The following is a 114,519-nucleotide window of genomic DNA, read 5'->3' on the forward strand; positions in this document are numbered from 1 at the left end:
TTTTGCAATTATGTTAGAGTTCCTCTGTCCAAACTTAATGATAGTGCTGGAGTCGTGCTTGGCCACACAGTCATGGGTGAACAGGGAGTACAGGAGGGGACTAAGCATAAACCCCTGAGGGGGCCCCATGTTGAGGATCAGCGTGGCAGATGTGTTGTTGCCTACCCTTACCAACTGGGGGCGGCCCGTCAGGAAGTCCAGGATCCAGTTGCAGAGGGAGGTCTTTACTCCCAGGACCCTTAGCTTTGTGATGAGCTTTGAGGGAACTATGGTGTTGAACACTGAGCTGTAGTCAGTTAACAGCATTCTCACGTAGGTATTCTGTTTGTCCAGGTGGGAAAGGACAGTGTTGAGTGCAATAGAGATTACATTATCTGTGGATCTGTTGGGGTGGTATGCGAATTGGAGTGGGTCTAGGGTTTCTTGGATGATGGTTTTGATGTGTGCCATGGCCAGCTTTTCAAAGCACTTCATGGCTACAGAAGTTAGTGCTATGGGACAGTAGTAATTTAGGCAGGTTAACTTGGTGTTCTTGGGCACAGAGACTATGGTGGTCTGCTTAAAACATGTATGCATTACAGACTTGGCCAAGGACAGGTAGAAAATGTCAGTGAAGACACTTGCTAGTTGGTCAACGCATGCTCAGAGTACACGTCCTGGTAATCTGTCCTGTGGCCTTGTGAATGTTGACCTGTTAAAAGGTCTTACATCAGCTATGGGCAAACATGATTACACAGTCGTCCGGGATCAGCTGGTGCTCTCATGCATGCTTCAGTTTTTCTTGTCTCGAAGCGAGCATAGAAGTAGTTTAGCTCTTCTGGTAAGCTTGTGTCACTGGGCAGCTCACGGCTGGGCTTCCCATTGTAGTCCGTAATAGTTTGCAAGCCCTGCCACATCCGATGAGCATCAGAACCGGTGTAGTAGGATTCCATCTTAGTCCTGTATTTATGCTTTGCCTGTTTGATGGTTTGTCTGACGACATGTATGTAAATGTGTTTGGGTTTCGTGTGGGAGTGAGTTGGTATATGGTGTGTATATACTGAGTGCTCTCTGCATAACATGACCAGGTGAATCCAGGTCACTTGCTAAATCCACTTCAATTAGTATACATGAAGGGGAAGAGACACGTTAAAGAATACAAAACAATTTGTTTAGGGTCGTTAACCTTTTCACCTGTAAGGTGAACCTTCGCCCCAGTCTGAGGTTCTGAATGCTCTAGAGCAGGGTTTCATCAAGGACCTTGCTGTACTTTGCACCGTTAGTTTTTCCATCGATCCTGACTAGTCTCCCAGTACCTGCTGCTTAAAAATGTTCCCAGAGCATGATGCTGCCACCACAATTCTTCACTGTAGGGATGGTGCCAGGTTTCCTCCAGACGTGACGCTTGGTATTCAGACAAAAGAGTTCAATCTTGGTTTCATCAGACCAGAGAATCTTGTTTCTCATGGTCTGAGGTGCCTTTTAGGCAAACTCCAAGTCGGCTGTCATGTGTCTTTTACTGAGGAGTGGCTTCCGTCTGGCCACTCTACCATAAAATTGATAGAGTGCTGCAGAGATGCTTGTCCTTCTGGAAGGTTCACCCATCTGCATAGAGTAACTCTGGAGCTCTGTCAGCGTGACCATCAGGTTCTTGGTCACCTCCCTTACCAAGGCCCTTTGACCGGGCGGCCAGCACTCGGAAGAGTGTTGGTCGTTCCAAACTTCTTCCATTTAAGAATGATGGAGGCCACTGTGTTCTTGGGGCCCTTCAATGCCACAGAAATGTTTTGGTACCATTTCCCAGATCTGTGCCTCGACACAATCCTGTCTCTGAGTTCTACGGACAATTCCTTCAACCTCATGGCTTGATTTTTGCTCTGACATGCACTGTCAACTGTGCAGTTGGTAGAGCATGGTGTTTGCAACACCAGGGTTGTGGGTTTGATTCCCACGGGGGGCCAGCACAGAAAAAAAAATGTATGAAATGAAATGTATGAAATGCATTCACTACTGTAAGTCGCTCTGTATAAGAGCGTCTGCTAAATGACTAAAATGTAAAAAAAATGTAAAAATGTGGGACCTTACAGTGGCAAGGAAAAATATGTGAACCCTTTGGAATTACCTGGATTTCTGCAGAAATTAGACATCAAATTTGATCTGATCTTCATGTAAGACACAACAATAGACAAACATAGTGTGCTTAAACTAATAACACAAATTATTGTATTTTTCTTGTCTATATTGAATACATATTTTAAACATTCACAGTTTAGGTTGGAAAAAGTACATGAACCCCTAGGCTAATGACTTCTCCAAATGATAATTGGAGTCAGGAGTCAGCTAACCTGGAGTCCAATCAATGAGACGAGATTGGATATGTTGGAGCTGTATTGCCGTATAAAAAACACTCACAAAATTTGAGTTTGCTATTCACAAGAAGCATTGCCTGATGTGAACCATGCCTTGAACAAAAGAGATCTCAGAAGACCTAAGATTGAGAGTTGTTGACTTGCATAAAGCTGGAAAGGGTTACAAAAGTATCTCTAAAAGCCTTGATATTTATCAGTCCACGGTAAGACAAATTGTCTAAAAAAATATATATATTTTTTTTTTATTTCACCTTTATTTAACCAGGTAGGCTAGTTGAGAACAAGTTCTCATTTACAACTGCGACTGAGCCAAGATAAAGCAAATCAGTGCGACACAAACAACAACACAGTTACACATTGAATTAACAAACATACAGTCAATAATACAATAGAGAAAGTGTATATACAGTATGTGCAAATGAGGTAGGATAAGGGGGGTGAGGCAATAAATAGGCCATAGTGGCGAAATTATTACAGAATGGAAAATTAAACACTGGTGTAATAGATGTGCAGAAGATGAGTGTGCAAGTAACGGTACTGGGGTGCAAAGGAGCAAAAATAAATAAAATAAATAACAATATGGTGATGAGGTAGTTGGATGGGCTATTCACAGATTGGCTATATACAGGTGCAGTGATCTGTGTGCTGCTCTGACAGCTGGTGCTTAAAGCTAGTGAGGGAGATATGAGTCTCCAGCTTCAGTGATTTTTGCAGTTCGTTCCAGTCATTGGCAGTAGAGAACTGGAAGGACAGGCGGCCGAAGGAGGAATAGGCTTTGGGGGGTGACCAGTGAAGTATAGCTGCTGGGGCGCGTGCTGCTGGTGGGTGCTGCTATGGTGACCAGTCAGCTGAGATAAGGCGGGGTTTTACCTAGGAATGACTTATAGATGACCTGGAGCCATTGGGTTTGGCGACGGATATGAAGCGAGAGCCAGCCAAATAGAGCATACAGGTCGCAGTGGTGGGTAGTATATGGGGCTTTGGTGACAAAACAGATGGCACTGTGATAGACTGCATCCAATTTGCTGAGTAGCATGTTGGAGGCTATTTTGTAAATGACATCGCCGAAGTCAAGGATCGGTAGGTTAGTCAGTTTGGTAGCATTAGTGAAATATGCTTTGTTGCGAAATAGGAAGCCGATTCTAGATTTAATTTTGGATTGGAGATGCTTAATGTGGGTCTGGAAGGAGAGTTTACAGTCTAACCAGACACCTAGGTATTTGTAGTTGTATTTGTAGTGATGCTGGACGGGTGGGTAGGTGTGGGTAGCGATCAGTTGAAGAGCATGCATTTAGTTTTGCTTGCATTTAAGAGCAGTTGGAGGCCACGGAAGGAGAGTTGTATGGCATTGAAGCTTGTCTGGAGGTTAGTTAACACAGTGTCCAAAGAAGGGCCAGAAGTATACAGAATGGTGTCGTCTGCATAGAGGTGGATCAGAGAATCACCAGCAGCAAGAGCGACATCATTGATGTATACAGAGAAAAGAGTCGGCCCGAGGATTGAACCCTGTGGCACCCCCATAGAGACTGCCAGAGGTCCGGACAACAGGCCCTCCGATTTGACACACTGAACTCTGTCAGAGAAGTAGTTGGTGAACCAGGCTAGGCAGTCATTTGAGAAACCAAGGCTGTTGAGTCTGCCGATAAGAATATGGTGATTGAAAGAGTTGAAAGCCTTGGCCAGGTCAATGAATACAGTTGCACAGTATTGTCTCTTATCGATGGCGGTTATGATATTGTTTAGGACCTTGAGCGTGGCTGAGGTGCACCCGTGACCAGCTCGGAAACCAGATTGCATAGTGGAGAAGGTACGGTGGGATTCGAAATGGTCGGTGATCTGTTTGTTATCTTGGCTTTCGAAGACCTTAGAAAGGCAGGGTAGGATAGATGTAGGTCTGTTGCAGGTTGGGTCTAGAGTGTCTCCCCCTTTCAAGAGGGGGATGGCCACGGCAGCTTTCCAATCTTTGTGGATCTCAGATGATACGAAAGAGAGGATGAACAAGCTACTAATAGGGGTTGCAACAATTTTGGATGATCATTTTAGGAAGAGAGGGTCCAGATTGTCTAGCTCTGCTGATTTGTAGGGGTCCAGATTTTGCCGCTCTTTCAGAACATCTGCTATCTGGATTTGGGTGAAGGAGAAATGGGGGAGGCTTGGGCAAGATGCAGTGAGGGGTGCAGGGCTGTTGACCGGGGGTATCCAGGTGGAATGCATTGCCAGCAGTAGAAAATGCTTATTGAAATTCTCAATTATCGCGGATTTATCGGTGGGGACAGTGTTTCCTAGCCTCAGCAGTGGGCAGCTGGGAGGAGGTGCTCTTATTCTCCATGGACTTTACAGTGTCCCAGAACATTTTGGAGTTAGTGGAGAAAGTTCAGCACTGTTGCTACTCTCCCTAGGAGTGGTCGTCCTGCAAAGATGACTGCAAGAGCACAGTGTAGAATGCTCAATGAGGTTAAGAAGAATCCTAGAGTGTCAGCTAAATACTTACAGAAATCTCTGGAACATGCTAACATCTCCGTTGACGAGTCTACGATACGTAAAACACTAAACAAGAATGGTATTCATGGGAGGACACCACGGAAGAAGAAGCCACTGCTGTCCAAAAAAAACATTGCTGCACGTCTGAAGTTTGCAAATATGCACCTGGATGTTCCACAGCGCTACTGGCAAAATATTCTGTGGACAGATGAAACTACAGTTGAGTTGTTTGGAAGGAACAAACAACACTATGTGTGGAAAAAAAGGCACAGCACACCAACATCAAAACCTCATCCCAACTATAAAGTATGGTGGAGGGAGCATCATGGTTTGGGGCTGCTTTGTTGCCTCAGGGCCTGGATAACTTGCTATCATCGACGGAAAAATGAATTCTCAAGTTTATCAAGACATTTTGCAGGAGAATGTTAGGCTATCTGTCCACCAATTGAAGCTCAACAGAAGTTGGGTGATGCAACAGGACAACGACCCAAAACACAGACCCAAATCTGTCGTTCTGCCCCTGAACAAGGCAGGTAACCCACTGTTCCTAGGCCATCACTGAAAATAAGAATTTGTTCTTATTAACTGACTTGCCTAGTTAATTAAATAAAGGTAAAATAAAATCAAAAATAAGTGAATCAATAACAGAATGGCTTCAACAGAAGAAAATACTCCTCCTGGAGTCCTGACCTCAACCTGATTTGAGATGATGTGGCATGATCTCAAGAGAGCAGTTCACACCAGACATCCCAAGAATATTGCTGAACTGGAACAGTTTTGAAAAGAGGAATGGTCCAAAATTCCTCCTGACCGTTGTGCAGGTCTGATCAGCAACTACAGAAAACGTTTGGTTGAGGTTATTGCTGCCAAAAAAGAGTCAACCAGTTATTAAATCCAAGGGTTCACATACTTTTTCCACCCTGCACTGTGAACGTTTACATGGTGTGTTCAATGAAGAAATGAAAACGTATAATTGTTTGTGTTATTAGTTTAAGCAAACTGTGTTTGTCTATTGTTGTGACCTATCTGAAAATGTATGTAAATAAGGTATTTCTGTTTTTCATTTTTAATATATTTGCAAAAATTCTAAAAACGTGTTTTTGCTTTGTCCTTATGGGGTATTGATGAGAGTAGGACAGGGAACTTTTAAGTTCAGATGCTGTTATGCTGAGGTGTGCTGTGTGGTGCGGTCGTGTGACTCAGCTAGGTGCCTGTCAGATAAGCGTTTGTCTTTGACCCCAGGAGGTTGTCAGAGGACGACGCTGAATTATTCGTTAGGCTCCTCGTAGATCTGATTAAGTGCTGAATTAAATTGATTACAAAAAGTTATTAGCTGCTGATATTAGCAGTTGTAGGCTTAGCCTTGGCCTAGATTTGTTACTATAGATTTTCCCAGTTTAATAAGATTAAAACATGTTTTAATATGTATGATTTAATATATATTATTTAGGGGGTCAAATGTTTATATAAAAATGTGTTTAAAATAAATAACTTATATTTATAATATTTTATACATTTATCAAATAAATGTGTTGGATGAAACAACCTTATCTTCTCAGCCACATATATCAAGATGTATTTATGTCTCATACTCTCTTAAAAATAAAGGTGCACGTTTGAACCAAATAAGGATCTTAAGAGCAATGCCATAGGGCAGGGGTGTCAAACTCATTCCCTGGAGGGCATAGTGTCTGCTGGTTTTTGTTTTTTCTATTCAGTTAAGCCCTAGACAACCAGGTGAGGGGAGTTCCTTACTAATTAGTGACCTTAATTTATCAATCAAGTACAAGGGAGGAACGAATAGCCGCAGCCACTCGACCCTCCGTGGAATGAGTTTGACACCTGTGCTGCAGGGGAACAATTTTTCAGGGTCTCTGAAGAACCATACAAAATTCCAAAAATCAGAAATGTTTCGGCCCTCCAGGACCAGGAATGAATAGCCCTGCTGTAGGTTTACTTTTCAAGTGACTTTTTGAGTTACCAGTGTCACCCATGACTGTGCTGGCCAGTGACAGAGACATAGTTGTTGCATTTATTAATTTTCAGGTCTGTAGCCTTCACCAAGTGAGATTCTAAGTAAACATGTTGTTGTGAAGCAGAAGCTGACGCGGTAGATTGGACAGTGAGGAGACAGACAGGATGTTCTGGTGCTCACCTCTCTTAGAGGGTTTTATTTACAATATTAACAGATGCAGGATGAATTGGCCAATAAACTTTGTACAGAAAATAACACAGAGGGTGTTGACAAGATTTGAATAAATCAAAGACATTCTCAGCATAAACTATTCCTGCAACAACTCCTTGCCTATAACAAAACTCAGGTATGGCTCAACTCTAACCAACCTGTTACCTGCCTAGCTTGCTCTCTCTCCTCCAAGTCAAAGGCCAACTGAGCACATAAGTACTCTTTCCATGAACTCACTTCCGCTAGGAATGTTCCATCATGATAGCCCCAAAACACATTTCTACCATAAATGCATAAGTTCTCATGGACATATAACATTCTAAATAACAGTTTTACATAAACCCACACTTCAATAACTTGTGCCATGTCTTCTTCTTTGAGTCACACATACATTCATGAAGTAATTCACCCCCGGGATAATTGATCACTTTGGTTAATCCCATCAACCAATAAATGTTCCTGTATGACTTGCAGACTAATGTGGAGAGGTAACGGATGTGGGGGACGGAGATGGCGGAAACTTAAGTTTTGTTTGAAACCGCTAGTGAGTCGAGTGAAGCTAATAGTGCAGAAAGTGAGAATGAGTGGGTTACAGTGGCAAAGAAAAAGGGAAACGAGAAATAAAGCTATGGTGGAAAATAGGAAACCACTAGACTTGTTTTTGGTCAGAGTCAGGGTTTTGGATCACTGCTACTTGGGAAATCCATTTAACGTCTCCAGGAAAATCTGGAATGTGTTGGAAGGAAGTGTGGAGTCGGTGATAGTTACAATTAGTGGTCTTATTTTGATTTTCTGTGGGTTTTAGAAGCATGTGTTAAGACTCAGAAAGATATCGGAGTGGACTGTTTCCTGCATGGGTTTTCGAAGCAGAGTGCCTATCAAGGTTATTTCTGGGGTGGCGCTAGAAATAAAGGCAGAGGATATAACTGAAGACATCGATGGAGTGGTTGGTGCACGTCGATTGACCTGTATGGTGGACGGAGAAAAGAAGTTCATTTCATCCATGCTACTGTTCTTTGATATAAATGAGTATTCATGAGTTACCCTGTAAGAGCTTTTGTGCACAAGCCCCTGAAGTGTCATAAATGTAAAAGATTTGGTAATGTGTCAAGTGTGTGCAAAAGGGAAGAATATAGTTTTCCAAATTAAGGAAAGTGCTGAAACTGTGGAGGTGAACATGAGCCTGAATTCTTGGAGTGCCCTGTTAGGGTGAAGGAGAATGAGGTGGCAAGGCTAAGGAGTGTCCAGCGTGTCTCCCATCTGGAGGCGGTGAGAAAATTGGAAGGAACGAGTGGCGGGGAAGAAGCAACGGTAGTAGAGCCACGAGGACCCAGTGCAGGTTTCTCATCAACCGAGGGATGACTTTGTATTATTCTTTGCAATGGTCATCAACTGTACAGCACAAGCGGAGAAGAAGTCTAAGAAAATTGCAATCATTGTGAATGCCACTGAAAATGTTTGGGATCTTCGTGATTTCACAGCCGAGGCGTTGCAAGAAATCCTGTCGGAGGAATGTATCCCCATCACAGGCCCCTGAACCTGTGTAGGGATATATTTTGGAGTGGACTGTGCTATTGAAGAAGTATGTTTTTTTTTTTACGTGTTCTATTTTGTACAATGTCGTTTTTCCCCTTTTCCAGAATGTTTTTGTTTGGATTCAATACCCATCCAGCTGTTGGAGGTAATGCAGTATTAACATTGGATGCCAACCGCATTTAAACACCATTGAAGAAGCAGACTAATGTCCATCTTGCGTAATGTACACCTGCACTTCAAACACATCAGGTAGGTTAAAGTATATGATTATTCTCTACCAACTCTTCCATCGTTATTCAAATAATATATTTCACATTGCTAGAGCAGGATGGGCAGCTGTACACGGTAGAAACATGGTTAACAAGTTACATTGTTTTAGTTACTGGAGTCCACAACAAACACTTGACTTTGGCGCCTTATGTCAAAGTATTGTTGGAAAACGGAAACTCTAACCAACATATTCTTTTTTATTTCATGATTCTTGGCTATACCTTGACGAGATACAATAGAGTATTTCTCAAAGCTATAATATGTTTGTGCCATTGTCTATAGGTCAAGGACATGCGCTTCATGACAGTTGTCATCAAAGGTATTTGTTTCAGAACAATACATATTTCATAAGGCTGTCTTTTGAGGGCCTAGTTATACCCTAATACAGTGCCCTCATAGTTTACAGGCCACATCAGGCCTGCTGCAAGTGATATTATGCTGGCTTGCAAAGTGATGTGTTATTCCTATTGGAATCCAACAAATAAACATTTGCAATTTTTATTCACCAGCAACCTGCATTAAGAATGACTGCCAGGGTTGGGAAGACTAAGATATGAGACTACCTTAAACATCTAAACTGGAACAACCATTTCAGTAACGGGTACAATAGTTCAAGTAACAGATTGGAATAGTTTACAAAATTGTATGCTATTTATTTTTTCTTATAATTTTATTTTTTGTTTATCCCTTTTTCATGGTATCCAATTGGTAGTTAGTCTTGTCTCATCTCTACGGACTCGGGAGAGGCAAAACACAACACAACCCAGCCGCACTGCTTCTTGACACAATGCCCGCTTAACCTGGAAGCCAGCCGCACCAATGTGTCAGAGGAAACGCCATACATCTGGCACCGTGTTAGCATGCATTGCACTCAGCCCGCCACGAGTCACTAGAGCAGAAGAACATTCCTGCCGGCCAAACCCGGGCCAATTGTGCACTGCCCCATGGGTCTCCCGGTCACGGCGGGCTGCAACAGAACCTGGACTTGAACCAGGCTCTCTAGTGGCACAGCTAGCACTGCGATGCAGTACCTTAGACCACTGCGCCACTAAGGAGGCCACAATGCTATTTATATTTGAGTAGTGTAAGATTAATTAATCAAAGTACATGGAAAAACCTAGATTTTAAAACAAACAATTAAAACAATATACCTGCAATATAGCATGCTGGGGTGTGGTTTATGTTCAACTCTGGTAATTAACACTAACACTAGGTCTATTTTACACCACTTAGTGTTAATTTAACTCTTTACCGTGTTAATGTAACTCTTGAATCAACACTAGAAATGTTACAATGAAAAACTCTGGCCAATTTGCTGTGTACTATGAAAGGGACACATCTACAGGCTTTCATACATTTCAAGAACCTTTTAGAATTCTGAAGAACTGTAGATGCCACGTCAAGAACCTTTTAGAATTCTGAAGAACTGTAGATGCCACGTCAAGAACCTCACTCTTAACTCCAAGTTTATTTATCGGGTCAAGAGTTCTCCAAGGAACCTTAAGAACCTTCATTTTTTTCAGTGTAGGTGGTAGGTCAAGTCCAAAAAATGTGTGTGGGTGATGGCCTATGGAGGGGTCAGCCTGGCAGTAGCCAAAGCTCCCGGAAGTCCCAGTACTTCCAGAGGATAAACAGAAAAAGGGCCAACAAGACAGTGGCGACCACGCGCGCTCTGGTCTTTATGAGCGGGGTGATAAAGTTAACAGGGGTGGAGACGAACACTAGCGCTACAGCCATGACAGCCAGGATGATGTTGATGAGTTTTCCCAGCAGGGCGTGGGCATTGGCGTTCTCAACACCCTCCCATTGGAGCATCTGCTGCTGCTGCTGTTGCAGCTCTAACCTAGTGATGCGGTTCATGCATGACTCCACCGCCTCCTGTACAGACACACACATAACATAATATGTATATACAAATACAAACACAGGCAAACATAAAGTTCCAACAGCTTTACGGGTACTATAGGCTCCTTTCTGCACTCATACTTGTGTGTTTCAGTATATCTTATACATCCAGGTTTTTGCCTCTTTACCTGAGAGTCTCTGGTTCTCTCATAGGACTGGTAGGTCACTTTCTCTTCCATGCTGGCCAGCTCCTGTATCAGGTTGGACATCTGGTTCTGGTGCAGCTCTGTCAGGTCATTCAGCTGATCCTCCAGTAGCTCATACCTGTACTTCTCTTCCTGTAGGCACTGGGTCATGTAGGAGTAGTCACTCTGCAGCTGACTCTTCATGTCCTCGATGGCATCCTCCATGTGGGCCTGGCTGGCCTTGATCTCCTGCAGGCCTTCCAGCAGAGTGTCCCAGGACCTGTGGTGGTGGTTCCCGTCCAGCCTGGCCGGCCCCAACCCCAACATCCCCCCTCCTCCCCCAGTCCCGAAATAATTACTGCCTGTCACAGAGTCACTGGAGCACTCGTCGTCACTACTGTACTTTGAGCTGGAGGCCAAGGTGACGCTGCTACTCAGGGGTACATCATCTGAATGCTCCTCCACACCATCCTCCAGCGAGTGTGTGCTGCCGAATTTGTTGCGGATCAAGCTGACAAACTCCAGGGGCTTAGACACCACAGCTGTCTGGGTGAGTTCTGACATGCCCTCTTTGACACCCTCCACCACTCCTCCACCAAAGCTACTGATCCCTGCTCGTACGTTAGCCCCTACATCCTTCAGCCCCTGTTGCATATCCCCCAGCACATCCTTAGGCTGCCGGCCCAGACCTTGCTATAAGGAGAGGGAGGTAATGTGGATGGGGGAAAAGGTGTCAACGCAAAAGTAGACCAATGAGACATGGACGACTCATTTCATTTTCTTTCTTTCTCTCTCTCTTTACTCATACACACACACACACACACACACACACACACACACACACACACACACACACACACACACACACACACACACACACACACACACACACACACACACACCTGCTGTATCTCCTTCAGCTTCTTGTGGTAGTGATCTAGCTTCTTGTGCAGGTGGGCGATGGTCTGTGCAGACTTCTGGTTCTTCTTCTCAAACACCTGTTTGATACGAAAAGCCTGATGTCTGTTGGCATTGTGGGCCAGCTTCAAGTACTCTGCCACGTTGTCGTTTCGTGCCTCCTGTTCTATCCGAATCTGCTCAATGCTCTTCAGGATCTTCTGCTGTAGCTGCTCTAGAGCAGCCCGTGTCCGCTGGGCCTCGGCGACCACTGACACTTCAGCCCCCCCGGCCAGAGCTTCCACCCCGGCCACAGCCCCTGCTCCATCCACGCTGATGTTAGAGGCAGAGGCGTCAGTGGCGCCATGGCTGGCTGAGAGGGGCAGGTCAAACGTTGTCACCTCACTCTTATCCAGCTAAGGGGGGCGGGGTGACAGAGTACAGACAAAGAGACAGAGTGGAGTGAGCATGATTGATTACATTGCAGCATTATATGGTAAAATGTTCCTTTTAAAGCAGAAAACGCATCACAATGACAGATCTGGTGATTTCTTTTTTGTTGTTGTTTTTCCTTGCCCAACCCCAGCCTCATATGCAGACATTTCCTGACAGAGCTGCCTTCAAACAGGACTAGGTGCTCAATACATAAAATGTTCACATAAATACAATTTTCACATAGGCTGCTAAACTAGGAAATCATGATTTACAGTGCCTTGATTCTAATCAGAATTATGTTTTTCATTGTGAAGAAACAACAGTTACATGATATGGACAAACATCTGTATTATCAATTGATAATTATATATTCTTTGAACCACAATCTAAGATTTCCAACCGTTCATTGGTAATTTCAATTAATGTAGCATCCCGTTGATTTTGGGAGAATATGAGCACAACTGTCTTACCTTAACAAAAAAAATGAAGGACCAATAGCTGCATAGCTAAAATAGTTTTGTAGACCACTTATGACATCACCAGGTTACAGGCTGTTCCTTTAATGGAAAAGGAATGCAATAGAATGTATCTTTATGGTAATTACATTGATTATGACACAGATCTAAACAACATAGTTTTTTTTTTAGCAGGAAGATGAGATGGGCCTGCTCTTCATCTTGACTGTTGTCACACTCAAACATGGATGTGTTGAACATCTGCAGATGATTTATTCCATTTAACTATAGAAGATACCACCATGTTGGCATAGCCGCAGGAAGTAGGGGTGCTGGAGGTGCTGCAGCACCCTCTGATAAATTTAAATAATTTTGCCAAAATGATATACAGTGCATTCGGAAAGTATTCAGACCCCTTGACTATTTCCACATTTTGTTACGTTACAGCCTTATTCTAAAATGTAGAATACCGTAAATTCCAGACTATAAGCCGCAACTTTTTTCCCAGGGTTTGAACCTCGCGGCTTAAACAATGACGCGGCTAATATATGGATTTTACCCGCTTTCAATTTAAAAAAAAAAACTAATTCTGTGACGTGCTCAGTTTTTTGGCGGCATTAAGCTTTCATTAGACCAATGAAATTGCCGAACGGGTTAAGGTCAAACAACTTTTTTGTTTACTGTTTAGATTAAATCGAGTGCTCTCAAACTTCCCATCATTCTGATTAAAGTAGTCATTTTGTCACCCTCATCATGGCAAAGACACGGAGAAATGCATATGATGCAGCTTTCAAGTTGAAGGCGATTGATCTGGCTGTTGGAAAAGGAAATAGAGCTGCTGCACGGGAGCTTGGTCTTAATGAGTCGATGATAAGACGTTGGAAACAGCAGCGTGAGGAATTGACTCAGTGCAAAAAAAGACAACTAAAGCTTACTGCTGTTTTTTTTATTTTTGTTACAAGCCGTGTTTCGTTAAAGCCTGTGTAAAGTTCATTTGTTTCAATGTACCGGTAGGCACCTGCGGCTTATAGACATGTGCGGCTTATTTATGTTCAAAATAATATATATTTTTTTATTCAGTGGGTGCGGCTTATATTCAGGTGCGCTTAATAGTCCGGAAATTACGGTATATCTTTTTTCTCATCAATCTACACACAATACCCCATAATGACAAAGAGAAAACAGGTTTTTAAAAATACCTTGTTTACATAAGTATTCAGATCCTTTGCTATGAGACTCGAAATTGAGTTTGGGTGCATCCTGTATCCATTGATCATCCTTGAGATGTTTCTACAACTTGATTGGAGTCCACCTGTTATATAGATATATAGACAGGTGTGTGCCTAAGGTCCTACAGTTGATAATGCATGTCAGAGCAAAAACCAAGCCATGAGGTTGAAGGAATTGTCCGTAGAGTTCCGAAACAGGATTTTGTCGAGGGACAGATCTGGGGAAGGGTACCAAAAAATTTCTGCAGCATTGACGGTCACCAACAACACAGTGGCCTCCATCATTCTTAAACGGAAGAAGTTTGGAACCCCCAAGGCTCTTCCTAGAGCTGGCCTCCTGGCTAAACTGAGCAATTGGGGGAGAAGGGCCTTGGTAAGGGAGGTGACCAAGAACCCGATGATCACTCTGACAGCATACTGAAGTTCCTCTGTGGAGATGGTAGAACCTTCCAGAAGGACAACCAATCTCTGCAGCACTCCACCAATCAGGCCTTTATGGTAGAGTGGCCAGACGGAAGCCACTCCTCAGTAAAAGGCACATGACAGCTCGCTTGGAGTTTGCCAAAAGGCAACTAAAGGACTATTAGACCATGAGAAACAAGATTCTCTGGTCTGATGAAACCAAGATTGAACTATTTGGCCTGAATGCCAAGCGTCACGTCTGGAAGAAACCCCGGCACTATCCCTACGGTGAAGCCTGGTGGTGGACACATCATACTGTGGGGATGTTTTTCAGCGGCAGGGACTGGCAGACTAGTCAGGATCGAGGGAAAGATGAACAGAGCAAAGTACTGAGAGATCCTTGATGAAAACCTGCTCCAGAGCGTTCAGGACATCACACTGGGACGAAGGTTCCCCTTCCAACAGGACAACGACCCTAAGCACACAGCCAAGACAACGCAGGAGTGGCTTCGGGACAAGTCTCTGAATGTCCTTGAGTGACCCAGCCAGAGGCCGGACTTGAACCCGATCGAACATCTCTGGAGAGACCTGAAAATTGCTGTGCAATGACGCTCCCCATCCAACCTGACAGAGCTTGAGAGGATCTGCACAGAAGAATGGGAGAAACTCCCCAAATACAGGTGTGCCAAGCTTGTAGCGACATACCCAAGAAGACTCGAGGCTGTAATCGCTGGGTGCTTCAACAAAGTACTGAGTTAATGGTCTGAATACTTATGTAAAAGCTATTTCAGTTTATTTTAATTTTATGCATGCATTTGTAAAAATGACAAATCGGTTTTAGTTGTCATTATGGGGTATTGTGTGTAGATTGATGAGGGAAAAACATTTTAATTCATTCATTTAGAATAAATGTAACGAGCGTGCTGGGAGTTGGGAAGCAAGTTCAGGGAGGGAGTGTTTTAATAAATAAATGTAACATAATACAAAACAAGAAAACACAAACAACGCACAGACATGACAGAGGAACAGAGACAATAACGCCTGGGGAAGGAACCAAAGGAAGTGACATATATAGGGAAGGTAATCAGGGAAGTGATGGAGTCCAGGTGAGTCTGATGACAGGTGTGCGCCATAACAAGCAGCCTGGTGACCTAGAGGCCAGAGAAGGAGCACATGTGACAATAAGGCTGTAATTTAACAAAATGTGGAAAAAGTCAAGGGGTCTGAATACTTTCCAAATGCTTGTGTAACAAAATGCCATGTATAAGGACTGCCATCTATGGATTATACTTTTATGTTTTGTTGCGGATGTCAGTCAACAACCTCAATTTGACCGAACAGCACTGTTTTTCAAAGTAGCTTATGTTGTGATAGGCTATTGGCACAAGCACAATGGCCATCACCGGTGAGTAGCTTAGACTTCATCTTCATCATTAGGTAAGTCAGTGCCTAGTTTATCTAGTAGCCTACTGTAGCCTATAATTGATATATTTCCTCCTAATATTGTACAATCTGTGTGTCTCTTCATTGGCCTGGGCCCGGTTTCTCAAAATCATCTTAAGGCTAAGTTCGTCATACGAACCTTTGTAGGAGTATTGTTAACCCTCTAAAGTCGATGTCGGCGCCCCCGCGGAAATCTAATTAGCATCATAAAAAATCCCCATCAAAGTCTCTCAGTTTAAACTAGAGATACCTGTTGTTTTTTTTTACATTGGATGCTTCTCAATCCACCGCATCTGCCTATGTAACACTTCCGCATCTGTGGTGAAAGGTGACAGAGCTAGAGCTCTGTTTGTCAGACCATGAGACATTCCGAAAATCGGTCTCCTCACAAAATCATCTGTAGCGTCCAAACGGTTTGGCCTACAAACTCTTTCCTCTGTGGAAAGATGAGACTCTCACGATGGTGTCCTCCATTTTGCTCTACGACCCCCACACGCGTCTTGGGATTCGTCTGACGTTGGTACAGCCGATCTGCCAACTTCTGTCTGTAGCGTCCGAACAGTTTGGGCTACAGACTAATACGACCCCTCTGTGTGCAGGTGAGACTCACAAACACATACATGTTTTTCTCTAGGATGCCCACAGGCCTCACAAGACTCATCTGACGGTCCCGTGGTACCAGTTGAAGAAATAATCTATGGAAGTATACATGGAGACTATTTAGTGTAAAAAATAATGGGTTAAATACATGTTTTGTTATTTAATCAATTTTAGAATAAGGCTGTAACGTTACAAAATGTGGAAAAAGTCAAGCGGTCTTAATAATTTCCGAACGCAATATAGAACAAACTTCCTTTAGATTTTTTGGAGGGGACTATCTGTTGTTTCATGTAGTGCACACACAAGAACTCCACTAGACATAGAATCAAGACGTATCTCTGTCTCTCTGACAGCAGATCACTTCAGAACTAAGTTGACTACAAATACATACAAAGTTGCCAATGCCTTTGCAATTGTTACAAACCAGTTAACAATAAAATTATGCTTGAAATGAAACCTGAGATGACTGCATTAAAAGATAAATACAATAGGCTCGATAGGCCTATTTCAATCATATTGAAATCAATTTCATGTTCATTCAACTGAGTTTGATTTAGCTAATTGTAGGCTCCTATCTGTAATTTTTGCCTCAATATATTTAATGTTGTGTAACAACGTGCGCAATGATGTCAAATCTACGATTTAGTGCATTATTATAGGGTAAGCTAAACATTCGAATAAGCCGCCTCAATATTTGTAGCCATATAGGCAATAATATATTTCTGAGCTGAAATAAAAAAAACTCCAGAAATGTTCCATATGCACAAAAAGCTTATTTCTCTCAAATTTGTTTATAACCCTGTTAGTGGGCCTTTCACCTTTTCCAAGATAATCCATCCACCTAACACGTGTGGCATATCAAGAAGCTGATTAAACAGCATGATCACAGATGCACCAAGTTTTGAGGGCAGGTGCAATTAGCATGCTGACTGCAGGAATCTCCATCAGTGTCACACCCTGATTTGTTTCACCTGTCTTTGTGCTTGTCTATACCCCCCTCCAGGTGTCGCCCATCTTCCGCATTATCCCCAGTGTATTTATACCTATGTTCTCTGTTGACAATTCGTTTTGTCTTGTAAAGCCTACTGGCATTTTTTTCCTTACGCCTGTCCTTGTCTGGTTCCTGTTTTCGACCGTTCTGCCTGCCCTGACCCTGAGCCTGCCTGCCGTTCAAAACCTTGTCACACCACCCTGGATTACGGACATCTGCCTGCCCTGACCCTGCCGTTCTGTACCTTTCGGACTCTGCTCTGGATTACTGACCTCTGCCTGCCCTGGACCTGTTGTTTGCCTGCCCCCGTTTTTGTAATAAACTTTTGTTACTTCGAAACTGTCTGCATATGGGTCTTCGTCCTGAGCCTTGACAATCAGAGCTGTTGCCAGAGAATTGAATGTTAATTTCTCTACCATAAACTGCCTCCAATGTCATTTTAGAGAATTTGGTAGTACGTCCAATGGGCCTCAACCACAGATCACATTGAACCACGCCAGCCCAGGACCTCCACATCTGGGCAGACAGGCCCACCCACTGGGGAGCCAGGCCCAGGCAAACGAAAAATACTTTATTACAGACAGAAAAAATATTCCTCAGCACCCTCCCCCACCTCCTCCAGACAATCCCACAGGTGAAGCCCACACATGGCTTGGCTGCACCCCAGTCATGTAAAATCCATAGACTAGGGCCCAATTAATTTATTTCAATTGACTAATTTCCTTATATGAACTGTAACTCAGTAAAATCTTTGAAATTGTTGCATGTTGCGTTTTTAATTTTTGTTCAGTATAGTAGCTGATCCGTCATCAGTATTGTGGAATAATTATGTTCCGGTAAGATGTGAACGGAGAAATCTGATCCGAGGGCATCGCTGCCTTTCTTTCAATCCTATCACTATGGATACATGCTCCAACAATACACTTAGAAAACGTTCTTTCTGTTACCAATCTTTCTGCGTGGTGTTTTGGGAAGCGCATGTTACATCTTCAGCCGTTGAAAGAATGATGCATTGCTAAAACACTCGTAAGCCTATAAATTCCCTCAATATCGGGATATTGTTTACATTCAAGACCAGGTCGTTTCTGTTGATCTCAGCTTGTCAGTGGCGGAGTAGCCACTCGTTTCTGTCATTTAAAAAAATATTCTGCTAATGTCTTCTGTCATGTAAATTATGTAGAATTGCATGAAATGTGTTAATAAAATATAATTTTGGGGGGAACCCTGCGACAACAAAAGAATCCCCATGTGTGGAAATCCTAAAAACACCTGTGCTCAACTTTATGTCCCTCACCCCTGCAACCCCAACTCAAAACATCTTCCGAGGGCTCTATGAGTATTCGATCAATTTGTAGGATTTTACCCTGTTTTATTTGTTTCTCTCTTTACACTACAAACATGTAAAGACCTGCAAGACACATACAACATTGTGCTAAAAAAAGATAGCATAAGCCGCTAAAGTTTTAAACTTTCAAGATGAATTGCATTCATGAAACAGGAAAGCCACGTTCCTAGGCTTAGATGTTTCTGAAGCGTGAAAGATCTTACAACGCCTGGATAGGTATTTTAATCATCAGCTAACCACATCATATGTTATAGCATTTTGTCAGTCGATGACACAGTCAATGACGTAGTACGCAACCATTGGTTGTTGCGTAATCTGTCTTTAGCCAAAGACGTTTATATCTAAACTAAGATAGACCACAGCCTGTCGTTTCCAATGGGAACATATGAGTCATAGTGGGCAGAACAAACAAGGAGGGGGACAGAGCCAAGAACGATCTAGCCTGCTAGTGAGATGCTATTTGCTCATTCTAGCATGTATTTGCATATTTCCGTTAGGGAACGTCTACTCAGAGGTGCGCGTGTGCAAAATCAATTCACCCTTGCACTCCTTCTAATCAACGTAATTTTTGGGAACTTTGGCAAAGGGTAAAGTCTATAAAACGTAGTCCAATCTTTTCGTAACATATTCTAGTTTTGGGAACAGTATACTGTATTGAGATCAAATGTTGCATCGATGAGAACATTTGCAGAATGTCGGCCAAAATCCATCTTGTTCCATCCCATCCCATCTTGTTTCATCCCATCTTCCACTGCCGGCCACCGGGCTTCCTCTCACCAACATATTTGGTAGTGAGTGGAAACGCCAAGTGAATGCTTCACATTTATACATCCGGTGAAATATCTGTCCCATTGTACTATTTGTGCCTGACCTGTGGAACACTACGAAAGAGAGGAGCTATGCGCCCCTTCTAGGTCCCGCCCTAGCTCTAACTCAATTGGCCAATTCCACAGCTCTGGTCTGATTGGCCAATTGTTGGTAGCTTCTTGATTGGTTGGTGAGTGCAACGCTTGGAAGCGAACGACATTGATTGTCGCTACCAGACATTTCCGAGCCTCGACTCACCGTTGTCAGGGTGCGTAAATAAAATACACTAGACCCCTTTCCAGTACACGAAACACTGACAGATGCGCGCGACTCTTTGCTACAGTAAGAAAGCCATCGCCATCTGCACCCATTCAACATAGCCTATATTTTCGTTTGTATTACTTCTAAGCAAAATACATGTTTGAGGTTCTCATATCCTTACAATGATGTTTTTAATATTGCTTGAACAGTCGCTAATATTATATTTGGTTGTGATCTTTGCAAAATAACTATTTTGGATGCAGCAGTTGTTAGCTAGAATGTTAACGCTCATTGACATAGGCTGTGCAAAAGCTAGCCAAAGATACATTTTACTGGTTGGAAGTTCTTTTTAAGTATAATGCAGTTGATTTGCGATGATGACCCAAAAAATGACATTAAACAGAATTTTGAAATGAGCCTGAAAATCCAATTATAATCCAAAAGTAGTGTGAAATGCACTCATAAACGACATGTAAATAGAGGATTCTTTTTTTGCCGGCGTTATATAAGAGCTCCTTCGTATTCTGCCACCAATTTGCGCGCATCGCCCTCGTGCGGCAATGTTTGCAAACACAGAAAGGGGTCTCTGCTCAAGCCTTTAGCACAGGAGTGGGTAATCAGTTCTCTAGGGCCCGATTGGTGTCACACTTTTTCTTCACCCCTAGCAAACACACTTGATTAATGAAATTGCATTTTGATTTACAGTTCCTATAAGGAAATCAGCCAATTAAATAAATCCATTAGACCCTAATCTATGGATTTCACATGACTGGGCAGGGGGTGCAGCCTTAGAGGGCATAGGACCCACCCACTTGGCAGCCAGGCCCACCCACTGGGGAGATAGGCTCAGCCAATAGGAATGGGTTATTCCACACAAAAGGGATTTATTACAGACAAATACTCCTCAGCTCCCCCCTCAGACGATCCTGCAGGTGAAGAAGCTGGATGTGGAGGCGCTGGGTGGTACATGGTGGTCTGCGGTTGTGAGGCCGGGTTGGAAGTACTGCCAAATTCTCTAAAATGATGTTGGAGGCAGCTTATGATAAAGAAATGAACATTACATCTCTGGCAACAGCTCTGGTGGACATTCCTGCAGTCAAGTCAGCATGCCAATTGCACACTCCCTCAAAACTTCAGACATCTGTGGCATTTTGTTGTGTGACAAAACTGCACATTTTAAAGTGGCCTTTTATTGACCCCCAGCACAAGGTGCACCTGTGTAATGATCATCCTCTTTAATCAGTTTCTTGGTATGCCACACCTGTCAGGTGGATGGAAAAGGAGAAATGCTCATTAACAGGGATGTAAACAAATTTGTGCACATAATTCGAGAGAAATAAGCTTTTTGTGCGTATGGAAATGTTGTATTTTTTTTTTAATTTCAGCTCGTGAAACATGAGCCCAAAATTTTAAATGTTGCGGTTTATTTTTGTTTAGTGTATATTACGAAGTGTCCTTCCTTGCTCTGAAGTTGACGACCAGGTTATTGTTGGAGTTTGAGCAGCACCATGTGGCCACTCCCGGTATTGTACATTTGACCGTTTAATATACTTACTGATGGCTTACTATATAGAGCGCCGAAATAGCTCAGTTGGGAGAGCGTTAGACTGAAGATCTAAAGGTCCCTGGTTCGATCCCGGGTTTCGGCAGCAGAGCGGTGTCAACCCTTTTCCACCCCGTTTCTCTTGTGTAATAACCACAGTCACAGTAGGTCATATATGTTTTTGAGTACAGGTTTTTAATTTAGACCTACTTCAAGAATTTACCCTATTATCAGCTAATGGAGCAAATGTTGCTAGGAATTTTGAATAATCCTATTACATTGCATAATAACTATCCTATCATGTAATTAATCAAGTAGTAATTCCCTTGTAAATTCTGTAGTCAATAAAGCAGCCTCAAAATATGAAGTTACACAATTTCACCAGTTTTGACCTATTAATTTACTGTTGCACATTATATTTACAGTGCCTACACCAATTTGTAAGTCGCTCTGGATAAGAGCGTCTGCTAAATGACTTAAATGTAAATGTAAAAATGTACAGGGCCATAGAGTACCACAGTATGAGTCATAATACCCATAAAACCTAGTGGTCAAACAGGGAAATGGTTCCTATCAATCTTCCTATCATTCTTCCTATCATCGGGTTCAAGTCTGGCCTCTGGCTGGGCCACTTCAGAGACCTGATCCGAAGCCACTCCTGCTTTGTCTTGGCTGCTTTGTCTTGGCTGTGCTTAGGGTTGTTGTCCTGCTGGAAGGTTGAACCTTCGCCCCAGTGTGATGTCCTGAGCGCTCTGGAGTAGGTTTTCATCAAGGATCTCTCTGTACTTTGCTCCGTTCATCTTTGCCTCGATCCTGACTAATCTCCCAGTCTCTGCCACTGAAAAAAATCCCCAAAGCATGATGCTGCCACCACCAAGCTTCACCGTAGGGATTGTGCCACGGTGTCCTCCAGACGTGACGCTTGGCATTCAGGCTAAAGAGTTCAATCTTGCTTTCATCAGACCAGAGAACCTTGTTTCTCATGGTCTGAGAGTCCTTTAGATGCCTTTTGGCAAACTCCAACTTCCGTCTGGCCACTCTACCATAAAGGCCTGAATGGTAGAGTACTGCAGAGATGGTTGTCCTTCTGGAACGTTCTCCCATCTCCACAGAGGAACTCTGGAGCTCTGTCAGAGTGACCATCGGGTTCTTGGTCATCTTCCTGACCAAGGCCCTTCTCCACCGATTGCTCCATTTGGCTGGACGGCCAGCTCTAGGAAGAGTCTTGGTGATTCTAAACTTTTTCCATTTAAGAATGATTGAGACCACTGTGTTCTTGGGGACCTTCAATGCTGCATAAATGTTTTGGTACCCTTCCCCAGATCTGCCTCGACACAATCCTGTCTCGGACAATTCCTTCCACCTCACGACTTGGTTTTAGCTCTGACATGAACTGTCAGCTGTGGGACCTTATATACTGTAGACAGGTGTATGTGCCTTTCCAAATCACGTCCAATCAAGTTGTAGAAACGTCTCAAGGATGATCAATGGAAAAAGGATGCACCTGAGCTCAATTTCAAGACTCAAAGCAAAGGTTCTGAATACTTATGTAAATAACTTATCAGTTTTTGAATTTTAATACATTTGCAAACATTTATAAAAACTGTTTTCCCTTTGTCATTATGCGGTATTGTGTGTAGATTGATGAGGAAAACATTTACTTTAATCCATTTTAGAATAAGGCTGTAACGTAACAAAATGTGGAAAAAGGGAAGGGGTCTGAATACTTTCCGAATGCACTGTATGGACACGACCCAGTCGTTCGTTCTAAACATTCAATTGCCAAACTTCTTATCCCTTACTTGCTAGCTAGCCAACTACGGCTAACTTACCTTCACGTCAAAAAGTGCAGCCAGAATAACAGCAAAGTAGCCGCATTTTCATTTGTTTAAGCTGTTTTCTAGTGACATTTATTTGGGTACATCCATAACAATGAGCTAATGAGGTGCGATTTCACCTGGCATAGAAAATGTGCTCACTCATCAGGACACTGTTGTTCAGAGAGGAGCTAGCCAACAACACCACTAACACAATCACTTCAAACTGAAGCTGGAAAAACTTGGTTTCAAAACTGCACTTGGTTTCGTTTGACCTTTTCTTAATTAACATTTTTGTATATATCCATAAAAATGATACCAGCTGATTCACGATTTCCACTTGCTGAGAAACACTGCCTGCCTTTCTGTCTCATCCTGACACATTCATTACTCTGGGACAGCTGGAGATCAAATTTGAATATTGAAACAATGTTGCAAATGTCAGAGAGACAGACATCAAGATTTATACAAATCTCCACTGTTGAAAACTAAATGGTAGTCTAAAAGAAATGTGAAATAATGTCTAGATGCATTTTATAGTGGAGATCAAGTTTATAAATTGCTTGGCTGGGCTGATGAGATAGTGAATTAAATAGTCATTTTAACGTCATAGATTTAGCCAGTGGTAACTTGTTGAATAGACTTCGACTGGAATGCGGTTTTAACCAATCAGCATTCAGGATTAGACCCACCCCTTCAAATATATTTATTTTAACTCTTTGTCTCTCTTGACCTTCACCTCTGTCTGTTGTCCTCTGTGCAGTATACTGTAGTCTGTTGTCAAGTCTCCTGTGGGAGAATGTTGTTCTGAGTGTGGGTGGGTTGATGATTGTACCTAACCTAACGAAGACAGTTTTGGTTGATAATCTTCATTAAAGATCATTTGTGGGAGCAGAACGTTATGAGAGGTGTACCTTATTTGCTGTTCTTTTTTTGTCCAGCTCTTGTGCCACATTTACATGTAAGTAAATATGTGCCTTTCATGGTTTGATTGTACCCTCATTGAACCTGCTCATTGTGTTAGAGAGGGTTAATATGCTAGAGTCTATCAGTGTGTGAGTTTTGGGCATTCACTCAGTCTGGCTTAATGTGAGATTTAGCTGAATCACGTTGGATCATCACTCCATTGTGTCTGTGTCCACTCATCTACATCTCTCTCTCTCTCTCTCTCTCGCGCACACACACGCACACGCTCACTCAGCGCTTGCAAACTGACTAAACAACACAAAGTGCCTTGGGTCTATTATTTGTTTAACTTTGCTTGTTTTGTCCTCCCAACCTTTGCCTGTCATTTCCAACATCTTAAGTGTATTTGCATGACCCCTTTGTCCTACAGATGTAGGTGTTAAAACCAAGTCCTGAAAGCTGTCAGCCACATCTCTATACGTCTCTATACCGACAGAGATGGGAGACAAAGAGGGATATAACCCTATATATCAGACATACACAGAAAGAAAGATAGCTGTGTCTGTGCATGTCAGTGTGCCATCTACTTGTGCTCCTCTTCCAGGAAAAAACTGTAGCTTCCCTAGTGAATGAATCTGTGTGATGTTTTAACTCTATTTGTTGTTAATGAAATTCGCTGTGGTGTAGTGTGTGTCTTTTTAAACCCTGTGTAGGTTCATGTGTGGTGGTCTGTATGACTATACACTGTAATTGTATGTAGGTTTACCCTTTGGTTCATAGAGTCCGCACATGGTAGCGCAAACACACTGACCAAACTCTGTTACATAACAGCAACTGCAAACTACTCCATACTCTCTACTATCCCCCAACCGTACTGTAGATCACCAGACTACACCCCACCTCCTCCAGCAGCTATCCAACGTATCCAGAACTCTCCCATGTCCTTACCTCTGTCCCTGGGGACTCCCTCTTTATTCCTCTCCTCACATTTCACGTGCTGTTCTTTATCCCACACCCTTTGTCCCCTTGGAGACTTATTTTCTCTTTCTCACTTTCTTTACCTCCCTTTGTCTGTCTCTCTTTCTCTGGCTTGTTTCTCTCCTTATTGGTCTCTTTATCAGTGTGTGTTAGGGAGCCACTCATTAGTTAATTAATACATACCTTTCCAGGAAGAGACTATACCCAGTGCACCCTAGAATTGACATGAGACATGATGACTGTCTGTATGCGTGCGTGTAATACAGAGATGTTTATCCATCTGTATTATGTCTATGAATGTGCTTGTGGGAATGGTTAGATGTAGGCTTAGAAAATGTGGTGTGTGTGTGTGTGTGTTCTGTTAGTGTGGACTGTGAAGAGGTGTTTGGTGGGTTGCTCTACTTTAAAATCACCCTGACTGGCTCATGTGTAAAGTTCCAATCTTGGTCATAATCCAAGCAAAGCCTGACTCTATATCGGTCTCCTCTAATAACTGGGGTCTTATTATGTAACAGTCTCAACCCCTGTCCAAAGCCACGGTTTGCGAAAGTATTAAGTTGGCATCTTTCCCCAACCCGTAACACACATAATTTTTCCTTGTCCAGACTTTTGCATTCCGAATTTCAAACCGCCTTCTGCTATTCTTCTCAGTATGTGTACAGTACATGTGGTTCTAGGCAACTGCATGGCCAAGTTTTACCCTAACACATTGGTGTTAGCAACCTCCTGGTTTACAAGCGACATATCGGCCTGCAAGTCACATTATACTGACTTGCAAAGTGATGTGTAATTCCCGTTGGAACCCAGCCAGAGTTAAGATATCCAACAGCTGGAATTTGTATTCGTTCGCAACCTGTATTCAGAATGCCTGTCAGGGTTAGGAACATTGACCTAAACCCCTCAAACTCAAATCTGGCCTCAAAGCCAGTTCCACTGTGTTTTTTCATTGTTCCCCTCTAATCAGGGACTGGTTTTAGACCTGGGACACCAAGTGGGTGCAATTAATGATCAGGTAGAACAGAAACCCAGCAGGCTCCGGACTAGTAGGGTACGAGTCAAAAACCCCATTTAAACTGGAACAACCATTTGTAACTAACTGATTGGATTTGTTTATAAAAATGTATATTATTTATCTTTGTGTCGCATTATATTAATCAATCAATGTAAATGCAAAAACACAGATATTAAAAACAATCCCCAAAAAAATCTAGCTGCAATAGAGCATGCTGGGAAATATGATGATGGATAGAGTAAAACTGAAACCATCACAACCTGACACTCAACACTGGTTAACATCAACACTGGGGTTCTTGATTCAGAGGGGTTGGGTTAAATGCGGAAGACACATTTCAGTTGAATGCATTCAGTTGTACAACAGACTAGGTATCCCCCTTTCCCTTTTATACCACTGAGTGTTAATTTCACTACTAGAGAGTTAACACTAGACATGTTACATAAAAAAATCTACTCGAGGTTACACTGGTCAATTTGCTGTGTGGACACCCTACTCCTTACCATCTTACTTTTGACCTCTGACCTGAGAGCACCTGTTGGCAGTGGCAGTGTTGATCTCCACGGTCATGGTCAGTGTGTGTTTAAACTGTCACTACTCTGTTAGCTGCCGTTGTTCCTGTTTCTTAAGCCGTTGTTCCTGTTTCTTAAGACTTACTGTATCACTCCTGGTTATTGGGTGAGTTCCCATCAGAGTCAACCTCCTAGTTGGTGTAACACAAATATTGACCAGTGCCATATTTGTCAGGGAATGAGGCAGTCTGTGGCAAGCAATGTCGGGAGAAGAGGAATATTGGGACAGGGACACAGAAAGGTGGATTTCTGAGGAGGAATGGAGGGAAAAAAGAGGAAGCAGAGGTTGGATTTGAATTTGAGGAAGATGACGATACAAATGGAGACAGGGTGTCGAAGAGATTGGTGTCAAGTGCAAAAAGAGTGAGCTGTGCGCCAGAGTTCTGCAGTTGAAATGGAAGGGAATGAGGGCGAGTTAAGTGAGGTGGAAGGTGTGGTGTAAAGCTCGGAGACTGGCATCGATGGACATGATAAAGAAGAATCTGGTCCAGTAGGAGTGACATTTTTGGAGAAAGTATATCCTTGCCTTTTGGCGGATCCATTTCTAGTTTCAGGGTGGGTAGGAAAGGAGTTGGGTGCAGTCGAATCAGTGAAGGTAAGCTGTAGTGGATTTATGATATTTGTTTGTGTTTCTTCGGACCAGAGGGAGCGGGTGCTCCATGTCACGCAACTTGCGTCAATATCTGTTTCTTGCTTTGCGCTTAGGAGTAGGGTACCATTGATGAAAGGAGTGATTTCTGGGGTAGTGTACAGATGGAGCAATTGAGCTTGAGGATTCCTGATGTTTGTGGTGCCCGCCGTTTGGTGCGACGCAGACCCGGTGGTGAAACAGAGGAATCCCTGTCAGTCGTTTTGAGTTTTTGAGTCTGAGTTTTTAACTATAGCAGTATATAGTATATCAGATATATCAGTTATCCTGTTAGAGCTTTTGTGCCGAATCCACTGCGGTGTTTCAGGTGCAACGTTTATGGTCATGTCGCAACCGTGTGTAGGAAGGGAGATTCCAAGATGTGGGAAGTGTGCAAGAGGGCATGGGACCAAGGATTGTGTAGTTTTGGAGGAGAAAGTTGTGTGTGTCAACTGTAGGCGTGCCTATGTTGCTACGGATCGGAAGTCCGGTGCGAGAGAGGCAGATGGAGGTGGCCAGAGTCAGAGTAGTGCAGAACGGTCGTATGCTGAGGCAGTGAAGAAAGTAGAAGAGGATGGGTCAAGGTTGAAGGATCCTGAGAGGATCCCTGTAAGTAGTGGATCTGTGTCAGCACAGAGGGATAGGCCAACGAGTGATACATGCTTCAGTAAGATTGGCTTCTTTAGCATTCATAGCAAAAAAATCACAAAAAATAGATGTTGTGGTGGCAGCTACAGAGAAGAGTTACAAGGTGTGTTGAGTGGTGGTGTCCCGTCCTCCCAGGGCTGGTGGCATGGTGCAGGAGCAGATAGTGTCAAAGTAGTGGAATAGGATGGTGTTTTTTATTTATTTAAATGTTTATATGTGTAGGGTTAGTTAGTGGTGCATTTGTTTTATTTTTTATTTTCCCCTTTCCTTTTTTTGGTTTTGTATCACAAAATGTAATGTGATTGAACACATACTGCCGCACAGTAGGTGGCGGTATGCACCAACAAAATGTGTGAACGCCATGATACCAAAGAAGAACATTCTCTTGAGCTGACAGCCTTGTAGCGTTTTTTTGACTATATTAGCTATGCCCGAATAAAAGACAGTATAGAGGGGGCCATGAAGAATAGACTAGTAAACCCTTATATCCACAGAAAGCTGGAGAGATGTAGAGTACAGTGGACTGCTTCATATTTGTGTGTGTGAGATGTACTGAATTGGCATTGCAAAGGCTCAATACATTCAAATAAAAAATGATATCAATTATTAGTGTGAATGAATAAGGCTTTTCACCATTTGAATCCTTTACAAATATTGTTTCTAACACAGGGTTCATCACATGACATGAAGGAGTATGTGTCTTATACTGTTTAAATGCATTATGAAGTTATGAGTAATAATAAAAAGGAAAAAAACATACTGAGGTACTAGTTTCATGAATTTGACTGTAGCATTGGCCGCTCTGTCGGACAAACTATACACCATACCACTTGGGAGGCCCAGGCGCTTCTTTTGCTACAACTTGTGTCCATATCATATTTGACATTTTAAGAGGTTTGGGGGGGCTGATGTCTAGTCCTACAGAGACTAAATACATGCCTTTGGTTTGCCCCGAGCGAGACATGTTTAATGGTATGGTACCTCGCAGTTCACTCTACCTCACACAGAAGTCTGTCTACAGCTGTTGAAATCAAATGAGGCTCCCTGAGCCAATGAACATTTTGCAGGCACGCTTATGGAAGTAGGTGGTCTAGTACGGCACATAATATACACGCTTATGGAAGTAGGTGGTCTAGTACGGCACATAATATACACGCTTATGGAACTAGGTGGTTTAGTACGGCACATAATATACATGCTTATGGAACTAGGTGGTCTAGTACGGCACATAATATACACGCCTATGGAACTAGGTGGTCTAGTACGGCACATAATATACACGCCTACGGAACTAGGTGGTCTAGTACGGCACATAATATACACGCTTATGGAACTAGGTGGTCTAGTACGGCACATAATATACACGCTTATGGAACTAGGTGGTTTAGTACGGCACATAATATACACGCTTATGGAAGTAGGTGGTCTAGTACGGCACATAATATACACGCTTATGGAAGTAGGTGGTCTAGTACGGCACATAATATACACGCTTATGGAAGTAGGTGGTCTAGTACGGCACATAATATACACGCTTATGGAACTAGGTGGTCTAGTACGGCACATAATATACACGCTTATGGAACTAGGTGGTCTAGTACGGCACATAATATACACGCTTATGGAACTAGGTGGTCTAGTATAATACACACCATTCGAAGGACATCAGCGAGTTGAATCCAGCCATATGTCAGACTTATAGTTTTTGTTTTTGTTTAAACGTTTCTTTTTGTTTAAACAGCCTAGTGCACTATGTAACATTTGTTTGGCCAATAACACATCCTATTGAAGTGGTGTTTACAGTAGCTAGACTGTACTGTACAATTCCAGTATTCAACTCCTACCACCATCATCAGAAACACTAGTAATGCCGCCGGCCTGCTGACTCAGTGCAGACTCAGCTCCTGACCTTCAACTGTGGTGGAGCTACTGTACACATCATGCTGTGGGCAGGGAGAAGGGCTTAGAGAGATCAGAGGGGATACACTAATGCTATGACAGTTTGAGTGTGAAAGCCCTGAGATAGCAGGGATAGATAAGGCCTTATCAGCACAGCTGCAAATTCAGTGTCACTTGCTTAAACTCTGAACCAGTGCTTACATGTCCACTTTTCCACAGTCACTCAACACTAACAGTGGAAATGGCTGTCTGTTCCATGATTCTTATAATAACCCTTGTAAGCAAGGATAATAGCTCACACACAGCTAGCGTGACCAGCCCTTAGTGTATAGCCATTGTATTGCAGTGTGGAGGATTGATCAGAGATACTGTATTCTGTTGAATTATGTAAGCACTCTTGGAACCTCCCTGTATTTGCATTCCTACAGAGCCATTTGTTAAATGTCAAGTAGTGTAGAGATGTTCAGAGTGGATTTAAATGTCACACAATAGTCTGAGTAGGTGGCGAGGACAGGATGGCGAGGACAGGATGAACCATTCGTTTCCTTTAGCAGACGCCCTTAATAGGCCCACCTCCTCATAAACCCTATATCTGAATACACTTCCTTTATCATGCTTCTGGTAGAATGAACTTGTGTAGACCCTATTGTACTAACAAGGCTAAATAAATCACGTACTCTAAAGTCACCCTTGTACTTGAGCAGGAGAGGAAACAGGATGGCTGGCGCCTCAGAGCTGAGCTAAGAGGCAACTTCTGGTTCGCAGTTGGAGAGGTTTCTTTAGGTCAAATGGTTTAAGCTGTATCAGCTAATCACGTTCCTAGACAGGAGAGAGGGGAAGAGAGAGACAGATACACAGCCATGCACACATAACCTCTGTGATGTATCTCCTATCCAATACTCTAGACATTCCACATCTTTATTCGCAAAATAGAGCCTACTCTCAGACAACAGCCCACACTCACACACACAGGGCCAGCCCTAGCTTTTTATGGGCCCCCCACCTCGCGGGCTAAACATTTTAGTGGCCCCCCTTTTGATGGCGGAGAGAATGTTGCAGCTTTTAAGTAAGTCTACAGATTTTGCCATGGGGAAGAGAGCAGTTTTAGAGCTGAATTCCTGAAATTCGACCTATTTTGCCAAGGAGTGTGTAGTAGGGATTTCCAAGGTGAATAAAAGAGAAGAGCAGTCACAGATGAAGTCAATTAAAACCAATATGGTTGAATACAAGTTGCCACAGGAAGACGACGTCCAGCATTAGAGCACAGAAAATGTCTAACTCGCCTAAGCAGGCCCTTATATTCTAATCTAACATCACCAACCCACTGGGCAAAAACTGGTGTGATGACGTTGAATCAAGGTGGAAAACTGATTGGATTTGAAAAAAGTCATTAAGGGAAGGGAATTTTGTATTTTTTTCACCCAACTTTTAACCTAAATCCAATGACATGGTGACATTTTTGTTGAATTCACGTTACTTGACAAATCAAGCAAATGTAAATCAAAACTAAACGTTGAACTGACGTCTGTGCCGAGTGGGGATGTTTTGTGAACACCTGCCGAGAGGCTTGTAGGAAGTCACAACATCAGCTGCTACAGAATCACAGTGTCACAGAAAACAATAACAACCAGTGTCCTTGGTCCTTGTACCTCCAGTCTGGCGTCAATCCTTATCAACAGATATGAGAGCAATCCATAACATTCTGTATCAAGTCTAGTGACCGTCAACATGTACATAAATGAGTGCCACATAGAACACTGGAAATCATGTGTATTACAGAAAAGGAAAACATATAAATCTGCTAAGCATTGTCTTAATTACTATTAACTGAATGTTAACTTTATTAATCTTACATTTCCCAATTAGAGGGTGGAGAGATATTTTTGCAGGTTTAAAGATTATTTTCCTGCAAATCTACACTTTTACCATGAGTTATGCCATGGTAATATGATATCTGAGTGAGAGTGACTAACAAAATCAATGTGGGACCCATAGTGGTCAGGGCCCCTGGGCACATGCCCTGCATGCCTGGTTGGTATTCCACCATGATTACTACAAGTTTAGATAGCTGGCTAGAATAATTTACCAATCTAATCATTTTTAGCTGATATACTGTATTTATTTGAGTGACTGTCAGTGACAGACATAATGAGAGAAAAACTACTGATGCACAACCAAATTTCGACCAAATTGCACTTTGTGTATGTTATTATTCTAACTATCAACAGTAAATTGAGACCCCAACTCACAGCGTCTGCTTATGTGGCTAGGGCAGGTCCTGTGAGTGCAGCAAGAGCACTCTGCAGCCTGTAAACAGATATTTAACCCACTCCCTGAAGACAAACACACAAAAGCAAGTCTTGCTCCCTGGTGACACAAGGACTGCTGCACAAAACCAGGTCTAGACACCCACACCACGACAGGTTGACTATGCTTCCAGGAACTATAAAGGTGACATTTTCTGGTGCCATGACTAAACACATAATACAAAAACATTGACAACAACAACAACATCTAAAGGAGGTCTATGTTAAGATGCTGCAGAGCTAGACAGTAACAACTAACTTAGCCTACATCAAGCAATTATTTAGTTAGGTGTCTTAGCCCTCACCCAAACACAGGTACAGTGTATGTGCACTGCTTGTGAACTCTGCAGAGTTGAGCTGTCACTTTAGCCAATCACACGCCAGATGTACAACATGTTCTTTTACGGAGAGACAAAAAAACGGGATTCCTGGAAATTCTCTCAACATGTTGTTGTGGAAAGGGTGGGTTGAGGGAGAGAGAAAGAGAGGGGGGTTGAAGGGGATTTTTTTTAAATGGCACCAAGTCAAATTTTCCCACACTGACATCTTTGAGACTTCTCGCTCAGTGTGTGTGTGTGTGTGTGTGTGTGTGTGTGTGTGTGTGTGTGTGTGTGTGTGTGTGTGTGTGTTCAAAGGTCACAAATACGTAGAATGATAGCACATTTTAGATTTATTCTGTTTGATGAGTATCAGTCAGTGCATTGCACTAGGCGTCAACCTTTCATATTCCTTTCAATTAAGGTAATCAGTGTGTGTTTATCTGTACCTTTAGACTTGGTGTGGCCTTCGGTCACTTTATGGCTAAGTTATGCTAACAGCCGTTCTCAGTACACAGTGTCGTGCATATCTTTATGCTTTGTCCCTCCACAACCTGCAGCAAGAGAACTTTCCACTGTGTCCCACATGGGGGTCCAATCCGGCCCACGGGTGGTTAAAGTAAATCATGAAAAAATATCTATATTTTTGTATAAAAAAATGTAAAAAACATTATTTTGGGGAAACAAACTCAATATACTTAAAAATGACTAAAACCAAATGGAAACTGTGTAGAAATGATAATGGACCTATATTCATACAGTTTCTTGACTGTGTCCAGCTCGCTAATAATTAACCAAGTGAAAGCTAGACAGTCAGGGAGTATCAAAACTTATTTGCAAATTTTGATGGACAGAAAATATAACACATTTTCATTGTGGCCCTCCGGACCTTGTTGCAGGCCAAATACGGCCCCCGGGACAAAATTAGTTTGACACCCCTGGTTAACTGGGTGGAGAGAGTCAGGGTTAGTAATGTTGAAAATGTTGAACTTCTGCATGTAATTTAACCTGACTGTGGAAGCAACAGCATAAAATGAACAGTATCATTACTGAGAAACTCAGATGAGCCCTGTGAAGTATACTCTCTGAGCTGTGTTGCGGTGGGGAGGGGTGCTGGGGGGTTGGGATAGTAATCTTAGTTCAAAGGATTCCTAAATGAGCGCCATCACCACAGCAGAAGCAGCTTTGATTGCATTTTGTTGTGGCGATTTACATGGTATATTTGGGAAAATGCCAAAACCCCTTTAGCTACTCAACCAAGAGATTTTTTTGATTGGCAGGCCTTTTATCACAGACATGCAACACTTTAAACACAGATGTAATTTTATGAGGAGTGGGGCCTGTGACAGGAATCAGTTCTGAATGGTCGTTTGATAGCAGCGGCTCACATCATTACTAGCCCATGTGAGTCCTTCATCAACCTTCCTTTGATGATGTGAGGGCTTTGTGTTGTTTATGTAGGGAGGTGTAATGTGAGACGCTATGTGGCATGACTTGGTGGTTGTAATTCTCCTTCAGAGGGACTTCCAATACCAATGTGTCAAATCAAATGTTGTTTTTATTTTTCACATGCGCCGAATACAACAGGTGTAGACCTTACAGTGAAATGCTTACTTACAAGCCCTTAACCAACAATGCAGTTCAAGAAATAGAGTTAAGAAAATATTTACTGAATAAACTAAAGTTAAAAAAAGTAACACAATAAAATAACAATAACGAGGCTATATACCGAGTCAATGTGCAGGGGTACAGGTTAGTCAAGGTAATTTGTACATGTAGGTAGGGGTAAAGTGACTATGCATAGATAATAAACAGAGAGTAGCAGCAGTGTAAAAACAAAGGTGGCGGGGGGTTCAATGCAAATAGTCCGGGTGGCCATTTCATTAATTGTTCAGGAGTCTTATGGCTTTGGGGGTAGAAGCTGTTAAGGAGCCTTTTGGACCTAGACTTGGTGCTCAGGTACCACTTACTGTGTGGTAGCAGAGAGAACAATCTATGACTTGGGTGACTTGAGTCTTTGACAATTGTTTGGGCCTTCCTCTGACACCGCCTAGTATATAGGTTCTGGATGGCAAGAGCTTGGCTCCAGTGATATACTGGGCTGTACACACTATCTTCTGTAGTGCCTTAGGGTTGGATGCCGAGCAGTTGCCATACCAGGCGGTGATGCAACCTGTCAGGATGCTCTTGATGGTGCAGCTGTATAACCTTTTGAGGTCCTGAGGGGGAAAAGACATTGTCTTACCCTCTTCACAACTGTCTTGGTGTGTTTGGACCATGATAGTTTGTTGGTGATGTACAGGAGGGGAATAAGCACGCACCCCTGAGGGGCTCCCGTGTTGAGGATCAGCGTGGCAGATGTGTTGTCGCCTACCATTACCACCTGGGGGTTTAGTCCCAGGGTCCTTAGCTTAGTGATGAGCTTTGTGGGCACGATGGTGTTGAACGCTGAGCTGTAGTCAATGAACAGCATTATCACATAGGTGTTCCTTTTGCCCAGGTGGGAAAGGTCATTGTGGAGTGCTATTGAAATTGTGTCATCTGTGTATCTGTTGGGGTGGTATGCAAATTGGAGTGGGTCTAGAGTTTCCCAGATGATGGGGTTGATGTGAGCCATGACCAGCTTTTCAAAGCACTTCATGGATACCGATGTGAGTGCTTCGGGTCGGTAGTCATTCAGGCAGGTTACCTTCGCTTTCTTGGGCACAGGGACTATGGTGGTCTGCTTGAAACATGTTGTTATTACAGACTCAATCAGGGAGAGATTGAAAATGTCAGTGAAGACACTTGCCAGTTGGTCCGCGCATTCTCTGAGTATACGTCCTGGTAAGCCGTCTGGCCCCGCGGCCTTGTAAATGTTGACCTGTTTAAAGGTCTTGCTCACATTGGCTACAGAGAGTGTGATCACACAGTCATCCAGAACAGCTGGTGCTCTCATGAATGCTTCAGTGTTGCTTGCCTCGAAGGGAGCATAAAAGGTATTTAGCCCATCTGGTAGGCTCGCGTTCCTGGGCAGCTCGTGGCTGGGTTTCCTTTTGTAGTCCGTAATAGTTTGCAAGCCCTGCCACATCCGACGAGTGTCAGTGCCAGTGTAGTAGGATTCAATCTTTATCCTGTATTGACACTTTGCCTGTTTGATGATTCGTCTGAGGGCATAGCGGGATTTCTTATACAGTGAGGGAAAAAAGTATTTGATCCCCTGCTGATTTTGTACGTTTGCCCACTGACAAAGAAATGATCAGTCTAAAATTTTAATGGTAGGTCTATTTGAACAGTGAGAGACAGAATAACAACAACAAAAATCCAGAAAAACGAATGCAAAAAATGTTAGAAATTGATTTACATTTTAATGAGGGAAATAAGTATTTGACCCCTCTGAAAAACATTACTTAGTTCTTGGTGGCAAAACCCTTGTTGGCAATCACAGAGGTCAGACATTGCACACATCTCAGGAGGGATTTTGTCCCACTCCTCTTTGCAGATCTTCTTCAAGTCATTAAGGTTTCAAGGCTGACGTTTGGCAACTCGAACCTTCAGCTCCCTCCACAGATTTTCTATGGGATTAAGGTCTGGAGACTGGCTAGGCCACTCCAGGACCTTAATGTGCTTCTTCTTGAGCCACTCCTTTGTTGCCTTGGCCGTGTGTTTTGGGTCATTGTCATGCTGGAATACCCATCCACGACCCATTTTCAATGCCCTGGCTTAGGGAAGGAGGTTCTCACCCAAGATTTGACGGTACATGGCCCCGTCCATTGTCCCTTTGATGCGGTGAAGTTGTCCTGTGCCCTTAGCAGAAAACACCCCCAAAGCATAATGTTTCCACATCCATGTTTGACGGTGGGGATGGTGTTCTTGGGGTCATAGGCAGCATTCCTCCTCTCCTCCAAACAGTTATTTTGTGTTTCATCCATTTGCGAATAAGCGCACCAACTGTTGTCACCTTCTCACCAAGCTGCTTGGCGATGGTCTTGTAGCCCATTCCAGCCTTGTGTAGGTCTACAATCTTGTCCCTGACATCCTTGGAGAGCTCTTTGGTCTTGGCCATGGTGGAGAGTTTGGAATCTGATTGATTGATTGCTTCTGTGGACAGGTGTCTTTCATACAGGTAACAAACTGAGATTAGGAGCACTCCCTTTAAGAGTGCTCCCTTTAAGAGTGCTCATTTCTTTGTCAGTGGGCAAACATACAAAATCAGCAGGGGATCAAATACTTTTTTCCCTCACTGTAAGCGTCCGGATTATTGTCCCGCTCGGACTCATTAAAGTAAAAATCTTGGTCCAGTTTGAGGTGAGCAATCACTGTTCTGATATCCAGAAGCTCTTTTCGGTCATAAGAGACAGTAACAGCAACATTATGTACAAAATAAGTTACAAACAATGCGAAAAAAAACACAAAATAGTTGTTTAGAAGCCAGTAAAACGGCAACCATCCCCTCCGGTGCCATTCTTTCATGAATGTGGTATGGTGTCAGGGACCATGAGCAACAGGGTGCAACGTTTTCCTTAAAAATGTTCCTGTCTGTCCATTGACCCTTGTGTTGGAAACTGCATGTATTTATAACATGGGAAAGGAACTTTACGTGTGCTCAGGCACTAGAGGCTGCTGTTGGACATCTCCACGGGTTACTATTGCCGTGACCTTAGGATCATATTATATCTCCTGGAGCTCTTGGGGAATGAAGACCGACTAGAACAGGACGTGGTCTGCTGGGGAATGAAGACGGCACAGAACAGGGCGTGGAGAGGGAGAAGTGTGTGAAGTATATCCGTGTATGTGTGTGTACATGTGTGTGTACATCAGCAGAAACTCAAACTCTTATAGCCCCCCTAAATCTCTGTGGGGAGGCCATATGACTATAGTGACCACTCCATAAGTCCTAGATGACAGATAATAACTGGTGTCCAAAACCAAACCGTAACAGTGACATAGAGTATATAGAGGCTATGGCAGCTAGCCCATCCTAAACAGCTGTCCCACTGTCAACCACACCACACCTCAGTAATGCACTATGCTGATTCATGCATGGGTTTTCACTGACACAAGGATGAGGTGTAATTTCTGAGAAGGCCAGAAGAATTACAGTGTGTGAACATGTCACAGTGGCTTTGTGAGGTGACATTTAGTGTGTGTGTGTGTGTGTGACTGTGCGTCTACAAGCTACAGATGAGAGGTTGGGTAAATAGCAGGTGAGGTGAGCTAGGCAACCGAGTCTGGTGAAGCCTGCTCAACTTCTTGGTCCCACGGTGTGTTTATGTAGGCCTAATGATATGTACTCAGTGGCTCTGGGATGTGTTTACACAGAGACAACATCTCCTTCAGCCAGGGACACACAGTAGACAGGGAAGGAGAAACACACAGAAAGATAAACGGGGTGCAGAAAGACAGAGAGAGAGAGAGAGAGAGAGAGAGAGAGAGACAGATTGTGTGTGTTCTGTGGGTTGTTTGTCCATCCATGTGTGTTGCGCTGGTAGCATTGCACAATGTTAGCCCTCTGACAGCCGTGTCCTCTGCTGAAGGCACTAATTACCAGTAGTGCTGCTGTCCTAATTATCAGGATCTATTGTCAAATTCTCTCTAGAGGTCCAGAAAAAAAAAGCCATATTACAACCCATGTGTTGTGATAATTGCGTTGTTTGCTCTATAACCTGTTAGTTCATATCCCTTCCCACCGTGATATGTAAGCCTAAGGCTGAGACAATAAGAAGACACAGTGGCAGAATAAATCCAACCGCACCTTTGTTTCATCACAAAACTCGAGAGCAACATCTGTTCAGTGAAGTCCACAAACAACCAGTTACATGACCTACTACAGCATGGTCAAGCAAGTTAATGTTTCTGCCATATTCGGACTAATAAACAACTATTGATTTAGAACCACGGAGAGCTACCGCAAGTCGCAAAGAGAACAGGAACTGCTTCCACTATTCCAGCACCATTTCAAATTCAATATTTCAACATCATCAAATCACTTGTACTTAGTCTAATACCGTGACAACTAAGATAACAAAAACAATTTAGTCCAATCAATGTAAGCTTAATATGATATGGCTGTCCATGGCACTGGTGTGTGTGTGTGTGTGTGTGTGTGTGTGTGTGTGTGTGTGTGTGTGTGTGTGTGTGTGTGTGTGTGTGTGTGTGTGTGTGTGTGTGTGTGTGTGTGTGTGTGTGTGTGTGTGTGTGTGTGTGTGTGTGTGTGTGTGTGTGTGCAAGTAGAGAAATACATATTGACTCACCCAGAAACGCCAATGCCATCTTCCTCTTTTTCATGACTCTTTTATATAGTACACGCTTTTAGTTTTTGTTGTCCTAGGCTAACCTGCTAAAATGCTTGCTCGCTAGCCTAACTTCCTTTCATGGGCAACGATGTGCCAGGCCAGCTAGTTAACATTAACCTATTACATCTAGCTACATATTGAACTTCCATTCTCTCAGGCCAGGGGCACAATGTATGAATTTATGGCTTCCCTTGCATTCAATGCTACGGGCGGCAACAATGTCATATTCCTTCTGAATAGACAACATCAGATAGATATGCTACACATTCTTAGACAGAGGTGCGCTGTTTAACTTGCTCGTATGCTTTCTCGAGTGAGATATATTCAGCCTCTTGCGAGTTGAATGAAAATTATGAAGCACAGAGAGACTAAAGATTTTTATTTTATTTTGGAATTTTAGGGGGGGAAGCCTGACTTCACCGAATTCTTGTTCTTTGTTGATATGAACCTGCAACCAGTCAAAATCTATTGAGCAGTCAGTACTGTTAATAAATGGAAAGCACAATGTTCAGGGCCATACAATTTGTCCATTGTACAGTATACAGCCTACAATGCACTGTACTACAGTATACAATACTAAAAGGGACAAAAATCAAAGGAGTAAAGTGATCAATGTGCTTCTTCTTGTCTTTGGGCTGGGTCAGGCCAGAGCACTTCGTCGACATCACAAGCAATATTCTCCCTCCTGAGGCAACAGGGGAAGAAGCCTCTTGTGTGCCGTATCCAGCCCTGACATGATTCCTCACCTATATCACCACAGGCTAAATCCATGGCTTGCAGCAGATTTACTCTGGTGTAGGGTTGTCTATCATACACTTTCCATCTCCAAGAGGAGAAAAACTCCTCAATCGGATTCAGGAAAGGCGAGTATGGAGGGAGGTACAAGTTCATAAACTGCCCATTGATGTTAAACCATTCCCTTACCTGAGCAGCTCGGTGGAAACTGGCATTGTCTCACACTATCACATAGGTGGAAATGGGATTCTCATTTAGCTCTTGACCCTGCTGCTCTTGAACCTGCTGCTCAAATAAAATATCTCTTAGATTGGCAATAAATGTTAGAAGGTGCTGGGTGTTATATGGCCCGAGTGTAACATGGTGATGTAGAACACCATGGTTGCTGATAGCAGCACAGATTGTGACATTGCCACCTCGTTGACCAGGGACTGGCCCGCTGTCCAATCATGTTTCGGCCTCTCCTTCTCCTCTTTGTTAGATTGAAGCCTGCTTCATCGACGAAGATGAACTCACGGGGTCTGTCTAAGGATTCCAAGTCAAATATTGTCTGTGTAGAAATACAATATACTGTATGTAGGATTTTGTAAGTCGTACAGAGACAGTGCTATACTGTAGAGTACAATTAGGCCTACTGTATGCACTTCTGATTCACATACATTGTATGTACTGAAGAGTAATGTCATTCACATAGTATGTGTTAGTACTGTAGACAATCTGGATTACAGTAAATGTTTCTGAATATACACTTACTTGCACATACTGAGCTCGCAGTTCTTTCACCCTTGGTGAGTTGCGCTCAAAAGGTAGTTGTGCAGTTACAAAACATATTCATGCAGTACAATACATACAGTGATTAACTTTACAAATGTCTATTGAAACAGCTGCATATAGTGTAGTACAGTAAATTTGTAATTACAAAAATACAGTAGTATACTGTACCTGTTCTATTCTCTGAATGTCCTTACTATGGTGAACACTGAAAATCGGCTCAAATTGGGTTGCACTCTAAGTCCTGCTTCCCTCATTGTCAGTCCATGGACAAGAACATGGTCAATAACTGTTGCTCGAATTTCATCAGATATTTCCACTCTTTGTCTTCATCTTCGTCCTCCTCTTCTGCTTTCTTGCCCTCCTCTTCCTCCTCGTCGCCCACCTCGCATACGCACTCGTCCTCTCACATTGTTTCTTCTATCCATTCTCAGACTTTCTCCTTCCCACCTTCAACAACCTGTTTGCTCACTGAACTGGCTTATATTGGTTGTGTCACATCATTTGAAACAGGTTAAATCCATTTTGAGTGGTTGTGTTCAATCAATGACATGTTTTCTCTATTTGTATTTGATTGTTGCCACTTGTGTTTACCAGTATGGATGACATGTGCATTAGAGTGCAGAATGTGTTTTGAGAATGAGAACGTGTTTAGAGTTTTGCTGAAAAGTCTAAGTGAGATCTGCAAATTGTGTTTTACCATGTGAAATGGTTTAAGGTATTGAAAACAGACTGCATAATTAGCTAAATGAGTCCAGGCAACTGAGAACTTTGTTCAGCCAATGGGTTTTAGTGTTTTAGCAATTGAGAAAAACTGTATTAATCTGTGACCCTTATGCAATTACAGGCAGGGTGGGAAATCAACACCAGCCACCAACCAAATGCTGGTAGATTTTGGCATTGGCTGGTAGACTGTCTATTCTTACCAGCCACGTTGGCAGCTGGTCACACAGTTGTTGTTTTTTTATCCGATTTCGCAGATTATTTTTCTCAGACCTTTCTTTCTCAAGACTAAATATCCCGAAGCCTCTGTGCATGTGCGGATAACATTCTGCACGTGTTTTCTTTACCTCTACTTTTCACACATTTTTGTGGTCTCCTTCCTTTCACATTTCTCACTGTCAATTGTGAATGATAATGATAATAATTTTTACAGGTGAAATGGCCATGGAGCATCTGCATACCAATAATGTGATTTTAATCAGTTTCATGGGGATATATGCATTTAGATCTTTATACAGTGTTGTTTGAAGTAGCCTACAGTGTTTTGAATGATGTACAGTGAGCACATTTTAGAGCAGATGGTGTAAACAAACTGTAGCATAGCCTACCTGTGTATTTTGCCTAGTGGTGCACGCTGTTGAGTTTTGGCCACATGAGAAAAATGCGGTGGTGTTTGTGTCTTACAGTAATGCAATACTATGCTTTTACATTCGGTTATGTTATGTAGAATATTATTATTATGTGATCATGCAGACTTTAAACAAGCACCAATAGCCAGAGTAGCCTTACCTCTACAAGTAGAACCAGAGACTGCATCATGTAGAGCATAAACACATGCACAGAACGTGATCTGCACATGTGCAGAAACTTCGGGATCTTTAGTCCAGAGAACAAAGGCCCAAGAAAAGTCTGATTCAAAGCCACTCTGAAAAAAAATGTGTGTGTGTGTGTGATACATTTTCATTATGATTTTTTTCTAAAAGAAATGTGGCTTGTAAAACATTTGATTGGCTGGTAAAATCTGGACCTCCACCAGCAAATGTTATTTTCACATTCTGATTACAGTACTCATTACAGCTATAACCATACACACAGAGACATACACACTCATGACACATTCCTAGTGGCGCCACCACTGCTGGGCACTGGCTGTAAGGCGATAGAGGGAGCGGGAACTGAGCAGGAACTGGATGAGAAGCAAAGGGAAAAGAAGAGAGGATTAGATACATCTCACTACCATGACTCATTGAGGCTGTCTAGACTATTATTAGTACAGAGAAGAAGGGGGGCTTTTATACAGGGAGAGATGGAGGCGACTGTTGTTGTTGGATCGTGGTAACTGGAAAGAAGGGGAGGTTGTCACTGATCATGATCAGATCATGATCAGACGATGACATACAGAAACTATTTCTACTCTTTCAGCAGTAAGACTGTGGCCTATTCTACTTTGCTCGCTCCCTTTCCTGCTCCCGCTCCCTCCCCCTCTCTCTGTGGAGGTAGTGGCATGGCTATATTTAAGCTGCCCTCTTCCAGTCAGCATACTCTCATTCTCTGGCACTACCTCTACTTCTCTTTCTCTCCTATTAAACGCTCCAACTGTTTTTAGCACTCCAACTGAAGGTTCTAGTCCACCCTCCCTCCCTCTTTCAGAATCTTGAAAAGTTTCTCTTCTCATTAATAGTTCATCTGTCCCCCCCCCCCGTCTGGAGATGGCTGTTCCAGTTCTTGTGCTTTTCTACTCTATCTCTATGTCCCTCCGGAGTGTACGTACAGTGCCTTCCAAAAGTATTCAGTTCACTCAGTTGTTGTCCATTAAAATAACATCAAATTGATCAGAAATACAGTGTAGACATTGTTTATGTTGTAAATGACTATTGTAGCTTGAAATTGCAGATTATTTAGGGAATATCTACATACAGTCATGGGCAAAAGGTTTGAGAATGACACAAATATTTATTTTCACAAAGTCTGCTGCCTCAGTTTGTATGATGGCAATTTGCATATACTCCAGAATGTTATGAAGAGTGGTCAGATGAATTGCTATTAACTGCAAAGTCCCTCTTTGCCATGCAAATTCACTGAATCCCAAAAAAACATTTCCACTGCATTTCAGCCCTGCCACAAAAGGACCAGCTGACATCATGTTAGTGATTCTCTCGTTTACACAGGTGTGAGTGTTGACGAGGACAAGGCTGGAGATCACTGTGTCATGCTGATTGAGTTCGATTAACAGACTGGAAGCTTCAAAAGGAGGATGGTGCTTGGAATCATTGTTCTTCCTCTGTCAATCATGGTTACCCGCAAGGAAACACGTGCCGTCATCATTGCTTTGCACAAAAAGGGCTTCACAGGCAAGGATATTGCTGCCAGTAAGATTGCACCTAAATCAACCATTTATCGGATCATCAAGAACTTCAAGGAGAGCAGTTCAATTGTTGTGAAGAAGGCTTCAGGGCGCCCAAGAAAGTCCAGGAAGTGCCATGACCGTCTCCTAAAGTTGATTCAGCTGCGGGATCGGGGCACCACCAGTACAGAGCTTGCTCAGGAATGGCAGCAGGCAGGTGTGAGTGCATCTGCCCGCACAGTGAGGTGAAGACTTTTGGAGGATGGCCTGGTGTCAAGAAGGGCAGCAAAGAAGCCACTTCTCTCCAGGAAAAACATCAGGGACAGACTGATATTCTGCAAAAGGTACAGGGATTGGACTGCTGAGGACTGGGGTAAAGTCATTTCCGCTGATCAATCCCCTTTCCGACTGTTTGGGGCATCAGGAAAAAAGCTTGTCCGGAGAAGACAAGATGAGCGCTACCATCAGTCCTGTGTCATGCCAACTGTAACGCATCCAAAACACCACAAATTCTGACAAACTCCAAGCATTGATTATCTAAGAATGGGCTGCCATCAGTCAGGATGTGGCCCAGAAGTTAATTGACAGCATGCCAGGGCGGATTGCAGAGGTCTTGAAAAAGAAGGGTCAACACTGCAAATATTGACTCTTTGCATCAACTTCATGTAATTGTCAATAAAAGCCCTTGACACTTATGAAATGCTTGTAATTATACTTCAGTATTCCATAGTAACATCCGACAAAAATATCTAAAGACACTGAAGCAGCAAACTTTGTGAAAATGAATATTTGTGTCATTCTCAAAACTTTTGGCCACGACTGTAGGTGTACAGGGGCCCATTGTCAGCAACCGTCACTCCTGTGTTCCAATGGCACGTTGTGTTATCTAATCCAAGTTTATAATTTTAAAAGGCTAATTGATCATTAGAAAACCTTTTGCAATTATGTTAGCACAGCTGAAAACTGTTGTTCTGATTAAAGAAGCAGTAAAACTGGCCTTCTTTAGACTAGTTGAGTATCTGGAGCATCAGCATTTGTGGGTTAGATTACAGGCTCAGAATGGCCAGAAACAAAGAACTTTCTTCTGAAACTCATCAGTCTATTCTTGTTCTGAGAAATGAAGGCTAGTCCATGCGAGAAATTGCCAAGAAACTGACGATCTCATACAACGCTGTGTACTACTCCCTTCACAGAACAGCGCAAACTGCCTCTAACCAGAATAGAAAGAGTGGGAGGCCCTGGTGCACAACTGAGCAAGAGGACAAGTACATTAGAGTGTCTAGTTTGAGAAGCAAGTCCTCAACTGGCAGCTTCATTAAATAGTACTCGCAAAACACCAGTCTCAATGTCAACAGTGAAGAGGTGACTCTGGGATGCTGGCCTTCTAGGCAGAGTTGCAAAGAAAAAGCCATATCTCAGACTGGCCAATAAAAATAAAAGATTAAGATGGGCAAAAGAACACAGACACTGGACAGAGGAAGATTGGAAAAAAAGTGTTATGGACAGATGAAGTTAGAGGTGTTTGGATCACAATGAAGAACATGCTGGAGGATTGCTGGAGGATTGCATGATGCCATCTGTCAAGCATGGTGGAGGCAATGTGATGGTCTGAGGGTGCTTTGGGGTAAGAAGGAAGGTTATCACTCCATTTTGCAACGCCATGGCATACCCTGTGGACGGCGCTTAATTGGAGCCAATTTCCTCCTACAACAGGACAATGACCCAAAGCACAGCTCCAAACTATGCAATAAATATTTAGGGAAGAAGCAGTCAGCTGGTATTCTGTCTATAACGGAGTGGCCAGCACAGTCACTGGATTTCAACCCTATTCAGCTGTTGTGCGATCTGCTTGACCGTATGGTATGTAAGAAGTACCCATCAAGCCAATCCAACTTGTGGGATGTGCTTTAGGATGCATGGGGTGAAATCTCTTCAGATGAACTCAACAAATTGACAACTAGAATGCCAAAGGTCTGCAAGGCCATAATTATTAAGGACATAATTATTATTTCAATTAAAAATTCCTGATGGGAGAGCATAATATACAAGAAAATTCTCAAAGCTGCTAATGAGAACCTTGACGACCTTGTACCTAGCCAGTAGCGATTCCGGTGGGGTGCCCCCACCCAGGCAGTGGCAGTGCTGGCAACACTAGCTGCAGTAACCCATGGGGAGGGGGCCACACTCGGACATTCAGAGAGGGGGCATATTATTGTAGCCATGGTGGCACAAAATCAAAGGTTTGACTGCACAGAGATGCTTGGGAATATGGTCACTACAGGGAACCATGTGTGGGTGTTTCAGGGGAAGGGGATATATCTGACCTCCATCACCTAGGATGTGACAATGGTTAATCAAATCTCCCCATTTCTGCCCATTTTTTGCTCAATTTTGCAGGCCTTCTCATACAGCTGCAACTGCATATGCATTCGTAAAATCAAGACCTTTCTCGAGTTGGGCTCTGGGATGATGCAACTGTTGAGAATCTGAGTCTATGGTTGTTGTGGAGGAAAGGGGTTGAGTGTGTATGAGTGTGTGTGTATCCCACAACTGTTGCGAGGGAGGAAAGATGTTAGGGACAATATTGGATATATCACAATAATTGTTTGCTAAAATAATAATTGCTTGCCATAATGTACTTTTGGTAATGGCGAGACTGGTGAGAGGTAAAAATAATTTGCATAAACTGCCTACATTACTACAAATATTAATAGCTAATTATGGAAAATAAGAAACAGGATTTTGAATATATATATATATTTTAATGGCTACAGTTGAAGTCGGAAGTTTACATACAGTTAGGTTGAAGTAATTAAAACTCGTTTTTCAACCACTCCACAAATGTCTTGTTAACAAACTATAGATTTGGCAAGTCGGTGAAGACATCTACTTTGTGCATGACACAAGTAATTTTTCTAACAATTGTTTACAGACAGATTGTTTCACTTATACTTCACTGTATCACAATTCCAGTGGGTCAGAAGTTTACATACACTAAGTTGACTGTGCCTTTAAACAGCTTGGAAAATTCCCGAAAATGATGTCATGGCTTTAGAAGCTTTGTTAGGCTAATTGATATCATTTGAGTCCATTGGAGATGTACCTGTGGATGTATTTCAAGGCCTACTTTCAAACTCAGTGCCTCTTTGCTTGATCGGAGCAAAGTACAGAGAGATCCTTGATGAAAACCTGCTCCTGAGCGCTCAGGACCTCAGACTGGGGCTAAGGTTCACCTTCCAACAGTACCACGACCCTAAGCACACAGCCAAGACAACACAGGAGTGGCTTCAGGACAAGTCTCTGAATGTCCTTGAGTAGCCCAGCCAGAGCCCGGACTTGAACCCGATCGAACATCTCTGGAGAGACCTGAAAATAGCTGTGCAGCAATGCTCCCCATTCAAACTGGCAGAGCTTGAGAGGATCTGCAAAGAATAAATGGGAGAAACTCCCCAAATACAGGTGTGCCAAGATTGTAGCGTCATACCCAAGAAGACTCAAGGCTGCAATCGCTGCCAAAGGTGCTTCAACAAAGTACTGAGCAAAAGGTCTGAATTACTTATGTTAGTGTGATATTTCAGTTTTACATTTTTTATAAATTAGCTAACAGTTCTAAATACCTGTTTTTGCTTTGTCATTATGGAGTATCGTGTGTATATTGATGAGGGGGAAAAACTATTGAATCAATTTTAGAATAAGGCTGTAACCTAACAAAATGTGGAATAAGTCAAGAGGTCTGAATACTTTCTGAAGGCATTGTTTGGGAGAATGTGGAGAGGCATAGTGTGGAGGATGGCACAACATTTCATCTCACTTTCTTGCAAAAATGACTTGTTAGTTAAATACTTGATTCATCCACATTGTTATGGCATTGCACAATTGCACTGAGTCAAACTCTATAGCACACAAACACTCATTGAGAAAGGTGTGTGCTTGTGCTTGTGTGCGTGCGTGCGTGCGTGCGTGCGTGTGTGCGTGTGTGTGTGTGCGTGTGTGTGTGTGTGTGTGTGTGTGTGTGTGTGTGTGTGTGTGTGTGTGTGTGTGTGTACTGTATGTGTGTTAAGAAGCTCCCTCTTCTGTGGTTGGCATGCCCCCAGTCTGCTGTCCTCTTTTGTTCTCAGCCGGTCTGTGTTCTCTGAGCGACTGGTCCAAATGCCTGCTCTTCCTACACATCGCTCTCTTTTTCTCTGTGTCCTCCTTTTGTTCACTCCCTCTCTTAATCTGAGGGATTAAACTGTGTTGGTGGTGGTTGTGGACAAAGCCTAAGAGGTCACAGTTATGCAACCTACCCATAATCCAACAGACATATAGAGTCAGACAGGCTGAAACTATAGCCTAAATGGTCTGGTGGGGACTGAATGTTCATTGGCGGGTAGAGAGAGACAGACCGACAGTCTCACACACACACACACACACACACACACACACACACACACACACACACACACACACACACACACACACACACACACACACACACACACACACACACACACACACACACACACACAGTTAGATGTAGTGCTGGACAGCATACTACAGCTCTGTAGCCATCATTAGCTGTTTTTATGCCAGTATGTTGTATTGTTATTGCTCTGAAATGGGAGCCTGTCTATGGATTTACTGCAGTTCAGTTTCCCTGGCTAGAGACTGAGGCTAGAGCTGAGAATGTGCTGAGGCTGAGCATGGGGCTGAACCTGGGTTGGGGCTATGGGCTAAGGCTGAGGCTGTGGGCTGTGGGCTGAGACTAGGGCTGAGGCTGAGCATGGGGCTGAACCTGGGGTTGGGGCTGTTGGTTAAGGCTGAGGCTGTGGGCTGTGGGCTGAGACTAGGGCTGAGGCTGAGCATGGAGCTGAACCTGGGGTTGGGGCTGTTGGCTAAGGCTAAGCCTGGGGCTGTGGGCTGAGACTATGGCTGAGGCTGGAACTGTGGGTTGAGGTTGGGAAGAGAGCCTTGTTATGTGGGCAGAAATCCCTCTCCATTATATTCTGGCTCCCAGGCATTTCTAGAGATGAGCTCCTCGTGTGTTGATGTCGAAAGGCTCGTATTATACAGGTTAATCAAAAAAAAATCATGTGGGATCAGAGAATGTAAGGGACATGAATGGGAACGATGGCCTAGAATACATGACCTTATTTTTTACATGGAGGAGAACTCCCTATTCTAGTGGCTCAGTTCAGGCTACCATTTCAGTTCTGGTTCTCATTTCAGATTGTATAATTTCACTGTGTACACATGCTGTATAAGTTTGGGTCCGTTTATAGAAATGGTGGATATCGAGTTCTGTGGGCATGTCTGACATTGTGTTTGTGTTTGTGTGTAGTACAAGGTGACTCTCTCTACCCTTTTCTCTTTCTCTCTCTTTCTCTCTGTGTGGGTAGTTTTCCACTGTGTGCTGGGGAAGCTGATGAGACACAAGCTTCGTGACTGCGTCCTTCACAAGAGCAACTCAGGTTAGCCATGCTCTGTGTCAGGTAGCAGTCTCATCCTTCACCCACTTTATCTCTCTCTCGCTCTTTTCCTCTCCCTCCCTCGTTCCCTGCCTAGACACTGCAGCACTCTACTTGGAAATTTCCAGACTGCAGCAGAGAGACTCAGAGAGGAGTAGGAGGGTGTCTGTGATGATAGAGAGAGTGTGGGAGAGAAGGAGGAGAGCATGGGAGGGAGGGTATGAGAGAATGTATGTGTGAAAGAGGTAAGTGATGAGGCTTGACTTTATCACCACATTGAGAGGAACATATTGACCATTAGTGACGCAGGGCTGTGTGTGTGTGTGTGTGTGTGTGTGTGTGTGTGTGTGTGTGTGTGTGTGTGTGTGTGTGTGTGTGTGTGTGTGTGTGTGTGTGTGTGTGTGTGTGTGTGTGTGTGTGTGTGTGTGTGTGTGTTGAATATTAAGTGAAACTGAAAAGAAACTAAAGGGATAAAGAGATCATGGAGGAGGAAAGGAATAGTAATAGAGAAGATGAGCAGCTGAATGTACCGCGGGATACTATAAAGAGAAAATAGTGATGGTGAGGAGGAGAGAATGACTGAGGGATCTGAACAGATGGATACAAGGAGCAGAGGGATAGGGAGAGTGAATGTGTGCCAGGGAGGGATTGTCACATGTGCTCCCTCTCCGGCCTCTAGGTCACGAAGCTGCTCGTTATGGCGCACGCCTGTCACCATCGTTACACGCACATGCGCTTCATCAGACTCATCTGGACTCCATCACCTCCTTGATTACCTGCCCTGTATACAGGTGAAGTCAGAAGTTTACATACAGTTAGGTTGGAGTCATTAAAACTCGTTTTTCAACCACTCCACAAATTTCTTGTTAACAAACTATAGATTTGGCAAGTCGGTGAAGACATCTACTTTGTGCATGACACAAGTCATTTTTCCAACAATTGTTTACAGACAGATTATTTCACTTATACTTCACTGTATCACAATTCCAGTGGGTCAGAAGTTAACATACACTAAGTTGACAGTGCCTTTAAACAGCTTGGAAAATTCCAGAAAATTTAGTCATGGCTTTAGAACCTTCTGATAGGCTAATTGACATAATTTGAGTCAATTGGAGGTGTACCTGTGGATGTATTTGGAGGCCTACCTTCAAACTCAGTGCCTCTTTGCTTGACATCATGGGAAAATCAAAAGAAACCAGCCAAGACCTCAGAATTTTTTTGAAGACCTCCACAAGTCTGGTTCATCCTTGGGAGCAATTTCCACGTTCATCTGTACAAACAATAGTACGCAAGTATAAACACCATGGTACCACGCAGCCGTCATACCGCTCAGGGAGGAGACGTGTTCTGTCTCCTAGAGATGAACGTACTTTGGTGAGAAAAGTGCAAACCAATCCCAGAACAACAGCAAAGGACCTTGTGAAGATGCTGGAGGAAACAGGTACAAAAGTATCTATATCCACAGTAAAACGAGTCCTATATCAACATAACCTGAAAGGCCGCTCAGCAAGGAAGAAGCCACTGCTCCAAAACCACCATAAAAAAGCCAGACTACAGTTTGCAACTGCACATGGGGACAAAGATCGTAATTTTTGGAGAAATGTCCTCTGGTCTGATGACACAAAAATAGAACTGTTTGTCCATAATGACCATCATTATGTTTGGATGAAAAAGGGGCAACTTGCAAGCTGAAGAACACCATCCCAACCGTGAAGCACGGGGGTTTCAGCCTCATGTTGTGGGGGTGCTTTGCTGCAGGAGGGACTGGTGCACTTCACAAAATAGATGGCATCATGAGGCAGGAATATTATATGGATATATAGAAGCAACATCTCAAGACATCAGTCAGGAAGTTAAAGCTTGGTCGCAAATGGGTCTTCCAAATGGACAATGACCCCAAGCATACTTCCAAAGTTGTGGCAAAATGGCTTAAGGACAACAAAGTTAAGGTATTGGAATGGCCATCACAAAGCCCTGACCTCAACCCTATTGACAATTTGTGGGCTGAACTTGAAAAGCGTGTGCGAGCAAGAAGGTCTACAAACCTGACTCAGTTACACCAGCTCTATCAGGAGGAATGGGCCAAAATTCACCCAACTTATTGTGGGAAGCTTGTCGAAGGCTACCCGAAACGTTTGACCCAAGTTAAACAATTTAAAGGCAATGCTACCAAATACTAATTGAGTGTATGTAAACTTCTGACCCACAGGGAATGTGATGAAAGAAATAAAAGCTGAAATAAAGAATTCTCTCTACTAATATTCTGACATTTCATATTCTTAAAATAAAGGGGTGATCCTAACTGACCTAAAACAGGGAATTTTTACTAGGATTAAAAGTCAGGAATTGTGAAAAACTGAGTTTAAATGTATTTGGCTAAGGTGTATGTAAACTTCGACTTCAACTGTATGTCACTCCCTTTGGTTCCTTTCCCAGGCGTCATTGTTTCTGTTCCTGTGTCATGTCTGTGCGTTGTTCGTGTTTCTTATTTTGTATTATGTTGTGTTTATTTATTAAAAACACTCACTCCCTGAACTTTCTTCCCGACTCTCAGCGCACTCGTTACAGAATGACACCTCACCAAAGGGAAGTATCAGGGAGTGTTTTTTTTCTTTGTTTTGTAGATGATGTCGGGTCCGAGTGTCTGAACCAGAGCTACCTGGGAGGCCTCAGCCGGTTTAGAAAGAGAGTAGGAGTGTAGTTTGGTGGCTCCAGGCCCAAAAATCTCTAACCTAAAAGGGTTCTTCGGCTGTCCTAGTAGAACCCTTGGGAGAACACTTTTTTGGTTCCAGGTAGAATGTGTTTGTTTCCATATAGAACCCTTTCCACAGAGGGTTCTACATGGAACCCAAAATAGTTATATCTGGAACCAAAAATGTTTTTACAGTACCTGGAACCAAAAAGGGTTCTCCTATGGTGACAACCGAAGAACCCTTTTGGAAGCTTTTTTTCTAAGAGTGCAGGGTGCTTTTATCTCTCATTGAGCTCTGCAGAAACATACGCACCCCTCTTCATGTGCAGGACTAGTGAAACACTGCAATACCACACTACCATTGCATGGGAAAAGCACGCACACACACACACACACACACACACACACACACACACACACACACACACACACACACACACACACACACACACACACACACACACACACACACACACACACACACTGTCATGCCCTAAACAGCCCTCTGGGTTCTCTATGGTGTATAGGTCGGAGAGTGACTAGGGGGGTTTCTAGCGTTTCTATTTCTATGTTGGTATTTGTATGGTTCCCAATTAGAGGCAGCTGTTTATCGTTGTCTCTAATTGGGGATCATACTTAAGTTGCCCATTGTTCCCACCTGTGTTGTCGGATATTGTTTTCAGTTAGTGTCTAAGTGCGCTCTGTACTGGACGGTCATTTATTCTTTGTTGTTTTTGTTAAGGTTTACTTTGAAATAAAATATGTGGAACTATACGCACGCTGCACCTTGGTCTGCTCCTTTGGACGATCGTGACAGAATATCCCACCACGAAAGGACCAAGCAGCGTGCCATGGAGGATAAAGTGAGTTGGACAAGGGAAGAAATCCTGTGAGGATGTGAGACCCTTCCTTGGAAGGAGACACCAAGGAAGATGGAAGGACAGCGACGACTCTGGGGTCCGCGGCCACAGAAACCCCAAGATTTTTTTTTTGGGGGGGCACATAGGGCGGACGGCTGAGCAGCGGAGAGTGCCAGAGCCCGAATGGGAGTCGGTGGAGGAGTTCAATCAGGGGTACCGGAGAGAGGTGTTAGCGAGGAGCATGCTGCAGCGCAGGCGTGCTGAAGAGCGTGTCACCAGTCCGGTGCCATCTGTGCCGGCTCCACGCACCAGGCCTCCAGTGCGCTTTCTCAGCCCGGTACGTTCTGTGCCGGTTCCTCACACTCGCCCTGATTAGCGTGTCTTCAGTCCGCTGCCACAGAAACCCCAATAATTTTTTGGGGTGGGGGCACAAGGGGCTGTCGGTCGAGCCGAGGAGAGAGCCAGAGACCGCTGGGGAGATGATGCAGCTGTTGGAGGAGAGAGAAAGGAGAGAAATGTTAGTTAGATGTATTCTGAATGGCACTCGCCCTGAAGAGCGTGTCACCAGTCCAGGGGCAAACTGTGCCGGCTCCACGCACCAGGCCTCCAGTGTGCCTCCCCAGTCCGGTACGTCCTGTGCCTGCTCCCCGCACTCGCCCTGAAGAGAGTGTCACCAGTCCGGCGCAACCTGTGCCGGATCCAGGCATCAGGTCTCTACTGTGCCTCCCCAGCCCGATACGTCCTGTGCCTGCTCCCTGCACTCGCCCTGAAGAGCATGTCACCAGTCCGTGCAACCTGTGCCGGCTCCACGCACCAGGCCTCCAGTGCGCCTCCCCAGCCCGGTACGTCCTGTGCCTGCTCCCCGCACTCGCCTTGAAGAGCGTGTAATCAGTCCGGTGCCACCTGTGCCGGCTCCACGCACCAGGCCTCCAGTGCTCCTCCACAGCCCGGTACATCCTGTACCGGTTCCTCGCACTCGTCCTGAAGAGCGTGTCATCAGTCCGGTGAAACCTGTGCCAGTTCCACGCACCAGGCCTTTAGTGCGCCTCCCCAGCCCGGTACTTCCTGTGCCGGCTCCACGCACTCGTCCACCAGTGTGTGTGTACGGTCTGGAGCTTCCAGTGACGGTCAACGTTCCGGAGCCTTCAGTGACGGTAAACGGTTCGGAGCCTCCAGTGACGGTCAACGTTCCGGAGCATTCAGTGACGGTCAACGGTTCGGAGCCTCCAGTGACGGTCAACGTTCCGGAGCCTTCAGTGACGGTAAACGGCCCGGAGCTTCCAGTGACGGTCCACGGCCCGGAGCTTCCTGCGCCGGTGCCATGGCTGGGGCCTTCCTTTGCACCGGTGCCCGGTCCAGGCACGGCGTCCAACCCAGCTCCATGGCCGGAGCCTTCCTCTGCGCCAATGCCCAGTCCAGGCACAGTGTCCAGTCCCGCTCCATGGCAGGAGCCTTCCTCTCCACCGGTGCCCGGTCCAGGCATGGCGTCCAACCCAGCTCCATGGCCGGAGCCTTCCTCTGCGCTGGTGCTCAGTCCAGGCACGGCGTCTAGTCCTGCTCCATGGCCGGATCCTTCCTCTGTGCCGGTGCCCAGTCCAGGCACTTCGTCCGGTCCTGCTCCATGGCCAGAGCCTTCCTCTGCTCCGGTGCTCAGTCTGGGCACGGTGTTCAGCCCGGCTTCGGGGCCGGATCTGCGGTCTGGGCGGGGCTACGTCCTGCACCGGAGCCGCCACCGACGCTAGTTTCCCACCCTAACCCTCCCCATCTAGGTTCAGGTTTTTGCGGTCGGAGTCCTAACCATAGAGAGCCCTCTGGGTTCTCTATGGTGTATAGGTCAGAGTGTGACTAGGGGGGTTTCTAGCGTTTCTATTTCTATGTTGGTATTTGTATGGTTCCCAATTAGAGGCAGCTGTTTATCGTTGTCTCTAATTGGGGATCATACTTAAGTTGCCCATTGTTCCCACCTGTGTTGTGGGATATTGTTTTCAGTTAGTGTCTAAGTGCGCTCTGTACTGGACAGTTGTTTATTCTTGGTTGTTTTTGTTAAGGTTTACTTTGAAGTAAAATACGTGGAACTATACGCACGCTGCACCTTGGTCTGCTCCTTTCGAGGATTGTGACACACACACACACACTTTACATTTTTGTCATTTAGCAGACACTCTTATCCAGAGTGACTTACAGTAGTGAATACATGCATTTCATTTCATACATTTTTTATTTATTTTTTCTGTGCTGGCCCCCCGTGGGAATCGAACCCACAACCCTGGTGTTGCAAACACCATGCTCTACCAACTGAGCTACAGGGAAGGCACACACACTTATGCACACATACACATTTCTCAAACACCCATAAACACATACAGACCCTTTGTGTGATGTGGTTGAAAATCTCATATCTGATACTCACCTGCTGAGGTGAATGCTTACTCACATATAGGCAGAACATACTGACATACTCGCTACAGAAAGTATGCTAAACTACCACCCACATGCATAAGGCCATTGTGTACAGTACATATATACTACACTCAGCAGCTAACTTAGTGTCAGTGACATTAGACAATAATACCAATACAATACCGCACTATTGTACCAAAGCAATTACCGGTATATGATATACCAATCGAATCAATGACTATTCAAACTTGGTTCCTTTATTACTTCCTGTATGTTATATACACATAGCTGAGGCTAAGGCGGTGAGGCTCAGGCCGTCAGACCCCTGACCTCTGTGAATAATTCACTGTTCAGTTTCCATGTAAAATTGAAGTTGTTTGAGTGATGTTTACTCGTCTTGCTCAGGTTCTAAGGGATAAAGTTGCTGAATGTTGTCTTAATGAAGAAGCACTGGCCTGTAGCACACATTGCCACACACACACCAGCACTTCAGTGCACTCTTCCATAGACTGTCAGATTTACAGTACCAGTTAAAAGATTGGACACACCTACTCATTCCAGGGTTTTTCTTTATTTTAACTATTTTCTACATTGTAGAATAGTAGTGAAGACATCAAAACTATGAAATAACACATATGGAATCATATAGTAACCAAAAAAGTGTTAAACAAATCAAAATATATATTTGAGATTCTTCAAAGTAGCCACCCTTTGCTTTGCACACTCTTTGCATTCTCTCAACCAGCTTCATGAGGTAGTCACCTGGAATGCATAACAATTAACAGGTGTGCCTTGTTAAAAGTTCATTTGTGGAATTTCTTTCCTTCTTAATGCATTTGAGCCAATTAGTTGTGTTGTGACAAGGTAGGGGTGGTATACAGAAGATAGCCCTATTTGGTAAAAGACCAAGTCCATATTATGGCAAGAACAGCTCAAACAAGCAAAGAAAAAATGACAGTCCATCATTACCTTAAGACATGAAGGTCAGTCAATACGGAAAATTAAGAACTTTGAAAGTTTCTTCAAGTGCAGTCGTAAAAACCATCAAGCGCTATGATGATACTGACTCTCATGAGGACCACCACAGGAAAGGAAGACCCAGAGTTACCTCTGCTGCAGAGGATCGGTTCATTAGAGTTAACTACACCTCAGATTGCAGCCCAAATAAATGCTTCAGAGTTCAAGTAACAGACACATCTTAAATCAAATCAAATTGTATTTGTCACATACACATGGTTAGCAGATGTTAATGCGAGTGTAGCGAAATGCTTGTGCTTCTAGTTCCGACCATGCAGTAATATCTAACAAGTTATCTAACCTAACAATTTCACAACATCAACTGTTCAGAGGAGACTGCATGAATCAGGCCTTCATGTTCAAATTAATGAAAAGAAACCACTACTAAAGGACAACAATAATAAGAAGAGACTTGCATGGGCCAAGAAACACAAGCAATGGACATTAGACTGGTGGAAATCTGTCCTTTGGTCTGATGAGACCAAATTTGACATTTTTGGTTCCAACCGCTGTGTCTTTGAGACGCAGAGTAGGTGAACGGATGTGTGGTTCCCACCGTGAAGCATGGAGGAGGAGGTGTGATGGTGTGGAGGTGCTTTGCAGGTGACACTGTCAGTGATTTATTTAGAATCCAAGGCATACTTAACCAGCATGGCTACAACAGCATTCATCAGCGATATGCCATCCCATCTGGTTTGCGCTTAGTGGGACTATCATTTGTTTTTCAACAGGACAATGACCCAAAACACACCTCCAGGCTGTGGAAGGACCATTTGACCAATAAGGAGAGTGATGGAGTGCTGCATCAGATGACCTGGCCTCCACAATCACTCGTCCTCAACCCAATTGAGATGGTTTGGGATGAGTGTGAAGGAAAAAGCAGCCAGCAAGTGCTCAGCATATGTGGGAACTCCTTCAAGACTGTTGGAAAAGCATTCCTCATGAAGCTGGTTGAGAGAATGCCAAGAGTGTGCAAAGCTGCCATCAAGGCAAAGGGTGGCTACTTTGAAGAATCTCAAATATGAAGTATATTTTGATTTGTTTAACACTTTTATGGTTACTACATGATTCAATATGTGTTATTTCATAGTTTTGATGTCTTCACTATTATTCTACAATGTAGAAAATAGTAAAAATAAAGAAAAACCCCTGAATGAGTAGGTGTGTCCAAACTTTTGACTGGTTCTGTATTTCAAGTGCTACTTAAAGGGGTGGCTATATTTAGTTGTTCAGATATTTTTACCCTCCTATTTGCTCATATAGTCCCATACCTTCCATGAAGGGTCTGCCAAGTCGGTAGGTCGGTTTTCCGGTCCGCCCACGTGTTGCCTTGGTGATGCCGTTTTTCCGAGCAGTGGAATGTCAGGATCGTGACCTTGGTCTGAGGAACGTGTTGCGAGGTCTGAGAAAAGCTGACAAAAACTCTTTCAGGAGTCTCACTAACTTTTTAATCCCTTGTCTTCCCCCCGCCCCCCTCTCCTTCGGTACCCTGGGAAGCAAGCCACTCGCTCTCTGAAACCTGCAGGTCTGAACTCGCTTGACTACCATGCAGAATCAGCTGTGCACTGCCTGCCGTTATTAGAAGGAAGTTGAGATGGAGTTACAATGTATTAACATTGACTGCAGTGTCTGTCTGCTGTTATAAAGTTCCACTACAAATGCTCACTTTATCAGTCAGCTGAAGTCATTCATTCACTAGATAATTCACTCGCTTTGTTTGCCACACCCTGAAAGGAAATATTAATTTCCTTTACTTGCTTCCCTGCCTATGACATCTCTGCTTTTCACACACACTCATACACACACACACACACACACACACACACACCTGCACGTATGGGTGCACTGATTCTCAAGGACACATCCTCAGACAGCCTTTGTCACACAGTGAGTGCGGGTGGTCGTTGACTGATCTGGCCCTGGAACATTAGTGCCATGGGCTGTTGCATGGAGCCATGGAGCCATTACTCAGGGTGACAGCTTTGTGGCATTGGAGCTCAGTGAGTATCCAGTGTTCATTCTGGTATCCATTTTGGCTGGACATTGAAACAGTATGACACGACTCGATGGTGACCTATTTCATGTCTTTCACACTCCGGATTGACTGTTGTCTCTAAGAACTCCATGCGTGTTGAAGTGAGTCTGAAACGTTGGTGAAAGCAGATGCACTCTGGTTGACCCATAGTGGAATCGGAGGGTGCTCAGGCTGGGGCAAAGCTATACATGGGACAGGCCCGCCTGGGTTACCAGAGATGGACCCAACACCATAGGGCAGACCAGAAAAGGACTAGAGGTGGATGTAACATTACATATTGACCACAGCTGAGATTTTCCCTCCTCTCTCTCTTACCTTCTAGCCAGATCGCAATAGTTACTGTTACGTGCCTAGAAGATGGACCCGAGGCCTCCTGTGAGGAACCAGAGTGGTGTGTGTGACTGAGTTCAGAGGGAGAGAATGAATTAATGGAACAAGCCATGTAACAAGGATCCCACATGTTAAAGAATTGGCTATGGGAGAAGAATTCTGAGTGAGAGGTGTATTTGTGTAGTATTGGGGGTTCATGATTGAATGTCAGTAGTGGTTCAGGCCGTGTCACTGTGTGTGAGGCGTGCTCCAGAGCCCTCCTGTCACCACCAGGTCTGGGGAAACACAGCAGCCCAGGTGTCCACTCCACAGGCTGACCCTACCAGGAATATAGAGTATGCAACCTGAAAAGCCATTGCCCAGGGGTCAACACAAACACACACTCACTGACTTACTCATACAAGCATGCACAAATTCGCTCTCATTCACTTTCACATTCACACTATAGGGCCCTATAAAATCAGTTACATTATTTGTTTGATTAGTTTTTTTCCCAAATTAAGTTCGCTCGGTTTTGTTTTTCCAATATTTTGTTTTTCCCATTTATTTCACGTTATTACTCTCAAAATCACACTTTTTTTGTATATAGAAAAACAACAAAATTGGATGTTCTAAGAAAACACAACAATGCCTGAACCACATCATGAGATCACTTTTGAGTTTTTTTTTATTTTGGGGTGTAGTTACCCTTTAATTTAAGTGCGCACCAGCCAGATGTTGTTTGGTTAGCTTAGCTATGTTTCTGTAGCCCTCATGGGATTCCAGAGTTTGCAAAAACAAATGGCCACTGGATTGGTGCAAATAATCATGATATCATTCTGCTAGTTAGGCATAGGCTACTTTGTAGTTAACATTTCATTGAGAAGGTTTTTGGGAAAGCCTTTCCTTTTTCTACCAGAAGATGGTTATCATTAAAACTTCGCTAACGGCTACCCAAAGTGTAGACATACTCGCTCAACACACACACACACACACACACACACACACACACACACACACACACACACACACACACACACACACACACACACACACACACACACACACACACACACACACACCAGGGGCATTCCTGTGCCGTTTCAGAAAGTTGCAGGAAAATATGAATCACTCACAGGAGGTTGGTGGCACCTTAATTGGGGAGGACGGGCTCATAGTAATGACTAGAACAGAATTAATGGAATGATACCAAACTCATCAAACACATTCTATACCATTCTATTCACTCCATTCCAGCCATTATTATGAGCCGTCCTCCCTGTAGAATCACTGATGCATTTTGTTCATGTCTGATGATTAAACTTGGGCAAATGATTAGTTCAATACATTTAGTTGATTTCCTACGAAGTTCAATACATTTTTGAATATTGTTGAATTCCATTTTAATGTCTGGATTTTCGGATTCCGTCCGTGTTCTCCGCAAGGCAGATTTTATAGGGCCTTAACACTATCTTGTCTTATCTTGTCATGACTCTCGCTCCTGGGTGAGGATCAAAGATAGCCAGCCAGCCACCTGTGGGGTAAAGGATTTGCAGTTTTTTAAAATAATTAATTTCATGTTACAGCAACCATATGCTCACGTTTGTAACAAGGGGTTACATGTATGATATCCAACCAATTTCAACTGATTGGATATCGGTGGCTCATTCAATTTAATAAGGAAGTTAAATTGCCAAACAAATACTTTCAGGTGGATCTTTTGAATAATATCCACATTTATTTGTCCAACCAATGATGCAATTTCAACTTTTCCACATTAACCTAGATACTACGCTTTCAGGTTAATTGAAGTTTAATTCCCAAATTGTCACGAACTTCTTCATCATCCGATGATATAGCGAAATCGTCGTCTGAAAGTGTGGACCAATACACAGTAGAGTTGGTGTTCATTTTCTTAATTTATTAAAGAACGTTGAACACGAGAAAACAAGAAAACAATAAGCACGACAAATGACAGTTTTGCAGGCTCACAAAATACACGCAATGCAAAACCAATCTCCCACAAATCCCAAACACAAACACACCCTAATATATGGGACTCTCAATCAAAGGCAAAGAGAAAACACCTGCCTTCAATTGAGAGTCCCAACCCCAATTAATCAACCATAGAAACACAGACTACCTAGACTAGACATAGAATTACCTAAACATAGATCATAAACCAAAAACCCGGAAATACTAAATCAAACGCCCTATTTCCAAAACACCACCCTGAACCACATAAAACAAATACCCTCTGCCACGTCCTGACCAAACTACAATACCAATTAACCCTTATACTGGCCAGGACGTGACACAAATAGCCTATACAGGTTTGATTTATCATTACAATTGATTAGTTAATTAAATTTGCTTTTGCAAGCTCATTGAGGCCATCTCCCAAAGTACTAATCCAGTATTGACGGAAGTCCCGACTTCGCGAGAATCCCATGTGGTTTCAGCCCTCAGGAATAAGTGACCCCTGGTTGTAAAGAATCACCAGTATTTATTTCATGTGACAGCAACCATACACTCGCATTTGTAAACAAGGGGTTACACTTAGGATATCCAACCAATCTCAACTGATTGGATATCGGTGTCACATTTAATTTATGAGACATTTTAAACTTTTTCACATTAACCTAGATGCAGCAATGCTTTCAGGTTAATTCAAGTGTATTTCCCAGATAGCCTATACAGGTAGAATTGATCATTAACATTGATAAATCATTTAAATTAGCTTTTGCAAATTCATTCACATTCAACTCCCACATTACTGATCCAGTATTGATGGTTCATTAACGTCTTTAAATAGGTTTAAATCATTTTTGCAGCTTCCAGCGTCTCAAAACCCAAACTTTTAAAGAAGAAAAAAAAAAATATATATATATATATATATATGTATGTATAATGTGCAAGCCATCAGAGGGGGTGATTCCAAGTCCCCCGTTAATTAGTGAACCCTCACCCATAAAAGGATTGATCACTGACCTCAGCAGCGATACAAACGCTCTCCAAAATCAACCATCGGGTGCAGGCCTTGTAAAGGTTCTCTCCAGTTTAGCACTGATGTATCGCCATCAGAGGTTGGCATCGATCCAGTACCGCAGTGCTCAGCAGAAGCATGTGCAAGAAATGGCTGATTATAAATGGATAGGTGGAGAGAACCAAGCAACTAATGACAAAAGCAGAAAATTAAAACATTCTGCTAGCCGAGGAACTGCGTTTCAAAACGGAACAATTAAAAGTAATTGCAAAAACTTATGACGATGAACGAGCACAAACTCTTTAGCAAAATTATTTTCTACAGGACCAACTGGATTTAGCCAAAACTAAATACGATGTAGTCCGAGGGGGAGTGGGGCCGGTTCTATGACTTTAACAACCGGTCGTAAACTTTCTCTCTCTGGACCTGCAGTATGGAGAAGAGAGAGAATCTGCTGCCAAAACTCCAATATCCAAAAGTGGATAATGAAACAATTTTTCCAACATAAAGAATGTGGGAAATGGTTGGTGGGGATCCAAACAATAAATTCTGTCAAAAGTGTATTGTTTTGTGATATCATTAAGGACAGTATAACTAAATAGCTGTAACTCTACAAATGAATACGTCCCAGTTATCAGATTTACATCTAAATGTTGTAAAACTTATATGATTAAATATGAAACTATTTGTGAGAAGATGAAAAGTGATTTTTGCCTTCCAAATGAGATAATTACTTTTCATAGAAACTTTTTGCCAAGTCTGTAACCATGCCCACGTGAGCACAGACATTGTGGCAATGTAATGGAACCGCCCTCCAAGACGAATGGTTAGACTCTACCAGACCAGAATATGTGCAGCGCAACCTGAATACGTTACAAATGGTAAGACCCTCAAACTCTCGACGAGTGAAGGTGAAGACTATGCCAAACATTCTCAGTCTACAGCTGGGTAATGTAAAGTAGTCTAGAACTTTGACCAAAGACACCAGGAAGATATCAGCAAACGACCATTGGTATATTTCTGATGTGTCTAGTCTAACGAACACTCATAGACAAAGAAGCCTACTACAACTGAGGATATTGTGAGCTCTGGTGGACAACCAGAGACTTACCTAACCAGAGACTTCTGTCGAACTGACTCCCCATAGACGGACCAGGCGTTTTCAACAGAGAGACGACAAAGACAGACAAGCATAAATATGTGTTGCATTTCTAAATCCGAATGAGCGATTGTTAGGGTGCTAAATATCCATATTTACAATAAGCGTATTTTCCACATGTGTGTACAATGAGTTCCCTCTTTATCTCTCCTGCTCTCTTTATCTTGCCCCTCCCTTTCATTGTGTAAGAAGGCATCATATCAGGTTAGTCCACTATGGACTTTTCATTGCATTATGTTAGTAATCAATTCAACGTATACCGTGTGTTTATTTTTTTCTTTTATTTCACCTTTATTTAACCAGGTAGGGTAGTAGAGAACAATTTCTCATTTGCAACTGCGACCTGGCCAAGATAAAGCAAAGCAGTTCGACACATAAAACAACACAGAGTTACACATGGAATAAACAAACATACAGTCAATAATACAGTAGAAAAAGTCTGTGTGTGTGTGTGTGTTTGTTTTTCTGTGTGATTATTTAGTTAGTAAATAAATAATTAAGCCAATTTGTGTATCGCTAAATCATCATTTAGACTAGCGTTTGTGCAGATTTGAAGTCAATGACATTCAGAATGAGACTGAAATGAGATTATTAATTATTAATAATTATTAATTAATTATTAATGGATGACTGGTATGATAACGATATATTCTGATATATTCTTAATTTGGGAAATGGCATCTCATATAACAAACTTTTTCCATGGTGCCCCAAGATTGCTAATGAGTTAATTGTTACATGATTAATTTAATCACGTAATAATTAAACATAGTTAATTGATTTGATAAAATAACCGTCATCACATTAATGATAGTCACGTCACGACACACTGCACTGATTTGTTAATAACAGTCCAACTGTTAACACACATACTCCCATTCATACTCCCCTCTGTCCTACTCTGTTACTTCAGAATTTGTCGAATTATTGACTCAATTAGTCAATCTACTGCTCTTATACCCCCACACACTTCTAAATAATTCCCTTCAGTCATCTAACAGGTTTGCTTCAGACTCCTACTCCGTTACTTCAGAATGTCCCATTTGTCCTACTAAATGGCTTAATAAATCAATCTACTAGGCTACTCTAAGGTAATACCCTCCCACACTGCTTTGCTTCATTTTCAACTCTAGCCAGTACCATTGAGGAATTGAATGTGTGAGGGAGTATGTTTTTGTGGAAATGGTGTAGTGGGTTTTGGTGGCAATGCGAGCAGCTGTAGACTATGTAGGTGAGTGTTTGTGTGTGTTTGTATAGCTGCATGCAATCCCTGATTAAGTGTACTCTATGTGAATGGACTAACTCATGCAATGTCATGGGGTGTATTGGATGATTGGCTTTATTGGAGCATTGCTAAATTCAGGAGAACACACACAGAGAGATATGCAAGGGAACTGGAATAACAGATAACACAACAACATACTTCGTATGCTTCTCTCCAGCCAACCACAGGGAGGATTTCTGCCGTTGACTGTGGCTAACAGACTATGTTTACTCCATTTTCCTGGAGGCAGAACAGAAGAGTGTGTGTGTCTGTGAGAGGGAAAGAGAGAAAGTCATTCAGAATGAGTGTGGCCACAGGACAGAATCAGGACACTCTGTGCTCATGACCTTTGCAACCAAACAGGACTTAGCTTGCACTTTTCAGAAGTGAATCCAGTCCAACAACTTAACACATCAAAACAGTGTATGGTAGTCACACACACACACCATGCTAACATGTGATCTTTCTAGGGTAAGGTTTTCCTAGGGCTGTGATATTGACAGTGCTATACACTATATGCACAAAAATGAGTGGATTCGGCTATTTCAGCCACACCTGTTTATGACAGGTATATAAAATTTAGCACACAGCCATGCAATCACCATAGTCAAACAGTGGCAGTAGAATGGCCTTACTGAAGAGTTTAGTAACTTTCAACGTGGCACCGTCATAGGTTGCCACCTTTCCAACAAGTCAGTTAGTCAAATTTCTGCCCTGCATGAAGTAAGAATTGTCTGTCGGTTGCAACACTCACTACCGAGTTCCAAACTCCCTCTGGGAGCAACGTCAGCACAAGAACGGCTCATCGGGAGCTTCATGAAATGGGTTTTCATGGCCGAGCTGCCGTACACAAGCTTAAAATTACTATGCGCAATGCCAAGTGTCGGCTGTAGGGGTGTAAAGCTTGTCGCCATTTGACCCTGGAGTGATGAATCACGCTTCACCATCTGGCAGTCCGACAGACAAATCTGGGTTTGGTGGATGCCAGGAGAACACTACCTGCCCCAATGCATAGTGCCAACTGTAAAGTTTGGTGGAGGAGGAATAATGGTCTGGGGCTGTTTTTCATGGTTCAGGCTAGACCCCTTATTTCCAGTGAAGGGAAATCTTAACGCTACAGCCTACAATGACATTCTAGATTATTCTGTGCTTCCAACTTTGTGGAAACAATGAGGTCCATACAGAAATGGTTTGTTGAGATCAGTGTAGAAGAACTTGACTGGCCTGCACAGAGCCCTGACCTCAACCCCATCGAACACCTTTGGGATGAATTGGAATGCAGACTGCGAGTCAGGCCTAATCAGCCAACATCAGTGCTCAACCTCACTAATGCTCTTGTGGCTGAATGGAAGCAAGTCCCCCCAGCAATGTTCCAATATCTAGTGGAAAGTCTTTCCAGAAGAGTGGAGGCTCTTATAGCAACAAAGGGGGGACAAACTCCATATTAATGCCCATGATTTTGGAATGAGATGTTCGATGAGCAGGTGCCCACCTACTTTTGGTCATGTAGTGTATACAGTGCCTTCAGAAAGTATTCACACTCCTTGACTTTTCCACATTTTGTTGTGTTACAAAGTGAGATTAAAATTGATTTAATTGTACATTTTTTTGCCAACTATCTATATAAAATACTCTGTCAAAGTGGAAGAAAAATTGTGTGGGGGGGATAAAAGGCTAATATATCTTGATTAGATAAGTATTCAACTCACTGGGTCAATGCATATTAGAATCACATTTAGCTGTGATTGTAGCTGTGAGTCTTTCTGGGGCTCCTGACTGGCACAGCGGTCTAAGGCAGTCTCATAGGGAGGCGCACAATTGGCCCAGCGTTGTCAAGGTTTGGCCGGTTTAGGCTGTCATTGTCAATAAGAATTTGTTCTTAACTGACTTGTCTAGTTAAATTTAAAAATAAAAGTATTTAAGAGCGTGCACACCTGCATTCTACAATATCTGCCCATTATTCTCTGTCAAGTTGGTTGTTGATCATTGCTCGACAGCCATTTTTAAGTCTTGCCGTAGATTTTCAAGCCGATTTAAGTCAAAACTATAACTCACACTCAACGTGGTAAGCAACTCTGGTGTATATTTGGCTTTGTGTTATAGGTTATTGTCCTGCTGAAAGGTGAATTTGTCTCCCAGTGTATGTTGGAAAGCAGACTGAACCAAGTTTTCCTATAGGATTTTGCCTGTGCTGAGGTCTATCCCAAAAAACTCCATATTCCTTGCCGATGACAAGCATACCCATCACATGATTCAGCCACCACCATGCTTTGAAATATGAAGAGTGGTACTCAGTGATGTGTTTTTGGATTTGCCCCAAACATAATGATTTGTATTCAGGACAAAATGTTCATTTCTTCAAAGAGCAGCAACCTTAAAGAAGCGAGGGTCTAAAACATCTGACCCATATGGTTTTTTGGGGTCAAGTTTAAGGAGCTCCTTTAGCACCTTGGACTCAGTGACTGCCTGCAGGGAGAAACTTTGTAGTGGGGCAGGGGAAAAAGAGGGAGAAGCATCGGAGATAGTCGCATTAGAAGGGGTGGGAGATGAGGAAATGTTGGACGGGCAAGGAGGCATGGCTGAGTCAAATAGGAATCCTGACTCAATGAAGTGGTGATTAAAGAGCTCAGCCATGTGCTTCTTGTCAGTAACAACCACATCATCAAAATGAAGGGACATGGGCAGCTGTGAGGAGGAGGGTTAATTCTCCAGGTCTTTAACCGTTTCCCAGAACGCCACAGAGAGAGAACTGCTCCTTAAAGTAACTAACTTTGGCCTTCCGCATAGCCTGAGTGCACTTATTTCTCATTTGCCTGAACGGGAGCTAGTGAGGTGGAGTAACTCTGCAAGATCACGGTCGAACCAGGGGCTAAACCTGTTTTTAATTCTCATTGTCTTTATGGGGGTGTGTTTGTTAACAATACCACTGAAAATATAAAAAAAGAAGGTCCAAGCGTCTTCGACAGAGGGGATCAAGCTGATTCTATACCATTTAACAGAGGCCAGTTCATGAAGGAAGGCTTGCTCATTAAAGTTTTTTAGCAACTGTCTATGACAAATCAGGACAGGTCGTTTCACTGAGCAGCCATTACGATCACAGGCTGTAAAACAGTGATCACTAAGGTCATTACAGAAAACACCAGACTGATACCTATCAGGATTATTTGTGAGGATAACATCGAGGAGAGTAGCCTTTTCTGGGTGTTTGGAGTCATACCTTGTGGGATTGGTAATAATCTGAGAAAGATTTAGGGAGTCGCATTGCTTTAGGACTTGGTCAGGTGGTTTAAGCATGTCCCAGTTTAGGTCACTTAGCAGGACAAATTCAGACTTAGTATAAGGGGCCAGAAGAGAGCTTAGTGCAGGTAGGGTACAGGCCGTTGCTGATAGAGGACGATGGCACCCAGCAACAGTCAACAAAAAGCTATTTGAAAGTTTAATGCTTATAAACTCTGTAACTGTTTAAAAATCACCATTGGCCTCATGGTAAAATCCCTGAGCGGTTTCCTTCCTCTTCGACAACTGACTTAGGAAGGACGCCTGTATCTTTTAGTAACTTGGTGTATTGATACACCATCCAAAGTGTAAGTAATAACTGCACAATGCTCAAATGGATATTCAATGTCTGTTTGTTTAAAACATTCTATCAATAGGTGCCCTTCTTTGCGAACCATTGGAAAACCTCTCTGGTCTTTGTGGTTGAATCTGTGCTTTAAATTCACTGCTCAACTGAAGGACCTTACAGATACGTGTGTGTGTGGGGTACAGAGATGGGCAAGTCATTTAAAAATCATGTTAAACACTATTATTGCACACTGAGTGAGTCCATGCAACTTATTATGTGACTTGTTAAGCACATTTTTACTCCTGGTATTCTGTGAAGATCAGTGACACAAAATCTCTATTTACTCCATTTTAAATTCATGCTGAAACACAATCAAATGTGGAAAATGTGTATACTTTCTGAAGGCACTGTATGTCCTGGCCCTGGCTGTGTTTACAATGTGTTAATGCAGCCTCAGCCTTCAAGTACTGCAGTTGAGTATTTCCATGTGAGCTGATAGAACTCCCTAATGTCTCTCTGTCTAGTGTTTTTCTTTCTCTCCCTTGTTTTCTTTGGACCGGTTCTGTGGGTTGTGTGTGTGTGTGTGCGTCTGTGTGTGTGTGTGTGTGTGTGTGCGTGCGTGCGTGTGTGCGTGTGTGTGTGTACCTGGTAGTGCTTTTCAACTTTGAAAGTTTTGCAATACTGTAGGGTCTTTGGTTTTTGTCAGCAGTAGCCCTGTGTTTGAGCTCCATGTGACATCCTGTAATACACGTGCCTTGTAGGAGGTTTACTGTTTTCATAACTCTCTCACTCTGGCACTCTGGGTCATATGGAGCTCATTAATGTGCAGAGGGCTGCTTGAGAGAGCTACAGCGCATAGAAATATGGTGGCTAGACCTGCTAGGACTTTCTACCATATGTAGGCCTATGCGTATGGAATGCATATAGGTAATACATAGAACACATCAATAGTCACATATGCAATGTTCGATTTCAAAGCTTGATAACTAGATTTGACCCTTATAAACTGTCGGCTGGGTGACCGGCAAGTGTTTGCTTTATGTCTCTCCTCTGTATAAATCTGTGTAGGCTATCTTTGTAGATCAGAGCCTGTGCCGTCTCACACAAGCTCAGTCTTTGAGCCCCAGGTCTGGAGACAACCCCTTGGGAAAAATACCAGAGATAGAGCTCAAGTTTCTTAGAGAGGAAAGACAGAGAAGAAGCTTTCAGGTTAGAAAAAGTTTGTTTTTCTCTTTCCTTCTCTCTCCAAGGCTCTCCCCCTCCTCTCCCCTACACCCATCCAGCTTCTAAAGCATGCAGTACAAATTAAGAAAAAAAGTGTTGCATTCTTCTCAATGCTGTTTATTAAAACCACAAAAACAATCACACTGTAAATAATGTAATTTAGTAGGTGAAACGTTTGTTTGACAGGGTACAAAAATTCATGTCACACCACATTAACCACAGAGCTAATGTGTTGAGTGTTCTGTCCTTTCTTGCAGACCACACGCAGAGTTAAAGAGGAGATAAAAGAGATACAGAGTGGTTCCGACTGGGCTCAGAGTGAAAGAAGGAACAGAAGGTCCAGTTCATTTACCACAAGGTATGTAGTCCACCAGAGGATTTGCATAGCAATGAGCGTGGGGAGACACTTTGGGATCATCCCTGTTTGAAATATTCTATTTTTTTCACATGTGGTTTTTAGACACGTGTGATGTTTCACATGTACATTTTTCACATGGGTTTTTCCCTCGTAAATGTTTTGCCCCCCACGTGACTTATTTTTACCTCACACTTATTTTGCATCACTTCCAGCTACGTTTGGTTTCCCATCCAGGGCTGACCAGGACCACCCCTTCTTAGCTTCAAAGGCAAATCAGCAGTGGGATGCAAGGTGTTATGTTGCTCAAATGAATATGTTGAAACTTGCAACTGGAAAAAAGGCAGCAAACGCAAAGGCCAGGGTAACAACCAAAGACAGGAAAATTGCAGGAAAGAGGGAGGCATTTTATTTAATTGCATTATCATAAAAAGAAAAAGAAAAAAATCACTGAAAAAAAACAATTTTTGCATCCATCTACAATTCATTTGTTCTCGCATGGAACAATTATTTCCTTGCAATATTTTGTTTTGCTATCAATACTTTTGGGTTTATGTTTTAATTTCAATATCATTCTTGTTTGTAGTCTTAACAATTTAGTACTCAACTTCAGATGTTTTGCTTGATATTAATGGCACAAAAGTAACTTACTCACTAGAGTATTGCACCATATAATAACACTATTACTAAACGTGTTTAAAGCAGCTATCCTTAATTGAAACATTAACAAAGTGTCTTCCCCGCCACAGTTTCAGTAAAAATCTAAGAGATGGGGCTGGAGAAATGCAACCACTCTCAAATCTATAAAGTACGCTATGGATTCAAGGACTGACCATTTATGATATCCAAATTATATTTGTAACCATGTTTTTAGGCTATACAGTGTTTGATTAGATGTACTTTGTTAACAAACATTGGGGTATATGGGAAGTTTTCTTACTTGTGAAACTGAAAATTAGATTTTCCATGTGGAATTGCAAGTTCACATGTGAAAAACAATCACGTGAGAGTTTTTCACATATGAAACTGCTAATTAGATATTTACATATGGAGTTTTCTTACATATGAACCTGCGATTGAGATTTTTTTGATTGTGATAGATACAATTTTATTATGATTTGAATCAGTTACATGCTTCGTAAACAACAGGTGTAGACTAACAGTAAAATGCTTACTTACGGCCCGTAAGTATGCAGAGAGAAAAAAATGAAAAAAATAATAGAAAAATAACATGAGGAATAAATACACAATGAGTAACAATAACTTGGCTACACACAGGGTACCAGTACTGAGACGATATTCAGGGTTACGAGGTAATTGAGGTAGATATGTACATATAGGTAGCGCTTGCAGTCGGATGCCAAGCAGATGCCATACCACGTGGTGATGCAGCCAGTCAAGATACTGTCAATGGTATAACCTTTTGAGGATCTGAGGTACCATGACAAATCTTTTCAGCATCCAGAGGGGGAAGAGGCATTGTCGTGCTTTCTTCACAACTGTGTTGGTGTGTGCGGATCATGTTAATTCCTTAATGATGTGGACACCGAGGAACTTGAAGCTCTTGACGTGCACCACTATGGCCCTGTCGAAGTGGCCGTGCTCGGCCCTCTGTTTCCTGTAGTCCACGATCAGCTCCTTTGTCTTGATGATGTTGAGGGAGAGGTTGTTGTCCTGGCACCACACTGTCAGGTCACTGACCTCCTCCCTATAGACTGTCTCATCGTCGTCGGTGATCAGGCCTACCACCATCGTGTCTTCAGCAAACATAATGATGGTGTGAACGCTGAGCTGTAGTCAGTGAACAGTGTTCCTCTTGTCCAGGTAGGAGAAGGCAGTGTGGAGTGCAACAGAGATTATGTTCTCTGTGGATCTGTTGGGGCGGTAAGCGAATTGGAGTGGGTCCAGGGTATCTGGGATGATGGTGTTGATGTGAGCCACGACCAGCCTTTCAACGAATTTCATGGCTACAGTTGTGAGTGCTACAGGGCAATATTCATTTAGACAGGTTACCTTGGCGTTCTTGGGCACAGGGACTATGATGGTCTGCTTGAAACATGTACAGTTGAAGTCGGAAGTTTACATACACCTTAGCCAAATACATTTAAACTCAGTTTTTCACAATTCCTGATATTTAATCCTAGTAAAAATTCCCTGTCTTAGGTCAGTTAGGACCACCACTTTATTTTGAGAATGTGAAATGTCAGAATAACAGTAGAGAGAATTATTTATTTCAGCTTTTATTTCTTTCATCACATTCCCAGTGGGTCAGAAGTTTACATACACTTAATTAGTATTTGGTAGCATTGCCTTTAAATTGTTTAACTTGGGTCAAACGTTTCGGGTAGCCTTCCACAAGTATGCTTGGTGTCATTGTCTATTTGGAAGACCCATTTGCGCCCAAGCTTTAACTTCCTGTAACGGGCGTCGTATAGAGGGGACCAAGGTGCAGCGTGTTGAGTGCTCATAATTGTATTTTAATGAAAACAAACATTTTGACAAAAGAAACAAAACGACAGCCAACAGTTCTGTCAGGTTACATTCACGAAACAGAAAACAACTACCCACAAAAAAACAGGAAGAAAAACCCCTACTTAAATATGATCTCCAACCAGAGACAACGAGGACCAGCTGCCTCCAATTGGAGATCAACCCAAAAAACAACAACATAGAAATGTAAAACTTAGAACTTAAACATAGAAATAGAAAACATAGAACAACGCAAAACACCCCCTGTCACGACCTGACCTACTCTAGCATAGAAAATAACCTCTTACTACGGTCAGGACGTGACACTTCCTGACTGATATCTTGAGATGTTGCTTCAATATATCCACATAATTTTCCTTCCTCATGATGCCATCTATTTTGTGACATGCACCAGTCCCTCCTGCAGCAAAGCACCCCCACAACAAGATGCTGCCACCCACGTGCTTCACGGTTAGGATGGTGGTCTTCGGCTTGCAAGCGTCTCCCTTTTTCCTCCAAACATGACGATGGTCATTTTTGCCAAACAGTTCAATTTTTGTTTCATCAGACCAGAGGACATTTCTCCAAAAAGTACGATCTTTTTCCCCATGTGCAGTTGCAAACCGTAGTATGGCTTTTTTATGGCGGTTTTGGAGCAGTGGCTTCTTCCGTGCTGAGCGGCCTTTCAGGTTATGTCGATATAGAACTCGTTTACCTGTGGATATAGATACTTTTGTACCACCAAAGTATATTCATCTCTAGGAGACAGAACGCGTCTCCTTCCTGAGCAGTATGACGGTTGCGTGGTCCCACAGTGTTTATACTTGCGTACTATTGTTTGTACAGATGAACATGGTACTTTCAGGAGTTTGGCAATTGCTCCCAAGGATGAAGCAGACTTGTGGAGGTCTAAAAAAAAAATCTGAGGTCTTGGCTGATTTAGTTTGATTTTCCCATGTTGTCAAGCAAAGAGGCACTGAGTTTGAAGGTAGGCCTTGAAATACATCCACAGGTAAACCTCCAATTGACTCAAATGATGCCAATTAGCCTATTAGAAGCTTCTAAAGCTTCATCTTTGTGTATGTAAACTTCTGACCCACTGGAATTGTGATACAGTGAATTATAAGTGAAATAATTTGTCTGTAAACAATTGTTGGAAAAATTACTTGTGTTATGCATAAAGTAGATGTCCTAACTGACTTGCCAAAACTATAGTTTGTTTACAAGAAATTTGTGGAGTGGTTGAAAAACAAGTTTTAATGACTCCAACCTAAATGTATGAAAACTTCCGACTACAGCTGTAGGCATTACAGACAGGTTCAGAGAGAGGTTGAAAATGTCAGTGAAGACACTTGCCAGCTCTGAGTACGCGTTATAGGTATTGCGTCCGGCCTTACGGCCTTGTGAATGTTAACCTGTTTAAAGGTCTTACTCACATTGGATACTGAGAGCAAGATCACACAGTCATCCAGAAGAGCTGGTGCTCTCATTTAGCTTGTCTGGTAGGATTGTGTCACTGGGCAGCTTGCGGCTGGGTTTCCCTTTGTAATCCATGATAGTTTGCAACCCCTGATAAATCCGACGCGGGTCAGAACTGGCGTAGTAGGATTCGATCTTAGTCCTGTATTGACGCTTTGCCTGCTTGATGGTTCATTGGAGGTCATAGCAGGATTCTTATAAGCGTCCAGATTAGTGTTCAGCTCCTTGAAAGCAGAAGCTCTAGCCTTTAGCTGCAGATGTTGCCTGTAATCCATGGCTTCTTGTTGGGATATGTACAAACGGCCACTGTGGGGACGACGTCGTCGATGCACTTATTAATGAAGCCGGTGACTGATGCGGTAAACTCCTCAATGCCATCTTCCATTTGCGAATAATCGCACCAACTGTTGTCACCTTCTCACCAAGCTGCTTGGCGATGGTCTTGTAGCCCATTCCAGCCTTGTGTAGGTCTACAATCTTGTCCCTGATATCCTTGGAGAGCTCTTTGGTCTTGGCCATGGTGGAGAGTTTGGAATCTGATTGATTGATTGCTTCTGTGGACAGGTGTCTTTTATACAGGTAACAAACTGAGATTAGGAGCACTCCCTTTAAGAGTGCGCTCCTAATCTCAGCTCGTTACCTGTATAAAAGACACCTGGGAGCCAGAAATCTTTCTGATTGAGAGGGGGTCAAATACTTATTTCCCTCATTAAAATGCAAATTAATTTATAACATTTTTGACATACGTTTTTCTGGATTTTTTTGTTGTTATTCTGTCTCTCACTGTTCAAATAAACCAACCATTCAAATTATAGACTGATCATTTCTTTGTCAGTGGGCAAACGTACAAAATCAGCAGGGAATCAAATACTTTTTTCCCTCACTGTATAAGCAGGAATCGGTAGGATATAATTATGGTCAGATTTGCCAAAGGGAAGGCGAGGGAGAGCCTTGCATGAATTTGTGTGTGTGAAGTACAGTTTTGTCGCCTCTAGTCGCACAAGTGACATGCTGGTAAAAATGAAGTAAAACAGATTGCAGTTTTCCCATGTGAAATTCAGATTTTCACGTGGAGTTTTTTTAACATGTGAAATGGAAAATGTGATTTTAACATATACATGTTTTGAGATTTTCATATGTGAAACAATATATCCGACCACAAACCGAAATTCACGAGGTGAAAACATATTATTCTCCTCACATGTGAACTGTAAATGTAATACATGTGAAAATGTGGTGTTAATATGTGAACTGTAAATGTGAAAATATGAAAATTTGACATGTTTTTTTGTAAGGTGTGTGTGCGTGCGTGTGTGTGTGCACGTGTGTGTGGTGTGAATGTGGACTCTGAGTGTGGTACCTTATTATAGTTCCATCTGTTTTTAGCTGTTTGTGTAGAGAATGTGTGTGTCTGTTTTTCATTGTTTGCGACGCATGTGGGCAGCATGTGAGTTCCTATGCATCTGTGTCTCTGTATCTCTGTGTGAGGGCTAAGTAGTGGAGGTGCTGGGAGCTAGTTGAACTGTGTGTAGGCTGTGAGCGCTCTCCCCACACAGACTCTTCATTGTTCTGGGCTCTACAGGAGAACCTACTGAGATTGAATACAGCTGATTTGGAGGATGTAAGAAGATGAGAAGGAGACACCGGTAGATGAGATGCAACAGGTGAAGATGCAAGAAGGATAGCGATCCAGGCAGATTTACTCAATACAGTGATATGGAGAAGCGGTGATATAAAGGGCAGTGATGAATTAGGGAAGGAACATCCCCTTTTAGGATGATATATACGGTCAGCCCCTCCCAGACAGACAGACCCCCCCCCTCTTTTTGCTCTCTGACCCCCTGTAACTGAGAGGCATGTGAATACCTCATGGCCAGCTGCTATGTGGAGCAGGCAGGCGGGGCACAGAGCTCGAGGTGTGTATTTGTGTAACTATGTTTACGTGTAGAGTGGGGTGTGTGTATGTTTATGTGTGTGGGGGGAAGTGTGTGTATGCGTAGTACTGTATGGAAGGGGTCCAACTCAGAGTCCGAACCCCTCCACTCACCCTAGAGCTGGGGTCCTGATTGTATGACCTTGTGTAATCAAACACACTGAGCCCCCCTGCCCGACATCCCAGCTTGGGGGTTCGTCAATAAGGATGCAGGTTGTATTGCGTAATCATCATGTGTGTGGTTGACGGGGGCTTGGCAGTGCCTAGGTGTGTGACATTGTGTCAAGTGGACAGGGGGCCCTGGGGGGGTTATATATAAACTATTGGGACCTGAATTTGTATTTGTGTGGTCATGCATACGTGCACAATATTAGATTAAAGGCAGAGAGACATGGGGAATTAAAAGGATGATAGACTGAGGGTGTGTCCCAAAGTCTCTCCATTCCCTATATAGGCCTAGTGCACTACTTTTGACCAGAGCTCTGGTCACTGAAATAGTCCACACCCATGGAGATGTAACATGACAGAACGAAGACAGTGATCCAAGGGCTCAGAAACTTGGACAAACCTGTCCCACACACACATTTATTTATTTTATTTTATTTAACCAGGTAGGCCAGTTGAGAACAAGTTCTCATTTACAACTGCGACCTGGCCAAGATAAAGCAAAGCAGTGTGACAAAAACAACAACACAGAGTTACACATTGGATAAACAAACGTACAGTCAATAACACAATAGAAATATCTGTATACAGTGTGTGCAAATGAAGTGAACAAGTTGGATGGGCTATTTACAGATGGGCTGTGTACAGCTGCAGCGATCGGTAAGTTGCTCTGACTGCTGACGCTTAAAATTAGTGAGGGAGATATAAGTCTCCAACTTCAGTGATTTTTGCAATTCGTTCAAATACCACTACTAAAATATAAACACCTAAGCGTTTGTGCATCACACATAAAACACATTTCAAAAGCAAACACTTTTGAAGTGCATTGTATTGTTTTGTAATGTATTACATTGTATGCTTGACTTACAGTGCCTTCAGAAAGTATTCAGACCCCTTCACATATTCCACATTTTGTTACATTACAGCCTTATTCTAAAATCGATTAAATACATTTTAAAAAGTATCATCAATCTACACACAATACCCCATAATGACAAAGTGAAAACAGGTTTTAAGATTTGTTTTTAAATGTATTACATTTAAAACAGAAATACATTATTTACATAAGTATTCAGACCCTTTGCTATGAGACTCAAAATTGAGCTCAGGTGCATCCTGTTTCCATTGATAATCCTTAAGATGTATATACAACTTGATTGGAGTCCACCTGTGGTAAATTCAATTGATTGGACATGATTTGGAAAGGCACACATCTTTCTATGTAAGGTCCCACAGTTAACAGTGCATGTCAGAGCAGAAACCAGGAATTGTCCGTAGAGCTCCGACATAGGATTGTGTCGAGGCAAAGATCTGGGGAAGGGTACCAAAAAAATTCTGCAGTATTGAAGGTCCCCTGGAACACAGTGGCCTCCATCATTCTTAAATGTAAGAAGTTTGGAACCACCAAGACTCTTCCTAGAACTGGCCGCCCGGCCAAACTGAGCAATCGGTGGAGAAGGGCCTTGGTGAGGAGGGTGACCAAGAACCCGATAGAGTTCCTGGAGATGGGAGAACTTTCCAAAAGGACAACTATCTCTACAGCACTCCACTAATCAGGCCTTTATGGTAGAGTGGCCAGACTGAACCCACTCCTCAGTAAATGGCACAGGACAGCCCGTTTGGAGTTTGCTGAAAGGCACCTAAAGACTCTCAGACCATGAGAAACAAGGTTCTCTGTCCTGATGAAACCAACTATTTAGCCTGAATGCCAAGATTCACATCTGGAGGAAACCTAGCACCATCCCTACGGTGAAGCATGGTGGTGGCAGCATCATGCTGTGGGAATGTTTTTCAGCAGCAGGGACTGGGAGACTAGTCAGGACTGAGGAAAAGATGAACAGAGCAAAGTACAGAGAGATCCTTGATGAAAACCTGCTCCAGAGCGCTCAGGACCTCAGACTGAAGTGAAGGTTCACTTTCCAACAGAACAACAATCCTAAGCACACAGCCAAGACAAAGCAGGAATGGCTTCGGGACAAGTCTCTGAATGTCCTTGAGTGGCCCAGCTAGAGCCCGGACTTGAACCCGATCGAACATCTCTGGAGAGACCTGGAAATAGCTGTGCAGTGACGTTTTCGTGTGTGTAGGATCGCTAGTGGTAATAAGGCATGGGTTATGTCTGCTCTCACCTTTCACTCCCATACACGTGCTGCTGTGGACAGTATACTGTATAATATGGGTCTTTCTTTATTAAGTAATGGGGCCAATGTGTGACATTGGGATACATTTTTTTAAATGGTTTGAAACAAAAATCAAAAGTATTTTCATGTAGTTCCACGTGTACTTAGAGGAATAAAAGTGAATATATGCAAATTGGCCCATAACTCCAGCTATACAACAACATAGGTCTAGGACTATACATCCTTTAAGCAGGGTTCATACAGACATTGGCAAGTCTAATTCAAGGACTTTCAGGGACTTTTTCAAGTACCTAATTGTAATTTTCAAGGACCTCAATGTTATACAATTGTATAATTTATATAATTATTATTACATTCTAAAATGTGTGAGAATAATGTGGACTTGCCTGACTAAATAAATTGGATAAATGCACGGCGATTTTTCTGTAGCCTATGTGGCCGACACAGGGACACATAATAAATCCATGAACAGTGGTAGCATTAATATCACCATTTGAATCTCACCATCGCTGTTTTTATAATGAGAAAGTGACCAAAAATCAGGTTCCTTTTTTAATGGAAGGATTCGTATGGAAAGCCAAGTTGAAGCCAACATTAGATAACCGCTTACCCCCATAATAACCACACGTGGTTTTACAGCAACAGAATTGCAACACCCTTTAATTGAAGCTGTAGGAAACAAACAAAAGTGGCCACATTGTCCATATCTCTCACAAAAACGGATCGAAAAAGAAATCGCAGATAAATTAGAAGGGAACAGGAGAACTTAATTAAAACAATTACGATAACTTTTCAAGCACCAAATAGGTAGGCCTATTCCAGAGCTCCAAATTCAAGTTCAAGTAGGCTTCTTCAAGCCCCTTGTGTTGTTAAAAATTGCCTGTGAAACATGTAAAACAAAATGTATTTGTCATGTTATTTCATTACCAAATCATATTGTGTATAAGCCCACTAGGCTATATAATTTGTTGTCAATATATGCAGAATAATTAATAGGAATAGAGTTAGGTGTTGCGCAATAGTCTATCCTACACAAGTGCACACATGAGACTCTGCGTACAATCCGAGGCACAAAAACACATGAACTGATCCTTCTTCAGGGTCAGTGAAGTTAGTAAACCCTGGGGAGAGAACAACAACAAAATAGTAGTTTTAGGTCACGCTGCACATAGGAGTAGTCGGCTTTCAGGCCCATGCCTTTGTTTGGACACAAACCTGCACGAGGAGAGCCTACCAGGAAACCATGGGGTCAATGTCTCATCAGCTGACCCAGCATCAGTCCTTGGTCCATCGCCTTCACCGGCCCCTTAGGACACATTACTGCTAGACCCACAACCATAACTGGGTCTGATGACCAGTCCTGCCCCTGCGACACCATCCGATCCAGTTCCAGTCCTTGGTCCACCGCCTGAATCAGGTCTGAGCCTGCCTCAGGCTCCGGACCTGGGTGAACATCCAGCCCCCCGTGGGAGAGCCTCCACCTAACCAGTACTCTCGCCCTGTTACGGCCGAGGATGCCTGGCCTGACTTGTTGGAATGGCCTCCTCCACCAGCCTGGACACCGACTGCTGCTGGACAGCCCAGCCTCAGAGACACTGTGAGCACCTTATCCTTCACTGTCCCTCGCAAGATGGTTTCACTGAGGCAAAATGTACAACATACATTTTGGGGCAGCTGTAGAAAAACCTTACAGTTGCCCATAAGTACTTCTCAGAACCCTCTCTCAAACCTTCTCTCTGGCCCTGGAACTTAGAGACAAACTTTGTGACTTCTTACAGCTGAGGTAGGCTACCAACCACCAACCTCAGCCTGAGTCCTGCTGCAGAAGGTCACTTCACACCTATGTATTATGTTCCAGGTTGCCACGGAAAAGAGTCAGCTGACCTGGTCAGCCAATCAGTGGTCTAGCCTGGCGTTGGAGATCCCAGTCTGCCCTGAACTCTTTAGTTGTTTCCAGGAGGCCAGGTTAGAAAAACTTGAGAAAGTTAGCTAGCCAAGTAGCTAGTTAGCTTTCTAAGTTAGTTACCTACCTAGCCTAGCCTACCTAACCAGTAATACAAAATACACGCACATTTTTTTAAACATTAGCTGTCACCTTAAAAAGTAAAAATGTTTTTCCCTGAAGGGAAGGCAATTTCATTATTTGTTAGCTAGCTAGGCTACCAGTAAGCTTTTACCCCATATCAAGCCTAGATAGCTAGCTAGCTAGCTAGCCCTACTGTCTGCTTGGCCAAATTGGATAACATTCTTGATTCTAGTTATTAAGATAAATAAAACATCTCAAGTTAGCTACTCACTCTAGCGTTAACTTCTTTTAGGTATTTTCTGAACAGCTTCTCACTTCTTTGTTTCTCCAGTTGTCAGTTCTACCACACCGTTTACACACTCATTTGTGGTGCCCAAATAAAAAAATATCTGATTCTTGTTGCTAGGCTACCAGTTACAGTGCTTTTAGCTTGCGTTTTGCGCACACCTTTATGCAGAGGGAATAAAACATTAGAGCTAGTGTCTAAAAAAATGATATGATTTAATATTTATCAAATTATTGAGCATGTCAACTCAAATAAACATCAGAAATTGTCCTTATTTCGCATATCAAGATCCTGATATGGACCTCAGTCAAGAGCATATGCATTGTATGTGCAGAGAAAATATACTATGTAAGCCTACTGTCACTATTTATCATCATATAGAGAAAATAAGATGTCCACATAGGCCTATCTCAGAATATCTAATGAGTCAATATCACACCATACCATGTATGATATCAGGAGGGAATCCATAAATGATTTGTGCATAAAATAAACATTTTCAAATTATTGAGCATGTGCTGAAAACTAAGAAATGCATCAGATATCATCCTTATTTTCAGCATATCAAAAAGCATATCAAGATCCGTATATTGATCTCAGCCAAGATAAGCATATCTGGTATCAATATAGCTTAATATATTGAATGTGCTGAGAAAACACAGATATGTGATATACAGTCAGTATTTGTCAACCTAAAGAGAGAAAATAGGATGTCTCATAGTCCATATCCGGCCATAGGAAATGTCCATGTGTGATATTCGGAGTAATCCCAATATCATATATGTGTAAAATACATCTGGATTCTGAATTTCTCAGGATATGGTGCATATCCACAAAAATCAAAAATGTGTCATGTAAAGATATCCCCTGATATGGACCTCAATCGCCCAGTGGTGTATCGTTCCATTTCTCCAAACATCAAATTTTGAAACTGCTGCTCTGCATCGTTCCATGTCTCAAAATGTCTAAGTTAGGCTGACTACACCACTCGTGTCGCGTGTACGAGCGCTGCAAAATAAATTTAGAAATCTATATTATTAAATTATTGTACCCACACAGCTCACGCGCGCCAACGAACGTCTGCGTTGCCAAGGGCTAAAATAGAAGTCAGTTCTATTTCTGACGCAGATCGCGCTGCAAGTCCTGCCTCTCCCCTCCTCATTGGTTTAGAGAAGCCGGTACCCACGTGGGTGACTAGTGGGCTAACCCGATATGACGTCTGGTTACACAAAGGAAGGGGGTTGGGTTTGAATGAAAGAGCGGGAAGACTGAGGGACAAAGGGGACAAAGGGATTGGGTCTCTATCGGATCTTGAGAAGCTATGCTACCATAAATACAGAATCTTATCCATTCTAATAACAGCCCATTTCGGAAAAGGAAAATGCAAGATATATATTTACTCTGAGCTGCGCTTCGATAGATGGGTCAAAGATGGAAGACTGGTTTATCCAGCAGAGATCGCCATTGTCCTTTAAAGAATCTTTTTGGTCATAGTGTTGTAGTGGATATGTTAAAGTACCCTGTCATTCTTAGGAGATAGTCTGTCCTTTCCTAGGCCACATATGTTTACAATTGCAACTGATAACGCAAAGTTTAGGATGGATCACTTCTACTTTAGTGAATAATAGTTCAAAGTTCATACCAAGTTGCCATAATCAGCTTGTGCTGTATTCTGGCTGGTCTAGTCAAAATTCACCATTCCAGCGTGGTGATCGTCACCTCCACGTGATCTGGTCTCATGTAAATTTCGTTAGATAGTGTAGTCGTTCAACCATTCACAACCACAGCTCACGCCGGGGTTTGCTTAGTCCAGCGTGAATTGGGTCACCGGGGCTTTTGTACTGGGGAAGAGAAGGGTGTGTTTCATCCCTCTCCAACCTGTTCACTTCGGGTTGGCCACTGAATGAGCGTAAGTTTACTTATGAAGACAATTCTCACATTTAGAAGCTAAAATCACATTTCATCTTCTCACAAATAGTTTCATATTTAAACATTTAAATTGCACAACAATTCCATGTGAATCTGATAACTAGAATGTGTAGATTTTCCAAGATACAATGTAAGTCGTCCTATCATCAGATATAATGTCCCAGACAACAACTGATCTGACATCATATCTTTAAGTACCAACGGATACTTTCAACTGGTTGAGAAAGGGCAATATTGTTCCATTCCCCAACCTTTTGATGTTACCATACTTTCCCTGCGGTAACACAGGGCTTTCCAAGAGTCCATTCTGTAGAGTGGAGAGGAAAGGTGGAAAGATATTTATGGGGGGGTCATAAACCTCACCCAACAGGGCATTGTCACCTGCTATTTGTGGCTGCTGCACCATTTGTTTGTCCGTGTGTTTGTCTGGGTTTTTTGCTCTGTCTACTGTCTGTCTGCAATGGTTTTTGGTGAAAGGGGGAACCATTCTTGTTGTTTCATATTCAGACTAGCGCTCTTCAAGCCCAATTTGAGGAAAGACAACCATGCAGAGCCCTTCTCTTCACTATCAGTTTCTGTCTCCTTCCTTCTGCCAGTTTCTCTTTCCCTCTACAACTATCTCTCTCTGCTCTTTATCAGCTGATAAGAATAACAAGGCAAACAGGTTAAATGGATGGCAAACTGCTTAGAAAATCTATTTCACTTTCCCTCTCTGTGTTCCTCCCCACATAAAAAAACTACAGTTTACTATAGAATACTACAACTTACTATAGAGTTATGTGGTAAACTGTAGTATACTGTACAATACTGTACTACACACTGTACTATCCCTTGATCATGTGTAGTACTTAGTATAGATTTTTTGTATACTGTAGAATACTTTAGTAAATACTACAGAAATGTCAGCAAAAACATTGCTGTCTGCAATAACAATACAATTTTTAAACTATAATAAATACTACAGTATTTAATTTGCATTGTAACTAGTACTTTTGGGTGTCGGGGAAAATGTATGGAGTAAAAAGTACATTCTTTTCTTCAGGAATGTAGTCAAGTAAAAGTTGTCAAATATACTGCTCCAAAAAAATAAAGGGAACACTTAAACAACACATCCTAGATCTGAATGAAAGAAATAATCTTATAAAATACTTTTTTCTTTACATAGTTGAATGTGCTGACAACAAAATCACACAAAAATAATCAATGGAAATCCAATTTATCAACCCATGGAGGTCTGGATTTGGAGTCACACTCAAAATTAAAGTGAAAAACCACACTACAGGCTGATCCAACTTTGATGTAATGTCCTTAAAACAAGTAAAAATGAGGCTCAGTAGTGTGTGTGGCCTCCACGTGCCTGTATGACCTCCCTACAACGCCTGGGCATGCTCCTGATGAGGTGGCGGATGGTCTCCTGAGGGATCTCCTCCCAGACCTGGACTAAAGCATCCGCCAACTCCTGGACAGTCTGTGGTGCAACGTGGCGTTGGTGGATGGAGCGAGACATGATGTCCCAGATGTGCTCAATTGGATTCAGGTCTGGGGAACGGGCGGGCCAGTCCATAGCATCAATGCCTTCCTCTTGCAGGAACTGCTGACACACTCCAGCCACATGAGGTCTAGCATTGTCTTGCATTAGGAGGAACCCAGGGCCAACCGCACCAGCATATGGTCTCACAAGGGGTCTGAGGATCTCATCTCGGTACCTAATGGCAGTCAGGCTACCTCTGGCGAGCACATGGAGGGCTGTGCGGCCCCCCAAAGAAATGCCACCCCACACCATGACTGACCCACCGCCAAACCGGTCATGCTGGAGGATGTTGCAGGCAGCAGAACGTTCTCCACGGCATCTCCAGACTCTGTCACGTCTGTCACGTGCTCAGTGTAAACCTGCTTTCATCTGTGAAGAGCACAGGGCACCAGTGGCGAATTTGCCAATCTTGGTGTTCTCTGGCAAATGCCAAACGTCCTGCACGGTGTTGGGCTGTAAGCACAACCCCCACCTGTGGACATCGGGCCCTCATAACACCCTCATGGAGTCTGTTTCTGACCGTTTGAGCAGACACATGCACATTTGTGGCCTGCTGGAGGTCATTTTGCAGGGCTCTGGCAGTGCTTCTCCTGCTCCTCGTTGCACAAAGGCGGAGGTAACGGTCCTGCTGCTGGGTTGTTGCCCTCCTACGGCCTCCTCCACGTCTCCTGATGTACTGGCCTGTCTCCTGGTAGCGCCTCCATGCTCTGGACACTACGCTGACAGACACAGCAAACCTTCTTGCCACAGCTCGCATTGATGTGCCATCCTGGATGAGCTGCACTACCTGAGCCATTTGTGTGGGTTGTAGACTCCGTCTCATGCTACCACTAGAGTGAAAGCACCGCCAGCATTCAAAAGTGACCAAAACATCAGCCAGGAAGCATAGGAACTGAGAAGTGGTCTGTGGTCCCCACCTGCAGAACCACTCCTTTATTGGGGGTGTCTTGCTAATTGCCTATAATTTCCACCTGTTGTCTATTCCATTTGCACAACAGCATGTGAAATTTATTGTCAAACAGTGTTGCTTCCTAAGTGGACAGTTTGATTTCACAGAAGTGTGATTGACTTGGAGTTACATCTTGTTGTTTAAGTGTTCCCTTTATTTTTTTGAGCAGTGTATATAAGTAGTAAAGTACAGATACCCCAAAAAACTACTTAAGTAAGACTTCAAAGTATTTTTACTTAAGTACTTTACACCACCGTTCAGAACCAAGTCCTTGCTATCTACAGAAAATCTTTTGGTATTTCTCCAGTAGGTTTCCTCAAGGAGAAACTCCCCCTTCAGTAAATACTACAGTCAACAAAAAACACTACAGTAAATACTACATTAAAATCTGCAAAAGCATTTTTTTCACGTGGGTCTCTCTCTCCCAGATTCAAATTCTCTCCTGCTGTGGCATCGGAATGCTAAGTAGAATTTGATGTGTTTTTGTATCTGCCTGTCTGTTTTCTATGGTCATTCATTTTCATCTCTCTCTCTCTCTCTCTCTCTCTCTCTCTCTCTCTCTCTCTCTCTCTCTCTCTCTCTCTCTCTCTCTCTCTCTCTCTCTCTCTCTCTCTCTCTCTCTCTCTCTCTCTCTCTCTCTCTCTCTGCAGTGCTCTCCTTCCTTTGTTTGCTTGTTCCTGTTCTCAGTGCTTAGTTCCCACCCAACAACAGCTGCTGAGCTCTGATAGGCTGAAGCGGGTATGAGGCGGGGCCGACCTGTTTTTATATTTTTCTTGCTCTGAGCTCAGTACAGACCTCAGTTCAGTATCGGCGACAGACAGAGTCAGGAACAACCTACACTCGCTCTCACACACAACCTTCAGCCTGTCGAAAATAACAATTTACTAGCACTACGTACACAGGGAGATTACCTTAACCCAAACCTGGACTATACTACTCTGCTTTTGGACCAGGATAGCACGGGGAACGAAACCTTTTTTCTCTTCTCCTTCCTGCTGCACCCTTTCTTTTTCCTGCTGTGGTCTCTGCTGTCCTAGCAGGTGTCCACTAACGCCCCCCAGCGAAAAAGAGCGGTACAGCCAGAAGATAGGTAGCCCGAGCAGCCTCATCGTGGGCCCCTCCAGTTTAGCTGTCCGATGCGGAGTGAGGATGAGTCCTGCTCTAGAAGCCCTTATGCAGGCAGATGGGAAGCTCCCCTATCCCGGGAAAGGGGTGATGCTTGAGCCCTTTGTGCACCAGGTGGGGGGCCACTCTTGTGTGCTGCGTTTCGGCGACCAGACCATCTGCAAGCCCCTCATCCCCCGAGAACACCAGTTCTACAAGAGCCTGCCCCCCGAAATGAGGAAGTTCACCCCCCAGTACAGAGGTAAGCTTATTCCCTGATCCAACCTAAACCTACAAGATAACGCTACTATCATCTGAATAACATCCATTATGCTGTGTGCGCCACTGCTACTGCCCCGTATTTCTCTCCCCATCTCCCATCTTCTCTCTCTATCTTTCTCTACCTCCACCTCTTCATCTCTCTCTCTTTCTCTCCCTGGTTATCTCCACTGATATGGTCAGCTGGAGTGTTTTGTAACATTAGCTGCATTTAGGATTACAGAAGGTGATGGCAGTACCACAGCAGTACCACAGCAGCACAAAGGGATTCGATTCATGGTGGGGGGTTGGGGACTGCATGATACATCAGGGTTCTGCAGTGTCAGGTTATGAAATGGTGGTGGGGGTGTGTATGACAGGATCTTTCTCCCCTGATGGATAGGTGTGACCCAGGCATTCTGCATTAGACAGACACAACCCTCCCACACAAACACGCAAAGGTGTCCTTGGTTGGGTGTCAGTCACACAAACAGGATTTAATGTGTCTTATATTCTGCTCCATTGGATTCTATCATCTTTGAAATATCACAGAGGACCAACAGCATCACTATCTTGTCTGCTCAGACCATAGTCGGCCCCAGGCCCTCTCCTGACAGTAGGGATAAAAGCCCAGTAGCCCTGCGCCTGCCCGCATCTCCGAAGAGGGCTAAAGTTTCCGGAGGAAGGATCCAGTTCCCTGCATACTCAATAATAATGGGGCTGATCATCAGAGACGGAATGCTTAGTGGGAGATATAGCGGTGTCTGACTGGACATCAGCCTGTCATGGATAGTTAAATAAAGGTTCAATAAAGAAATGTATGGTTAACGAATACACACACAAACACTCTCACACACCTTGGGTGGAATATCTCACTCTGTGTTGTTTTTCATTGACCATGATGCTACATACGGTGCCCCCTGACACTTGCACTCACAGATAGGCCTACACACGCACATCACACACACTTTCTATCAAGTCCCTCCTACCCTGGTTATGTAACAGAGTTGAGGCACTAGCGTGGTATCTGACTCCGCAGCAATGCGTCATGGAACTATAAAAACCCCAGTGTGACTTGGATGGGAGATGAAGCTGTAGAAAGAAGAGCACAGACGTCTGGTGACACTGAGAATATTCCATAACAAACACACTCAATTCTGCTCAAAACACTTTTTACACGCTCTCACACTCTTACAAACGTATGTTGGCCCATATACAGTCACGTTCACACACTCGCGTACTCACAAAGCACATGAGTCGCAGGCACTTAAACACTCATCCTCACATGCCCCGCTGACAGTGCAGCTCTGACAGTTGAAACAGGCCTGGCCAGTAGAGGGTTAACTGCTGCAGGGTAGTGACATCCCTGTGCATGACATCACTCAAGGCGGGAGCTGCAGAGGAGAGATAAGCACTGGGTCCCATTGTCCTCCATGTCACTGGCCAACACACCCGTTATCACCTCATACACACAGGCCCTAATGAAGGATCTGTCTTGATGCTTCAGAGAACCTTTCCTCCAGTGTAAACCAGGGATGTTTTTGTTTGTATTTCAGAAAGGCTGGGATTTCCTTTTGTTGTCAGTCTTATTGTCATGTTTATATTCAATGGGATGCTGAATATCCATCCTCCTCCCTATCTTTCTCCATCTCCCAATCCCTCCCTCTCTCTAGTTTATCGGTCAGCCCCTGCAGCTGTGATGTTTACTCTTCCTGTCTTGACACCCACTGCCCCCTTCCCCCAGCCTGCAGAGAGGGTTGCAATACACAGGCCCTTCTACAGGGGTTTATTAGGTAGAGTGGGGTAGGGGTGTGTGCATGTTTGGGAACGCATCATAAAATGATCCCAGGAATAAGTAACAGTGTGTACAGTTTTCTATGAAAGTGTTCAGGAGACCCACCCCCCTCCTACCCACCACCCTGTCCATCCCACCACCCTCCTCCCCACCACCCTGTCCATCCCACCACCCTCCTCCCCACCACCCTGTCCATCCCACCACCCTCCTTCCCACCACCCTGTCCATCCCACCACCCTCCTTCCCACCACCCTGTCCATCCCACCACCCTCCTTCCCACCACCCTGTCCATCCCACCACCCTCCTCCCCACCACCCTGTCCATCCCACCACCCTCCTTCCCACCACCCTGACCATCCCACCACCCTCCTTCCCACCACCCTGTCCATCCCACCACCCTCCTTCCCACCACCCTGTCCATCCCACCACCCTCCTTCCCACCACCCTGTCCATCCCACCACCCTCCTTCCCACCACCCTGTCCATCCCACCACCCTCCTCCCCACCACCCTGTCCATCCCTTCCCTTTTTAACTTGTTAGTGTGTTTTGGATTATTGCCTTGAAATGGACTGTATAAAAAGGCAAGTCAGACCTGAATGGACTCTTAAAACAGAGACGCGGTGCACGCAAAATGCCCGACTTGATGCAACTGTTGTATCTTTATGAAATAGAATTCAGATGTGTTATCGTGTTTGTTTTTGAGTTTATACAGTGTATCTTTGCTGTCGTTTCTTTTGGGTTGCCTTGAAACATTGTAACACTATGTGTATCAGTTAATGTGTGATTCTGGGTGGGTTTGGTAGTTTCTCAATAAAGGTTGGACTGAGTGTCATACATTCGAGCCTCCTGTGGTGTTTGTGTATCTCTTTGCTTCTTGGGATCATTCTCACGTACACATTTGAAGTACTTGGAAACACATACATTGTTGTTGCTACTGCCTACTTGCCCCCTACCCGCTCTCTCTCTCTGCTGCCTACTTGCCCCCCTACCCACTCTCTCTCTCTGCTGCCTACTTGCCCCCCTACCTGCTCTCTCTCTCTGCTGCCTACTTGCCCCCTACCTGCTCTCTCTCTCTGCTGCCTACTTGCCCCCTACCTGCTCTCTCTCTCTGCTGCCTACTTGCCCCCTACCTGCTCTCTCTCTCTGCTGTCTACTTGCCCCCCCTACCTGCTCTCTCTCTCTGCTGCCTACTTGCCCCCCTACCTGCTCTCTCTCTCTGCTGCCTACTTGCCCCCCTACCTGCTCTCTCTCTCTGCTGCCTACTTGCCCCCTACCTGCTCTCTCTCTCTGCTGCCTACTTGCCCCCTACCTGCTCTCTCTCTCTGCTGCCACCTTGCCCCCTACCCACTCTCTCTCTCTGCTACCTACTTGCCCCCCTACCTGCTCTCTCTCTCTGCTGCCTACTTGCCCCCCTACCTGCTCTCTCTCTGCTGCCACCTTGCCCCCTACCCACTCTCTCTCTGCTGCCTACTTGCCCCCACCTGCTCTCTCTCTCTGCTGCCACCTTGCCCCCCTACCTGCTCTCTCTCTCTGCTGCCTACTTGCCCCCCTACCTGCTCTCTCTCTCTGCTGCCACCTTGCCCCCTACCCGCTCTCTCTCTGCTCCCTCAATAGGAAAGCCTGTGTTTGTGTTTGTTTGTTTGTCTTTCTCTTTACAGAGTGTATTTGGCTGGAAGCAGGACCCAGTTGGTAAGAACTGCCTATGACTAACCAGTTACTGGGAGGTTTTGGCTTCATCATAGCATTATAAAATAAAGAATCCAATGCCGGGTACTAACCGCCTTCCTATCATTCTCTTTCCCGCTTCCCTCCATCTCTCCCTCTCTCAGGTGTGGTGTCAGTCAGCTTTGAGGAAGATGAAGAGGGCAACCTGTGTCTCATCGCTTACCCCCTCCACAATGAACCAGAGAACATGGAAAACAAGGACCCCTCAGCTGACTGCGAGCCTAAGAGTAAGATGATCAAGTGGGGCAACAAGAAATCATCGTCCCTACTGCTGGATAATGACAACTACAGCAAAGACCGGGCCAGACAGAGCACTAAAGAGAACAAGAGCAAAATGTGAGCACATTCACTGTTACATCGGTACACATACTGTATATACAAATATATCCAAACACCATCATAGATTCATAGATTCTATACAGCAAATATGTACTGTATGGTGATTGGCAGATATCTAACCTCTCTTTCCTCTCTGTGTGTGTAGTTATAACGGTGCGGAGGTGCAGCAGCAGGCTGAGGTACTCCGCTACAGCCTAGATCGGAAGCAGATCAAACACAACCCCTGGAGTCTGAAATGCCACCAGCAGCACCTCCAGAGGATGAAGGAGAACTCCAAACACCGCAACCAATACAAATTCATCCTGTTGGAGAACCTGACGTGGCGTCACGCGGTGCCGTGCGTGCTGGACCTGAAGATGGGCACGCGGCAGCATGGTGACGACGCATCAGAGGAGAAGAAGGCCAACCAGATCCGCAAATGTCAACAGAGCACTTCCGCCTCCATCGGTGTCCGGCTTTGTGGCATGCAGGTGTACCAGTCAGACTCAGGCCAGCTGATGTTCATGAACAAGTACCACGGGAGGAAGTTGAGCCTGCCGGGCTTCAAAGAAGCCCTTTTCCAGTTCTTCCACGATGGACAGCGTCTCCGGCACGAGCTGCTCTCCCCGGTGCTGCGGAAGCTCCGGGAGATGCAGGAAACCCTGGAGTCCTGCGAGTCCTACCGCTTCTACTCCTCCTCCCTCCTCATCATCTATGATGGGGAGCCCCCCCGCCCTCGCGCCCCCACTCGACGCCACCGCGGAGGAGAAGAGGGTGATGAGGACGAGCCCTCAGATGAGGAAGAGGAAGAGGGGGCGTTTGGGTTCACCCGTGGCTCGGCAGCTGGCAGCAGTGCTGGCGGTAGCAGTAACGGTAGCAGTAACGGTAGCAGTAACGGTAGCAGTAACGGTAGCAGTAACGGTAGCGTTGGTCGCTCGTCCCGTGGTGCAGCAGGGGAGGCCAGCAGCCCAGCAGTGGATGTGAGGATGATAGACTTTGCTCATACGACGTGTCGCCATTACGGGGAAGACAGTGTTGTGCATGAGGGTCAGGACAGCGGCTACATCTTCGGCCTGCAAAACCTCATCACCATCATCTCCCAGCTGGAGGAGCACAGCGCCGACTAAAGACTGAGCCTCCACTCTGGGAAACTCAAACCTAACCTGGGAATAACAGCACTGAGCTGTAACCCTGCTTTACCCTCCTCCGCCAATGGCCTGGACCTAGTGGCCACCACACGGCCGGGGGTCTGACCCCAACTACTGTAGGGGACAACCAGGGAGCTTCTGACCCGGGGGAGAGGCCACGCTGGAGTCGGTTCTGCACTCCCCACCCTCCCCCTGAACCAACACGGGACAGGACCACTTGTGCACTCGTTTGCACCTTGTCTCTGTGACTGTTCTTTCTCTCTTTCTTCTTTTCTTTCTTTTCTATATGGTGGGAGAGATTGTGGCTGAGGCTCTGGTCTATTAACAGGCTCAGGGACTCCTGTATCGTCCTGTCCTCTTTTCCTCTCGTTTCCACCTCTCTGCTCCTCTGTTATAGACTGTTTTCTTTACTGTATGGTCTCTCTGAGAGAGAGCCGTAAAGCTTAAGTGTAGTTCTAGGAGTCAGACTTGGTGCTTATTAAACTGTAAGGTGACATGAGGTGTTTGTGGATGGAGTTTGGACTGATGTTCCCCCAACAGCACAGCACACACGAGTGGGGGTTGCTTCTGTATAGACTGAACGGGGCTGGCAGCTTTGTAACGAGTGTTCTCCTCGCTCTCCAATGGCTGACATTTCACATTTCCACCATACCCCCCCCGTACTGTTTAGACCCTAAATCATAGACATTTAAAGTAGGGGGTAATAAGGGGATAACATCATTACTTTGTAACTTTCTTTGTTTGTTGTTTCTGAAATGGTGACTGAAGAAGAGAATATATTGATTAGGACAATAAATACTATATAGAGAAAGTGTATATAGAATCTTTATTTATTGAAATAAACAAAACAAAAAAATGAGAAACAAAATGGAAAATAATTACTACATTCCATATTACTGTTCTAAATGTTCTGTTCTGATGACATTAGTGAATATAGTTTTTTGCAAGATACCTCTCTTGTATACCTGTGTCAACAGTATGTTGTATGTTGAAAGTAAAATAAAGACATTTCTTTGTGGAAAAGCACTTTTCTGTCATTGAGCGCATAATACTTCTAGGAAAGGGATGGGAGGGGCACGGGGTGTTATAAAATAAGGGGGGGGGGTTGTGAGAGGAAAGACAGTAAATAGAAATGACAGGGCTGTTAAATTGACCACTGAAATACTCTTGTGTCACCATGGCACACCACACTTGCAGGAAGGAAGTCAGTTTAAATAAGCCATCCTGTGGGAAAATGAGTCACTTCTTCTACACAGGTGTGGTTCATGGAGAGAATGAAGAGGACTGAATCTGATGTCACCCCTTCACCCTGTCCACCCAGTTACAGCTCTTTCACAGCCAAGGGCAATGGCAGTTCACAACTCAATTAAAACAATTCACTAAATGGAGTTTTGATGATCTAATTTAGAGAATGTCCCTTTGCCTATCAATGGATTAGTCTTGGGGTCTATGAGTGCACAAAGGAAAAATAAGGACACTTTTCATTACATGCGTCACACTTTGAGAGTTTATCCTATTATGCAGTTGAGGTGTTTTTCTTTGTTTTCAGTCCGGCTGAGACGTCTGTGACTGCCACGCCTGTTGTTGCACGTTTATGATCCTCGCATTAGGGCTCCCTCAGATTATTCTTCGCAATCCAGGAAAACTACAAGAGCGGAAAACATTTGGCATTGTGGAAAGCAGTAGGCTGGTAGAACCAGGGAGTGGTGTGATGTTGGCTGATGCAAGTTGTTGCCATGGCAATCTCCCTAAGTAACCTTTTGGGTTTACATGTACCCTCTGACCCTCGTATTGGAAGCCATTGTTTCCGAGTGGCAGCAGGTGCTTTGTTCCACATCCAAATCGGCTTACCAGGATTGGAAAATGCTGAACTGGGTAGGGTAATACCACAGCTTGATAATGTGGAAAGTATGTGAGGAATGCTGCTTCACACTACAGGCATGGCTCACCTGCTGCTTATAGAACCATGTGTGAGATAGTTGAAGGGGCAAAGTAACAGGATATATAAAGAGGCTTAATGGCCTTTATCAGTAGTGGAGCTGTAAACTGAGCAGTGACGGGTTGTAAAAGTGGAGTGTCGGTTTAGGGACACCAGATATGATTTGTACTTCGATTATTATAGACTGATGGGCTCATTTTACATTACGTTTTTGTCATTTAGCAGACGCTCTTATCCAGATGTCTTTAGAGGGAGAGAAGTGGATGTAGTGAAGTTGAATGATGGCGGCTGAGAGAGACAGTAGATTTGATCCATCATCAAGGACCAGATCGAGGTCCATGTTGAAGATCTAATTAATGTGACACATGGAGGTTGAGAGAGAGAATGCTGAGGTCTAGATAGGCCGATGACGTCTGTGGAGTATGACTTGTGGGCTTGATGTTTACTGGGTTGATGGAGGCCTAGTCTGTGGAGGGCAGCTTGATTATGCCTCATGAAGGGCACACGGCGCCTGGGGGAAAGTCACGCAGACTCCTGCCCACCCCTATGTCCACCACGATCCGGTCCCAACCGGTATGAGCTGAGTGACTCACTCAATCAGGGCCTGCAGTCAGACGACCCACATACACAGACACTGTGTGTGTGCCATCCATTCATTCACCCATGATACACTGATGCTAGGGCCTCTACTGTGTACTGTACCAAGCCTTGCACTCATATCTGCTTACAGTAAGACTCAAAGTCAAGGATCGTAAGGGGGAAGCCACAAAATGAATCATAAACACATCCATAATTGTACAGCAGATTTCCAGCAGGACAAATTGTTAGCCCTGCCTCTTACGTCACAACTTAGAGTAGTAAAGTCGCATTGCGTTCAAGGACAGTTTCAATAACAATCCATCTTGCTGTAGGCCCAATAACTGACGTCAGCTAGAACTGCCGAGTCAATGCCTCAACAAGGAAATCCTCTAATTACTGGAAATGTCATTAATTCATCTTCATTACCAGGTGGAAAACTGACAACTCATCCCCCTACCAGAAGTTGGACCAACACCAACATCAGCTATGAACTGATTTATCATCATAAGAAAGGCAGGGATCAGCTATTTCATCTGTGGTCAATTTCACACTCTTGTGCATATACCCTGCCACTAGTCTTTTCTAGGAAAATTGTGTAATTCGTTATCGTTATCAAGGTCGAAAATAAAACTGAACTTGACCATAGTTAATCTCTTATCAGTCGCCCAGGCTTGCAGTTTGAAGCCCTTCACTGCTCTGCCTCTGTTCCTCATGCAGTCCTTTTGTAAATCCTTGTTCCAAGCTACTCATTATGGTGCTCTGTAATTATAGGCCCTTTCATAAGCCTCTTCAGAATCTCTCTGTGGCTTTCTTTCTCTTACTGACTGGGATTTGGTGTGTACTTTTGTACTATGTTTGGGGGTGGAGGGGTATGTGTGTATAAGTGTGGGTGACTGTGTGAGTGACTGTGTGGGTGGGTGCATTTGATAATATAATAATAATATGTGCTATTTAGCAGGCGCTTTTATCCAAAGCTCTGCAACTGTGATCTGAGGACACTGTGCTTCATCAAGGGAACATATGGAGAGAGAGGAAATAGAGATGGACAGGGAGGTATTAAAAACTATGATAAATATTCATATACAACAGCATGAGGAATGATAATCTGTTTTGCACAAATCTAAACATAGTCAATAAATCTGCAATCCCTGTTCGTCACATGAGCTCTGGCTTTGATGAATGACTGATGTGATGGAGGGTTCATTTTGTTAACAAAAAAATATTAATCAAACATCTATTCTTAAAGGCAATTGTAGAGACTATCACTGTCTAAATAGACCCAGAAAAAAAACTATAACTAAACAAACATGATTATTTATTTCAGTTGACTAAAATGAGAAGAGAAAAAATGTGTTCAGCAGTGGGAAGTCACACCAGGCAAACACAGCCTACATCAGCTGGTAAGCTGCTGTGGAGCAATCAATCAGAGTGGGCAGAGCAGCAGACAGGCTGCGCTCTGGCTCCAACTCCGCTTATGCACATTGTACATGTGACTCTTGCTTCACCTATCTCACCACCAGCTTTCTAGTTAGCTACCATTTGCCTGGTTAAAAAACACATGCTGCTTTACAAAATGAAAAACAATAGCAGCATTGACTTTAATAATAAAACAACAGTCTCGCTATGTTTATCTCTCCCTTGAATAGCCTACTTTTCTGTAGCCTGTCTGAATATGTAATCTCATACAACCCTTACGCTTTTCCCACTGCATTTCATATACATGTTCTGTAGCCAACATAGCCAAGTCTCCCTCTTTTTGTCAGATAAATCAGCTTGATTCTATAGTAAAAAGACATGACCCGTAATACTGGCGCTACGTTTCTTTCTTTCTTTGTGCATGGGGGGGCCGCATTTTACATTCATAAAGCATATGGTGGGCTGTTATAAAACTAGGCAACTTGCGGACCAGGCCATTAACCATTTGTTTAGGCTACATCTTGTTCAGTCATGTTTCCTCATCAGCTAGCTATAGCTAACAACCTGGGGGCGCATTCAGCAGGACACAGCATTTTGGAACGCTCAGATAGAAATATGCTATTTAGAATAAACATGCCTCTTACATGTTGAATAAGGAATAACATCGGCTCTATTCATGAAATTTCTATCTGCAAAGTTCGAGAACGTTTTTTTAACTGAACGTGGCCCTGGTAACATTACCAGTAGCCTACAGTTGAAGTCGGAACTTTTACATACCCCTTAGCCAAACACATTTAAACTCAGTTTTTCACAATTCCTGACATTTAATCCTAGTAAAAATTCCCTGTCTTAGGTCAGTTAGGATCACCACTTTATTTTAACAATGTGAAATGTCAGAATAATAGTAGAGAGAATGATTTATTTCAGCTTTTATTTCTTTCATCACATTCCCAGTGGGTCAGAAGTTTACATACACACAATTAGTATTTGGTAGCATTGCCTTTAAATTGTTTAACTTGGGTCAAACGTTTTGGGGAGCCTTCCACAGGCTTCCCACAATAACTCTCTGAGGATCTGAAAAAAAAAATTGTTGCTCTACATAAAGATGGCCTGGGCTATAAGAAGATTGCCAAGACCCTGAAACTGAGCTGCAGCACGGTGGCCAAGACCATACAGCGGTTTAACAGGACAGGTTCCACTCAGAACAGGCCTCGCCATGGTCGATCAAAGAAGTTGAGTGCACGTGCTCAGCGTCATATCCAGAGGTTGTCTTTGGGAAATAGACGTATGAGTGCAGCCAGCATTGCTGCAGAGGTTGAAGGGGTGGGGGGGTCAGCCTGTCTGTGCTCAGACCATAAGCCACACACTGCATCAAATTGGTCTGCATGGCTGTCGTCCCAGAAGGAAGCCTCTTCTAAAGATGATGCACAAGAAAGCCCGCCAACAGTTTGCTGAAGACAAGCAGACTAAGGACATGGATTACTGGAACCATGTCCTGGGGTCTGATGAGACCAAGATAAACCTATTTGGTTCAGATGGTGTCAAGCGTGTGTGGCGGCAACCAGGTGAGAAGTACAAAGACAAGTGTGTCTTGCCTACAGTCAAGCATGGTGGTGGGAGTGTCATGGTCTGGGGCTGCATGAGTGCTGCCGGCACTGGGGAGCTACAGTTCATTGAGGGAACCATGAATGCCAACATGTACTGTGACATACTGAAGCAGAGTATGATCCCCTCCCTTCGGAGACTGGGCCGCAGGGCAGTATTCCAACATGATAACGACCCCAAACACACCTCCAAGACGACCACTGCCTTGCTAAAGAAGCTGAGGGTAAAGGTGATGGACTGGCCGAGCATGTCTCCAGAACTAAACCCTATTGAGCATCTGTGGGGCATCCTCAAATGGAAGGTGGAGGAGTGCAAGGTCTCTAACATCCACCAGCTCCGTGATGTCGTCATGGAGGAGTGGAAGAGGACTCCAGTGGCAACCTGTGAAGCTCTGGTGAACTCCATGCCCAAGAGGGTTAAGGCAGTGCTGGAAAATGATGGTGGCCACACAAAATGTTGACACTTTGGGCCCAATTTGGATATTTTCACTTAGGGGTGTACTCACTTTTGTTGCCAGCGGTTTAGACATTAATGGCTGTGTGCTGTGTTATTTTGAGGGGACAGCAAATTTACACTGTTATACAAGCTGTACACTCAGTACTTTACATTGTGGCAAAGTGTCATTTCTTCAGTGTTGTCACATGAAAAGATATACTCAAATATTTACAAAAATGTGAGGGGTGTACTCACTTTTGTGATATACTGTATATCCACAGTAAAACGAGTCCTATATCAACATAACCTGAAAGGCCGCTCAGCAAGGAAGAAACCACTGCTCCAAAACCGCCATAAAAAAGCCAGACTATGGTTAGCAACTGCATATGGGGACAAAGATCATACTTTTTGGAGAAATGTCCTCTGGTCTGATGAAGCAAAAATAGACCTGTTTGCCCATAATGACCATCATTATGTTTGGAGGAAAAAGGTGGAAGCTTGCAAGCCGAAGAACACCATCCCAACCGTGAAGCATGGGGGTGGCAGCATCATGTTGTGGTGATGCTTTGCTGCAGGAGGGACTGGTGCACTTCACAAAATAGTTGGCATCATGAGGAGGGAAAATTATGTGGAGATATTGAAGCAACATCTCAAGATATCAGTCAGGAAGTTAAAGCTTGGTCGCAAATGGGTCTTCCAAATGGACAATGACCCCAAGCATACTTCCAAAGTTGTAGCAAAATGGCTTAAGGACAACGAAGTCGAAGTATTGGAGTGGCCATCACAAAGCCCTGACCTCAATCCTGTAGAAAAGTTGTGGGCAGAATTGAAAAAGCGTGTGCGAACAAGGAGGCCTACAAACCTGACTCAGTTACTTACACCAGCTCTGTCAGGAGGAATGGGCCAAAATTCAACTTATTCAACTTATTGTGGGAAGCTTGTGGAAGTTAAACAATTTAAAGGCAATGCTACCAAATACTAATTGAGTGTATGTAATCTTCTGACCCACTGGGAATGTGATGAAAGAAATAAAAGCTGAAATAAATCATTCTCTCTACTATTATTCTGACATTTCACATTGTTAAAATAAAGTGGTGATCCTAACTGACCTAAGACAGGGACTTTTTACTAGGATTAAATGTCAGGAATTGTGAAAAACTGAGTTTAAATGTGTTTGGCTAAGGGGTATGTGTCACAACATCCACAGAAGGGGGCGCCTCTCCTCGGTCGAGCGGCGCTCGGCGGTCGTCGTCACCGGCCTACTAGCTGCCACCGATCTGTGTTTCAGTGTCTATTAGTTATGTCTGGTTTTTGTTTGCACCTGTTTTGTGTTTTGTCATTAGTGGGGGGGTTATTTAGTCTGTCTGTGTTTAGCTAGGATTTTGTGCGGGATTGTTCGTTGTTACGTGTGGTGTTACTTTTATTATCTAGGCATTAGGGTTGCCGGGCTGCGCCCCGTCTGCCTTTTGAACGGAGCTTCTTTTTTGTCCATTTTTCTGACTGTTATGCTCCCAGCCGTATGTGAAACTTACCCGTGGATTTATTAAATTAAGATTGTTCCAACGGACCTCAGTCTCCTGCGTTTGACTCACTCCTTAAACTGTTCATTCCGCTCGTGACAGTATGTAAACTTCCGACTATGTTTACTATAGGTTAATGAGGCAATACAAATGTGATTTGACAAAAATTGAAGGGCATTTAGTTGACTAAAATGTCCTAGTGTTTTCATCTTTTTGACAATGACTAGATTAAATCATTACTCAAATTACAAAAATGTGACTAAGACTTAACGATATTTTAGTAAAAATGACTAAGACTAGACAAAATTTTAAAAAAGAGTGCCAAAATGAACACTGACGATATGTGGATTAGAGCGGTGTGTGTGTGTGTATGTGCGAGTGTGTGTTATGTGCTCCACTTTCCACATTTTGGGGGATTTTCAGGTTGCCATAGTAACTGAATCAGTTCTGTAACAGTGACAAGTCTCCATGGCAACAGCACCAGTAGGCATGGAGGGGTTGGCGTGTTCCAGTTAACCAAACAGTTTAGCATTTTTAGGAAAGAACAGAAAAGAGCTGAGATTTCACTTCAGTTGCTGCAGAACTTCAATTCCAGTACTGCCTCGGCTGTGACACAGGAGGACCATGCACACTCACAAAATATAATCACCCACAAACATCATGCAGAAACACCCCTACTAAATATCACCTCCAATTAGAGGCAACGAGGACCAGCTGCCTCCAATTGAAGGTCAACCCAATAAACCCCAACCTAGAAATAGACAAACTAGAACTACAACATAGAAAGAGAAAACATAGAATAAACACAAAAACACCCCCTGTCACGCCCTGACCACTCTACCATAGAAAATAACAACTTATATTGGTCAGGACGTGACAAGTACACACAAATCTGTTCAAATGTCATGCCATTCTTCTCTTGGGTATTATTTTCTCAAAGCTTTTCTATACAGATGAGGGTCTTGCTCTTGCCTTGATCGTACTACAAGAGCAACACTTTGCCTCACAGTTGGGCTGACCCCGTTAAACTGCCTCTGTCTAACTACTATATTATACTGTCCTGATTGGCCAGAAACTTTGACTTGTCACAATCTCACCTGCAGTTCATTAGGGTTTAAGAGCTTTATCAGGCTCTAATGAGGATAGTCATTGTATTAGGCCTTTCATAATGTAGGGTACTGATAACATTAATAATGCTGCCTACTAAGACCTACTGGCACCAATGTTCTGGGACACTGTAAAGTCCATGGAGAATAAGAGCACCTCCTCCCAGCTGCCCACTGCACTGAGGCTAGGAAACACTGTCACCACCGATAAATCCACTATAATTAAGAATTTCAATAAACATTTTTCTACAGCTTGCCATGCTTTCCACCTGGCTACCCCTACCTTGGTCAACTGCCCTGCACTCCCCACAGCAACTCGCCCAAGCCTCCCCGATTTCTCCTTCACCCAAATCCAGATAGCTGATGTTCTGAAAGAGCTGCAAAATCCGGACCCCTACAAATCAGCCGGGCTAGACAATCTGGACCCTCTCTTTCTAAAATTTTCTGCCAAAATTGTTGCAACCGCTATCACTAGCCTGTTCAACCTTTCTTTCGTATCGTCTGAGATTCCCAAAGATTGGAAAGCTGCCGCGGTCATCCCCCTCTTCAAAGGGGGAGACACTCTAGACCCAAACTGCTACAGACCTATATCTATCCTACCCTGCCTTTCCAAGGTCTTCGAAAGCCAAATTAACAAACAGATTACCGAACATTTCGAATCCCACCGTATCTTCTCCGCTATGCAATCTGGTTTCAGAGCTGGTCATGGGTGCACCTCAGCCACGGTCAAGGTCCTAAATGATATCATAACCGCCATCGATAAGAGACATTACTGTGCAGCCGTTTTCATCGACCTGGCCAAGGCTTTCGACTCTGTCAATCACCACATTCTTATTGGCAGACTCAACAGCTTTGGTTTCTCAAATGATTGCCTCGCCTGGTTTACCAACTACTTCTCTGATAGAGTTCAGTGTGTCAAATCGGAGGGCCTGTTGTCCGAACCTCTGCCAGTCTCTATGGGGGTGCCACAGGGTTCAATTCTCGGGCCGACTCTTTTCTCTGTATACATCGAGGATGTCGCTCTTGCTGCTGGTGATTCTCTGATCCACCTCTACGCAGACGACACCATTCTGTATATACTTCTGGCCCTTCGTTGGACACTGTGTTAACTAACCTCCAGACGAGCTTCAATGCCATACAACTCTCCTTCCGTGGCCTCCAACTGCTCTTAAATGCAAGTAGAACTAAATGCATGCTCTTCAACCGATTACTGCCTGCACCTGCCCGCCCATCTGACTTAGAATATGTGGATAACTACAAATACCTAGGTGTCTGGTTAGACTGTAAACTCTCCTTCCAGACTCTCCAATCCAAAATTACATCTAGAATCGGCTTCCTATTTCGCAACAAAGCATCCTTCACTCATGCTGCCAAACATACCCTCGTAAAACTGACCATCCTGGCACTCCAGCTCCAGCAGGTATATCTCACTGGTCATCCCCAAAGCCAATTCATCCTTTGGCCGCCTTTCCTTCCAGTTCTCTGCTGCCAATGACTGGAACGAGCTGCAAAAATCAGTGAAGCTGGAGACTCATATCTCCCTCACTAGCTTTAAGCACCAGCTGTCAGAGCAGCTCACAGATCACTGCACCTGTACATAGCCAATCTGTAAACAGCCCATCCAACTACCTCATCCCCATAATGTATTTATTTATTTATCTTAATCCTTTGCACTCCAGTATCTCTACTTGCACATTCATCTTCTGCATATCTACCATTCCAGTGTTTAATTGCTATTTTGTAATTACTTCGCCACCATGGCCTATTTATTGCCTTAACTCCCTTATCTTACCTCATTTGCACTCACTGTATATAGGCTTTTGTTTTCTTTTTTTTCTACTGTATTAATGACTGTATGTTTTGTTTATTCCATGTGTAACTCTGTGTTGTTGTATATGTTGAACTGCTATGCTTTATCTTGGCCAGGTCGCAGTTGCAAATGAGAACTTGTTGTCAATTAGCCTACCTGGTTAAATAAAGGTACAACAAAAAAATACAGAAATGAAATGTGTGTTTGTAAAGTGTAAACATCTAAATGACATGTATGATACATGATTGCTAATTGATTCCACATAGTGGTAACCACAATTGGTCACCATATAAAAGGGTGTGTGTGTGAACACTTTCTTTCAAAAGGCACCAGGTAAATGTGAACACTTTCTTTCAGGAAGTAGGAAGAAATCAAAGAGCTCGTGAACAAAGGGCTTGTCAGAGAGGTCAGAGAGGTGGGCATGGGCCCTGTTAAGGGTTCAAAGTGAATACAGTACATGTATTGGCTTTTTATTGTGAATTATGTGAATGTTAGATTGTGTAAAATGTGTATGTGTGTATGAGAAAGATAAAGAATGAAAATATTATAATATAAGGTGTGATGGTGTGTTTTCAGTGGATATATTGTGTTATACCGTAGGTGTTCTAAAGTTATTTTTGGGCTACCTCAGTTCTCTAAAGGAGATACTGTGTTCCGTACCAGCAGAACAGAGATCATTGTGTACCTATCGAAATGAGATACTGTGTTCCTGACCTGTAGAACAGAACTCATCGTGTACATCCCTATCAGATCACCCTTCAACCTTTGACCCTTCACTCTGAGTGCTGCAGAACAGGGAAAACTGCAGTCAGCGCTTATGTCCGACCTTCAGTCTTATGCAAGCATCAACCACAGCTACTGCCAGAAGGGTCAAGTGCATTCATTCATTTTCATCTCTCTCTCTCTCTCTCTCTCTCTCTCTCTCTCTCTCTCTCTCTCTCTCTCTCTCTCTCTCTCTCTCTTATTTCACAATAAATCCTTTGTTCATATGAACAAACAAATAAACAAGTAAATGTTGCAATCTGAAGAAATAAATTGGGTCATCGCATATTTTCACAACCGCCACAGGTTACTTCGTTCAGGTGAAATATTACTTTAGCATTGTCCTTGATAAGTAACTCATTAGCAAAACACAATGACAAATGCATCAATATACTCAAAATAAAATATAAATTCAGCCCTGATCTCTGGTATTGTCTATCAATAATTGGAGGGTAATCTTACTAACCTTCACACGACACTGTTTATGAATCAATCAGCGGTCTATTTGGTTGTTTTATGTATCATGGTGGGGTTTTGAAGGTCAGGTGTATGTGATGATACACGTTTTTCTTTTTTGTATAATTTAAAAAAATATATATAACGCCTGTCAGGTCAGCTATTCCCTTCTAAATCTATGACTGCAGCAAAGAGGCAAAGTCATAAGACAAAAGTGCCCTAATATTGAATTGGGCCAGGGGCAATAGGGGCAGAGGACAGTGTTTACAGCTCAAGAACAGGTGTTCTTGAGCTGTAAAGAACACTCCCATTCACGCAGAATGATCGTAGCCGGCCAGATCTCAGCTGATCTCCAGAGCCCATTGGACCCATTCTAAAGTAATGTAAGCACCTGTTCAGATACAGCACAGTGCTCCTGTCTTACAATCTCCAACACAACACCTTTGGTTGTCTCTCAGCTATAGGTACCTCTATGGTTCGCACTGATGACATCAACAATCCTGATGCAGGCAGACCTGCGCAGTACGTGGTGCTTTTTCTGTGATGTGCTGTTTTTTCACGTGTGTATGGCCTTTGTACTCTGTGTGTCACGTCTTGCCAGTGCTTAAGGTCACTTTTCTGAAAGTCCTGTTTCTACAGCTCGTTCAAAAGTACATTCATAGTTTACAACGAGCACAGCACATCCACTGGGCACAGACATCAATTCAACGTCTATTCCGTGTTGGTTCAAAGTATTTTTGTAATAATAATGTATTTTATTTGCTTTTGCTGTGATTGAGTGGGCCTGGCAGGGCTGGCTCCCCAGTGGGTGGCAGGGCCTGGTTCCCCTGACTTGAACACAATCACACAAACAAAACACAATGCTGATGGTACAAGTCTGAATGGTAATGATGATAGACGATAAAAGGTGGCCTGAGGTGAACGGACATCAGCCCAGACACGAATCTACAGGACCTTCGATCCTGTCACCTACAATTTACCCAATTCTCTGGCATTCAACACACAGACAGACAGTCCATGTCCCATTGTGTATTTCATTAGCCCCTTACAAATAAATACAGTCACGGTTAGTTGTAGTTGATCATTTAAAGCAAACACCACGTTAAATAAGGATACTGTACATCGCTTACACCAGCAGCTTTAGCCAAATCCCCCATATTTTATTAATTTTTTTATTTCACCTTTATTTAACTAGGCAACTCAGTTAAGAACAAATTCTTATTTATAATGAAGGCCTACCAAACGCCTCCACGACAAGAGAGACACCAGAACACTTCATAAAGAGAGACCTAAGACAACAACATAGCATGGCAGCAACACGACAACACAGCATGGTAGCAACACCACATGACAACAACATGGTAGCAACACAACATGGCAGCATCACAACATGTCACACCTGCTCCCGCTTCCCCTCTCTGGCGCTCGAGGGCACCAGACTGCCCTTCTTTACACACACCTGTCGCCATCATTACACTCATCAGTGCTCATTGGACTCACCTGGACTCCTTTACTTTGTTGATTGCCCCTTTATATCTGTCTGCTCCTCAGTTTGTTCCCTGTGTCAGCATTGACGTCGTTACGTTTTGCCCTGTCCAGACGCTGTCCTTATTTGTTCCTTGTCTATTATCCATTAAATGTTCACTCCCTGTACTTGCTTCTCATCTCCCAGTGTCAGTCCTTACAGAATGCTGACACCACTATTTGAAGCATCAGGGAGTTCTTGTTTTTTGTTTTTGGTGGTGACGTCAGGTCCTGGTGCCACCGCCAATGGAACTGGGGGTGTCTCAGCTGGCTCGTCGGGCTTCCACGCCTTAGCTGGCTCGAGAGGTTTCCTTGCCTCGGTTGGCTCGGCAGGCTCCCATCCCACGTCATACCTCAGCCGGCTTGTCAGGCTCCTACGTCTTAGCCGGCTCATCAGGCTCCCACGCCTGAGCAGGATCGTCGGGATTTCACGCCTCAGCCGGATTGTCGGGCTTCTATGCCTCAGCCGGCTAGTCCAACGCCATGCCTCAGCCGGCCCGTCAGGCTCGTCCAGGTGGGATGCCGGGTGGTGCCCCTAGAGGGGGGGTACTGTCACACCTGCTCCCACTTCCCCTCTCTGCCCTTCATTACGCACACCTGTCACCATCATTACATGCATCAGCGCTCATTGGACTCACCTAGACTCCTTTACTTTGTTGATTGCCGCTCTATATCTGTCTGCTCCTCAGTTTGTTCCCCCTGTCAGCATTAATGTCGTTACTTTTTCCCCTGTCCAGACACTGTCCTTGTTTGTTTCTTGTCTATTATCCATGAAATGTTCACTCCCTGTACTTGCTTCTCATCTCCCAGTGTTGGTCCTTACACAACATGGTAGCAGCGCGAAACATGGTACAAACATCTTGTGACAGGTATACAAAGATGACCAGTTTACAGAGGAGTATAGAGTGCAGTGACGTGTCCTATAAGGAGCATTGGTGGAAAATCTGATGGCCGAATGGTAAAGGACATCCAGCTGCTCGAGAGCACCCTTACCTGCCGATCTCTGAATCACATCGCGTGGGTAGGATGGTCATCTGAATCAGTGATAGTTTGGCAGCTGGGGTGAAAGAGGAGCGATTACGATAGAGGAAACCAAGTCTAGATTTAACCTTAGCCTGCAGCTCTGATATGTGCTGAGAGATATAGTACATATAGTAGACAAACCAGTTTAAAATCTATAGGTTTACCAAACGGTTAAGTGATTAACCATTAAGCGCAGTTGGATTAAGTGATGGTCAAATGTATTTAAACAAATGAGAAGAGAATCATAGGAAAAGTATTGTGAGCATTGCATTGTGAAAATCAATTACTTTATATGAAAGAAATTTCTAGATGAAACACTGATTAGGTTTGGTGAAAAGTTCCTTTGTGATTAGATGTGTTGCACTAAGTCAATTGAAAATGTGATTAAAGTTGTGAAAAAACTGCCTTTTTGATTATCTGTTTTGAGTTTTGTACTAAGAGTTGTAAAATTTTACCAAATACTTGTGAAAATAGTACCAAAGCGATAAAAAAAACCCTGTGAAATAACCCTTTCTTTGAAAAAAGGATGAAAAATGTTCTAGGTAGAACCCTTTGCCTTACAAAGAACCCTCATCTCCCCAAAAAGTTTTTTCAGATAAAAACAGTTATTGGTAGAACCTTATCACTCTGTAAAGAACCTTTTTGGAACCCTTTTTTTCTAAGGGTGTAGAATTGTACCATAACTAGACTCTGCTAGGTAGCAACACACATCATGCATTTTAACTAATCACAACTTTCTCATTAAAGCCCCAATCAGCGTAGCTGCCCTTGACTGCCACTTACCCAATGCGTATGGCTTTGATGGATGTGTGTTTAAAGAGGTGGACAACAGAGAGAGGGAGGCAGATGGCAGGGAACTGTTGTGTTTAATGAAGTTTGGGCCATCGTTATTGACCATGTGGTAAACCTCTGCCTTACCATGGCAGAGGCTGCCAGATTAGTTCACCCCAATCTGAAAAGATCAACTGTCAATTCCATCATGAGAACATTTCGGCAAGAAAACTGGTAAGTCTGCACTATGCTTTACCATTATATTTACAGTAAATTACATGTTGTAATGCATGTAAATTCACAAAACATGTTACAGTATTCTTACAGTATTATCTACTGACAGTATACTCAGTTCTACCCTTACAATTGACAGAAGACCCCTTGGTGGTGGCCATGGCCGTGTGCTGACCGACCAGCAGGAGTGGAAATGGTGAGGGCCAGGAATGACATGCGGCTATCCGAAATAAAGCACGCCATTGAGGAGAACAATGACACCTTTGTCAATGTGGCATCCATCAGCCTACCAACAACCGCCCACCTTTTGAAGAGGCACCAGGTATCTTTGAAACACATTTACCTTTTGAGAGAAACAATGAACGAGTGAAACAACTGCGGGCCGAGTATGTTCAGATACAGCACTGTATACTGTATTACTGTTACTATTTGATACAAATGCTAATTCACAATATCATATTGGAATTATAAAAATAACTAATCAAAATATATTTTTAGAGGGTGCTGGTGCTTGATGCTGCTGTGAACCATCACAAGTATATCTTTGTTGAAGAAGCGGGATTCAACCTGGCCAAAACTCGGCACCGTGGGTGGAACCTTATCGGCCAACGGGTGACCGTCCAAGTGCCCTGACAACTTAGGAAAACATCTCCATGTGCGCAGCTATCTCTGAAGATGGTGTGATAGGACGTAGGCCATTATTTGGATCCTACAACGTTGTACACCTCATTGTGTTTCGCAATTAAATTGAGCAAGGTGTCAAGGTGAAGAGGTCACCTATGTCATTGTGTGGTACTAAGTCAGGTTCCACCATGTAGAGGTGGTTCAGGCATGGTTTTGGGCCCATCCCTGTTTCGTGACCGTATACTCTCCTTTTTTCAGCACTATTGAGGATTTTTTTTTCAGCTTAGAGGTGGAAGGTGTACGATTGCCATTTCATGAGCGTGCCACCCTCCTTTCTGGCCATGGATGAGGCATGTGTCGACATTATTGAAGACCCATGTCAAGCTTGGATTCACCATGCCAAAAGTTTTTTCTCACGGTGCATGAACAATGAGGACATTCACTGTGATGTAGATGACCATTTTTGGCTAAATCCTCAAGACAGGCTTGATGCAAATTAATGCATGCTAAATGTGGTGTTTGATTTTCATTCATTTAATTTGTTTCATTTAATTTCTTACATATGATTACAGATGGTACACCAATGTTGCAATTATATCTGAATAATATGTTTTGTTGCACGAATGATTGTAGAGGATGTCTTCATTGATCACACCTTTAATTACAAATCGGACAGATATTATGGAAATGTAATTTTACTATTAGATTAACTTGTGATTAAAACAAATACATTTAAAAGATATCGTTATGTTGTGTTTTGGTGATTAAACCAAAAGTTTTAATTACATTTCACAATAAACGTATATGTTGAATCAATGGTTGTGTGGTGAGAGATTTTTACAGTACAAATGAAAGCGCAATGATAGGTTTTGACTGAAAGATTGGCTCTGTTACAAGTGTGACCGGTTTAGAGTTTTGCACTAAGAGTTGTGAAAATGTACTACATACACTACATGACCAAAAGTATGGGCATTAATATGGAGTTGCACGATTTTTACGTGCTATATGCTTCAGCACTCGGTGATCCTGTTCTGTGAGCTTGTGTGGTCTACCACTTCGCAGCTGAGCCGTTGTTGCTCCCATATGTTTCCACTTCACAATAACAGAACTTACAGTTGACCAGAGCAACTCTAGTAGGGCAGAAATTTGACAAACTGACTTGTTGGAAAGGTGGCATCCTTTGACGGTGGAGATCTCTATGGAGATTGCATGGCTGTGTGCTCAATTTTATATAACTGTCAGCAATGGGTGTGGCTGAAATAGCCAAATCCACTAATTTGATGAGTTTAAAAAGATAGGTGTGAGAATGTTTTAAACTGTACCTACATGGGAATATTTGTACATGTATCTGGTATTCCCATAATAATTGTATAAATAGTACTGACATAGTCGATATCTTTGCCATTATGTATTTCTTTCAAATTAGTATTTTCTGTGATTTTATTGAGTAGAGAGTAGGAGAATAGAAGGGAGTCTGAGTGAACCAGCAGTGTATCGTATGGTACACAGCAAATTGGCCAGTGTTACCCAGTGTACATTTTTAAGTGTAACATTTCTAGTGTTGACTCAGATAAATCACTATCTCAGCTATAAATAGTCCAATAAACGCTCAGTTGTGTGAAATATCCCAAGTGTTGGTGTTAATAACCAGAATTGAGTGTGATTGTGTAATTTTGACGCTGTGTAGAGTAAAACACTCAAAACCACGCCCATCATTATTATATTTCCCAGCATGCTCTATTGCAGATTGATTTTCAGAATTGTTTGTTTCAATATCTGTTTTGCCTCTACATTAATTTCTATGCTACACAAAGTTGAATAACATCATTTTTTTCTAAACTAATCCACTCTGTTAGTAGTTGGACTTATTGCGCCCGTTACTGAGATGGTTGTTCCAGTTTAGATGATTTAGGCATTTTCAATTATCAATCTTCCCTGCCTGGCAGTCCTTCTGAAAGCAGGTTGCAGGTGATTCAAAATTCAAATTGTTGGCTATCCTCACTCTGGCTGGATTCTGATAGGAATTATACATTATATAGAAATGCATTTATTAATGTCAACAACAAAAAACTCCATGTTTATTCTGTTACAGACTCCTTAACACATACCTTTAAATTATATTATGTGAGCTAAACAGAAAATAAATATATATATATACACTGAGTGTATAAAACATTAGGAACACCTTCCTAATATTGAGTTACACCCCCTTTAGCCCATTCTGACCTATGTTGACTCTGATGCTTTCCACAGTTGTGTCAAGTTGGCTGGATGTCCTTTGGGTAGTGGACCATTCTTGATACACACAGGAAACTATTGAGTGTTAAAAACCCAGGAGTTTTGCCGTTCTTGACACACTCAAACTGGTGCGCCCGGCACCTACTATCATACCCCGTTCAAAGGTACTTAAATCTTTTATCTTGCCCATTCACCCTCTGAATGGCACACATACACAATCCATATCTCAATTGTCTCAAGGCTTAAAAATAGTTTTTAACCTGTCTCCTCCCATTCATCTACACTGATTGAAGTGGATTTAACAAGTGACATCAAAAGGGATCATAGCTTTCACCTGGTCAGTCTATGCCATGGAAAGAGCAAGTATTCCTAATGTGTTGTACACTCAGAGAATAGAAATACATTTTACTCAAAGTATAATTTTTCAAAATGTTACTGTCCCCACTACAATTGTATATATTTTTAAAACATGTCAATTTGGTGGTTTCAAAACATCTCATTGGCCATTACATAGGATCAGCAATCCAGGGTTTATATTCATCATTGGTCCAGACCCATGGCTCTAGTGTGTTTCAGAGGCTTCATTTGACCTGCACCTCTAAATGGACCGTTCTATTCCACAATCTAACAATATTATTGCATGCACACCAAATACATAAACACAGCTCAAGGGTAGTGTTTCAATGTTGCATTCTTTCCTCTTTGCTGAATGTTGTTTCATAACCTTATTCAATGCCAAAAAGAGTATGAATTGTCTTAATACAGAGTGAAGGATAGACTGATCAAAAGAAGAATAGGACAGGGCTCAAAAGAAGGATAGGACATGGCTCAAAAGAAGGATAGGACAGTGCTCAAAAGAAGGAAAGGACAGGGCTCAAAAGAAGGAAAGGACAGGGCTCAAAAGAAGGATAGGACAGGGCTCAAAAGAAGGATAGGACATGGCTCAAAAGAAGGATAGGACATGGCTCAAAAGAAGGATAGGACATGGCTCAAAAGAAGGAAAGGACAGGGCTCAAAAGAAGGATAGGACATGGCTCAAAAGAAGGATAGGACAGTGGCTCAAAAGAAGGAAAGGACATGGCTCAAAAGAAGGAAAGGACAGGGCTCAAAAGAAGGAAAGGACAGGGCTCAAAATAAGGATAGGACAGTGCTCAAAAAGGGAGAGGACAGGGCTCAAAATCCTCAGATGAATATAACACAACAAATGTTTTGTTTGAATCAGTGATGTTACACATGCACTACTCTTTATTGCAGTAGCCAACTGTATGACTATCTGTGGCTTTATATAAATAACACAGACAGAACTGGAGGGGTTGGGGGAGCTGTGTGCGTAATCTGGAATAATCTGGATTAAGCCTGTGGACTGGACAGCACCACTGAAGCACTGTGTTTAACGCAGCTGGGTTATGTTGTTGCTGCATCTACAGTATAACACCACAGACAGTAAATGGTATAGAGATACTGCTGACGTTCCCAGGTTAAGTGGGTGTGATACTCATGAAGTTTAACCTGAGCCACAATAGTACAGGTCAGAACACAGGTCCTGAGCCTTTCTGAGGAATGAAGAAGAAATGTCTCTACAGTAATTGTGTTACGATGTGGTGTTATGGGCTACTGTTCTGGACAATTGAGCTAAGGGGTAATTCAAAAAGTTTAGAGAGTTTTGCATAGCTATATATGCTGTGTATAGATTTGGTACAATGTGCTCAGAGAATAATGAACCGTTTCATGTTTGTGAGTGAGCGGATGAGTGGAGGCAAAGAGAGGATATTGGAGGTAGTAGAGTGAGTTCTCCATTGCTGTACTGCATACAGTAACTGCATGGTGGAGAGAGGGACTTTCTGCTCTGTGAGTGAGTCATATTGTGGTTCTCTACTCTGTCCGACTGGACAATATGTCTTTAAAAGGCACACCCACAGTATCTCCAGTCAGTGCTAAAGTGAACCTCTTGTCTGCGTCATGGCCCACTACAGGTCAGAGACCAGCTTCCTTTCCCACACCTTAGCAGCTCAGCTACGTGTGTGTAAGTAAGAGAATGTTTGAGAGGGGGGTGGTGTAGGTATTTAAGTGTAGTTTCTTGCAAATTACACAACGCCTGAGGTTGTGAGTGGCAACGCACACTATGGTGATGTCATTGATTTGTGAGAGTAATTGTCAATGAGACACACAATGACAAAATCCCACTGAGTGATGTCATTTACACCCAGTAAAATGTGCAGCTATTTTCTGTTATGTTTTGTCAAATTGTGTTCTGGTTTTCTGTTTTCTGTCAGGTGCGCTGTGTTGTAAGACATCTTTTAAATGTTTTGTTGTGTTAGACCACGTCTTTGTTGTGATAACTACTATTATCAGATAGTCATGTTCACTACACTGTTAACCATTTTTGTAATTTTATCAGTAACGTACTGTATTAATCAACAGTATGATACTGTTTACAGTAGATACAGACAGCAGGGTCCAAATACTACAGGCAGGCTACAAGCAGGGCCAACCAATCATAGAGCAGCAAATCTTGTGAAGATGTCAGTACACACAATAAACTACAGCGGCCTATCATTCCTCCTATACTGTACAGTACACAGTCAATCAGAGAAGTCTCTGTCAGTCTGAATGCAAAAGCAATAACCCAAGTCAAGAAAAGAACAGACACCATTTTTGTAAAAAAAAATATTTAACTAGGCAAGTCAGTTAAGAACAAAAATTATTATTTACAATGACAGCCTACCAGAAGGCAAAAGGCCTCCTGCGGGGACGGGGGCTGGGATTAAAAAAAAGAATATATATAAAGTTGAAGTCATAAGTTTACATACACTTAGGTTGGAGTCATTAAAACTCGTTTTTCAACCACTCCGCAAATTTCTTGTTAACAAACTATAGTTTTGGCAAGTCGGTTAGGACATCTACTTTGTGCATGACACAAGTAATTTTTCAAACAATTGTTTACAGACAGACTATTTCACTTATAATTCACTGTATCACAATTCCAGTGGGTCAGACGTTTACATACACTAAGTTGACTGTGCCTTTAAAGAGCTTGGAAAATTCCAGAAAATTATATAATGGCTTTAGAAGCTTCTGATAGGCTAACTGACATAATTTGAGTCAATTGGAGGTGTTCCTGTGGATGTATTTCAAGGCCTACCTTCAAACTCAGTGCCTCTTTGCTTGACATCATGGGAAAATCAAAATAAATCAGCGAAGACCTCAGAAAAAACATTGTAGACCTCCACAAGTCTGGTTCATCCTTGAGAGCAATTTCCAAATGCCTGAAGGTACCACGTTCATCTGTACAAACAATAGTACGCAAGTATAAACACCATGGGACCATGCAGCCGTCATACTGCTCAGGAAGGGAACGTGTTCTGTCTCCTAGAGATGAACGTACTTTGGTGCGAAATGTGCACATCAATCCCAGAACAACAGCAGAGGACCTTGTGAAGATGCTGGAAGAAACAGATACAAAAGTATCTATATCCACAAGAAAAACGAGTCCTATATCGACATAACCTGAAAGGCCGTTCAGCAAGGAAGAAGCCACTGCTCCAAAACCGCCATAAAAAGCCAGGCCACGGTTTGCAACTGCACATGGGGACAAAGATGGTATTTTTTGGAGAAATGTCCACTGGTCTGATGAAACAAAAAATAGAACTGTTTGGCCATAATGACCATTGTTATGTTTGGAGGAAAAAGGGGGAGGCTTGCAAGCCGAAGAACACCATCCCAACCGTGAAGCACAGGGGTGGCAGCATCATGTTGTAGGGGTGCTTTGCTGCAGGAGCGACTGGTACACTTCACAAAATAGATGGCATCATGAGGAGGGGAAATTATGTGGATACATTGAAGCAAAATCTCAAGACATCAGTCAGGAAGTTAAAGCTTGGTCGCAAAGGGGTCTTCCAAATGGACAATGACCCCAAGCATACTTCCAAAGTTGTGGCAAAATGGCTTAAGGACAACAAAGTCAAGGTATTGGAGTGGCCATCACAAGGCTTTGACCTCAATCCCATAGAAAATGTGTGGGCAGAACTGAAAAAGTGTGTGTGAGCAAGGAGGCCTACAAACCTGACTCAGTTACACCAGCTCTGTCAGGAGGAATGGGCCAAAATTCACCCAACTTATCGTGGGAAGCTTGTGGAAGGCTACCCGAAATGGTTGACCCAAGTTAAACAATTTAAAGGCAATTCTACCAAATACTTATTGGGTTTATGTAAACTTCTGACCCGCTGGGAATGTGATGAAAGAAATAAAAGCTGAAATAAATAATTCTCTCTACTATTATTCTGACATTTCACATTCTTAAAATAAAGTGGTGCTCCTAACTGACCTAAGACAGGGATTCTTTACTAGGATTAAATGTCAGGAATTGTGAAAAACAGAGTTTAAATGTTTTTGGCTAAGGTGTATGTAAACTTGCGACTTCAACTGTATATAGGACAAACACATCATGACAAGAGAGACACCACAACACTACATAAAGAGAGATCTAAGACAACATCATAGAATGCAGCAACACATGAAAACACAGCATGGTAGCAACACAACATGGCAGCAGCAGAACATCGTGGTACAAACATTATTGGGCACAGACAACAGCACAGGGCAAGAATGTAGAGACAACAACACATCACGCAAAGCAACCATAACTGTCAGTAAGAGTGTCCGTGATTTCATCGGATATGAGTCGACAGATATTGGTATACATAAGAGAGAAAGATGTTTGACCCAAAATTAGAGGATATTACATTACAGGGAGAGAAAGAAAGAGAAAAAAATAGAAAAGAGAGAAAGATGGAGAATAGCGGCAGAGATACCATCAGAGAGTGAGGGGGAGGGGGTGAAAGAAAGAAAAGGAAAATATAGAAAGACGGGAAGAAGAAAGAGAGAGTAATCTGAGTAGAGTCATGTCCTGGGCTGTTTGATTGTTCCTGGTGTGTTCCAGCCAGCAGACAGACAGGAAACAAGAGGAAGAGGATAAGACAGCAGAGTAGAGAAGAGAGGAGTGACTCACTCTGCTCAGTCCTGTGGTTGTGGTGGTCTTGTGATTATATATACACTGCTCAAAAAAATAAAGGGAAAACTTAAACAACACAATGTAACGCCAAGTCAATCACACTTCTGTGAAATCAAACTGTCCACTTAGGAAGCAACACTGATTGACAATACATTTCACATGCTGTTGTGCAAATGGAATAGAAAACAGGTGGAAATTATAGGCAATTAGCAAGACACCCCCAATAAAGGAGTGGTTCTGCAGGTGGGGACCACAGACCACTTCTCAGTTCCTATGCTTCCTGGCTGATGTTTTGGTCACTTTTGAATGCTGGCGGTGCTTTCACTCTAGTGGTAGCATGAGACGGAGTCTACAACCCACAAAAGTGGCTCAGGTAGTGCAGCTCATCCATGATGGCACATCAATGCGAGCTGTGGCAAGAAGGTTTGCTGTGTCTGTCAGTGTAGTGTCCAGAGCATGGAGGCGCTACCAGGAGACAGGCCAGTACATCAGGAGACGTGGAGGAGGCCGTAGGAGGGCAACAACCCAGCAGCAGGACCGCTACCTTCGTCTTTGTGCAAGGAGCAGGAGAAGCACTGCCAGAGCCCTGCAAAATGACCTCCAGCAGGCCACAAATGTGCATGTGTCTGCTCAAACGGTCAGAAACAGACTCCATGAGGGTGGTATGAGGGCCCGACGTCCACAGGTGGGGGTTGTGCTTACAGCCCAACACCGTGCAGGACGTTTGGCATTTGCCAGAGAACACCAAGATCGGCAAATTCGCCACTGGCGCCCTGTGCTCTTCACAGATGAAAGCAGGTTCACACTGAGCACATGACAGACGTGACAGAGTCTGGAGACGCCCGTGGAGAACGTTCTGCTGCCTGCAACATCCTCCAGCATGACCGGTTTGGCGGTGGGTCAGTCATGGTGTGGGGTGGCATTTCTTTGGGGGCCGCACAGCCCTCCATGTGCTCGCCAGAGGTAGCCTGACTGCCATTAGGTACCGAGATGAGATCCTCAGACCCCTTGTGAGACCATATGCTGGTGCGGTTGGCCCTGGGTTCCTCCTAATGCAAGACAATGCTAGACCTCATGTGGCTGGAGTGTGTCAGCAGTTCCTGCAAGAGGAAGGCATTGATGCTATGGACTGGCCTGCCCGTTCCCCAGACCTGAATCCAATTGAGCACATCTGGGACATCATGTCTCGCTCCATCCACCAACGCCACGTTGCACCACAGACTGTCCAGGAGTTGGCGGATGCTTTAGTACAGGTCTGGGAGGACATCTCTCAGGAGACCATCCGCCACCTCATCAGGAGCATGCCCAGGCGTTGTAGGGAGGTCATACAGGCACGTGGAGGCGACACACACTACTGAGCCTCATTTTGACTTGTTTTAAGGACATTACATCAAAGTTGGATAAGCCTGTAGTGTGGTTTTCCACTTTAATTCTAAGTGTGACTCCAAATCCAGACCTCCATGGGTTGATAAATTGGATTTCCATTGATTATTTTTGTGTGATTTTGTTATCAGCACATTCAACTATGTAAAGAAAAAAGTATTTTATAAGATTATTTCTTTCATTCAGATCTAGGATGTGTTGTTTAAGTGTTCCCTTTATTTTTTTGAGCAGTATATATATATATATCTCTACAGATTCTTTCTTCTAGTGAAGACACAGTATGGTGTGCTGTGGTGTGTGTTTGTGCTTGTCTCCACCCCCCTCCA

At 43.4% G+C, this 114,519-nt stretch overlaps 2 protein-coding genes, 1 long non-coding RNA gene and 1 other non-coding gene across 4 annotated transcripts; 3 read left to right on the plus strand and 1 right to left on the minus strand.

The window, feature by feature from the left end:
- Positions 1-10,301: 10,301 nt before the first annotated feature.
- On the minus strand, positions 10,302-26,541 carry LOC106565603 (transmembrane and coiled-coil domains protein 2). The gene is made up of 4 exons (XM_014132907.2): positions 26,497-26,541; positions 11,753-12,163; positions 10,854-11,543; positions 10,302-10,698 (listed from the first exon to the last, which is right to left on the minus strand). The coding sequence occupies exons 1-4, from the start codon at positions 26,539-26,541 to the stop codon at positions 10,399-10,401; spliced, it is 1,446 nt and encodes a 481-aa protein (XP_013988382.2). The 3' UTR covers positions 10,302-10,398.
- trnaf-gaa (transfer RNA phenylalanine (anticodon GAA)) lies at positions 21,292-21,364 on the plus strand. Its single transcript has one exon. It is a non-coding gene; the product is annotated as a tRNA-Phe (tRNA).
- Positions 26,542-26,616: 75 nt separating the features above from the next.
- LOC123725544 (uncharacterized) lies at positions 26,617-75,549 on the plus strand. The gene is made up of 3 exons (XR_006758058.1): positions 26,617-27,138; positions 68,405-68,505; positions 74,033-75,549. It is a non-coding gene; the product is annotated as an uncharacterized lncRNA (long non-coding RNA).
- An 8,540-nt stretch (positions 75,550-84,089) lies between these two features.
- On the plus strand, positions 84,090-90,780 carry LOC106565564 (inositol hexakisphosphate kinase 2). The gene is made up of 3 exons (XM_014132826.2): positions 84,090-84,776; positions 88,396-88,627; positions 88,776-90,780. The coding sequence occupies exons 1-3, from the start codon at positions 84,560-84,562 to the stop codon at positions 89,734-89,736; spliced, it is 1,410 nt and encodes a 469-aa protein (XP_013988301.2). The 5' UTR covers positions 84,090-84,559; the 3' UTR covers positions 89,737-90,780.
- The last annotated feature ends 23,739 nt before the right edge of the window (positions 90,781-114,519 follow it).

Source organism: Salmo salar, chromosome ssa12 (assembly GCF_905237065.1).
Source record: "Salmo salar chromosome ssa12, Ssal_v3.1, whole genome shotgun sequence".
In the NCBI taxonomy this organism is placed as follows: Eukaryota; Metazoa; Chordata; class Actinopteri; order Salmoniformes; family Salmonidae; genus Salmo; species Salmo salar.

Excerpts from the sequence above, each read along its gene's own strand:
- LOC106565603 (XM_014132907.2), bottom strand. The coding sequence starts at position 26,541 with ATGACCGTGGAGATCAACACTGCCACTGCCAACAGGTGCTCTCAG. Across the intron at positions 12,164-26,496 it reads CTGCCAACAGGTGCTCTCAG|CTGGATAAGAGTGAGGTGAC; the intron begins GTCAGAGGTCAA and ends CGCCCCCCTTAG. Across the intron at positions 10,699-10,853 it reads AGAGAACCAGAGACTCTCAG|GAGGCGGTGGAGTCATGCAT; the intron begins GTAAAGAGGCAA and ends GTGTCTGTACAG.
- LOC106565564 (XM_014132826.2), top strand. The coding sequence starts at position 84,560 with ATGAGTCCTGCTCTAGAAGCCCTTATGCAGGCAGATGGGAAGCTCCCC. Across the intron at positions 84,777-88,395 it reads GTTCACCCCCCAGTACAGAG|GTGTGGTGTCAGTCAGCTTT; the intron begins GTAAGCTTATTC and ends TCCCTCTCTCAG. Across the intron at positions 88,628-88,775 it reads AAAGAGAACAAGAGCAAAAT|TTATAACGGTGCGGAGGTGC; the intron begins GTGAGCACATTC and ends CTGTGTGTGTAG.